At 43.4% G+C, this 114,003-nt stretch overlaps 3 protein-coding genes across 7 annotated transcripts; 2 read left to right on the top strand and 1 right to left on the bottom strand.

Annotated features, from left to right (window-relative positions):
- Window positions 1-6,702: 6,702 nt before the first annotated feature.
- Window positions 6,703-14,137, top strand: ACBD7 (acyl-CoA binding domain containing 7). Its single transcript, XM_035129575.3, has 4 exons — window positions 6,703-6,784; window positions 13,596-13,713; window positions 13,806-13,868; window positions 13,969-14,137. The coding sequence occupies exons 1-4, from the start codon at window positions 6,773-6,775 to the stop codon at window positions 14,040-14,042; spliced, it is 267 nt and encodes an 88-aa protein (XP_034985466.1). The 5' UTR covers window positions 6,703-6,772; the 3' UTR covers window positions 14,043-14,137.
- Window positions 14,138-21,608: 7,471 nt separating this feature from the next.
- On the top strand, window positions 21,609-47,711 carry CROT (carnitine O-octanoyltransferase). Of its 2 annotated transcripts, none has more exons than XM_060280784.2 (17): window positions 21,609-21,879; window positions 24,431-24,551; window positions 26,648-26,772; window positions 29,017-29,198; window positions 29,825-29,949; window positions 32,606-32,714; window positions 34,980-35,073; window positions 35,170-35,295; window positions 36,892-36,993; window positions 37,751-37,834; window positions 37,941-38,048; window positions 39,219-39,349; window positions 40,990-41,113; window positions 43,039-43,117; window positions 44,291-44,384; window positions 45,158-45,277; window positions 46,491-47,711. In XM_060280784.2, exons 2-17 carry the CDS (start codon window positions 24,437-24,439, stop codon window positions 46,609-46,611), a joined length of 1,839 nt encoding a protein of 612 aa, XP_060136767.1. In that variant the 5' UTR covers window positions 21,609-21,879; window positions 24,431-24,436; the 3' UTR covers window positions 46,612-47,711. The 2 variants fall into 2 exon arrangements, with proteins under 2 accessions (XP_060136767.1, XP_034985473.1); XM_035129582.3 differs by having other exon boundaries at window positions 21,815-22,294.
- Window positions 47,289-106,957, bottom strand: ABCB1 (ATP binding cassette subfamily B member 1). 4 transcript variants are annotated; one of them, XM_035129577.3, is made up of 28 exons: window positions 106,822-106,957; window positions 105,768-105,883; window positions 101,511-101,568; window positions 99,254-99,398; window positions 94,144-94,195; window positions 91,019-91,210; window positions 88,515-88,686; window positions 86,919-87,043; window positions 85,124-85,295; window positions 81,827-81,940; window positions 81,114-81,224; window positions 79,864-79,989; window positions 77,649-77,852; window positions 73,782-73,952; window positions 69,984-70,145; window positions 67,350-67,523; window positions 66,085-66,231; window positions 64,720-64,824; window positions 63,243-63,320; window positions 62,406-62,489; window positions 59,964-60,167; window positions 59,399-59,499; window positions 57,810-57,950; window positions 56,819-56,975; window positions 54,634-54,831; window positions 51,917-52,123; window positions 51,560-51,706; window positions 47,289-49,380 (listed from the first exon to the last, which is right to left on the bottom strand). In XM_035129577.3, the coding sequence occupies exons 2-28, from the start codon at window positions 105,857-105,859 to the stop codon at window positions 49,174-49,176; spliced, it is 3,846 nt and encodes a 1,281-aa protein (XP_034985468.3). In that variant the 5' UTR covers window positions 105,860-105,883; window positions 106,822-106,957; the 3' UTR covers window positions 47,289-49,173. The 4 variants fall into 4 exon arrangements, with proteins under 4 accessions (XP_034985468.3, XP_034985472.3, XP_034985467.3 ...); XM_035129581.3 differs by having other exon boundaries at window positions 101,511-101,565; XM_035129576.3 differs by having other exon boundaries at window positions 105,768-105,865.
- Between the last annotated feature and the right edge of the window lie 7,046 nt (window positions 106,958-114,003).

Genomic DNA, 114,003 nt, shown 5'->3' with positions numbered 1-114,003 from the left:
CAGGAACTGGTTGCGCGTGTCCGTGCAGTGTTGCTCAAGTTCAAGGAGGTGGGGTTGCAACTGAAAAAAGAAAAATGCAGTTTTGGGGTGCCAACTGTGGATTTCTTGGGGTTTAAAATTGATGCATCAGGCATCCACCCCACAGATGCTAAGATTAAGGCCATCATCGAGGCACCACGACCACAGAACAAGACGGAGTTGCAGTCATTCCTGGGACTTATTAACTTTTATCATTCATTCTTACCCCAGAAAGCTTCGGTAGCTGAACCATTACATAGACTTTTGCAGAAAAAGAATGTGTGGCAATGGGGGCGGGAGCAGCAAAAGGCTTTTGACTCCTTGCGAGAAATGCTGAGTAGCAGGAGCGTCCTTGCTCATTATGATGAGTCGAAGCCGCTGGTCCTGGCATGTGATGCCTCTCAATACGGCCTGGGGGCTGTGCTGAGTCATAGGGAACCGGATGGGTCGGAAAAGCCCATCTCTTTCTATTCCCGTACGTTGTCACCCACGGAGCGCAACTATGCTCAAATTGATAAAGAGGCACTAGCAATTGTGTCAGGAATCAAAAGGTTCTATGATTATTTGTATGGTCGCCATTTCTCCATTGAAACGGACCACAAACCACTGTTAGGGTTGTTCAACCCAAACAAACAAACGCCACAAATTCTCTCCCCCAGAATGTTGCGTTGGTCAATATTCCTGAATGGGTTCCAGTACACCTTGACCCATGTGCCGGGGAAACAGTTGTGCCATGCTGATGCGCTGAGTCGATTGCCCCTTCCTGGCGGGAGCAATGAGGATCCTGCTCCGGCGGAGCACATTATGATGCTAGAAACACTTCCGGGGGCTCCTGTAACAGCTACTGATATAGCTGAGAAAACGAGGAAAGATGCTGTTCTCTCCCGTGTGCTCACTTGGGTGGGGAGGGGGTGGCCAGGTGGTCCGCATGAAGAAAAATTCAGGCCTTATGCGACAAGGCAGCACGAATTGTCCATGCATAAGGGTTGTCTCCTATGGGGAGATAGGGTGATCATCCCAGCACCACTGAGAAACAGGGTTCTTGAGACACTTCACATGGGACACCCGGGAATGGTCAGGATGAAGTCGCTAGCCCGATGTTATGTGTGGTGGCCTGGAATGGACCAGAACATAGAACAATGGGTACGAACATGCAAGGCATGCCAAGAGGTGCGGCCAGAAGTGGCCAGAGCACCAGTCCACTGGTGGGAGCAGTCTAGGACTCCCTGGAGCCGGCTGCACATAGATTTTGCTGGGCCATTCCAAGGGAAGGTCTTTTTGGTTATCGTTGATGCATATTCCAAATGGTTAGAAGTGGCGTTGGTCCCTAGCATGGCATCAGCTGCCGTAATCAAGGTGTTGAGGCAGCTGTTTGCAACCCACGGGTTACCTGAGACCATTGTATCAGATAATGGGGCAGCTTTTGTATCCCAAGAATTCAGGGCATTCTTGGCTGATAACTTCATAAGAGGGGTCACATCCGCGCCCTTTCACCCATCCTCCAATGGGCAGGCTGAGCGCATGGTAAGAACAGCCAAAGAATCCATTGCGCGCTTAATGGAGGGTAACTGGTCAGCTCGCATTGCGCGAATGTTATTTTTGCAGCATGCGACGCCGTGTACTGCGACGGGCAAGTCGCCAGCTGAGCTGCTCTTAGGTAGAAGACTGGTAACGGTGCTGGATTATGTCCACCCAGATAAAATGCCAAACCATAATTCAAGAGCAACCCCCCAGGCTGAGACTGACACAACAAGGTATCTCGCCCCTGAAGATCTGGTCTGGGTGAGGAACTATTCACGAGGTCCGCGGTGGGTGGCCGGTGTGATCACCCGGGCTAGTGGACCTGTGTCCTATTATGTGACCTTGGAAAATGGGCAAGTTTGGAAGAGACATATAGATCAGCTGAGGCGCCGGGCGCTCAGCAGGGAGGAGCCAGATAATTCATCCCTGGCTAATGACGCACAGCTGCGAGACCAGAGTGAAGATGGCCCAGAGGTGCAGTCACCAGGGGCTTCAGCAAATGAACCAGGGTCTGCTAGTCCTCATGATGACGGGGTACAGGTAGGGGACCCTGAGATGTCTGGAACTCCATCTGTTCCTGACGAAACCCCTATAGCAGCCCCTCCACCACAGGTAACACCCAATCCAGAACCTGCAACACCTGTTGTCAGGAGATCAAGTAGAAGTTGTAGGACCCCACAGTACCTGAGGGATTACGTCTGCTGTGCTCACTAGGGGGGGAGGGGTGTTGTGTATTGAGTCAAAGGATTTTATCTCTGTATTATTGTCTGTATTTGCATTAGGATAAAGTAACTGCCTTTTGGTTCCAGAGGGTACAGCTACTATTGGTTCATTTAAGCTGCTGTATTTGGATCCTCTGTCTTATTGGTTCCCTCCAAAAGGCAGCACTGTGATTGCCTGATATTGTTCCCTCCAAAATGTATCCCCTTCTAGCTAGTTCCCTGTCCCTATAAATGTAGCCTTCCTGCCCTCACAGTCAGTCTTGTTCACTTTAATAAAGAGCTGTTACTAGAGAACTGTCTCCAGCATGTTTTGTCAAGAGAGCTGAAATCACAAACCCCACGTCACAACAGTAAGCATACTGTATTGTCAATAGTACTGTACTGAATATCCGCTTGTTATTCTGCTGTTAGAGACAAAGGACAGGAGTCCCACTAAAGTAGAGAAGTAACAGTTCTAAGATTGCTATTAAATAAAGCCCAGCAGCAAACAAACTAAGACGGCCACCACGTCCTTATTCGGGGGGGGGGGGCTGTCAACCTGGTCCCTACAGCCCACTAGTGGGCGTTTCAGGATTCTAGGTGGGCGGTAGGGGGGGTTCTACCGGCACAAGCTGAATCCTTCCATTGAGCACTGGTGGATGGTAAGGAAATTTTACCATCAAGAAAGATGCATTAGTGGGCGGTGGGTATAAAAAGGTTGACCACTCCTGCGGCTTATTCAAAAACAGGAAATGGGTCTTACAACACTTTAAAGCATGGACAGCTGCCCACCCCCCATCCAGTAAAACAATAGAAATAACTAACTGACCAATGACATTGGTTCTGCCCCCTCAAACAAAAGTCCTGCCCCCTCCCCAACAAAAATCCTGGCCACACCCATGCTTTAAAGGCTGACAGCTTTATGGTGGCAAATAAGATATAAGCCCTATTTCATCTGCTGAATGACTGAATGAATAAAGTTGAATGAACTTTATTGTTAAAGCCAATGGCATTATAAATACACCAAAAAGTCACTTTGAGATAGTCTGAACAGACACACACACACACACACCAAAAACAAAACTGCTGCTCCCCCACGTAAACCACATATTACCCCCCTACAATAAACTTTAAAATACATTTAATGGCAAGACCAAGTGGGGGGAGGCAGCTCCTCTTCAAACCTATATAATCTGTCAGCACAATGACATTTAGCAGGCATAGGCAAACTCCGCGCTCCAGATGTTTTGGAACTACAACTCCCATCATCCCTGACCGCTGGTCCTGTTAGCTAGGGATTATGGGAGTTGTAGTCCCAAAAACATCTGGCGGGCTGAGTTTGCCTATGCCTGCCCATTTAGGATCAATGATGCAATGCAAGTGCGCATAACGCATCAGCCCTAATGGGCAGGAATGAACTAGCACTGCATGAAATAAACACTAGGTGGCGCTAAATGAGCGGTGCGTACAATGGGATGCTTATTGTGACCATTCTCGCTTCAGTCCATTCCAAGGGCACGGCGGAAATTCAATGTTGTATGCGTGTACAAAACCTTTGTTGGCTGACAGACAACATAGAAAAAACTGTAACATAATATTCAGAAGGAAGCAATACATTCCAGGGACCAAAGTCTTTTCTTTCAGTTTACTTTCTTCCCATTTTAAACTGCAAATGCAAGAGGCCTGCTTTAAATTGCATTTGGGTGGGGAGGGGAGGTTGGACACAGAGAAAGGCAAGGATTAGTGTCGGACTGCTGCAACAAGTTTGGACATCCCTTGCACACTGGCGGAGGACAGCTTCCTTGGAGCTGGGAGGCCACAGGGCGCTGGGAAACAAATCAGGTAATTTGCATCAGGTGATGATGACATGCCTCTCTCCTCTCTGTACACAGCAAGGTTAAATTGCAACTTGAAATGCAGCAGGGGGGAAGCAAACTTGCTGCATTTTAAACTGCTAATATGCATATAGCCTAAATTTCCGATAAGCATTTGAACCCTTCCCTCAAAATACTGACAAGTTTCGTTGGCAGCCAATGAGTCCCTGACTAACAATTCCATTCTATTTTCTTGCCTCTCCTTGCTGTTAGATTTTGCCCACATCAACACCATATTTATTGGTTTAACAAAACAGGAAACCAAATCAAACAATATACAGTATTGTTGTTTAGTCGTTTAGTTGTGTCCGACTCTTCGTGACCCGTTGGACCATAGCACGCCAGGCACTCCTGTCTTCCACTGCCTCCCGCAGTTTGGTCAAACTCGTGTTCGTAGCTTCGAGAACACTGTCCAACCATCTCGTCCTCTGTCATCCCCTTCTCCTAGTGCCCTCAATCAGGGCTGATTTCCTTCAGAATATACAGTATAGCAATTAACAAAAAACTCCTTACATACCCAAAGAAAGACACAGAATTAATTTCATCCTTTAATAATTCTAATGTGACTTCCAGTCCCCCCCCCCACTGTGGTTCCTAAGTTCCCTTTCACTACACACTTAATTTTATCTGTCCTATATTCTCTATCATTTTTGTTTTGTAACAGTCTCCTGTTTTCAAGCAGAAACTCAATCTAAGCCTGCCAATGAATTGGTAATATTACAATGTTCTTTTAAGTATTCATCCGTGACTGGACCAAATGGTCAGGGGTACCTTTACCTTTATAAATATTCCACTCTCTGTTGAATATTTGATCTGTATGGTCTCAGAATCTTGCTAGTTCAGCATATTCTAACATTTTACTTTGGCAATCTAACTTAGTGGCCACAGAGTCCCCTTTCCATCTTTTAGCAAGAATGATCCTAGCTCCTACTACAACATTTATAAATATCTTCCTTAATCTTTTTAGGATTTCATTACGGTATTCATTATGCCTAGTAGGAAGGCTTCAGGCTTCTTTGGGAAGGTACATTTAAACATTTTTTTAAAATTTCATTGTAAATTGTTTCCCAGAAATCCTTGATTTTATTACAGTTCCACCACATGTGGATCATGGTGCCTTCCGCCTCCCCGCATCTCCAACAGATGTTTGATCTAGTTTTGTACATTTTGGTGAATTTTACAGGTGTTAAATACCATCTGTAGAGTGTCTTAATGCGGTTATCCTTCAAGCCATAGCATGCTGTGAACTTGAGGTCATCCCTCCACAGCCTCTCCCATGATTCCATCTGGATGTTGTAGCCAAAGTCTCCAGCCCACTGCACTTTATACTGCCCTTTATCCATAGAGCTCAGGACAGTTTTCCTAAAGTATCCTGGGATCTGAAAGTTTGCAAAGGGTTGCAAGAGTTGTTAGGAGACCGTTATTCCCCTCACAGTGCTAGAATACACCGAGCTGTTTAACAATCAATCCTTTTTATTACCAGGGAACTCTGGGAATTGCAGCTCTGTGAGGGAAATGCCTTGTCGTGGCGAAGGGGCTTGAATAACTCAGAGAAGCTATGAGCTATGCCATGCAGGGCCACCCAAGATGGACAGGTCATAGTGGAGAGTTTTGACTAAATGTAATCCACCTGCAGAAGGAACTGGCAAGCCACTCCAGTATCCCTGCCAAGAAAACGCCATGGACAAGGACAACAAGCTACGAACATGAGTTTGACCAATCTGCGGGAGGCAGTGGAAGACAGGAATGCCTGGCGTGCTATGGGCCATGGGGTCACGAAGAGTCGGACACGACTAAACGACTAAACAACAACAACTCTTAGCAGCCCTGATAGTGTTTTTATTTATATCCTGGTTTTTAAACCAACAGATATGCAACACAGTTTACAAGGCTTATAAACATATGCAATAAAACGAACGAAAGACTAAAACGTACAATATGGCAGATGGTGGAACAATAAATCAGCAATAAACAAAAGGCAGCTGAAAAATAAGTCCACCTAATTGGAAGACAATAACAATAATAACACGGGAAAATTAAAAAAAAAATAATCTTAAGCAACCACCTTGAGGCTATAAAAAGTGTGACCCAGTGGCTTTCTGCAGGGAGAGTATTCCGCAGGCATGCTACTGAGGAGAGCTGCAGTCCAACAACATCCGGAGGGCGAGCAGTCCTCCACCTCCCATCGTCAGAACCAGTCCTCCAATTCCCATCGTCAGAAGCAACTGTACACTGCAACATTTTGTTGCAGGTCGGACTTGAAGATCAGCCCATTGCGAGCGGGTCTGCAGCTAACAGCGTTCGGCGCTCTCTCGCGTTGCTCACCACTGCCCCCTAGCGACTCGGCGGGCTGCTGCCGCAAAGGCCAGCCGCCAATCACCAAAGCGCGCTGCCTCGCCGCAGCTGGTCTGGTTTACAATGCGGCGGCGGCGGCGGCAGCAGCAGCAGCGCATCAGCAGTAGTAGCATCACCTACTTGGCTTACTTTTCGGGAGCTCGCGCCTCTGGTGCGACGTCACAGTGCCTCCTTGTCCAATGGGGACGCTTGGGCCGGTGGCATTATAAATAAGGGCTGCGAGAGGGAGCCGCGGCTTCATTCCGGACGGGGGCGGGTCTTTGCTGAGAGCGCCGGAGCGGCTGCCGTCGCAGGCTGTGCACCATGACTCTGGAGGTAAGGGGAAGGAGCGGGGCCTGAAGCAGCGACGTTAGCGCAGCTTCTGGAGAAGGTAGGCTCGCCTGGCTCCTAGCCGAGGGACCTGGACTGAGCGGGGAGGGGGGTGGGCGCAGCTGCTTCGCGGACGGAGGCGATTTCAGGCTCCGATCTGGAAGCCCCTTTGCTCGTCGGTGCCTCCTTGCCCAGCCAGGCAATCCAGCGCACGCCTACTCCGGAGTAAGTCCCACAAAGTTTAATGGGACTTACTCCCATGTAAATCGGTGCATGACTGTCGCCTAAACGCGCAGTCCTCCTATACGTCTAACTGCATAAACAGGTCCTTGGGGAAGAATAGCGGCGGAGGGCTGCTGGTCCAGTATCCGGTGAGTCGCCTCCTGTGCTGTGCAGGATAGGCTGCTGGGTTCGGTACGGTTCGATCCAATAAAGCGAAGCTATTCTTAGGCAAATCCTATGCCTGCACCCTGCAATCCTATACCTGGAAGGATTAAGCCTCATTGAACTCAATAGAACTTATTTTTGAACAGGCATGTATAGAATTGCTGTGTAATACACTCTTTTTAAAAAAAGTTCAGAGGAGTGTGTGACTTGGGTTTCCCTGTTTGATTATTTCCTACACCTTTTGGTTGGAAGGGAATCCCTTCCCCAGCTGTTTGGCCTGTCAGGGGTCAGCCCTGCGAAGATCAACTGGACCCCCTCTCCCTCATAAGTTACCATAACATTGCACCTCATGTCGAAGTACCTGTATGTAGATGCAGAATTGAGGACTTAGAACTTTAAATCCTGGACAGTTATAGCCGTGCATTTGCATCTCATCCCTCTAGTACTGATTCATGAAGCATAATGTGATTAAACGAGTCCCTCCACCCCCACCCAACCACACAAATGTGAGTTGCAATCCATTTAGTGTTGAAACCATAAATTGGGGCAAGTTTCCGTGCACAGTCGCACAAGGTTTGTGGGATTGCTTGGGGGCAGGGCAGGGACCTACCTGCCTGATGGACTGGTTTGGGGTTTCAGCTTTAAAAAATTGTAGGGGCGCAGTGGAGAGTCTTGTCTTTCAGGACTTGGGACACTTTGAAGACAGCTTGCCTTCAGGTGCTGCGTGTTCATTTTTTGTTCATGTTGCTAGCTAGTCTCCACTCCGAGTTAAGTGTGACAGCTCAAACACTTATGGCTTCCTCCATTGGAGCATTTATGGCTGGGGACCAGCAAAGTTTGAGGACTGCAACACTCTTGGAAGCCGCAGTCTCTTCTCTTTCTGATATGCAGACCTCAGCTCTTTCCTACTTATTCTGCTGGGCCAGCATTAGCGTCATGCAGAGAAGGGCTAGGAAGAGCGAGAGTGATGCAGCTCCTGAAGGCAGAGACAGCAGCATCATAATCCCTCACCCAGAAGTACTCAAAATATCGCTACTACCGTAACTCTGCACTCAGCAGCTCTGCTTAACTGCCTGGATTTTGGCTGAATCTTTCGCAAGGGAGGATTTGAGAACTACAGATGATTGTTGTGTAACATGCAGTCTTTGTGACTCTCTGCACATATGCAAGCCACAGCCATCCGCTCCAGTTTAAATGAATGGCTGCTAGCTTGTTACTTATAATGCCATCTGGATGTAGAAATGTAATAAGGCAACGGAGCAATTTAGAATTAAAAACACAACTGTATTCAGAAGTGATTAGCATCCAGTTAGAATACAATAGCTTTTCCACATCAATTGCAATAGTAAATAGATGTTAAGATTTTGTTGTTTCTTTAATACTGGTATGCCACCTTTGTGGTTAATGGGGTTCCCCCCATAAAGGTCTTTCCATCAAAGTGCTGATGTACGTAGGTAACAGGTCCCCAGGTAGATTTAAAACCATTTTGCATTTTGTCTTACTAAAATCCTAAAAGTCTTTCTCTCCCCTCTGACCCACTAAAGAAGACGCTGAGTTCACTGCAGGATGTTTATACTTAAGGCCACCTGGCTAAAATATGCATGTTACAGAACATTTGGTCATAGGAACAAACTGACCATTACTGAGTTGGTGAAACACCTGGAAGGTTGATGTAATGTCCTTGGTTCTATAGAAAGTGGCTGTAGCTGTGTGCCAAGTCTGTAAAATGTCTTTTTAAAAGTCTTTAAATGGCTTTTGCCGTTTCAGTTTAAAGAGTCTTTCAAACTCTTTTTATTGGACATCTATTGAAACTATATTGCTGATAGAATTAGCCCAGCTGAATGCTTGAAGTCTCGGGTAAAGGTAGAAGCCCCAGGTATATAGATTTCGAGAAATGAGCATTTAGCTTTTGCTTGAAATCCTTTCTACTGAGAGCTGTAAGAATGAGCCCATTAGGATGTTTACCTTAAAGACATCTGGCGGGATTCATCAAATTTGCAAAATTTTAATAAATAACTTTTTTTACTTTCTATTCCTCTACTTCCCTGAGTCTATTTCCTTCGCAGTTGCCTGGCAGTTTGGACACAACCCGAGGTATAACAGTGCATGGCCATGTAGGGGCTTTCTTCTCAGTTTTGGCATTACAGAAAGGATGCTGCAGGATGGAGACAGTCAGTCGTGACCTATTTTATACATTTATTTAGGCAATTCTATACAGTATTGTGCAATCAAGCTATGCCTTCTGGGTTAGCTGTAATACGCTGTTTGCCAAAGAGCTCACAAGGTGATTACAGAATATTTAGTGATAACTAATGAGATTACATATTTGTGAAGTTTTTTTTATGTTTCAGTGCCCCAGTAACAATTCAGATCTTTTTTCTCCTTTTCAGAGCACGTGCATAAGTGACTTTACGCAAACAATCCTGAATACAGTATAGTTACAGTTTACCAGATAATTTCAAAGCACCCCCAACTAAGAAGTATGAGATTTTATGTTCTTAACTAGAGGGGGCATTTACTGGGATTCCTTTTTTTCTACAAAGCCATTACCACCCTGGTTGGTATCCTTTAAAAAAGCACATCAGGGTTACATTGCACACTAGCACCCCCCATGCTATGCCCCTGGCAGACCCCTTTTGAGTTGACAGTGCAGTCCTATGAATAGTGCAGTCCCAGTAATCAATGGGTCTTACTCCTAAGTATATATAGCATTGCAGCTAAAGGGTACTTTTAAAAGCATTGATTTAGGCCAGTGGTTCTAAAACTTTTTTTTCCTCTAGGCCACACTTTCAGAATAATAATTAAAAATTGAAAAGAAACTGGAAAAGAAATACATTGCAAAACAAAAAGAAACAACTCCTAGCAGTGCTTGATTTTGAAAATATACCCATATTCTGCAAATGAGAAAAAAAAACATTTTGATACTATATCGTCTTAAACTATTCTACACTGAAATTTTAAAAAGGTTCTTTGATTGTCCTTTAATCTTCCCACCACACTTGCCATCTCCTCCTGTAACACCAGTGTTACTGTTAAGGCCACTGATTTAGACTGTGTATATAAATCACTAGGTTTAAAGTGCATTCCCTGGGCCCTGGAAGAATCACTGGAACCAATTTACCCCCCACAGGCCTACAACATGAAACACTCTTTAAAAACCTACAGTTCCAAGGATTCTTTAGGGAGGGGAAATGTCTTTTAAATGTATGGTGTGCATGCTGGGGGCGGGCAGGCAATTGCTGCTCAAAGTAAAACAACAACAACTACTACTACTACTGGACCAAGTTAAGCACTTGGGTATAAGTGTGTTTCTTTGGATCCTTGCTATTGCTTGAATAACAACTCCTGGTGATCAAGTTGGTAATAATCCTATTGGCTATTCATATTCTCTGGAACTGAATAGTTTGCCATAATTTCATGGCAAGTTTTTTATGGCTAAAAGGTAAAGGACCCCTGGCAGTTAAATCCAGTTGCGAACAACTCTGGGGTTGCGGCGCTCATCTCGCTTTACTGGCCGAGGGTGCCGACGTTTGTCCACAGACAGTTTTTCCAGGTCATGAGGCCAGCATGACTAAGCCGCTTCTGGTGAAACCAGAGCAGCGCACGGAAACGTCATTTACCTTCCTACCAGAGCGGTACCTATTTATCTACTTGCACTTTGATGTGCTTTCGAACTGCTAGGTTGGCAGGAGCTGGGACCGAGCAACGGGAGCTCACCCCGTCGTGGGGATTCGAACCGCCAACCTTCTGATCGGCAAGCCCAAGGCTCAGTGGTTTACACCACAGCACCACCCGCGTTTTATGACTAGGTGTAGTTAAATCTGCTATTCTAATAGAAGCATGTGGGAAGAAAGAATAGAATCTTGGGGGGGGTGGAATAGTGAGAATTAATCAACAGAAGGGTGGGAAACCAACTCTGAATTTGTAACGGTATTTGTATCAGTGGTTCTAAAACAAGATAGCATGAATGAATGGATACCATGGTTACACATAGTGGAAACAGTAGCTAAAGAATGGGTGCCCTGTTATAATTGCTCTGTAATGGAACACAGTAGCTCATTGTTTAATTTCAGTGATGTTTATACTGTAGTTGTTTCATCTAATGAATGTTGGGGGGGGGGGAAAGAGAGGTTATGGGAATTTAAGAGCTGATCACCGCATTTTTTCTGAGCCAAGGATGAGTTGGTTAAGAGTCTGGATTTTAGTGCTGGCTGTCTGCCTATTTGGAAAGCTTCATACTGAATTATTTGTTTCTTTGCAGTATATTACTTTCTGATAGGAGAGACAGGTTCCTTATGACACCTTTGTTAAAATAGTCACGATGCTCAATCTGACCTTCATTTCTCTTAACAGACATTTGAGCATTTGCAAGGAAAGAGCCCGATTGAATTGCCAAAGGCTGGCATGCCGTTCTGGCAGGACTATTGTGTCATGAGCTTCGTGCAAAATATGCATCCTACTGCTCATGCATATAACTGCAGGTCTGCCTGGAGATATCACAGTGCTAATCAAATAAAATAACTTAGCAATGTAACCATCAGGGCATAGCTAATGCATGCATGTTGGTGAAGAAAAAAAGGGTCAATACAAGAGCTGTACTACTGTGTGTATAGAGCAGTATCTCCTTTCCTGCATCACTGTAAGGCAGGCATCGCCAAACTTCGGCCCTCCAGATGTTTTGGACTAAAATTCCCATCACCCCTGATCACTGGTCCTGTTAGCTAGGGATCATGGAAGTTGTAGGCCAAAACATCTGGAAGGCCGCAGTTTGGGAATGCCTGCTGTAAGGCATCTCTTGTGACTTAAAATTATAGCAAAGGCAGATGAGAGAATTATTGACACTGACTCAAGGTTACCCTGAAGTATCAGAATAAAAAGATGCTGGGCATGTCTTGCTTTTTGTAAAATTAGCTCTGCTCTAAAGGGGAAAGGAGATTGCTAAACCATATGGACTCTAGACTAGCATCTTTATTTTTAAGGGGGTTTTGTGTGGAAAAAGTGGCCAATGTGCTATATAAATGAATATTTAAAACTCGTCAAGTTCTTCATTTGGAATTCTTGAAACAAGAATTCTGTGATTCTTGGAGACTGACAAAAAGAACTGGAAAATAGCCTTTCCAGTCCCATACGTTTCTCTTTTAAAAAACATCGTTGTCTGTTCTAGGAGCTAATTCACAAAAAATTACACTCGCTCTATTCCTTGAGTTACTGGATTCACTTATTCAGAGCTTCCTGCTCTTGGGAGCTGTCATTAGTGCAAATATCAAAGCCCACACACTTGGTCTTGAAAGGATTAGGGTGGAAGCAGCTGTTTTCAGCCAAAAACCATTCTCTCCCCCCACCCATGGGAAGGAAACCTTTTTCAAAAATAATAATATTGAACTTGGGGTAGCTGCCTTTTTTCAGCTCAAAGACAGAAGAACTTGGATTGTTGATTGCGTGCAATATGTGGTTCCATCTCTAGTGTGGTTATATGACAATGCAGGCTAACTGAGCATGCCCATTATGGAGAAACGGGAGCAGAACTTGAATCCTTGACAACAGTATCTGCGTTTCACACATAATGTAGTTCTGACATCAGTGTACTCGAAAACCAGTGGAACTGAGAGAATATTGAACAGATGGCAGCCATGGAGCCCACAGTGAGGCCTTTTGGCAAACTGCTAGCTAGCCCGTCTGACAGAAATCTTAGGATAAAATTAGCATAAACCTGCTTTGTGGTGGAACACTGTGATACTGATATGAAAAAAAATGAAATCCCATGCTTTTTACTCGAAAATAAACTTGGGTAGGTAATTCCAGTCTATAAACACGCTTTAAAATCAATGAGCCAAATTAGCCCCTTGCTGATGATTAAAGTGTTACAGAGAAATAAAACCTGCATTAAGGCTGCCATTTTATACCTGCTTTCCTGGGAGCAGGTCCATTGGGACTTTTGAACCAACCTGCATAGGACTGAGAAAGAAGTAAGTGATCTTATATATTGGTCCTATTGCAGACGAGCATATTCTAGCCTGGAAGTATAATGTGACATTCAAATGAAACCTTATACCCAAGTATAGAAAAATACTAAGGCAAACAAAAAACAACCCAACTAGCTGAGAGAGCTGATACTGAACAGAGTTGGAAAGATGCCCAGTGTCTTCAGAATCTGCATTGCAGTTTACGCAGAGAAAGAGAGTGAGACTCAAGCGATGCTACAACTTGACTGCATGCAACTGCTGGTTGCATGGGACGCTTCTTACTATAACTCGCTGGTAGAGCATTTGTCTTGTGTTTCAAAAGGTCCCAAGTTCAATCTCTGGCATGACCAGGTGGGGTTCAGAGAGACTCCTCCCTGAAGCATCAAACTCACTGGAAGCAATAAATGGCTGTTTTAAGTGAAATTCTTATGGGTTTTTTGTTGTTGTTGTTTTTTGCCTCTCTTCAGGCCGACTTCAACACTGTGGCAGAAAAAGTAAAAAAATTAAAGGCCAAACCAACTGATGATGAACTAAAAGAACTGTATGGACTCTACAAGCAGTCAACTGTGGGAAATATTAATATTGGTAACTTTGTACATACCTACACGTTTATATATTAATTTTTAAAGATACTTTGCGTGGTTTGTATTGATACTTAGTTGTTGTCTTTTTGGCAGAGTGTCCTGGGATGTTGGATTTGAAAGGCAAAGCAAAATGGGAAGCATGGAACCTTAAGAAAGGTGAAGGATTTATTTCAGCTCTTCATTATTCTGATTCAAAATAATGTCGTGTGAAAATAACAAATAAGGCATAGTAATAAAGCTGATTTTTCCTTTACAGGTATGTCAAAAGAAGATGCCATGAAGGCTTACATTTCTAAAGCAAATGAGATGATACAGAAATATGGACTGTAGATTTTCTTTGGACAATTAGTTCAAAGGCAAGGGCACTACTCATTTTCAGACTGATGTGAACATCATTATTTGCAATAAAAACATTTTCCCCCTTAGGACATGGCTTGTTTGGATCCTCTTTAAACTGGTAATATTCATGGTTTGGGCCACTTAAATATTCACATCAATCTTCTCATTGCCCATGCCAATATAAAAGTTTGCACTCATGCGGTAGAAAAACAATAATTCAACAATGTTAGGCTATTATAATACATCTGGATAGTTTTACTTACAGGAAATACTGGTACCACTTCTGTTCCGACTAGTGACACCAGGGATTGGGAACCCGTGTCTCTCCAGATGTTGCTTAGTGCAACTCCCATCAGCCCTGCCAGTGCTGGCTGTGGTAGGAGCTGTCTTGCACTGAGGGACTGTTTCAGATAAGATTGAAACCATGCCTCTAATTTAGAAACTACGCCATTGCCACATGGCATAAGGTTTTGAAATCGTGTATTTACACCTACACACCCATTGCAAAGAAACACGAAACCACACACAAGCTTCTCAAATGTGATAACTTGCTTCTGGTTGCATGCAATTTCCTTCCCTGAAAATCAATTTACCTATTAGTTATCCGAAACTCTTCTTTAAAAGAACAAAATATTCCAATGAACAGGCAAAAATTAATTAAAAAATACTGATTGCAATCAAAACGTATTTGCAGATTATGACACAGTCCTTAAAATGTGAAGTGATCACCTCTGCTTGTGCAGATTTCATCACGTCGCCTGACCTCTGTTACATCTTGAGATTTAGGAGGATATCTTTGAGTTTTGGGGGAAGCATGTGGAGTCATACCCAGACAGGCCTCCATTGGCCTCATGTACATGACTGAACAATGTCTAATTAGAACAAGGATCAATTAAGGCCAAATGCCTTTATGCTATCTCATTTCGCTGCAGCTTTAGAATCTTAAGTTTTTGGACATACATTTATTTTGCTGAGGAGGTTGCTAACTATTGATTCTGAACAGGTAGCGGTGGGAGGGAACTGGAACACTCTTTGAGTGTTCTGGGTGGGGTAAATCATTGAAGGAGGAGGAGGAGGAGGAGGAGGAGGAGGAGGAGGAGGAGGAGGAGGAGGAGAAGAAGAAGAAGAAGAAGAAGAATTTATTATTTATATCCCGCCCATCTGGCTGGGTTACCCCAGCCACTGCCTTGGAACTTCTCGCCATGTAGGAAGTGGGACATGCTGAACTACTTCAGTGGACTAGCCAGTTCTTGAAACCTCTCTGGTTTTTTCGTGAGCTGTAACTGTTTGGGATAAAATGGAAATGGTTGCCTTGGTCCTCTGCCAGAGGAACAAACAAACAAACAAAAAACCAAAGGAACGACTGACCTAATTCCAGATAAATTGCAAGAGGTTCAAGTTTATGTAAGCCCTTCAGAAACAAAATAGCAATAAAAATATGCAACAAATTGCAGCGAGCTGTTCCCATCATTCCAACCTTGGTTCTGAACTAAACTGCTAAAACACCCTGCTTATTTCTTTGGCCACAGTGAACACTATTCTACAGTTCAGGAATCTCTTTAACTGAACGTGTTCTTACATCTACTGAACAAAGGATTCAATTGTCTCAACACACTTTCTTTCCTCTCCAAGTTTAGTTTACAAGTTTGGAAAGAAACTGGATGTGACTTGCACAACAAATTCAATAGAGCCATTCAGGGAGCTACTCTCTATTCATGATAATGAGCCCACTTGATGCCTGATTGGTCTTTTTCCTTGAAAAGGGTCTGGAAACTGCAGTTGCCAGTACAACACGATAGCCATGGGAATTGCTTTACTCAGTAATTGGATGTTGTTTCATTGTTACAAAACCATTAAACGTTTCAAAATTAATAATTTTTGCCCTCTGCACAGGACAGAAAATTGCAGTTCACTGTTTTGTAAGAAGCTGAGAATTTTCCAATGTAACAGGTCTTCAAGTGAATGGACTTGCCGTTTATGTATTGTAAAAGGGGGAAGAACCCTAAAATATATTTCTCCTTTCTAATATGTTTATTCTGGCCTACTTAATGATATCTACCTAAATTACTGCAGTGAATTGTACTTCTAATCTGAGAAACACTTACCCACCTGCTATTGAACTGTCCATTTTGTCTCGCCATGTGCAATATGAGGAGCTTCACTGCCACTTGAAAGCAGACAAATAAACCATTAAAAAATACTGGGCTTTCGAAAATAAATATGGAGAAGAGGCGGGCCACGTATGAGGAAATCTTGACGAAAACTGAAAAAGGATGGAGTTTAAAACCTTTTGAGGACATTAAAGGAGTGTTAACAGGATGGATAGAATACCATCAAATAAATGATGTGCTTAAAGAAGATAGAAAAATAGGTTTTGAGGATAAAAGATCCAAATTTCAAATAGAAGTGCTAGAAGGCAAAACAAAGCTTTTGGCAAAGATGTATGATTTGTTGTTGGAGTGGTATACAAAAGATGAGTTGACAAAAGAAGTGATGATTAAATGGGCAAAAGATTTGGGGCATAATATTGAATATGATGCGTGGTTGAAATTATGGAATCAAACTTTAAGATTTACAGCATGTACTGCCTTGAAAGAAAATGTATATAAGATGATGTACAGATGGTATTTAACTCCAGTTAAATTAGCTAAAATGTATAGAATGAGTGATAAAAGTTGCTGGAAATGTAAAGAGAAAGATGGTGAATTTTATCATATGTGGTGGACATGCGAAAAAGTTAAAAGATTTTGGGAAAGTTTATATAACGAATTGAAAAAGATGTTTAGATATACCTTTCCAAAAAAAACAGAAGCATTTTTGTTAGGAATAATAGGAGGAGAGATTAGAAAAGAAGATCAAACACTGTTTATGTATGCAACAACCGCGGCTAGGACTTTGTTAGCCCAAAAATGGAAATTACAGGAATTACCTACAATTGTGGAGTGGCAGATAAAAATGATGGACTATGCTGAACTTGCTAGATTGACATGCAAGATTCGTGACCAGGGGGAGACAAGGTTTCAAAAGGACTGGAGTAAATATGTGGACTATATGGAGAAAAACTGTAGATCATTAAAAACTCTCGCAGGATTAAAATAAACCTTACGAATTGACCAATATGTTAAAAAAGGAACTGCAAAAAAGGGAATTAACAAGAAACTCGCATGAAGGGAGGGGGGAAGTCATAGCTCGGCGGAGCAAGGTAAAAGATGTGAATATAAGATTTGGTATAAAAGATTGGTTTTGTTAATTTGTTGAATTTGGAAAATTGGAATAAAATGTATTTAAAAAAAAATACTGGGCTTTCAGGGCAGTTTAATCTTTTCCTTTCTTAAAAACAACAATTGATTCTTTCATTTAAAATAAAATTCCCTGAGTCTTTCATATGAGCCACTTCTATTTCAAATCTTTAATTTAGCTATTACCTAATGTAATAATAGCAGTATTGATAATCTGCATGAGCAGTTACATTCCCAGACTGGGCAAAAATCCTCATTGGCCCAGGGTCATGATGCCATCACCTTAAGGGCTGCAGTGAACATCAGCACCTGCAAAGAAAACTGGTAAATATACCATTGCTACTGCCTAGGAGAGCAGTTCATTAGCAGTGAGGTTGCAGCAAGGCTGTGCAACAGCAACTAGTCACACTACTAGGGTCATTTGTGACTCAAGTTTTTTCTGAATGTTTAAAGGCTCCCTTAAATATGGTTAAAGACTTGGCCCTCCCCCCAAAATGAGGCTATTGGGAGTGTGATGTCACAACAGGAGTACTGATGGCAGGAGATGGAACTCAGCAGGTAGGTGTCTCCTAGTCCATTACATCAATATTGCAACCCAGTTACAAAAGCAACATAAATCTGACTCTACACCTTGCTTTTGAATATATATATTTTCATTTCTATTTTGTTTCTCTTGTTCTCTTGAATGCTCAGAATTTAAAAGTCACCAATTTAGATTGCAAGTTCAGCATTCTACAATATCAGTTCTGCTCTTTCTGGCTATCGCAAGCAGGTATTATATTCTAATGGAGTCACAATTACTCATCCAACTCACTGGGCAAAACATCCTGATTTATTTATAGTGTGATAAATGATGTCCACTGTTGCAGCCATGACCAACAGACAGAACTTAGACATTCAGAAACTGCCAATACACACATTTTTGTTTTTGTTTTTAAGTAGGCAAAGAAGTCAAATGTAGAGGATGGTTTGAAATAAAACAACAACATCCTTTAGACTAAGTAAACATAGTATAATATTCTGCTGAAACACTGGTAAGGACAAAGGCAGGGGTAGGCAACCTAAGGCCCGTGGGCCGGATGTGGCCCAATTGCCTTCTCAATCCGACCTGCGGACGGTCCGGGAATTAGCGTGTTTTTACATGAGTAGAATGTGTCCTTTTATTTAAAATGCATCTCTGGGTTATTTGTGGGGCAGGGGAATTCTTTCATTCCCCCCCCCCCCCGCAAAAAAAAATAGTCCGGCCCACCAAATGGTCTGAGGGACAGTAGACCCACGGCTGAGAAAGGTTGCTGACCCCTGGACAAAGGATTTTGAAGTACTGTACAGTACCGTACAGTACTGTACTTGTGGCTGTTGTAGGCAACACTGCCATCTACTGGACATTCAAGCTGCAACATGCCCTACAGTCTGACTGTGAGAGGTTGCTGTTCTTGTGCGTGCTTTACTTAAACCACATATACCTTTGCTTGATATACCAGGGAGCTGGAACTAACTGAACCATCCCTGCAGTGGTTGCTGGTGCTTATTGGGGATGGTGGGGTGGAAAGCAGGGAGACCAATAGTAGGTCCAGCCACTCCCTGACTGGTTGAAAAGTTGGCTGGTAGATGGAGGCTAGTTGAGGGCTGACTGTGATGTGATATACTGAGGTTGATTCAACAACAACAACAAAAATACTGCATCAGGTCTGCTGGACCACCAGTGAACTTTAAACACCTAGGCATTTTGCTAACAGATGGATGCTGGAAATGCACACAGACCTGAAACACCCCCTGTTGAAAGCCCTCCCCCACTCCCCGTAGATCCTTTTTCAAAGGAAGTACAAACCAGAATCAATTTGGATATAGGGGGTGTCAGCGCTACAATCCTATTAAAGTCGCGTCTGTCATAAGGACAAAAAAGAGGCGAGGCAAGGCCACACCAGAAGCAAATGGAATAAACTTCCAGTACTGGAAATACAGATATTGGAGACACCTTCTGCAGTTGGAAGACCATGAGAAGATCTAGTCCAAGAAACACAAGCTTCCAGATTTGGAGTGGGGTTGCTGGAACTAATTGACAAGTCACATCTAAAATGAAGGAAGTTGGTGGGAGTGTAGAAACTGGAGATTTCCAGACTGATTTTCTGACTTGGTGTGTTTACTTTATCCCACATTTGACTAAACACTTGTTACACAGTTTGATAAATAACTGAGAAGAACCTCCACAGCTCATTTGGTAGAGCAACTATTTTACATGCAGGAGGTCTCTGGTGTCTCCAGGTAGGGCTGTTGTTCAAAATCCTGCCACACAATTCTAAACTGTGGTATCTGAAGAAGTGTGCATGCACATGAAAGCTCGTACCAATGACAAACTTAGTTGGTCTCTAAGGTGCTACTGGAAGGAATTCTTTTTTTATTTAGTGTAGTACAAGTCAGCTTCCTATGTTTTTTTGACTTACTGGCAGAAATATAACACTGTACAGCAGACCAATGGGTCCATATTGTAGAAAAAGAGAAAACAAAAAACCAGAATAAACTCAATACAGCGTATGAGAGCCAATTGTGGATCTCCTGCCACCCTGCCTAGCTACACCCTAAGTCAAGCCATGTTTGGGGGTGGCAGTGACCCAACAAACCATGAGGTTTCCACATTGACACAATGATTATATATGACAATGCCAGGTAAGCTGGGTTCCAGAACTTCACTTCCTGAACAATTCAAAACACTGCAGGCTGTACAGAAACAAAATGTTATTTAAGCAGTGGGGTCTCAGTGGAAATGAACTCATTAGAGTTTGTGTGAATCTTCCAGTGTGGCATGATGGTTAAGAGTATTGCACTATGACCTGGGTGACCACCAGAGTGCAATTCCCCACCCAGCCATGAATCTCACTGGGTGACCTTGGGCCAGTCACCATCTCTTAGCCCAGGCATCCCCAAACTGCGGCCCTCCAGATGTTTTGGCCTACAACTCCCATGATCCCTAGCTAACAGGACCAGTGGTTGGGGAAGAACAGCTGGAGGCCGAAGATTGGGGATGCCTGTCTTAGCCTAACCTACCTCACAGGGTTGTTGTGAGAATGAAATGAGGAGTAGGGTAACCTTGAGCTCCTTGGAAGATAAAGGTGGTATATAAATTAAGTAAATAATTGGTTAGGTAAATCACATAGTACAGATTATCTGTGACACTTCAAAACCGCGCCCCATGACTGGCCCCAAGGCTATTTTGCAAGTATTAAAAAATGGCTTGTGCTTTAAATACATGTTCCCTTAAGAAATATTAAATGCTATGGATTAATATGGATACTAATATGTTTAAAAGATGGCCTGGTCATCTGAAACAGGCAAGATGCAAAACTCACCAGTCGGAATTGCCACAAAGTTTGTCAACTACGCATTTGTTTGTGGCCCACACTTCCAAGAAACAGATGAGCTATCAAGACATTTTATTCACATGTGGCAAATGCCTTCTCACCGTAGTACAAAATTAAGACTGGAAATTAATTTGAATCTACCTTTCCCTGGTGTGACGATGTCACATTGTCATGCAGGCAATCAGACTTGGCTAAATGATGATGTCACAAAGACAGCTTGGAGAAAGGCCAGTGCTTCATACTTTCATTTGAATGGGTGAACATTTCCCTCATTTTGCGAGGCTCCAGAACAATAGCTAAAATTGTGCAGTCTGAGGCAGACAAGATTTCTCTCTCACACATACACATACACCACTTTCAGCTGAGGCTTAATTTTAGCTTTGGTTGTGTAACTTATATAATTGGTATTAGAAATGTTGTAGAGGGCTCTACTAATATTCTTACTAATACAACACCGGAAGTAAATTTCTGAGATGCCCCGACTAATTTCTCTGTAATTTATATACACTGTTCATGGGAATACCTCCATACCTTTTTGCAATCGGTAGTACGGGTGTGGTAATAATTATTGTTGCATTATATTGCAATCTTCTTACATTTTTGCTAATGTTTGTATTCGTCTAAATCATGTCGTTTCCAAAAGACTCTAATACCTAGAATCAGAAAATCTACATATAAGACATCTATAAGAAAAGTTCCGAAGGGAGTCACCTGGAAGGATTGTTAGGGGAAAAGAATCACATATCAGATCACACCAGTGCCTATAGACTGCACTGGGAAAACCATGCAGGGGGGGCGGGGCGGGTTGGGTTTCCATGGTGTAAAAGTTTGAATAGCATGGGTCCTCTGAGTTTCCAGAGGGGACCCTCCCCAAACCATGGTGAGTCCCATGGACTCAGATGTGATCCATAATTAGAAGTTTTGGCAGCGGTAAGAAATCCTGAAGATTCTTTGGTTTTGTGCCTGTGGACACCTGGATGCGCTCTTCTTTGAAGAGTTGCTGTGGGCGGCGGGTGTGGGAAAACCTGTTCAAAAACCCAACGAAATTCACGGGGTTCGTTGACAATATTGCGTCTGGAAGTGCTTTTCCTTTCCTTTCCGCGCACCGCTTCTTTAAAAGAAGCACGGCGTATGTATAAATAAATAAATAAGGAAGGAAGGAATGAGCAGGTGTGGCGCGCAGCAGCTCTTCAGAAATGTAGCAAGTGGGTCGGGCGACGCGGGGTTGGAAAGGTGAGCAGGTGCGAGCCGACCGACAGCGAGGGCCGCCCGGTCTGCTTCCTCCCCCCCCCCAATTAGCTTCCCGCCTCTTCCAGCTGCTCACGGCGCCCCCTGGGTCTCTCCCTCCGTGCCGGCCCTTCGCCAGCCCATGCAACCCAAGGCCGGCCTCCAACGCGCTCTGCCTTGCGCGCTCCGCCTTGCCGCTAGCACTTCCTCCTTCCCAGCAGGCCTGGATGTGGGGGAAAGGTGAGAGGAGCAGCGAGCCAAGAAGCAGAAGCCTCCGCCTCTCTCCGCTCCCGCTTCAGCCAACTCCGGCTTCACTGTTGGGGCTGGAGGCCGAGGAACGGGTGGCGGCGACTGCTACGCCGAGGCCCCTCCGAACGGGAAAGCGAGCAAGCAGCGCGGCCTGCGAGGCGCCGGGGCTCAGGTAGGGGGAGGCAGCGCAGCGCGATGGGAAGAGGAGGAGGGCGCCGGGGTGGGGTGGGAGCCCCGCAGAAAGTGGGAGGGGAGCGCCCCGCAAGTGAGTTTTTTGGGGGGCTATTACTTGCTCCCCTTTCTCCTTCTCTCACCCCACCCCATAAGTCGCCTCCTGTTGTTTCTGCAGCTCAGCAGCCAAAGCCAAACAAACTCGACACTTTGCAAAGCACAACCCGATGAATTCTGTAAAAACAAAAAAACCAAATATCAGTAACGCGAAAACGGGCAAAGTTCGCCACGGAGAGTGGCAGAGTTTAGTGTTATTGATTTGCTGTGCAATAAGCCGTCCTGGGCTAGGGCTGACGTCACTAGCAAAACTTTTTTAGCCCACTACTTACTGTACTGTCCCTGCAACTGCTTGCTGTAGAGCCCCAGCTACAACTTGAACGCAGGGCGGCCCTGTCTGCGCCTGACAGCGAAAATAGGGTTGCCTACACATTGAAAGCATACCCTTCCCCAAAATATCCTGGAAACTGTGGCTTGTTAAGGGTGCTGCAGATTGTAGGTCCGTGAATGAACGACTGTTCTTGGGGTTTGTTTTTTTGGGGGTGATGTATTTTCAACACAGTGTGTATATGCAGCCTGTTTAAGCTGTCAGCTGCCTCTGATTTTAGTTTTACTTTTTGGGAAGCACTTAGGGCGTATTAGACGGTGTATGAACAAGAAATGATAGCAACCTTATCAGGGTTCGGGAAGAAAGGGAAGTGTGTGTTTCTCAATTGCCCTGCAAAATAAATATGTTTTAGATTACCTTTTGCAAAGATGCCAGGCAGGCAGAGCACACAGTCAGGGGAGATTGTTGCCATGGGTGCCCAATATGCTTCACAAAAATCAGTAAAGACTGGCTTGTTCTGGACTTTTGACACAACAACCTACTGGTGGTAAACAAAGGGCAGTGATTGAAATAATAGAGTGTGGCGCTGTGGGTTAAACCACAGAGCCTAGGGCTTGCCGATCAGAAGGTCGGCGGTTCAAATCCCCGTGATGGGGTGAGCTCCCGTTCCTCGGTCCCAGCTCCTGCCAACCTAGCAGTTCGAAAGCACGTCAAAGTGCAAGTAGATAAATAGTTACCACCCCAAGCGGGAAGGTAAACGCCGTTTCCGTGTGCTGCTCTGGTTCTCCAGAAGCGGCTTTGTCATGCTGGCCACATGACCTGGAAGCTGTACGCCGGCTCCCTCAGCCAATAATGTGAGATGAGCGCCGCAACCCCATAGTCGGTGACGACTGGACCTAATGGACAGGGGTCCCTTTACCTTTAGGTTGTCACTAAGAGGTATCATATGTACCATGGAGGGAAAATCCATGTTGAGTAAACCCAATTGAGTATGATATTAAGATCATTATGTATTTTTACTATGCATATAATTACTATAATTCATAAGCTGCACACGGTGGTTTGGTCGTACTTAAATTTGCATATCATTATCAACTTCAGTGTCATTGAGAGCCCCTCTAGATTACGATCTTTCAGAAGGGCGGGATAAATACCTTCTTCACTAGGCACACCCAGCACTTGCAGTTCTGTTTCCCTTTCCCACAGAATAGAAGGGAATAGCTTTGAAGTTCTGACTTTAAAAACAGGTCTGTAGAAGATATGCACTCCAGCAGAAGGAGAGCGTGAAGTTTCTGGAGTAAAAGGTGTGGTTGTTTTTAAACAGGCAAGGGAATTCAAATCGACTTGAATTGTGGGAGAGGTTTACATTGTAAATGACCCAAGTAAAATGAATTAACGACAGATCAGGAATAGAAATATATATATATAATAAATAAATTTTTCCAGTAGCACCTTATACAGTGGTACCTCGGTTTAAGTACACAATTGGTTCCGGAAATCTGTACTTAACCTGAAGCGAACTTTCCAATTGAAAGTAATGGAAAGTGGATTAATCCGTTCCAGATGGGTCCGCGGAGTACTTAAACTGAAAGTACTCAAACCGAAGCGTACTTAAACCAAGCTATGACTGTACTGTATATTTCTACTGCGTCAGACCAACACGGATACCTACCTGAATCTAGATCAGGAAGATCAGTTCATAGGAGTCACAGTTTGTTTGTTTATTTTTTTTTAAAATACTGTTCTCTGCAGATCGTCATGGAAAACCAAGTGACTGATTCTTCCGAAGAGCGTACCTTTCAGTATCAGAGTTCACTCCCTTCACTGCCCGTTCCTGCTCTTGACGAATCTTTAAGGAAGTACCTCGATTCAGGTCTTAAACAAATGTTAATGTTTATTGTGGGTGAAGACTTAAGTAACATGGAAAGAATAACCTGCTTTTTGTCTGCTTAGTCAAATAACTTCATGCACGTTAGGAGTCTGAAAGTACTAAGGATTTTGAAACACAGTTACTATAATACATTACTTTATTTGCAGAGTTAGCACGAAATGTACCAGTATGCTTTCAATGTTTAAGGCACATGAAGTCACAATAAAAATGTTTGCCACTGAACTGTGCAAAGGTTGTATAGCGTTATGCAACTCTACACTTTTAAAAGTCAAATAGGAGGAGCTTGAAACCATTGATAGTGTCCTTGTTAAAATTACTTGGTTCCCACCCAAGACACACAACCTTCAAAATACAGCAGATTTCTATATACTGAAGCTTTAAGTGACACCATGCTTAGAAACAAAAATTAAGATGTTAATAAAGAACTTATTATCAGGTAAATATGTATAGGGTTGCAGCCTAAGAGAGTATTATTGAACTCAGTGGGGGTTACTTCTGAGTAGGATTGTAAATGTAAATAAATTTGTGTACTGTCTAGATTGTCTAGTATTTCAAACTATAATGCCTGCTTGAAATACCCAAGGAACTACTGTATGAGATGTTACAGTTTAAAAGCCAAAAAATAGCAGTCATTACGAGAAGGAAAAAATATTTTCTTATTTCTCTTACAAATTATGTAGCTTTTAAAAAAATGTTTCTTTTAACCTTAACTCTCATACTCACGATTTAAAATTGGATGGGTTGTATCCACTGGGGGTTGGAAAGCACTAAACCTTGGTTGGAAAGCACTAAATAAAATTAGCTCCCATTGATTGCTTGATCAACTAAAGCCGTAGTTGATTAATAATTGCAACCCTTATTGTTGTAAGTCTTCATTTTTCATGAAACATTATTAGAAAAGGATGGTTGTTACCGAAGACTTGAATACTTTTTTTTAAAGCAACATTTCTGAATCAAAGTAATTCCCAGCTATCGCTGAATATCTTCCTAAACATTGGGCATTTCTGCCAATGTATAAAGCTGCCATTGTACATTCTGTCCTTTAAGTTTAATTTGTTAAAAGTTTCATAGTCCTAAGAATCAAACAACTTCGGATTTCTCCAGCCAAGCACTATAATGACTATGTCCTTAAGAGTCAATTTACAAGCTATACCAGGCTGTTGGAATGCTCCTTAGAATTGCAGTGTAAGTCTCTGACCATATGCACACTTGAAAGAAGTTCAGTAGAAAACAAGCACACTTGGCAAATGGACATAGGATTGCCAGCACGATTTAGCAATGGTGGATCATCACTGAGTGATTATTGCTGACCAACTCTTCCATGCTCGTTTTTTCTTCAGATGTAATAATTTGAAACCAGGCCAGGAAATAGGATGTGCTTGGTACTTGGCTCTATTCTGATTTGGCAAAAGGGTAGGAGATAGTAATTTGCAGATTTTGCAATACAGAAATAGCCCTGGCTCAGTTATACTCAAAATATAGGCTTGGCAAGGTATTCAAATATTTCCAAAGGACTTGATGACCATGTCGTTTCACTCTTCATCTTCTCAGGATTTGTTGCGGTGAACTACTTCTCAAAGGAAAAAAAACCCCCAAAACTTATGCGTATCTACCATATATCTACTAACACTGATTACTGTTCAGGCTCAATGTGAGCTTTCCATTTTACTTTGCGAGTGTAGTGACTGCAGGCTAATTCACCCAGGCATCATCTTAGTCTTGTTAACTAAGCCATATGTGCAAACTCTGTCTATTCCAGCAACATTGTGTTTCAGTTGACACTGGATAGTAATGAAAGTTGTGTTTGTGGTTATTAATTTATAACGATTCTTCTGCACACGTAACCTGTCATTTAGTACTACAGAGATGGGTTTGCATGTACGGTATGAACCTGCACTGTGTTTGTCTCGTTAACATTCAGTTGTTAAGAAATAGCTCTCTACAGATACTGTTAGTCGTGGCAGTTTTTTTGTTTCCTGCACACTGATTTAGAACTTTGGAACATAAATGCAACTTGGAAGTAGAATCATAAATAGGTTCAGAACATTTTTGTTTAACTAAACGTTTGTGTTTTGCAGTGAGACCTTTCCTAAACCAAGAAGAATATCGGAGAACTTCCGACATAGTAAAAAGATTTGGAAATGGGATTGGGAAAGAGCTACATCAAAAATTACTTGAAAGAGCTAAAGTGAAGAGGAACTGGGTATGTTTTAAGAAAGCTTGCACAGTTTGCTAATTCATGCTGATAATCAGTTTTCTAATGAAAGACAAGAAAAGGGTGCAAGGATTATATCTTAGAAATATCAGTCATTGACTCAATACTTTGATCCTTAATTATACTGCTTCATCTCCTGTTGTGGGATGAACCACACATTCTAGCAGACTCTTCAGGACAAAACCCTCTTTTTACATGTGGAAAACCAGCACAAATGTATAATAACCAGATCACCAGTTCAGTTAAACAAAAATATTATAGAGTGGTACCTCAACTTATGAAGACGATCTGTTCCGCGAGGTTTTCGGATGTCAAAGTGTGCGGTCGACGCATGCGCAAAGCGCGATTTCACACTTCTGTGCATGCACAGAACTCGCACGCCGCTCTGCGCAGGTGCAGAACGCGCGCGCTGAGCACGCGTGGCAAAAAGACTTCCAGGGTTGTCGACTTCGGAAGTCGAAACCTTCGGAAGTCGGAGCGTTCGGTTGTCGAGGTATGACTGTATTCTGATTTCCATCCCACTGAAGTCAATAAGTCTTGCAGAGCAATCCAATGCATGTTTACTCTCTACAGAAGTCCCTCTGTGTTCATTGGACTTCCTTTGTGCATAGGAGTGCAGCCTAAATTAATATAAGACCAATGCTTCGCTTTAATTGTATTGTGGATCCATCTAGATGCAGGAACAAACATTTTAATGTGTTCAAGCCCAGGCTGCTTTGCTTTGGTCTTAAATTTGTTGATTGAAGAAGAGTTAAAAGAGTTAGAAAAAATATCTGTTGCATAAGAATTCTTAAATTGGATTCCTGGTTTGTGATGTTTTACCATTTCATATCTAAGAAACAGAAGGAAATCCTTTTTTCTTTCCTATTTTAATTGTGCAGAGACCCGTATCAGGGTTTAGAAAATGGAGACAGTTTCACATGAAATTTTAAATGTCATCGTCAATATCTTCCGAAAATTCAAGCATCTAATACTTAAAGACAAAGAACACTTCAGGTGTAGGATAATCCTTTGTAGAGTGCTAAATTTATAGATTCTGAACATGAGATCAATGTCCACATGTTCATTGTTGACCACAAGTAAGATTTACCTGCTAGAAATGTGAGCAAGGGGCAAAGCCCACTTGCATTTCCAGATAGTTGGACCAGGCATATGTGGTCAACACATCGCTTGGAGCATGCAAGGACTTCTGTGTAAGAGTACGAAAAGCAATTTTAACTAAAATAAATACAATAGAGCCAGTGTGGTGTAGTGGTTAAGAGCGGTAGACTCGTAATCTGTGGAACCGGGTTCGCGTCTCCGCTCCTCCACATGCAGCTGCTGGGTGACCTTAGCTCAGGGGTCCCCAGACTTACCGGCGTTTGGGCCGGTTCCCACCGCGCTGATCGCGGGCGGGCCGGAGGACGGGGGAGCGCGCGCCTGTGCGGGCTGGCGGGCGGGGGAGTGTGCGCCTGTGCGCATGCGCACGGGCGCTTACTGGCGCGGTGGCGCACTTCCAGGGTGGAAAAAGTGCCGAAAATCCGTTGTGCACATGCGTATGGGCCTCCCCCGACCCAGAAGTGCACCAGAAATGACCTCTTCCGGGTCGGGAGAGGCCCATATGCATGCGCACAAAGGATTTTCGGCACTTTTTTCTCGACCCGGAAGAGCGCTGCCGCGCTGCGCGCTGTAAGAGCGGGCGGCGTGCGGCGTCGCGGGCCGGTTTGGCAGGCCAATTGGGCCGCATCCGGCCCCCGGGCCGTAGTCTGGGGACCCCTGCCTTAGCTAGTCACACTTCTCTGAAGTCTCTCAGCCCCACTCACCTCACAGAGTGTTTGTTGTGGGGGAGGAAGGGAAAGGAGAATGCCGCTTTGAGACTCCTTCGGGTAGTGATAAAGCGGGATACCAAATCCAAACTCTTCTTCTTCTAAAATATAATAGGAGAATGTTTGATCCAAATAACTACTTTAGGCACATTTTAAAATACCCCCCTTTGCATAGGAACCGCCCATGCCAGATCAGAAATTGAGCCTCCCTTTACTTTCAAATGTTGCTTGTTGTTTGTTGTGTGGCATGGAGGGCGGCTGTTTGATCCTTATATGCCCAACCCTCTTTTGATGTGCAGAACTACTTGTGCCGATGCCAGTTATGAAGCAATGCTTGCTCTGAGGCCATTCGGCAGAAGACAAATCTAATTAAGTGTCAGAGCTGTGCTCAAGGCTCCTTATGCTCTTAATTGCTGTTTCTTTTCAGCTGGAGGAATGGTGGCTGAATGCGGCCTATCTTGATGCACGTTTACCAACACAAATCTATCATAATTTTGGAGGGCCAGGCCCTTACCTCGAACATTACTGGCCACCCAAAGAAGGGACTCAGATAGAAAGAGGAAGCATTGCTGTATGGCATACCTTGAAATTCTGGGAACTATTGAGAACGTAAGAAACTTAAAAGCACCATGTGTTAGTTCTTATATATAAGGATGATACTGGTCACATTTTGGGTGGGAGTGCAAATATCGCGAATGTTCATTGCTGAATGTAGTCCCATTTGATTGTTTGAAGAGTTCTGTACCTGCTTACTTGGGAGTAAACCTCAGTAAACTCGATGGGACTATTTTTGAGCAGACATGTATAGGACTCCACTGTCCGTGTCATAATACGGAAGGAACCCAAAGGTCTTGGAAGTCCAAACCTGTGTCCTAATGTAAGATGCTTCAAGCATATATCAGCTTCTTGTGGATTAAGGCTTGCAGGCAGGAGTAAGTCCCATTGAAATGTATGGCACTGCATCCAAGTTAGCATGCACAATATGAAGCTGTAATTGTCATAAAAGGAAGGGACATGGGACACCTCGCTAGTGCTTCCTGATGAGCAGATAGCTGACTTGGGTAAGTGATTCTTATCATGGGCTACAGAAAAATGGTTCAGAACACTAGCCTATCTAATCAGGGAAATATTCCTTCCTGGTCTCAAATCTGGTGTCATCTAGTCCCTGGGTTTGCTGCCCATTCTTTTCAACAGAATTTGAATATCTTAACAATGTATTGTTGTCTTTATTGCAGAGAAAAGTTGCCTGTACATAAAAATGGCAATATGCCTTTGGATATGAATCAGTTCCGAAAGTTGTTTAGCACCTGCAAGATTCCAGGAATTACACAAGATTCCATTGCCAGTTATTTCAGGACAGGTAAAAAAAATGATTAGAAGAAAAAATATTTTTTACAAAGCATGTTTATGTAACATCCACTGCATACAAAAGGGCTCACAAGTCCATTTATTTTGCTGCTCTGGTTTTAAGAATCAGTATTATTGTTTGGTTTCATTTTCTGGCCTCACAGTAAGGTTTAATCTGCAGTGTGGAAATCCAGAGGAAGTAGTCACTTATTTGTTAAAAGTCCCAGTGAAATCTTTGTAACCTATGTAAAAGTTACTTAAAATGACAACTTCAGTTAAGCATGGTCTTTGCAGCATCTTGGCACTAAAAAGCCACAAGATTTGACTTTTTGTGCAACTCTTCAAAGCACAATAGCACCTTCAGTAACAGGATCTTGCAGTCCTACATAAGAACAAAAAGGTTCAATCACATCTATAAATCTAATTGAAAAGGGGGTGGATTTCCTTTGGCCTGATTTGGTTGACAGTAAAAAAGCTTCTTAAATTATGTTTGTACTTTGTCACAGTGAATGTTAGCAGGTTGATTAAATTGCATTGATTGTAATGTCTATATAAATAAAACTAGTTGTAAAACTATTCATCAGTGCAAGAGGCTTCAGGGAATATGAATTGATGCCACAGTCATGCAGTGTACTGACAAAGTTACATTTACGTTGATGCTGAGTTGCCTCTGTTAATCCGCTTGAACACGTAATCACCAGGAATGTTGTTTACAGGTGTATGGAGCTCTTGGTGAGACAATAATCTTTATAGGCACACCCGGTCGCTTTGATTGCCTCTGCAAAACATGCCCTGTTGCCAGGGCCAGCTCTAGGGGTAGGCTGTGTGGCGCGGAGTGCCAGGGTGCTGGGCTGGCAGGGGGGTGCTGCGCGGCAAAGCCGTGCGGAAGCTGTGCTGCGCGCTGCGCCCGCCCACAAGGGCAGGGGCGCTGGAGCGATCTCTGCACCACGGCGCCAGGGCGCCCGACATGCTTGAGATGGCCCTGCCTGTTGCCACTGTTCTCTTCAGTTATGCCAGTATCTAGGTAGTTGCGATGTACAAAGCGAGAATGCCTTCTTCATGTAACATTTCTGAAGGTAAAATGATCTGCCTGCCTTCTTTATAAACCTGCGCCATCTACGGTAGTTAGGGAAGTATGCACTAATTGTGTACTTGAGGCCGAAGGGCAGAGACCATTAGCAGCAATAATTCACTGAGCTGTAGGAATGAAGATGTCTCAAGGCAGATCCATATTCCCATGTCCTAATAAGAACCTTTGAACTCTCCCATTCCCCCTCCTGGAAGAGGCAGTGATTAAGGAGAAAGCAAATGCTCACTCACGTTTCTTTCTTCCCTTGGTTATTGAAAGATGAGGCCATTCTTCAAAGGTGAGAAGTTCTTCTCTAGATCAACACAAGGGCTGCTTCTGTGGGCTGGCGTCTTTACTATCAACCTGTCCCCTGAGTCCATCTGCAGTTGCTTCCTCTTCCTCTCATCTCTAGGAAAGAGCCTGTAACCTGGACCGTGTCAGCAACGGCCGAGGACCTGCCAACTCTCTCACATGTTTATTTGTAATATTGCTTACCTGCCCCTTACCATAAAGTCCTGAGGCCAGTCACAATATATAGTTTTAAAAACAAGTGAAGCATTTAAAAGTGCTGCAATAATCAAAACACTAAATAGTATAGTTCAGCATTTGGTGAAAGCCATACAATGAAGATTAGCATGTCAGGGGTACTGGTTCCCTCATCCTTCCTTTATATGAACACAGGTTTGGGTCTCTGTCTGTCTGTCTGTCTGTCTGTCTGTCTGTCTGTCTGTCTCTCTCTCTCTCTCTCTCTGTTTTAAATCCACTGCTACCAATTCACTCAGAATGCCTTAGGAACATGGATAGTAGACCTAGGTGTGAGATGAACTCTGCCACTAGACAGAGCATGAATTTTAAAGTAATATTGCTGATTTTTTTAAAGGAGTGCTGTATACATCAGGGAATGCAAATAATTATTTGGGGTTCTTAAAAGTGCTTGTTGACAGTTTCTGAAGATTTGAGAGGCCCTCACACTAGCCTCTTAAGTGGCTTTTGTCTCAGGCCAAATTCCCTAACACTCCACCCCAGCCAAATACTCTCACAACCAGTCTAGCTACTGAGGTCAATTTGTGTCTCAAAGCTCATCTGGGTGTACACCTGGCTGTCTGGACCAGTTTAGCCAACTAATATCCCACTTGTGTACCCATCTCCTGATAAGAGTACACAGTATTTCAAGCTTGTTTGTGTGGATGCTAATGCTCATATCATTTAAGAATATGATATTTAAAAAAAATACTCTAGTCACCAATGTATCGTGATCAAAGTGTCCAAGCATCCACGGGAAATCGCTGCAGTTTTCATCCAGATAAAACAAAATGCACCCAACACCTGCTATGTTTCATTTCTTCCTTTCCAGAGGTAAACATTGCAGAGAATCCTAAATATTCAGCTGTGTTGTCACATCATGCTATAGAGCTTTTCTGTTTCAGTTATCTTTGCAGTGCAGACTTGTGTTGGGCTGAAAAACACATTTATCCATTGAATTGGGTAATGATTAAAAGAGGTTATTGTATCAGTTTTATTTGTTGCAGCGCCTTACCTGGCATTTTGCAGTGACTACTATCATGCTCACAGGCTTTTCTTTTTCTTTTTCATCTTTCAGACAGTGAAGGTGAATCTCCATCTCACTTGATAGTCTTGTGCCAAGGTCGAATTTTTGCATTTGATGGGGTACATGATGGTCAACTATTGAGCCCACCAGAGATTTTTAGGTACAGCATATTTACAATAAGTACAAATTAAAAATCAATGATCAAGTTTGTTTCTGTTACTTTGTTCCTATGTAGATTTAATGTGCATTACCCAACTTTGTTACTTTGTTTCTATGTAGATTTAATGTGAGTTACCCAACATGTTAACAAGTAACATTTGTATTCTAAAAATGTCTCCCTGAAATCACTGAGGGGACATTTTGCAAGGAAGATTATACATCTTTAAAGGAGTTGTGCAAGCCCCATTGAAATAAATGGCATCTGCAAGGCAGTAGCGTTTTGTGGACTGTACTCTGATATTAGAGTTCCACTTCATCATGAGCTGTACAGTTGTACCTTGAATCCGGAACGCCCTGGAACATTCTTTTGGAACCCGAATGTTCAACGGGGCTTCCGCGGCTTCTGGTTGGCTGCAGGAGCTTCCTGCAGCCAATCAGAAGCCGCAATTTGGTTTTGGAAGTCGAACGGACTTCCGGAACAGATTCTTTTCGACTTCCAAGGTACAACTGTATTATGTTTCTTTCCCATTAACGCCTTCCTCTAAAATTCCTGTCTGTTATTCACTCACTTTTTATGGAGGATCCAGATTACGTCATTACAAGATCATTGCATTCCAGTGTTTTCTGTCTTGGCTGATTTGTGACATTTTTTTCCTTTGCATTTTATTGCAAAACAACAACAACAAAACAATTGTAGCAAAGTAATACTGACACTATTAAGGGCTTGCTGTGACTTAAAAATATTCCTCCGTGAAGTTTCTGCTCCTCTTATTATTTCCTGTTCAGTATACATGGGGGACTCATGATGAATTGCCTCTTAATTAGTCGACTTCTGCTCCCCATGGGAACAGGCTTCAATTACTGATTTCAGAAAGGAAAGGAAAAGAAAAGAGGAAAAAAGAAATAAAACTAATGCTTTTCTCCAGCCTCATGAGAAACGGAAAGAAACCAATTGCATTGTGAGTCACTACTAACCTCCCAAGTGTCGTGAACAGGAACTAATAAAAGAAGTGAAAGCTGAAAAGAAGCAAACTATTGCAAGAGACCTTGGCTCAGTGGATTGCAAGAGACCATGGCTGCCATTTCCCCTCTCTCTAGAGCAGGCATCCCCAAACTGTGGCCCTCCAGATGTTTTGGCCTACAACTCCCATGATCCCTAGCTAACAGGACCAGTGGTCAGGGATGATGGGAATTGTAGTCCAAAACATCTGGAGGGCCGAAGTTTGGGGATGCCTGCTCTAGAGTGTCCTAAAAGTACAGCTAATAGGCGTTTGCTGTTGAGAAATGTGCGGCAGGACAGCCAAGAGGGGATGACAACTTCCAGACAGCAGCTGTTACAAGGGCCACTGCTGCCACAGCTATCCCTCTCCTTTCAATCTTTTGTGTTCCATCTCCAGAAAAACCACCATCTCTTCCATTCATTGTATCTGTGAATGTGGTGGTGAAAAGGAGATTTTTGACTCTGTTCTGTTTCCAACCGCGTTAAAGGGCCCTGCTGCAGAAACAACCATTGACCTCTATCTCCTTTCCTCTGAAAAGGCATCGCGACAACTTGCATGCTTCAGAGAGCAATTAAAGTATTACTTTAAAAATTAAAAAATCTCGACGTGAAAAAGAGAACGCGCTAGAAAAGAGAAACACATATGTGGTTGCGCTATGAATGTTGACCTGTAAGGACATATTTCCACAGAGAAATAGTGCAAGATCCACTGAGCATAGGTGCGCCTCCTAGAAATCGTGGGAAATGAGTAGTTCTGTGCAATTTTTGCCATGGGTATCCAGTGGTAGCTCGGGTTGCAAACACTTCGGGTTACAGACTCCGCTAATCCGGAAGTAGTACCTCAAGTTAAGAACTTTACCTAAGGATGAGAACAGAAATCGCGCCGGCGCAGTGGCAGCGGGAGGCCCCATTAGCTAAAGTGGTACCTCAGGTTAAGAACGGTTTCAGGTTAAAAACGGACCTCCAGAATGAAGTAAGTTTGTAACCAGAGGTACCACTGTAGTTGTAAAAGGCATGAGTCTGAAATGAGTTCAGAGGAGGCATGCAAACAATTAATCAGACCATCTTAGACTCCTGGTGGGGTCTGAGAGAAAGCATGTGGGCATATGAAGATAGGCAGGATGGCCTAGCTGATAGGACACTGGAACTTGAATTAGTTAGTTTCAAGTTCTGGGTACTCGGCATAAGAGAGTACCTTAACTGATATTTTGCATCTGAACTACTGACTAGCTTTAATTTCTCATTTTTTATTTTAATTCCTTCAAGGCAACTTTCCTACATCAAAAAGAGATGCCAAAATGAACCCAAAGGGCCAGGATTGGCTGCCTTAACATCTCAGGAAAGAACCCCATGGGCAAAGGTTGGTACACTTCATTTCTTTTTGTAGTGGGAGGCAGCGTTTGCTGGGATTGATGTGTTTTTTTGATGTTTAATCAAGACTACACTTGTCTCTTAGACACGCGACTATCTTATCAACTTGGATCCAAAGAACCTGTCCCTTTTGGAAAAAATACAGAGCAGTTTATTTGTAGTCTGCCTCGATGGACTGAGTCCTCAAGCTACACCTGAAAATTATACAGAGGTAATTCTGGATTACTGGATTGCTGGATTTCATATTCTGTGCAGTTCTTAATAACCTGCTTCATGTTAAATAAACATGTTGTCCTCGAAGCTGTAGGTTTCACTCCACCCATCAATTACCCTAATATAATAGTGATACTGTTTTAAGATAGGACCTATTGTGCAGTGTCAATGTCGACACGAGGCTGGCACATCTCGCCCTCTGCTAAACAATCTCTGCTACGGCGCTCACAGAACAGGCTGCAGCATGTCACAAGTAAACAGGGGAAATGAACATGATGCACAACACCAAAGTGCCGGCAGGGCAGTTATGCTCCTGAGAAAGTAGCACGTGTCATGAGAGGGAAGACGGCCGTTCGCTCAGGCCAAAGGAAATTTCCATCCCAATCAGAAGCTTGTCAAATGGGAGAGAGAACGAGACCTGTGCAGCTGGATGTTGCACAACGAAAACTCTGATAAAATACAAAACAATCCCCAACTCAACCAAAGTTGGATCACAGTAATGATTACAAAACAACCATCGGAATTAAATATCAACATTAATCTTCATGCCTTTTATATCTTGGCTTATTGCAGTGGTTATATAGCAACATGGTTTCTACAGGCAGCTCTCGAGGACAGGCAAAGAGGGAAAACACTGATTAGCAGCGAGAGGATTGTTGGACATTAACTGTAATACTGAACTGTGGGAGTGTTGTGGTCATTTCTTAGGGCTTATTTGTATTTTTTGGTGGCAAGTGCTTGTAACGTTTAATGATAAACTTTGGTCAGAAAACACATGCTTCCAAACGTGGGGGCTGAGGACCATTTGCTTGTGTTGGGAGACTGGCATCTTCGGTTCAACCGGTGCTATAAAATATCGGTTTATACAGGCAAATGCACTAGCCACATACGTGTATATCAGTACTTTAGTCTATATCGAAAAGAGCTAATGAGAAGAAGAACTGTACAGTCGTACCTTAAAAGTCAAACAGAATCCGTTCCGGAAGTCTTGTTTGACTTCCAAAATGTTCGACTGCTGAAGTGCGGCTTCTGATTGGCTGCAGGAAGCTCCTGCAGCCAATCGGAAGCCGTGGAAGCCCCGCCAGACATTTGGCTTCCAAAAGAACGTTCGAAAACTGGAACACTCAATTCCGGTTTTCAATCGTTGGGGAGCTGAAACGTTTGACTCCCAAGGCATTTGGGAGCCGAGGTACGACTGTATTTTGAGCAACTGTTAGTCTGTTCTTTCTTTGCTCCGTTAAAATGCCACCTTTCTGCTGAAGCACTTAGTTTAAACTAGTGGCCTATAGTCTAAGAGACTTGAAAGAAAACTGAAAAGGAATGAAGAGAGAGGAGGAAAATAATGCAAATTAATGTGCAAACTGTTTCATACTGTTCTATAATGAATGATCAGGTGGAATGGCCCCTGCAGAAGCCAGTTCTGGGTGGGGAGGAATCAAAGGGCAGTTCGGGAATTTGCTGTCTCATTTCACCCTTAGATGCAGCCAGCTGATATGGGAACTTTATGATTTCATTTTGATCTTCTGTTCATTTTTTGCCAAGGGTAACGCTGCAAGCTTTTCTTTTGGAACTTAAATGTTAACTTTTGACTTAGATCACCACTTTGGCTCTATCGGGAGATCCAACGCTACGCTGGGGAGACAAATCCTACAACTGCATTATATTCTCAAATGGAGTGTTGGGTTCAAACTGTGATGTAAGTAGATTTTTTTTTACCTGAGGCCCCATCAATTCTTTGTCTTCCTTAAATCCTACATTCTTTTTAAAGTTGGTGGTAAAAAAGGTGTTGTGTCTTTTTGAATAGCAGTTTCAGTTTTAGCACTCTGCTTTCACAAATACCTCAAATAAATAACAATTTATAAAGGAGTTCCTTTCATTTGATACAGAGTGCCATAGTCTGAGGGATATAGCTGGCTAGCTAATATACTGAATAAAAAAGAAGCATAACATAATGAAAGAAACTCGCAATGAATGCATTTGCACATAACCATAAACCAGTTTTCAGGCCCCGGGTGGTTTATCTAGAAAGGGCAGTATGCTGACTGAACTTAGCCTTCCCTGGTGCAAATGGAATACCCCAGGAAGCCTTGGTTTGTTGCTCCCTAGTCAGCAAAACGAACGACAAAACATGGCTTCAGGTTGGCCAAGGATCATGGCTAGTTAGGGACAACAAAACATAATTACTGTTACAGACATAAAGGAAAGCCAGGGCACTCTTGTTATGAGAGTAGCAAAGTGGGAGGAATTGCTCAGTGTTCACAAGCACGATTACTCATTTCTGATAAACCACAATAAATAGAAGGTGTGGCCTATCATTGCAATGCAAAACACCTTGAGAGTGCTACACCTTGAGAGTCTTTTTGTGGAGGAATGCCAGAGAATCAAAATCAGTAAGTTTGGGCCCAAATTTCTGGTGCACTAATACAGTCATTTCTGTTTTGCGAATGTTTCAGCATTCTCCTCTAGATGCCATGGTTTTGGTAGTCCTCTGTTCTTACATCGATGCCAAGGTTGCTGAGTCGGAGGGAAGGTGGAAGGTATGAAAGATTTACAGTTCCATCCTATGCCAGTTAATAATAAGATCCTCACGTTTATGGAAATAAATCTTGGGACTACTCTCTCATCTTTTGAAATGAAAAACAGGGACCAGACAAAGTGCGGGATATGCCCTGGCCAGAGGAACTTGTGTTCAGGTTGGATCAGAAAGTGCTAAATGACATTGCGCACTCTAAGGAACAGTATGAGAAGCAGGTATGTCCTCTCTGTGCACCTTTTTTCTGTAGACACGGGTTCCTTTATTTAGACCTGTTGTGGGTTAGCTGCCTGACTAGCTTCACTGAGTTCTCAAAGCACAATGATATCTGGGACAGGCACAGTTAATTAAACATTAGAGATTTCAGAACTGATTAGTACAAACCTCCTTCTCTCCGATAGCAATTTATTTGTGACTATAAATTATTGCAACCTGATTAAAGTAATGAGTCGGTTGTATCAAATTGGTTTTAACTGATTAGAGCTAAAATCCTGTGCACACATGCTTTGAACTTAATAGGACCTACTTTTGAGTAAACTTGCATGGGATTGAGTTCTAAAGCTACGTAAACTGGTAAATGATGAGAGCAATCTTTTTGAAAGAAATAGTATGCTTCCTTTGGTTTTAGATGGTGCCCCAGTGCTGTTTAGGGAAGCTTTTAATGTTTAATAGATTATTGCATTTTAATGTTCTGTTCTTTTGGAAGCCGCCCAGAGTGGCTGGGGAGACTCAGCCAGATGGGCAGGGTAATAATAATAATAATAATAATAATAATAATAATAATAATAATAATAATAAAATTTCTGCTTAATTCCAGGCAAGTCCAATTTAACTCAGTGAGGCTTACTTCTGAGGAGACGTGCATAGGGTTGCATAGTAAAAAGATTATATTCACTGATTAAAGGTTGTAGCCATACAGTAAATGTAGCTGGGGGAAACCAGTAGTGATTAAAAAAGACTGCTGACATGCCTAGTAGATATGTATTAGGAAAGTGCAAGAAGTCTCTGGCAACTTTTGCCTATTAGGGTTCCAGGTGCGCAATTAGACAAGCAAAAGCCGAGCAGAAACATTTTGAGGGTTGCTTAAATGTAACCAGGGACAAACCCCATCACTTCCTTTATCTAAAACCAACATGGTGCCTTCCAGATGTTTCCCATTAGCCCTTGCCAGTACACCATGGCTAGGTTGCTAAAGGCTTATCTTTAAAAAAGGGTAAGATTCGAATGCATTAGAGTTCCTGTTTTCACCTGAATCCAATAGTGCTGTGTAAGGGGTGTGGAGGGTGGAGAAGATAGAATAGTCAATAGGCGTAATTGCGTAGAAATTTTGGGTTTCGTTTGGGCTCCCGCTCCTTTATCCTGTGGTGACATTGTTTTGTTTTTCTCAGGTATCTGACATAGAGGTGGTGAATTACGCCTTTACAACCTTTGGCAAAGCACTGATCAAGAAACAGCAGTTGCATCCCGATACATTTGTCCAGCTTGCTCTCCAGCTGGCGTACTATAAACGTCACGGACAGTAAGGAAAAAAATGTTATTTAGGCAAAATCTGATCACTCAGAATCAAATAACTTTGAATATGTTGATTCCTAAATGAAGTAAGTTGTGGAGCAGATCCTTAGTAGTTCACCCAAAAATACCTATATGAGAGGATGTGCAGCCACTTGGAATGAAGCCTGAAATACAGTGGGATGTGGGATGCTTCAAAAGCATTCGGACCTCCTAATAAAAGTGGGATGTCCCTGTAGGATTTTGAGGCTCTGTGGGAGACATCAAGGCTTTGACTACTGCCTTGGTATACATGCTTTTAAAGCAGTCGTAGATATCGGGGAAAGTACATATCGGGGTAGTCATCAAAGGGTGGAAGTAAAGTAGGTGCACCCCAAAAATAGCTGCCAGTGGGGCAAGGCCCCCACACCACACCAAGGAGCCAGGGAGGATTAGGCTCCTTTGTGAGGGGTGTATTTTTATCCCCCTCCCAGCCACTTTTGACTGTGTCAGTAGGTATTCCACTATGATACCTTGCTCCCCAGTCACAGCTACATTAAAACATTGGATGCTTGAATTATTTTTTTGGTTGGGAAGCAATCACTTCACCACCAAGAAAGGCTTGCATAAAAGTGCACTCCTGACAGAGCTCCTGCACAGCGCTCTCTCTCTCTCTCTCTCTCTCTCTCTCTCTCTCTCTCTCTCTCTCTCTCTCTCTCTCTCTGACACACACACACACACACACACACACACTGTGTTGATGGCTTGAACAATCCAATTACCTTCATGTTTCTGGATCAGTTAGTCCAGGCACCCCCATACTTTGGCCCTCCAGATGTTTTGGACTACAATTCCCATCATCCCTGACCACTGGTCCTGTTAGCTAGGGATGATGGGAGTTGTAGGCCAAAACATCTGGAGGGCTGCAGTTTGGGGATGCCTGAGTTAGTCTGATTGGTTTTTTTGTATATGGGTTTCTGCTAAAACACTGAATCAGTAGGATCTTTAATATACCCACACTACACCTTCAGTAACCTCTCTTCCACCCCCACTAGTTTCACACTCCATCAACCAGTGATAAATACAGATGGTCACTCATCACTTAATCATTAGAGTGGTTTGCATGTAACCATGCTGGAAATGTTGTGCTAAGCAGCAAGGAAATTTTTTTTTGCCACTGTCTTTACCTGTGCCTGTGTGATAATCCCGATTCCCCAATAGCCGTGCTGCATATGACCAACTTTGCAGGAGTTGGTACACACCTGGGTTCAAATTCTCTGTCTTGAAGCACAGTGGGATACTCTCAGCCTATCCCACTTGAGAGTTGCTTTGAAGATCAAATAAAAGCGGTGAAACGGTGTGAGCCGCCATGAGCTGCTTAGAAAAAGGGTGAGGCAGAAATGTCATAAATAAACGAATGCACTGTGATTACGCTGCTGCTTGTAAAGGTTCACATGCATTCGCCTTCTGTTCCTGCCCTTGAAAATGAATGGGGAAAATCTTACTTTACTTACGTTAGCTAAAAAATAATGAGGAGTAAGACCTCCAATTTGCCTGCCTCCTTTTATTACCCCCTACTTCCTTAAAACACACTTGCACAATTGGATACTTTCTCATTCGAGTGGAAAAGGGAGCTTCCTTTTTTGTAATTGTCCTAACATTCTTTTCTAGCCCAGGTTGCTGCTATGAAACTGCTATGACCAGACGTTTTTACCATGGCCGGACAGAGACTATGAGACCGTGCACCATGGAAGCAGTTGATTGGTGCAAATCCATGGTAGATCCAGCCTTTACTGTAAGCATTGATAACGATAAGTACTTTAGGATTTCCAATTCTGCATGCTTTGTGTTGTCACTGTGAAAAGCAGCTGGGATGTGGCAATCAAGGCTGTCTATTCAAGCCTTTTTGTCATAAAGGTTGAAATCCAGTGGATACTTAAGCCCTTATGTTCCCTTGGTAGTTAAATTTTGGTCGCTGCCTCATACATCCCATTATTCACCAGCTTTCTTCATGGCAGAGAGTACAGATAACTAAAGCAATCATGTTACGTAACACACACAGCTCGAGACCTAAGACTAAACCCATTCACCATGGGAGATGTAGCCGTTTGTTGTTGTTTTTAAAATGCAGAACAAACTATATTGTTTCACTGGAATTTGATTTCCTTGCTTTTAAGTGGGGCAGTGATAGATCTCTCTCCTGCGATTTGCTATCAGTCTGGCAGAGAAATAAGAAGGCCATCTCACTTCTACATTTTTTTGGGGGGGGGAGGGGTGTCTTCCTTTCTTCCTCCTGCTTTTCATTCTGCTCACTGTACCGTTGTGCTTTGCTTGCATTTGAGCTCTGGATTCATCCACTATGAACTGAGCGGTTTGGGCACTTGTAAGCCAGGATATCACATAGCAGAAATCCCACAGTTCTCTGTTCAGGTTTCTCACACCACAGACTTGTTGCAAGACAAACAGCCAGAGATGGTGTAATAAAGCTTATCCCTTTACAGGGCTCATTCTGTGCCCATTTTAGTTTGGCCTCTTCGGTTTTGCTGCGGTCACTTTCCATTGCCATTTTTAAGGGTCTTTCCCCTTATTTAGTCACTTTTAAAGCAGTTTTTATTTATTACATTTATATCCCATCTTTTCTCCAAGGAGCTCAAGGTGGCACCCAGTGAATTGCAGGTGGTAAGAGTTTTGCTTCTGGGGAAATTAGGGTATGTTACCTCCATTGCTCTAGCCATGTTGGGCAAATATCACGTGTATCTATTTGATACCGTGTTTCACGAGTAAAGTATATCTCTTCCCCCATCCCTTCCAAAGACTGGGTCTTTTGGGGAAACTTAAAACAAGGTTTTGTTTATTTAGCATGTGTACTTTTGATATGTTTTATGATTCGTGATATTGTGCGTGCTGATGCTGGTCTGTGACCGTATTAATAAATTCATTCAAGCATGTATGGATATTTAAGCATTACCTGGTCCCATTGAGGAAAACAAGCAAATCAGAGATCCACTCTGATGGTTAGCTAGTTCTTCCGATGACCAGCTTGAAAGGAAACAGTTCAGGGAGAGGAGGAGGTGAGGCTGATCTCTCAGTTGAGTAAATGCGATGGACCCGCCTTCCCATCTCTCCCTCTGCTGCAGCCATAGGAAATGGCAGCTAACAGTTGAGGGGAGAGGAGGAGAGAAACACCAGCTCATCTGTCTGCTGAGCCAATGGAGCCAGTCCTGCTGTCCCGACATACTTTAAGCAATAGCAATAATGCATAGCGAGGAAGCAGGCATAAGGTATGGATTGGACGGTGTGCTGCATTTTCTTTTTGGCAGTGCTTTTTGAGCAAATTCCACCTGGATAAGACCTCCCTGACTTGACTGAGTGCACGTACTGATAATGAATAAAACAATGCATGCTCACTGTTTGTGTATGGATTCGCCTTTCATCTCTGCAGGACACGGCTATGAAAAGGTAGTGACTCCCTCCTGCAGACGGATGTATTGTTAAATAGACAAGTGCCCTAAGTTGTTGCATTAACTCTAAAAGTGTTCATTTTGCCCGGGGATTGCAGGTCATTAACGGTGACAGGGAAACATTTCAGTTGGCTTTGACGGAACAGCAGGGATGTACGCTTTTTCCTCCAGCAACTTGCTTGAGGGAGGGGTCTTCAGTTTTACGCTGTTGGGCACCACAGTCTGTTCAAATGATTTTTCTTTTCTTAACTTTCTGCAGCTCGGCCAACGAAAACAGCTTATGCTGAAGGCATTTGCAAAGCACAATAAACTGATGAAAGAATGTGAGAATGGAAGAGGTACTTTCCTTCTTTTTTTGACGCTTGCCAAGGGATGTTTCTGTTGTGATAAGTTGGCATTTGGGTTCTCTCCACCTCTTTATTGAGACACACTGCTTGATCTGAGCTGAAAATGTGGCCTATTAATTCACCCTTCCATGCACTGGAAGCTCTGCCTCCTAGGAGCATAACTGCTGTCATTGCTACCCTTTTAGCAAGTTCATGAGCATCCATAGCAGGGGGCAAGACGGGTAGTTAACCTCCCCCCTGTGCCATAATTCTCTGATGTCCAGCTTTCATTTTAAAAGGAAAGTCTCCAGGACACGGGTAGGGAACTGCTGACCTGCAGACCAATCCTGGCCTATCAGGCCTCACGATTTGGCCTGCTAGGCTGTTTTGGGGAAGCCATGCCTTCCCACCCATCATGTATGACAGGGCTTCAAAGGAACAATTGGAAACTTAAAGTGGGCTCCTGATCACTTCACTGCTGGAGCAGGATGTAGTCCCACCTGCCCGTCGGGTGATGATGGGTAGTTGGAGTGCACCTTGCTGAAGGACAGAGGAGCTGTTCGCATATAATGGAACCAGATTCTTCCTCCCAGCGCTGCTCTTTGAAGTGACCTCGGTCTGCTCCTTAAACTTCTGAAAATTCGAGATTTTTTAAAGGATCAGCTTGAGGCTGCTTGAAAAAGGCCTTCAAACATTGCTGTGCTGCACTTTGATGTCCCAACAATTGGGACTGCAAAGCACAGCATCACCTGACATCACTATGAGAGACAGCAGATTTACCCATTGGGAAACAGGAGTTGACCTGGAATGTGTGTTAATTAGAGGCCAGGCCTACTTAGGCCTTGTCACCATCCAGACCCCATATTTATCAGAAATTGTAGACCTGTTCTATGCTAATTTGCATATGTTCTTTGTGGTATTTATCACACACACACCATTGAGAAATCCCTGCAGATGGCCATGAGCACAATCCCCAATCCAATTGGCCACTGCTCTTCCTGTAATCAGGAGGCCGATAGGCTGGACCAATTAAAGATTGCCAAAGTGCTCGAACCATACTTTTCCCACCGCAGGTCTCTTGCGCAGGGAGCTATGAAAATCTGCAGCTGGCCATTGAGACAAGCAACGAGTAAGAAATCCATACAGTACATCTAAACCACATGGGATTTTAATTTCTCTTTACAGGATTTGACCGTCATCTTCTAGGTCTCCTGCTTCTGTCAAAGGAGCACAGCCTTCCCGTGCCAGAACTCTTCTTAGATCCTGCTTTCTCTAGAAGGTACCTTTTAAAATGCTATGTCTTTGTCTGACAGTGTGGGACACCTTAGCATATCCCAGAGTGGCAGATTTGTCAGGGTTGACTTTGTGAAACGGGATGAGTAACAGCCCCCTATAGCAGCTGATAATGTTGCCTTGGTGACATGGTCAACTGCTTGTAGGCTGAGCAGTCCCAGATGCTCCAGAAGAGCCTGGAGAAAGATTGCAGCACTCCCTTTAAAAATGTTCTTACCTGGTGCTTTCTTGAGTCTTTGCTGCTGGTCCAGGAAGGATGCAGATAAAGAGAGGACTTCCACCCACCTTCCAGCTAGCTCCTCCTCTTCCTTTGGCGCAGGGCCATAGTATTGCAATTCCCATTATCTCCAGGTAGGACTGGGAATGATTCCCACGAGCTGGGATAGCTCAGTTGGTGGAGCATGACGCTCTTAATCTCAGGGCCGTGGGTTTGAGCCCCACATTAGGCAGAAGATTCCTGCATTTCAGGGAGTTGGACTAGGATGACCCTCGTGGTCCCTTCCAACTCTACGATTCTATGTCTCTGTGAAACCCCTGCAGAGCTGTTGCCAGTCAGTGTAGACAACCCTGAGCTAGATGGACCCACCACCTGACCTACGGGCAACCTCTCTTAATGCTTTGATTTTGATAATGATGAGAGCGCATTCACTTCCCCCAGTGTAGCTTATTAAGGATCAAAGGGAAAGCAGCCGCGTGTGTTTGTTTGATTTCCAGATGGAAACGATTCATTCTGCAATCGTGTTTCTTTTTAATTCGCAGTGGGGGAGGTGGAAACTTTGTGCTTTCAACTAGCCTTGTCGGCTACACGAGAGTCGGGGGAGCTGTGGTTCCCATGGTGCACCAGGGCTACGGCTTTTTCTACAGAATTAGAGACGACAGGTGAGGATGCTCTTAGCCCTAACTCAACAACTTAAACCTGCTCTCTGTGTTTCTCTCTAAGTGCATCATCAGTGAAAGTATCAGCCCTGGCAGTATTTCAGTAGGCAAACCAGAAATCACAGCCTGCCCTCACCGCTAGCACTTAACCGGTTTCAGTATATATTTTTTTGCCAAATGAAAAGGAGAGTTTGAGCAAGAATTTAGGGTTGGCATATTTCAAAGAGTGAACATCCAGACACAAAAGTTGTTGAGCTTTTTTTCATTTTTGGCAAAGTTGTTGAGCTTTTCTTTCTGTATTTTTTTTTGGGGGGGGGGAGCTTTTTTATAGTTTTACCCCAAAATGACACTGCTGACATGAGTTGCCATACCACCAGATTTTTCTGGACTTTTTGCCAATTTCCACTCAGACAGTGCTTCTAAATCCAGCATTCCGTGTAATGTCCTGGAATTTCTGGACGTATGGCAACCCTAAAGAATGGGAGGAAATAATGTCCTTCAAGGGGGGGGGGAATAAGGGGGGGAAGAGAAGTACAACAAGCATCTGAAGAAGAACTCAGGATTGCTATTTCTGTTCCTGTCTTGGCAATACAGTAAAGGTTACTTTCCTTGTGAAATACTAGTATTGCCATGGTATTCAGTTTGATGCTGAATGTGCTGGTAAAGAAAGATAACAGATTCTGGATTCACAGTTGACTTCATAATATAAAAATGAGCTACTGTGATTCACTGGATAGAGCGTTTGAGCTGGCAGGGGGGGAGATACATTAAGGGGAAAGTGCTCCCCAAGATACTCTGAGACCCAATCAGAACTGGTGCTTTGAATTGGGCCTGGAAATCCGGTGCAGACATTTCAGCTTAGGGTGTAAAAGGTTCTTGGTCACTCATACCTTTTTACATCGAAGTCATTGCTCTAGTATTCGGGATTGCTGTATAGTATGTCACTTTTTCAAATCACAATGGCATCCTCTAGTTCAGGCATCCCCAAACTGCGGCCCTCCAGACGTTTTTGGCCTACAACTCCCATGATCCCTAGCTAGCAGGACCAGTGGTCAGGGATGATGGGAATTTTAGTCTCAAAACATCTGGAGGGCCGAGTTTGAGGAAGCCTGCTCTAGTTGCTCAGTAGCTTCACCCATATGCAACTGAACATCTGTGTTGATTTTTAGAATGCTATTTATCTAAACAATTTTTTTTTTAACATTTCCACTGATAGGATTGTTGTGGCCTGCACCACCTGGAAGTCATGTCCAGAGACAGATGCAGAAAATCTGTGTCAAATTCTGTTCCAGTGTTTACAGGACATGGTCAAGTTAATGAGCACAGCCCAGCTGTAGAGAAGAAGCCGACGCTATATAGTGCCTTTAAAGCTTTGTGCAATTACTATGTCTGTGTACCCTGTACACTTGAGGAAGGAAGGTTTAAGCCAAGAGGAGTGTTTACAACTAGGTAAGCTACCTTCCGGTTGAGCATAGACAGAGAGAATGCAAGACACTTCTTTTTTATAATGACCTTTACTGCAGTAACAATGCAATAGTTTTCCTTGAGTAATGTTGCAACAGCAATGCAAAATGACAGACTCTTAGTAGAAACTATGCAATATTAAACCAAGCCTCAGCAATGCAAAAACTTGAGCGAATCAGTGGTAGTTCAGAAGATAGTACACATGCTCTGTGCCTTAGAGCAGCCTTTGCAAGGATTATGAATCATGATTCCTTTCTAGACAGGATGATTATCATGGCTCTTATAATGTTTAGCTTTTAAAGCAGGGGTGGGTAAGCTTTTCTGGACCATGGGCAAAAAAAAAAATCACCTTTGGCCAGCCTTACATGAGCTGCCAGCCAGCAGTGGATACGCACACACGCACACACACGCACACAACCCTCTTGCCACACACTCAGGCAGGTAAGCACCCAGCTGCTCATCAAATTATCAGTCTAGTGATGGGGGATGATTTGGACCCCAATACTATTTCTATCTTAAAAACAAAATGGCAGAAAAACTTGATTGTGGGGCTGGGTTAGTCCCCAATGCTAGCTGTTAGTCACCCCTGGTGTAAAGTAATCACGATAGGTATTGGGATTATTGCTTTATGTAATTCTTCACTACTGTCCTGTTTTCTGTGATCTTTGCAACTCAAAAACCACCACTTTAAGAAAGGCCTTTGAATAGAATGATCATGTGCGAAACTTGTTTTAAAATTTTACTTTTATTTTCCAAACCAAGGATATAAAGTGAAACTGTACTTGAAAGCTTGCAATATATATATATATGGTGATTATTAGAAAGTATGTATACCACTGTTGCTTCACATGTATAGCTCCGCAAAATTCTCAGGACTTCCTTAGCATTTTAAAATGAAGCACCCCCTCACCATCCTCTCCTTTTTATCAATTATGTAATTTCTTCTCTTTGGAATAAAACCACATCAAAGATAGTGTTGGCTTGATTAATCTGTATGTACATATACACACTTCATTGTCAAGAAGGGTGCCAGGCTCCCCGAACCCATATGGTGCTTAAATTCTTCAAAACATCTTTAAAACATCTCTCTTTATACCCCATTCTTCCACAATAAACTACCCAATGCAGCTCTCAGTTAATGAAAAGCAATACAAAAATGTGGTAAACTATGAAATCCAGTCATTTATCCTAAAAAGAATATTGTGAACCTGGAAAAGATGCAGAGAGAAGCAACTGAAATGATCAAGGAGCTGGAGCAACTTCGATTCCGACTAAACATCAGGAAGAACTTTCTGATGGGAAGTGTTGTTCAACAGTAGAACGGTCTCCCTTTGGAGGTTTTTAAGCAGAGGTTGGATGGCTATCCATCCGTCATGGATTCTTTAGTTGCATTGCCGGGGGTAGGACTAGATGACTTTTGAGGTCCCTTCCCTGATTCTATGAAAGTTGACAATATTTGGGGGCTTTAGCTTAGAAGAAAAAGTGGGCAGGAAGGGATATATTTTGTGTATAAAAATTTGGAATATTCTGGAGAAAGTGGACAGAAAAGTTCTCCCAGTAATACTAGTAGCTGGAGTCCTCTACTCAAGAACAGAAGGGAGTTATTCATGCAGCTCTCAGTTTAACTGCAGGATTTGTTACCACAGAGAGTAGCAATGTACCAAAGCTTTAGAAGGCTCTTTCCCCATTGCTGTTGACTGGCCCATTTGTGGGGAGGCTCTATGGTCTTCTTCAGGAGTCTCGAATGAAAAGACAGCCACACAAGTAGATTTGCTTCCCAGTATGTTGTAAGGAAGCTATAAAGAAACATGCTTAATGCTGCTTCGTTTAAAAAACAACAACACACAGTTTGGGGTGAGGTTTCCACTGCAGCCATCCCAAGGTCAATCCAGGAAGTTTGACAATCACCAACTGAAACTTCATAAAAACCCTTTTCACCGAGAATCCAAAATAGTTGGCTTTGAGAGTACTCGCCAATGTTGCTCCGGCACAATTGTCCATTTTTAAATTAGTAGATAATAGGTGGTCTTATTTCAATTAGCCGTTCAGATGCCGAACTATCTTCTTGGTCTCTAGTTCTGGCTTCCAGGGTGCAAGGAAGGGGAGGGGCTTGTCTCTTGTTCTTTCACTTTCAGGTGTGTGTGTATTTTTAAGCAAATTCCTTGGAGTGATCACACAACTGCAACTTTTGAAAAAGTACAGCGTACGTGTGTCTCTAGAGTCTAGACAGCTGAGAACAAAAGGTAAGCACACTCTAGTGTAGAAAATGGATCGAGATAGGAAAAGCTTCGGTTTGAGAAGCCTTGCTGCAATTCAGCCCATTCGCCAATACTGGTTTATTTTGTTTAATACGGTGATGGTACAAGCAGTGCCTCTTGCAATCGCCGCCTCAAGAAGGGAATTCAGCTTTAGCAATATTTCGCTTTTGTTTGAATTTATGCAGGGGCTGATCCTGCCTGAACATTGACTAGAGCGTAATAGATTCCTTTTGCAGCCAGGAGCTGTTGATGTGTTCCTTGTTCTTTGACTTTACCGTTCTGGATCACTGCTATACTGTCCGCGTTCTGCACTGTTGATAAGCGGTGAGCTATTACAATGCAGGTGCGGCCTTGTCTGGCTTTATCCAGAGCCTCTTGGACAACCTGTTGGAAACAGAAATGGAAAGGGTTTACTTGAGATACAAGTGGTGAACAATATTTCACCATATAAGGGAAATTCACCACAATGAGGAAATCGTGCAAGCTTTCATAACTGGACATTTTTTATATATGCACCACCGGAAAAATAATGAGCAACCATAGTAAGAATGAAGAGCCTTCTACCACCTTAGATCATAACAAATCATGGCCAGGACTGGGAAACCAGGGGCAGGTTTGGGGATGGTGCAGAGTATTTGCAAGCAGAGTAGATGGGGGAAAGGCCTGTTGTGCAATCGGGCATTATTCCACCTGCCCTTTTGTTTTAGTTGAATGCCAGAGTGTTACAAGACATGCACGGCTCCAGCATTGCAACTCTCAACATGAATAAGGGGGACTGCAATGACTGTAACAACTACCATGGAATCTCCCTGCTGAGTACTGTTGGGAAAGCCTTTGCCTCAGATTACACTCATTCGCTGACAGGATCCATCCTGAGTCACAGTGTGGCTTTAGAGTTCACAGGTAAACTATTTCCTCACTGCACAGGCTGCAGGAGAAATGCTGAGAGCAGAGACGCCTTCATAGACCTGGCGAAGGCATTTGATCTCATCAGCTGTAAAATACTCTTCACAACTAGATCATAGAATCATAGAGTTGGAAGAGACCACAAGGGCCATCCAGTCCAACCCCCTGCCAAGCAGGAAACACCTTCAAAGCATTCTTGACATATGGCTGTCAAGCCTCTGCTTAAAGACCTCCAAAGAAGGAGACTCCACCACACTTCTTGGCAGCAAATTCCACTGTCGAACAGCTCTTACTGTCAGGAAGTTCTTCCTAATGTTTAGGTGGAATCTTCTTTCTTGTAGTTTGAATCCATTGCTCCGTGTCCGCTTCTCTGGAGCAGCAGAAAACAACCTTTCACCCTCCTCTATATGACATCCTTTTATATATTTGAACATGGCTATCATATCACCCCTTAACCTTCTCTTCTCCAGGCTAAACATACCCAGCTCCCTAAGCCGTTCCTCATAAGGCATCGTTTCCAGGCCTTTGACCATTTTGGTTGCCCTCTTCTGGACACGTTCCAGCTTGTCAGTATCCTCCTTGAACTGTGGTGCCCAGAACTGGACACAGAACTGGACACAGTATTCCAGGTGAGGTCTGACCAGAGCAGAATACAGTGGTACTATTACTTCTCTTGATCTAGACGCTATACTCCTATTGATGCAGCCCAGAATTGCATTGGCTTTTTTAGCTGCTGCATCACACTGTTGACTCATGTCAAGTCTGTGGTCTACCAGGACTCCTAGGTCCTTTTCACATGTACTGCTCTCAAGCCAGGTGTGTCCCATCCTTTATTTGTGCCTTTCATATATATTTTTTGCCCAAGTGTAGTACTTTACATTTCTCCTTGTTAAAATTCATCTTGTTTGTGCCCACCTAAGCTCAACAAGATGACAGTGCCCTTCCATGAGAACATGCAGGACACCGTCCAGTTAGACATTGGCAGATCAACTCTGTGTTACAAAGATGTTTGCAGACATGACACACAGGCTGGTAGGTCAACAGCACCCTGTGAGAAACTCTTGCAGACGACCACAGTCAAGATGTGTATTCATGGCAGGGACCAGTGGAGGAATGACTGCTGGGAGGAGCGCAGAAAGAAGAATCGCTGTGGTGCAGCTGCACAACCAGGTGCTCCAGTTGCAACAAAACATGTCTCTCCTGCATCGGTCTCTACAGCCACAACAGGTGCTGTAACCTTCCAACAGTTTGATTTCACCCCCAAAGGCACACTCCTCCATTGTCTTCCGAGAGAGACCGATACCAGCCCAAATGCCAACTGCTCAGGGTATTGGCCTGCTAGCCAATTAGGTAGCCACAGTTGAGGTGGTGTAACATACAGGTTAAGAGGCTGAGCTATAAATTTGGCCTTAAGCAAGGTGATGTCCCTCCCAATTCCCCGCCTCTGCTATGGGAGGTAATGCTAACTTAGTTTGCAGGCTTGTTGCCAGCATGGCAATATGCGAGACACTTCAAAGTGCTACTATACAAATAACTATTGTCCACCTGCCCAGTTAGGCTGGAACTTGCAGAGCAGACCTGGGTATGCTATAAAGTGAAACCATGAAGGCTAGCAGCCCATGCCTTTAATGCACCCAATATAAATGCAAACACTTACCTTTTCACTTTCAGTATCAAGTGCAGAGGTTGCTTCATCCAGTAGCAGAATTCTTGGCTGGCGGATGAGAGCACGAGCAATAGCAATGCGTTGTTTTTGACCCCCAGAGAGCTGAGTCCCTTTGTCACCTACAGGAGTGTTGTATTTCTACGGTATGTGCAAAAAATATAAATTAAGAAAGGTTTATATTAGCATTATACTTCTATCTATCTCAGTCTCATTAGATATACCAGCAACATAATAGGACTTTAGTTTTATTTTTTGTTACTGGTTCTCCAATCAACATTTCTGAAGTATGAGTGTGTATATATACATATGTATATATGTACATGCAGCAGGCTCATCTTATGAACTTACATCTGGTAAGCTATCAATGAAGGTGTGGATGTTGGCCGCTTTGGCTACTTCAACGATCTCATCAAAGGACACCTTTCTGCTGTTATCTCCATACGCAATGTTCTCTGCAATAGTGCAGTCAAAGAGGACGGGTTCTTGGGAGACAATTCCAATCTGGGATCGCAGCCACTGGACATTTAACTGTGTTGCACCGTTGCCATCCAGTAGCTGGGGAAAAAAAAGACTTGGTCCATTTTATGAAGCAGGGTACTGTTAATGAACATTTCTGTTACGCATAGTGCGCAGTTAACAAGTTGTTTAAAAGTATTGTCTGACGTTTTCAAACACTATTCCAATTCATTTTGATAACGTATGAAAACTTGAGAGTTTAGGTAAGACTTGGGCTGCAGTCCTAACCATGTCTGCTCATTCAGGTAAACAATCAATTAACCCCTGTGCTGCAAACTCCGAAACTGTAACAAAAGAGGCAACACATAGACCAATGAATAATAAAGGCATAAATACATAAATTCATAAAGCATAACAACAAAGCATGATGCAAAACCACAATGTGTTATTTAGAATAAGGTTCCTGACATCATAATCTCTATAAACAATGCATGTACTATAGTCTCTTAATAGTAACTGAAATAATGTTCATCTGGCAATGCAGTCTTTGAAATGCCTGTCGATGCACATCGATACACATGATCTGGATAATAACACTGTTTCGACTTAATCTTCCGTAGTGTTAACTACAAAAAAATAATAATGTCAGGGACGAGAACCCGCATGAACATGAGTCCTGATGACCAAAATCATTTACAAAACATACATGATAAAATTGAATAAATTCCATTAAATTAAACAACATAAATGCATACCTCAGCAATGAACAAAGTGAACTTCTAAGGTGCAGTGGTCATAAGCCTATGTAACCACTGCTACCTGTACTAGGAAACCCAAGGTGTAATTGGGTTTACAGAGATTATGATGTCGGGAACCTTATTCTAAATAATACATTGTGGTTTTGCATCATGCTTTGTTGTTATGCTTTATGAATTTATGTATTTATGCCTTTATTATTCACTGCTCATTCAGGTAAGCAGGATTATACAGCCTTTGAACCAGGAAAGCCATGGTTTAAATATCATCTCGTCTTGGAATTCACCAGGTGGTATTAGGTCATCCCTGACCATGTTGCCTGGGTCTGATGGGAGTTGTCCTTCAGGTGGGGTGGGGGCACAGGTTACAACCCCACCTAAAGCAAATAATTCTCTCTGGGTCAAACAACAAGTGGCGTGAGAGTTCCAAGCAGGGTTGAAACTGCATTTTGCAGTACCGGCTGCAGCCTGGAGGAGGAGCAGGGAGACTGAGGAGCCGTAGCAGAGCAGAGGCCGCTGCCTAACTATCAGCTCAGATCCAAAGAGAGCTGCCTGCAGGGCCTGCTTTTTGTAACAGGAAAAAAAAAGTCAATCCAAAAAAGAAAACAGGTAGGCAGAACATCTGTCTAAAAAATGCCGTCTACAGCCCATACATTTAGAGCACTTTGCGGTGTGTTAATGCATTAGAAATATTTTACAGATAGGTCACACACATGCCATAATAATAAATAATATATTATTATTATTATTATTATTATTATTATTATTATTATTATTATTATTACCCCGCCCATCTGGCTGGGTTTCCCCAGCCACTCTGGGCGGCTTCCAACCGAATATTAAAAACAGTACAGCATCAAACATTAAAAACTTCCCTAAACAGTTGTCTTCTAAAAGTAAAATAGTTGCTTATTGCCTTGACATCTGGTGGGAGGGCGTTCCACAGGGTGGGTTCCACTACCAAGAAGGCCCTCTGTCTGGTTCCCTGTAACCTCACTTCTCGCAATAAGGGAACCGCCAGAAGGCCCCCGGTGCTGGATCTCAGTGCCCGGGCTGAATGATGGGGGTGGAGACGCTCCTTCAGGTATACAGGACCGAGGCCATTTAGGGCTTTAAATGTCAGTACCAACACTTTGAATTGTGCTTGGAAACGTACTGGGAGCCAGTGTAGATCTCTCAGGACCGGTGTTATGTGGTCCCGGCGGCCACTCCCAGTCACTAGTCTAGCTGCCGCATTCTGGATTAATTGCAGTTTCCAGGTCACCTTCAAAGGTAGCTCCACGTAGAGCGCATTGCAGTAGTCCAAGCGGGAGATAACCAGAGCATGCACCACTCTGGTGAGACAGTCTGCGGGCAGGTAGGGTCTCAGCTTGCGTACCAGATGGAGCTGGTAGACAGCCGCCCTGGACACAGAATTAACCTGAGCCTCCATGGACAGCTGTGAGTCCAAAATGACTCCCAGGATGCGCACCTGGTCCTTCAGGGGCACAGTTACCCCATTCAGGACCAGGGAGTCCTCCACACCTGCCCGCCTCCTGTCCCCCACAAACAGTACTTCTGTCTTATCAGGAATCAACCTTCATACATTTTAAAACACTCTTATCACTTTAACAGTCATAGCTTCCTCAAACAATCCTGGGAACCGTAGTTTACCCCTCACCGAGTTACAATTCCCAGCACCCTTCACAAACTACAGTTCTCATGTACTTCCAATGTATGGTTTGTAAGCAGACTCAAACTTTGCCCCATTTTGCAAGTGAAAAGGTGCATCCCTGGCATGAAATGGATCAGAACGACTGTTACATAATATATTCTGCATTCATATTGTGCGGAAAACTCGGCCGAGTAATTTACCACTTCTCCACTGAGGGGGTCGTAGAATCTTTCAAGCAACTGGACCAGAGTGCTTTTTCCACAGCCGCTGCTTCCTACGAGAGCCAAGGTCTGCCCTTTCTCTACTGCCACACTCAGTCCTTGGAGTACCGAGACATCAGGCCGGGTAGGATAGTTGAAGGCTACTTGCTTAAATGCGACATTGCCGCTAAAGTCGTCCTAGAATGATAATAAACAAGACCTGCCTGTTACAGGAAAAAATGGCTGAGCAATTCCATGTTAGCACCTGGTGCCACTAGACATACCATTAATAGTTGGATGAAGGGGTGGAACTGAGGCGGACACAGAGGTATTTGCAACATCCCCTTGATGTTATGAGAAAGTTCAGCTCCATCTTTGCATCTCACACGATTTTGAAAATTGGAAATCTGAGTGTTTTATAGGAGTACAGTGGTACCTCTGGTTAAGAACTTAATTCGTTCCAGAGGTCCGTTCTTAACCTGAAACTGTTCTTAACCTGAGGTACCACTTTAGCTAATGGGGCCTCCCGCTGCTGCCGCCGCGCGATTTCTGTTCTCATCCTGAAGCAAAGTTCTTAACCTGAGGTACTATTTCTGGGTTAGCGGAGTTTGTAACCTGAAGCGTTTGTAACCCGAGGTACCACTGTAGTTGGGATTGAGAGCAGACTCCCAGCATGAAGATGGGTGGCCGTAGGACAAGTATGGTATGGGAACTGTACTTTTAAACTAAATGATATAGGTTTATTGTTCACACTAAAGGCCATGACAAACCCATAGTACCAATTAAACAATATGGCTCTTACATCTATAACATCCAAGATGTAAAAGAGAAGTTACCAGAGAACCAACTAACTCAAATCTAGCTTGATTTCAAATTATACCTCTGAATCACCACAATTTATAATGGGTTTATCTTACTCATGTTTCCTTTTTTAAAATAATAATAATAATAATAATAATAATAATAATAATTTTGCAGCCAGTGCAGAAAGGGACACTCTGTGTGTGTGTTACAAAGCTATTATTGTCACTCAAAAGAAATTGGACCATTTCTGCCTGGGTGTATTTGCTTGCTTGTGTGAACAAATGTTTCAGGGTCTCTATATAAGGGGCAGGCTAACAGATAATCAGTGATGTCTTGCCCCTGCAGTTGATCACAAATGCAAAGTGTGTATACAGCACTTTGTTGTAGCAGCCATCCAAGACTGCAGTGGGCATTGCTTGGAGTATGGTATAGATTCACAAACTTGTGGACAAGGGTAGCTTAGACACTGATGCATTGGTAACCTCATGATTAGAGTACTGTAATGTTGCGGCTTAGTTTGTTGAGCAGAGCACCTGGAGGTACATCTATTGCCCCTGTGCTGTGGGAACTACACTAGCTGTCAATCAGCTATCGGGCCATGTCCAAGGTATTGTTCTTACCATATAAAGTTCTGATCAATGTAGACCAGGCTACCTGAAAGATGACCTGTACTGGCAGAGACCAGTAAGATCACCTAGATCATCGGGGGAAATGGTACCGCAGCCTACAGAATATCATTGGGCGATGACCTGAGAACAGACATTTGTTGCTATTACCCCCGTACTGCAAAATAACCCTCCCTCTGCCATGCACGAAGCATCAACCATCAGTTGTTTCAGGCATCTTATAAAGACTTACTTTTTTGCCCAGGCTTTCCTTGATTCATAAAAATGGACCCTGGTTCATGTGAATGAATTTCCTGAATTTCTCTCATATTTACTTTTATATGGTTTTATATTGTTGTATTGGCATCAGGTTGTATTTTCATTTTAATGGATACTGTTGCTATATCATACATAGTGTACACCGCTCAGAGATTTCTGAAATGTTGTGTGGTTTAGAAGTGCTTTTAAATCAATCAATCCATAAAATACAGTAACTGACTCAGCACTGAAGGCCCGTATGTCTCCAGCATGCCCATTAAAAACTGCATCTTAGCTTGGACCATGAACAAAGCCTATATATAATTTAAACAGAGAAGGATGATGGAAATGTGTTAAGACTACATCAATAGGAAGAAAAATGGCACAAATTCAAATTCTCTGGATCCATCAATGAATCGCTCATAAGCTTCAAACCCAGAAGGCAACAAACTCAAGTGCTGAAACTTTTTCTGTGTTTTGTTGGAAGGTAATATATAAATGCACAGGGATCAACTTACAGGCTTGTGTCCTTCAACACTGTAATTGTCTATTAAGGGTACAGTCTCAAACAGCTGGAACATGTGAGCTGCAGATATCTTTGCTTTGGCATAGTCTGGTGTAAATGAAGCTGTCTGTCCTAGCGCCATGGCACCAAAGACAATGCATGAGAATACCCTAGAAGTGCAAAAATAAAATAAAATAAAATAATAATAATAATAATAGTTTAAATTTTTTACCCTGCTTCCATTCTTGTAATGCATTTATTTTGATCTCTCTGATGAAGGTTACATGCAACAAGGGGAACAAGACTTTGTCCTTTACTAATGCACTTGTCCTAGGTTCAAATATCGGCACTTCCCATTAGAAGACGTAGATAGCAGGTGATGTGAAAATCCTCTGCCTAAGACCCCAGGCTCTCTTTGCAAGTCAAAATAGACAATTTTACATTAGATTAGGTGCCTAACCTGTGACCCTCTAGATGATGTGAGACTACAAATCCCACCGTCCCAGACTGTTGGCCATGATGGCTGCGGCTGATGGGAGTTAGAGACAAACAATCTAGAGGTCTACAGATTGGCCACCCCTGGCCTAACGGGCCAATAATCTGACATACATGTGTAAAACCCAGCATGCGGACCTCCAAAGAAAACATTAATTCCCATATTGGCTTTGGGGTACAGAGTATGCATTTCAGGTCCAGGGCCATTGGATTTTAAGTGCATATAGCCCGTGCAAATGCTAGACCCCCATGCAAACACCCAACAGGCCCCAGAACAGGCCAGTTTTGTCTGGGGTCGGGGGGCAGCAGGGAGGCGCGAGTTCTCCTCCATCAATTGCACAGCTTCAATTTAGGAAATATATGGGCTGGATCAGACTGGATCTATCAACTGAGAAAGCAACCCAAGCCCTTGTAAAACACAGGAAAACCCACACCTATATTACTGCTGATTTCATAATAATTTGTTTCGTTTAAACCACAAATAAAAAGAAAAGCAACAGAGATCTTACAAGAAAACGTTCTTAAATTCCATGTATTCCCCTTCCACAAGGAAGGCACCAAATCGAAAACAAGCGGCGTAGGTGAAGTACATAATGCCTTGGGAAATGCCATAAGTTAGTCCGTGGATATGCGCTTTCTTTAAGGAATTCCTGTAACAAGAGATGAAGGGTGTTTTGCTTATTTGTGTGTTGATACACACATTACGGCCGTCTCAATATAAAGCATGGGAAGCTCTGTATGAAATGCAACAGCCCTAGAAAATGAAAGAGCCTTAAGGCCAGCTGGATGAAATCCCTGCTGCAGTGCAACTACCTACCTGCCACTCACACATTTCCCACAGATCACATCATTGGTTGCTGCTGGAAGGGGCATAGCTGCCAAATTATCCCTTTTTTTAAGGGATTTTCCCTTATGCTGAATAGGCTTCCTCGTGAGAAAAGGGAAAACTTGGCAGCTATGGGAAGGGGAGGGAGGAATATGCACAGCACTGGCATGTGAATATAGGTAAGTTGTCCTTGATACTATGGACTGAAGGGTAGCTATGAGTTCAATATAACTTGTAAATCTCTCCCAGGACTCTGAAATTTAGCTCTGGGTGTTTGCCAATCTCAGAACCAATGACACCAGTGGTGGGAAACCTTTTTCAGGTTCTGGGCAAATTTCCAGAAGCCATATGCCAGTGAAGGTAGAGCAATAAATGTAAACGTTATATTCATATATTATTATCAGATTCAAGGACACCTTGCAGCCAGGCAAGGCTGCATCAGAGGCAAAGCATGACCAGTGACGTGGCGTGGCTTGCAGAGAGAGGGTGTGGCCTCAGAGAGTTCCAAGGGCCAGGAAGAGAGGTCTGGAGGGCCACTCTTAAAAGCCATTCATCCAGAGTAGGAGAGGTTTTCTTTTTTTCGTTTGAAGCTTAAAGCTATGCAAGCAGCAGTCAAGAAGTGAATTAGTAATTCAGTATCTTATAATAAAGCAATGTTTTGAATAATATTTTAACAATATATAATTGTTTGGTCAAATGGCAGTTCAGATCCTGCGATAGTCTTATTTTTGTTTATAACAGACATCCCAAAAGTCTTTGTTCTATGGCACAACCAGAAGCTATATAAAATGCATCTGCCTTAGGAAGACCGTATCTCCAAAAGCCGTACAAGTCCTGAGTAGGTTCTATTAAATTTGACAAGAGATGGCGCATAACTCTTGGGAGCAGTTTTGACATTCCTTCCCTCCCACCAAATGGGCAGCTAGATTTCTCAAGAGTAGCACCCGAGAGGCAAAGGCAGGACTGCTTGGCCACTACTTGAACAAGCTGCAAGAAGGAACTCAAGACAGAACATTTGGGGTTGGATCTAGGCTGAGTCATACTTAAGAGTGAATGAGCTCAATGGGTCTACTCTTAGGCATGACTTGGAAGTAAACCCCACCAAATTCAACAGGACTAACTTCCAAGAAGGCATGGTTAGGGCAGCAGTATAAGTCTGGCTCAAACTTGAAAAGTAATTGTCCTGAGAATTAAAAAGCTGGATCCAGACTTAAGAGCAATATCCTAACCATGTCATTTCAAGAGGTGATCACAACGTTCACTATCTGTTACCTGTATGGTCCTTGCAGATTTTCTCCATACATTTGTTCAAATTTTATTTCCTGAGTAAGGGAAACAACTGTTCGGATATTCCCTATTGCTTCTGTTGCAATCTGTAAGAGAGATAACACACTGGCTAGTGGGAAAGCAACAAGTTTCCCCAAGTATTACTTTCTTGAGGAAAGAGCTAAAAAGAGCAAAACACCAGCACACTCTTATAGTGTGGCTCTCCACTGATTCTAAAGTGCTCCAGGCTGATCTTCACGGAGCAGTTACAGGCACCAGTGTGTAATTGTTTCCAAGAATCAGTCACAACCCAGCAAGTCTACTATAGTGGGACTTCTTCTCTTCGCTCAAAATGGCACTCTGATCCCACATTAAAGCACTTGCAGAAGGGAGGGGATATGGAAAATGCAGGATCCTCCCACTTTCTCGCTGACTCTTCTTTGGTTTTCAGCCTCATGAAGGTGAGACATCATCCTCTTGTTTCTCAGCATCCCTGTTTTGGTTCTAATTGTGGTGGCACTCAACCAGCTGTGTTTGCTGTCAGAGGGAATGGTTTATAACAGATACTTACTTTCCCTGCACCTTCAAGTTCCTTCTTATCTTTCCTGGCATGTCCAGCCAACATTCTCATTTCAATGAGTCCTCCAATGGCAACGAGTGGCACAACAGCCAAGATGACGAGGGTCAGCTGCCAGCCATACACCAATGATATAATTATGCCTGTCCCGAGGTTAGCAATGTTTTGGGCAAGCATACCTAGCCTGGCCCCTGTAGCCTGAATGAAGGAGGGGAAAACAAAATGTATTAATCAATTGTGTGGGGGCGTGCTCCTGATAGCTGAACATTTCTCTGTGGCCTTTGGAGTACAATGCCTACCAGAATTTGTGAACATGCCATTCCTCAGCTAGTAGGACAAGGCAAAACAGTACAACTGTGTGTTTTTCCCCCCATTCGTATTTGAGAAGAATGGAACAGAGGGAGAATGTAGGGCAAATTGCTGCACACTTACCGAAGATGAAATGTCTTTGAGTACAGAAAGTTGTTCTAGGAATCTGATGCAAGGTAAGCATATTTGCTGCCCACTGCAGTAGTGCTTGTTTGTCTCCAAAATGGTCTGTATATTTGTAACAAAACCTGGAGCCACACACTGTCTCTCAGACTAACCTAACTCACAGGGCTGTTGGGAGGATAAAATGGTGGGTGGGTGGTGGAAACCATGTACTGTATGCTGCCCTGAGCTTCTTGAAGAAAAGGAAGGATATAAATGGCATAAACAAGTAAGTAAATATTACAGAAACCTCATATTCTCTCTCATCCAAAGGCTTTATCATACCTTTCAGTGCTGCCTCTGAAACTATGCTAAGGAAGCATGTGGCAAAATATTTGTTTCAGAAACCTTGACCTAGAAGTAAGAGGTGAGTGGAGAAACTTGGTAGAAGCTGGTTTCTCTAAATTATCAATGGGAAACCTAGGAACATCCATGTGTTGTTAAATTACACCTCCCATCATCTTTGATCACTAGTTATGTTGGCTGGAGCCAATGGGTGTTGAAGCGAGAAGAGGAATATTCTGACAAGAGTGAGATTCAGGCTCACCAGTCAAATTGGCAAAAATTTATAGAAAGAAAAACAAATGGTGTTGGAAATGTAACCAAAAGGATGGAGAATTATATCATATGTGGTGGCTATGTGAAAAAGTAAAAACATTCTGGGAGTTAATTTATAATGAGTTTAAAAAGATGTTAAAATATACTTTCCCCAAGAAACCCGAAGCCTTTTTGTTAGGGCTAATGGGGAATGAAATTAATAAGAATGACCAAAGATTATGCATGTATGCCACCACAGCCGCCAGAATGGTATTGGCTCAAAGATGGAAAACAACAGAAATTCCAACAGTTGACGAGTGGTGGGTTAAGATGATGGAATATTTAGAGTTGGCTAGGATGACTGGAAGGATAAGGGAGCAAAAAGACCAGAAGTTCCAAAAAGAGTAGAGTAAATTTGTGGACTATTTAAAGGAGTGCTGTAAAAATGTGAAGACACTGACAGGATTAATATAAACCTACAACAGAAACAATGGATGTTTCTGTCTATAAACGAGAAAGACCTATTTAAGAGAATGACAGAGACAATATGGGAGAAGGCGCATAACATAAGAGAAAAGATCTGAAAACCAAAAGTGGAGAAGGAAGGAAGTCATGTTCGGCAGAACATTAGAACATTTCGAAGGTTAGGATTAGTAGAGTAATAGCTGTATTAAATAGTAATTGAAATGTATCAGATGAATTGTTTTATTTATGACTATTTATTTATGACTATTTTATTTATGACTATTTTCTTTCTGTGTTTGGGAAAACAATAAAAATATATATTAAATAAAAAAAGAGAGTGAGATTCAGGCTACTTCCTTGTTGGGGTTGGGGAAGAGACTGCCAGTCTCTTATTCATCACCCTTCCTTATTCGTCTGGAGGACACAGTCCTGTTATCCTTCTCTAACTCAGAGAATGTGTCCCTGCAATACTATTATATCCTCAGTCACAGAGAGTTTTCTGTAGCTGCCTTAGGAAAAGAAAGCTTCTGCCAGAAGGGCCACTTTGGAGCTGTCCAAGGTATGTTCTTGTATTGTTTCCCTGCTTCCCTCGAGAGCTTTGCTAGAACTGGACAGCTCACCCAACTCTACGTCAAGTTCAACATCTCAGAAGTGATGCCTATGTCCAGGGATTCTGCAAAACCACTTCTCAGTTTTTGATAAACTTTCCAACTGTGCAAGAACCCAACCAAGTTGCCTGTGAGTCTAGCCTATTTAAGCCTCTCGTTTTAGTCATCTCTCATTGGGAGCATCTTTGAAATGCACAACTGGAAATGACTAAATTATGGTTTAGTGCCATGTACAAACTGAGTTAGCATCAAGTGTGGAACTCAGACGTGAGAGTTGCACTGGATAGCCTACAACACAACTAGAATTATCAAGAGAATGAGAATTGGGGGGAGGGTACCGATGAGTATTACTTACACCTTTTACTTCAGAAGCATCAAGCGCAAGTCTTGTAGTCAATGCTCCAGTATTGTTTTTAGGGTCATCAAACCAAGCAATGTCCTGGAAATACACAATACATTTTAAGGTACCAACACAATCCTGGCTACAACAGCATTGCAAATCCAGTTTTTGCTGTTCAGGTTCTGGAGGGCAAGGTATTTTAAAATATATTTAATTAGGGTCATTATTCATTTGTAGAGTTGCAGTCTTGCACCTAGTAACTAATTCCTAAAATCCAGTGAAGTCAACAAATCCCAGCCCCCTCTGCATCTAAATAGACAGATTGGGTCCATCATGCTCTTGTGGTTTCTGAGCTCAGAGGTTTCCAAACGTGTTGGCTGAGAATCATACAACTAATTAAGGGTTTGTATGAGTAATTTTTTTCTTTGAACATCAGATCGCCATGTTCTTAGTTTTGACACTTTCAAATGCAATTTACCACTGAAGAAAGCTCCTGTTCAAGGAACACAACTCAACCCCCTCCCAGATGCAAGGAACTACTTGGGTGATTTTCTTGGATGTGGGCTGTAGATCAGGTGTGAGGAACCTTTGGCCCTCCGGATGTTGCTGAACTACAACTCCCATTATCCCTGGCCATATTACTAGGGCTGATGGGAATTGCAGCTCAGTGACATCCGAAGGGCTACATATTCCCCAAACTTATGTGGATGATTGCTCATTGCAATGTTGTAAGGGGTGATGGCACAGTTCAATATTGCAACCCATTTAATGGACTAGCACAGAATAAAAACTGAAATCAGTTTTTATCATGCGCTAGCTCAATAAAGCAAGCAAATCTCTCCCTTAGAATACCTGTCTAAGCATTGCTTGGAATCCCATGTAGCGAATCTTCATTGTAAGGATCTCTCCAGCTCTGCCAAAGGTGAAACCCTGAAAGAAAAGGTTTTCTGCATAATTGGATGCTGCCGGTTTTGATATTATTTTTTGTATCTTTATTTTATAAATATATAAACAACAACAACAACAACAACAACAACAACAACAACATTTGTAACCCACCCATCTGACTGCGTTGCCCCAGCCATTCTGGGTTGCTTACAGCATATATAAAAACATAGAAATTTTTAATTTGGTTGTGTCATTTTGGATGTTTTATTGTTTATGACTACTTTTGTTATGTTTGCAATTGTGTATTTTTTCATGTTGTAAGCCACCTTGAGCATGGTGTTAACTATGGAAAGGTGGCATACAAATAACATTATGTATGTATGTATGTATGTATGTATGTATGTATGTATGTATGTATGTATACCAGAGTACAAGCAACTTAATTACTTTGCATTCTGTATGAGAAAAATAAGGCATTGGGAGAAAACATTCATCCTGCCAGGCGGATCAACAGGTTTGTTGTTTAGCTCCTTCCCCGCTTCTGTCTCTTCTCCTCTGATCTTGATCTGGGTTCCTGAATTGGCTGCAATGGGGCACTAGGCTGCAAAATTCTCCGAGCATGCCATTGGCCAAAACTACTGGAACAGTATTGCTCAAGTGGATATTGTTTTCTTATAACATGAAGGAAATCACAACAATGTATAATATGGGCAGAATAATTCAAAATAAGTTGTACTGGCATGGCAGCCAAACACAATGTTTTCCAAAAGCAAAATATCTATTTTCTTTGAGCCACACAAACATTGCACCAGTCTATGATAATACTACAAGAATGTTTTTCCAGTACTGAATTTGAGATTCAAGACTCAAACTACTGGCTCTTGCTGGAAATGCTAAAAGTATCCCATGACAAGTGTATGGGCTTTAGTCTGAAGTTAGAAGAACAGTTCTGTATTCAGGGTCTAAAGAAATTTTACAGGACATATGATGAAGCTCTCAAGGCTTCTGACATCAATAACTTGTTTTGTTATCAGATATGTTTATGATGTAATCATGGATATTTTGATGGAAAGCTTATGCTAAGCACACCTAAAACATGGTTGCATTCAAATATTTTGCCTTATTTGCAGTTTTGCAATTTCAACAACAACACATCAATATTCTGCACATCTGTGAAGTCAAATTTGCTACAGTTATCCAGTGATCCTTCTGAATTTGAAAGATGTCTGATATAGTTCTGCATACAAAGGAACTATATACCGGTAATCCTCTAAAATTAAATACGTACACTATGTTGGTCCTTCTTCAAAAATTAATCTAAATTCTTTGGATGAAAAGTAATGTCACCTCTCCAAAACAAAAACAAACAATAGTTCTGTGAGTTTCTGAATACTTTCAGGATCTGGCCAGAAACAAGAAGAACAAAGCAAATGCAACTTACCTGAAGGAAAAATGTTACAAAGGATATAGCCCCAAGGCCTAAGAATAGCAGTGAATACAAATTGCTCTTTTCTCGTACTGTGTTTGGATCATCCAGTGCAAAAATCTATGGAACAGTAATCTCAATGTTAATTTTATTTCATTAACTTATCTCTAAAAACTTCACCTTGCTTACTTGTACTGAAACTCATTCTCTTAAGTATAAAATGTGCAATATAGAAAGTAAAATCATATATATATTTAAACAGATGAATTACTGCCTGTCAGTTATTAATTAGCTGGTACCTATAAATAACCCTAAAAACAATGTTCTGGGTTAGATTTTCTTTGCATTGTGCTACAATGTTTCTCCTGAGGCAATATAATATTGCAAGAGAGACATATATTGAAAAGATGTAGGTAACAAAAAAAATACATCAATTGTTGCTCCCAGAAGGAGGTTTCCTGTTATTGGCTGTAGCCCAGAGGGCCATTGGGGGAACTGTATATTTGTGGCTTCCAAGTCTGCATTTGCCATTGTTATTAGACTCTATAATAGTAGTCATGTGTAAAGACTGGCAAGCCACTTTCAAAACATGGGCAGTTAAGAGCAGGTTCCAATGACGCTCAAGAAACTGAGTTCATATTGAGTGAGAAGGCTAGTTCTGAGCTTGCCTAAATAAATGAGGAAATGTTTGGTCTGAAGACAGCTTAACATACATATTTTGGGTACCCGGACTTGTGGGGCTGGCTGTTAGGGCCAAAAGGCAGTTTGGAAATATTTTTATGAACAGGTTCAAAAAGGTAGGAGCAGTCATCTGCTCAGTTATACAGGAGTATTATGAACTTCTCCATGGGTACATTAAAGTGCTATCATATCTACTACTGTGGGCAAGAATCTCGTAGAAGAAATGGAGTGGCCCTCATAGTCAACAAAAGAGTGGCAAAAGCTGAACCGGGATGCAATCTCAAAAATGACAGAATGATCTCGATACGAATCCAAGGCAGACTTTTTAACATCACAGTAATCCAAGTTTATGCACCAACTACCGGTGCTGAAGAAATTGACATTGACCAATTCTATGAAGACTTACAACACCTTCTAGAAATGACACCAAAGAAGGATGAAGAGAGGGTTGCGAGACTCAATAGTGGACAGGACTTCTGTGCCTTTAATTGCCCTGCTCTCTTTTGAGTCTGGAAACCTTAAAGAGAAACCAGCAGACCCTTTGCTTGGAAATTAAACAAAGGGCCTGCTGGTTTCTCTTTAAGGTTTCCAACCCTATGCACAGATCCAAGCTTCTCAATGCAAATTCTCTTTTGAAGGATCAATTCTGGCCTGAATGTTTTCTACATTTAAATGTAGTTTTGGAATGGATATACTCACCCCTATGATTTCAGAGAATATGACTGAAAACGCAGGCTGTAACGCTCCATTGATGAGTGCAGAAAACGTTCCCACCAAAAAGTAAGGCCATTCGGACACATTCAACTTCATGATCTTCATAAATGAAACTGAGGGCAAATTTTCATTCTAGAACACAGGAGAATGTTTTATGCAGTGCTCTCTGCCCTTTTCTGGCTTCCATTCATAAACTCTCTATACTTGTTGCTTTTCTTTCTACAAGAAATACAGTGTTGATCCCAAGGTTCTGTTTGCTCCCTGTAGACCTTTGTTTATTGTTTAGCTCTGGACAGAGCTAATTCTTGCCACCTATTCTTAGCCTGCATATTAGACTTTCTGTACACAAAGCCTGTACCACTGGATTATGACCCTTCCCTTAAATGAAGAGAAATCAACTGGTGGGCCAAAGTGGCTCTAGAACAGGCACCAGCAACCTCTGGCCCATGGGCCGGATACGGCCCATGGAGACCGTTTATCCGGCCCACAGGCTGCCCATGAACCAAGCCACCCGCTCAGCAAGTCCCCTGCGTGCTGCGGTAAACCGGTGCAGCGTGGCGCGGGGACACATTGAGCGGCGCTAGAAATGCGCAGAAGCGATTTCTGGTTCTGCGCTGCCCATTTCCAAAATGTCCGCAGTGCCAGAAATCGCTTCTGCACAGCCATGGTGTTTGGGACATGGGCAGCGTGGCACCGGAAATCGCTTCTGCGCCTGTGCGGCCCATGTCCGGCCCACGGACAATAGTCCGTGGTAATCCTCCGGCCCACGGGCAGAAAACGTTGCCGACGCCTGGGTCTTCATTAAGGAAAGTCTCGAAAAAGGAGAGCGGAAGATTTTTTAACAGAGAGTGGTTACACATTTTACATTCTGTTTGCTGCTGCATGTGTTTCCTTCAACAAATTTGTAAAGTGTGAACCGCAGACACATATCCTTCAACATCCAGGTTCAGACCTCGGGGATTCCCCCCCCCGCATCAAATCAAGGCTGTCAGGTGTATCCACAACAAGAGCCACTCTTATGGAGAGGAGAAACTACTGGGGATGCTGTAAGGTAGGAGACGAGCCCTGAAAACCAAAGGAGTCATCAGAATAAGAGCCTGTGTAGAGGAACATAGTATAAGAAAAGCAGAAGAAAATAAGATCATCCAGGAACAGGGAGACGGAGACCTGGAAAAAAAGTCTTGGCATGTGTCTTGGTGTACAAACAAAGCACAATCAACACTGTTGCAATTTAAAGCTGAGACACTTACAGGCTGAACAGTTTGGACCTCAAGGTCTTTGTCCTGCTCTTCTGGCCTTTTCAAGCTCTTGCGGGTCGAACGCCTCCGCACTCCATTTGCCAAGAAGTCTTTTAAGGCCTCTTTTGACATGCCTTTTCCATCAATGGGCTCATTTTCATCTGAAGAAGCCTCAGTTACAATTGACTGAAATAAGAGAGCAGAAGTTTTGAAAGAGATTTGGATTTCAAGATGTTGGTGTGAAATGTTTATAGAATTATATACAGTGAACTGAAAAAAATAAAAACTGAATATATTAAACATTACTTGGGCCTGTATCAAGTCTGGTGGGCTTTGGGGTTGTTGTGGTTTTACAAAAGGCACAACTTTCAAATTTAATTAGTTAGACCTTTAACTTGCCCTTCCCTCAAAGGCTCAGCACAAGTAACAACAATGCAAACAAAATAAAAAAATTCCTTCCAGCAGCACCTTAAAGACCAACTAAGTTTATATTTTGGTATGAGCTTTCATGTGCATGCACACAGTAATACACATATGATTTTTTTAAATAAAAAAGTAAACCATTTAAATATAGACAGTCATAATATAAAGGCTTAAGAACAGGGATGGGAATTGTGTTACTTATACTATAATTCCCCTTATCCCCGATTGCCTGCCATGCCTGCTGGGCCTGAAGTGGGCTGCGAGTCCAAAAATCTCTGAAAGGCCACAGGTTCCTCAGCTCTGCCTTGTGGGGCATTTTCTGCATGACATCCTTTTCCTACATGGATTGGTGAATGACCAACTGTTTACTTCAGCATACACAACAACGCTCAACAAAATAGGGTAGAGTCAGAGGCAGAGCTGTCTTTCCTATTGGGCTTACTGGCGCATTGTGCCAGGGCGCTGGCCTCTCAGGGGCACCCCAGTGAGTGGGGGAGCTGCGCAGCTTTGCCAGTGGCCTCCCCTTTCCCTGCACACCCACCAGCTGTGCCCCGTCAACCATGGGAGGAGAGTGATCCCCGCAGAGGCTTAGGATGGAAGCTGCGCTCCGCCAACTATATGGCTGGTGGGCGTGCAGCTTCCTTCCCAAGCCTCCACAGGAGGAGAGTGATCCCCACAGAGGCTTGGGAAAAGGTCGACAACTCTGGGAAATGGGGGAGGGCACAGGCACCAGAGGGATCTTTCTACCAAGGCGCTGGCAGCCCTGGACAGAGGAGAAGAGAAGGGATGGTGGACAAACTTTGTTGGTAGGGCCCATAGCACAACAAAGCTGCAGCGAGCATATATTATCACTGGCAGATCTATTTTGCTTACCTGTACCCACCCATCAGATTTTTGTTTGAAGGACAAAAACTTACAAACACTGTGTTTCCTCCGTTCAGCTTGTATTGGAGTTTGGGGAATTAAGCTTTCTCAAGTTGTTTTATAAATGCTATCCCCCCTCCCAGTAGTTAATTTTGTACTGAGAATCCTTACCACTGAAAAGGTGGGGTGTAAATATTCACCTGTGCTGTGGTCCCTCTTACTTGCCTTTTCCCTAAACTAAAACTCAAGAATAGCAAATGTTTGATTCTGCAAATTAACCTGCCGCATTCTGTCAATAAATGGACTGTAAAGGAATGACAAAAGCATTCAAAAGCATCAATTCTTCGGCAACCATAAAGAAGGCTGATCGCCGAAGAATTGATGCTTTTGAATTATGGTGCTGGAGGAGACTCTTGAGAGTCCCATGGACTGCAAGAAGATCAAACCTATCCATTCTGAAGGAAATCAGCCCTGAGTGCTCCCTGGAAGGACAGATTGTGAAGCTGAGGCTCCAATACTTTGGCCACCTCATGAGAAGAGAAGACTCCCTGGAAAAGGCCCTGATGTTGGGAAAGATGGAGGGCACAAGGAGAAGGGGACGACAGAGGACGAGATGGTTGGACAGTGTTCTTGACGCTACGAACATGAGTTTGACCAAACTGCGGGAGGCAGTGCAAGACAGGAGTGCCTGGCGTGCTATGGTCCATGGGGTCACAAAGAGTTGGACACGACTAAACGACTAAACAACAACAAAAGGAATGAACAGGTAAGTGTAGGTGAGATAAATGTATGGCGAAATAAATGACACCACTTTATTTTGGTTTAAAGAGGATCAGAAGTCATTCCCAGACTCCCATGGCACAGAAAGAAAAATGTATTCAATTCCTTGGAGCAGCTGTTGCAGAATTAAACATTTAAAAGTTTACAAAATGGTCCAAACAGAGAGAGATGTGCATGTTGGCAGTGATGTCTGTGCACATGAGAATTGTTTGGTGGCTCCTTTTCCACCCACACAGCTACAATTCCCAGAGTGGTTTAAAGCAATCAGCCTCCCAGCAACTCTCAGGACCCTTAACAGGCTACAGCTCCCAGGGAGCTACAACTGTTCAAAGTGGTATTGCAGTGCTTTAAATATATGGTGTGAATATGGACAGAACGATGCACTTTTGCAAGGCGATTTGCAGAATCAAGCACAGTCGATAGGACTGTGCATATAGGAAAACAGGTTGCATTGCAGCATCAATTCCCAAAGGACTTCTGGAGTTGGGCCACAGGGACGAACAGGAACAGAACTCAGTTCAAGAGGACTTATATGCCAATGTGACAAAAGGGGAGAAAAGAAAAGAAATGAACCAATACCTGCATATTAACAAGTTTGAAATAAACTCCTTTCTTTGCCATGAGCTCATTATGTGTCCCTTGCTCTGTGATGGAGCCATCTTCAAAAGCAGCTATGAGGTCTGCGTTGCGGACTGTAGATAACCGATGAGCGATTACAATAGTTGTGCGACCTTCCCTTGCCTAAAGAGACGTACGGTATTCAGATTCAGTTAACATAGGCCTACGTTCACAAGTCTTTGCATCACATCTTACAGCTTTCATTAACTTGGCAAAGGAACATAATAAACTGGTTTACACAGAGACATTAACCCATCAAAAGCAGCCCAATCACTAGCTGGCAGTAGCTCTGTAAGATGCTCTGCCATTGAGCTTTAGGCCTTGCTCAAAACTGCAAAAGAAAAAAGCAGTCAGAATGCAGCAGGCACACCAACTCAACATTTGTTTGAAGGGGGTCCAGCCCCCCACCCAATACTGAGGGGGTCCGGTGCAACTGCACTGGCCTGTGCAGTGTCAGGAGATGTGTGTGATATCAAGCGATGCACACATGACAACACACGCACGCAACACGCACCAGCCCCCCCCCAAATCTTGGAGGGAACCTGGCGCCACTGGTACGTAGACAGACTAGCACCTGGAAGCTTTCTACTTCAGTACCGTCTATCCCAGGGAATGCATCCTTGAAGCCATGCAGGCATTGTCCGGATTTCATACGAGTAGCAAGTAGGACAGAAAGATACTGAGAGATGAAAGGGGAGCCTGCACCACCCACTTTTGGCTCTGATCCCATTCACCAGCAGCAGCATGCAGTCCTCAAAAGATAAACTCTGTGGGGATGAGACGCTTGACAGGAAAAAGGCTTCTGCACTGTTTGGTAGTGACTCTTAAGGGTTCCAGGCAGGAGTCATTCCCAGCCCCAGAGGACTGAAACCAACACCTTTTGTATCACTGAGCTTTGATTCTTCAGTTTCTAAGGATCTCTCACACAGTCATCATGGCTTAATTCTGCCCTGTAACCTCTTCCCGGTTTATTAGAAGAAGAAAGGTACTCTGCACATGCTCAGATGACCACCTATTGCATTTAAAACCACTTGCACCAAACTCTTCAAGTGCACAAAAATATTTTTATCTTTATTTGACCTCAACAGGAACTCAGCAAGAGAGCAACTGATCAGCCCAAGTACAGCCAGAGAGTGGCACACCCAGGAATGGAGCTGAATTTGGATCTTCCACAAGGTAATTCAGTAATTCACTGCACGACATTGAACTGATTTGACCTGAAGCCTTTTCTGGTCCTGGTCCAGGAAGAGGTGAAAGGATGGCCAGCTGTGCCTAGCCAGCTTTCAAAGTCTTTTTTTTTTTTTAAAGTGTACTATTTAGCACACATTACTTTTGTGCTAGAGGGATGCGGGTAGCGCTGTGGTCTAAACCACTGAGCCTAGCGTTTGCCGATCAGAAGGTCGGCGGTTTGAATCCCCACGACAGGGTGAGCTCCCATTGTTTGGTCCCTGCTCCTGCCCACCTAGCAGTTTGAAAGCATGTCAAAGTGCAAGTAGATAAATTCCGGTGGGAAGGTAAACAGCATTTCTGTGCACTGCTCTGGTTTCACCAGAAGCAGCTTAATCATGCTGGCCACATGACCCAGAAGCTGTATGCCGGCTCCCTCGGCCAATAAAGCGAGATGAGCACCACAAGCCCAGAGTTGTCTGCGACTGGACCTAATGGTCAGGGCCCCCTTTACCTTTACCTTACTTTTGTGCTAAAACCTTTTGGCCTCTGGTTATCCTGCGCATTAATCTTTAATTTGAGTTAACATTCCTCACAACCAGAAACAATCCATAGCAACCCCGGGAGGGTAACTAATTAACCAGATATTGCACCAGCTCTTCCCATCCCTATCTCACATGCCCACAGTCCCCCTTTCAACACCAGAAACAAAAGCAGTTATAGAGGCTTTTTGGAACCAACTCCTGGGCTTCTCTGCAATTCCCATAGGGATCTGCCAATATTGATTACAACACACCTGCTCTGTTTTGGGATGGTGAGCCTCCCATCCTTCAAAACAATCAATATTCTCGATTTCACTTTCAAGTGAGGCATGCTTTAATTGCCTCTCCTAAACTGAAATACGCATACAGAAGATGACCAGATCCTTATAAGCAGCTCCCTTTTAAAACAACACTGTATCTTCTTTTTGAAATGCATTTAAGCATATTTGCTGGCATCCAAGAGAGTGCCCTGTATAGAAAGGCATCTTCGCTGGTGAGAGGAAGACCCCTCCATTCTGTCAATTCCCTCCTCCAACTTCAGTCCCCTGCTGGCCCTTCCTGGAGGTTCCCTGACCTTCAGGCAGGGCTGGGCAAAGGCCTGGTGTGGAGCAGCAAATGCCCACCCTCCAAATCAAAGTGCATAGCATCCAAGGCTGGCACCAGCGGCAGAAAATCCCATGTCCCAAGCAGCTGGCATCTATCTATCTCAAGAGACGAGGGAGTGTGCCTCAAACCACTGGAGAATCACAGTGCCTCCTGTGGTTCAGGGACCAGTAACTTGTAACTGCTCCCAGATAGGTTTTGCTGATTAGCAGCACAGAAGTGACCTCTCTGGGGTGCAAGTCTGGGTTGGCCAAGTGACAAGACCCCCACCCACCCACCCCCGCCTCAGCCTTGCTGATGTGGTCCAAAGGAAATCAGAGCAATATGTTTGACACCAGCTTGGCTGCAGGAGTTGCCAGAAGGGACTCCACTCTGGATTTGTGCAGTGTTTACGTCTTAGCCTTTTCTTCTCCTGAATATGTCCCACAAGGCAGCAGGTATGGGTTTACTCCAAAGGCCTTTCTCAGCAATGAGTATAGCCACAAGGCAGCGGAGGATTAGGATCAGAGTTTGCCTTCTCCTAGAAGGGCTACTTTCCCAGCCCCATCTGCCCCTCACTTCCCTCTATAGCACATGAAGAAACTGCCTGATTGACTGTTGGACCCACTATTGGTCTCATCCACTCAATCCACCAGAGCCTGTCTTTGCATGCAGGGGGAGGTCCCTATCCATAGGTGCCAAGTTCCGGATTGAAAAATCTGGGATCAGCAGCGGTGCGGCACCGGAAGTCGCTTCTACGCACTTCCGGACATGCGTAGAAGCGACTTCCGGTGCAGCTCTGCCGATTTCTAAAATGTCCACAGTGCCAGAAGTTGCTTCTACGCATGTCCGGAAGTGTGTAGAAGTGACTTCCGGTGCCGGTGCAGCACCAGAAGAACATGGCCACCGGCAGGAGCTCCATAATCCGGGGGAATACGGGGTATTTTGCCATCCGGGACACCTGCGGGAAACAGTAAGAAAATACGGGGGTTTCCCGGGGAAAACGGGGTACTTGGCAGCTATGGTCCCTTTCTCACTAGGGGTTTGAGACCCATCGGCTACCCTCACCTGGTTCAGCTGGCCAATCAAAAGCCGTTTCCTGGGGTGTGGTCGCTGTGGCATGTTGACAGCTTCTGGGAGACACAGGTGAGAGCTAAGTGCTGGGTGGGGACCAAAGGTGGGCAAACTACCCCAGAAGGAGCATGACAACGTGTCCTTCACCAAAGGCACTACTGCTCACCTAACACCCTTCCCATACATATACTCCCTAACAGTATAAATGCAACAATAAGTTAAAATGACTGAAACTTTGCTTCCCTTTCATGTCGGTGGGAGAGAAAGAGGTCGGAAAGGCCCATCGTGCAAGGAGATTCCTGCTCTCGTAATGAAACCTGTTCTTCATCGTAAGTTATTTGTAAGCCATTCATTTTCTATTACCGGTATGTAAGGTTTTCACAGGAGAACAGACCTTGTCCAGTGCTGCCTGAACCACAGCTTCGCTTTCGGTATCCAAAGCTGATGTTGCCTCATCCAGCAACAGGATCTTGGGGTTCCGGACAAGAGCACGGGCAATTGCTATCCTTTGCTTCTGTCCTCCACTTAGCTGAGCTCCTCTTTCTCCAACCATAGTGTGAAACGTCTGCAAAACAGGGAAAAAACCAGCAACAGCTCAGAACCAATAAATGATGTTATGGCCTGATATATTATATCAGGGTTAGGGAGTAAATTTTGGCCCACAGATGGCATTTTCTCTTGGCCAGCTCTTGGGGATGAGGGCTGCATGTTAACAGTGGGTGGAGCCAATACAAGAGTGGGTGTGGCCAGCATGCCCACTTTAGCCACACCTACTCATGTTTTGGCTCCACCCACCACTGGCAGAGGGCTGGCTAAGAGGGGACATGTGTTTACTGACCAGGGGTTAGCAAACTTTTTCAGCAGGGGGCCAATCCCCTGTCCCTCAGACCTTGTGGGGGACCTGACTATATTTTTTGGGGGGGGAAATATGAATGAATTCCCATGCCCCACAAATAACCCAGAGATGCATTTTAAATAAAAGCACACATTCTACTCTTATAAAAACATGATTCCCAGACCGTCCACAGGCCAGATTTAGAAGGTGATTGGGCCGGATCCGGCCCCTGGGCTTTAGTTTGCCTACCCATGGTTTACTCCACGCACCCACACACATGTCCACACTGACATTGCACACTCCTCACCATGAATCTTTTCCCGCATGAAGGCCATCTATACTTAGGAATTCTGAGGCACAGACTATAAGTCATCCTGGAAAATTTAGTCTAAATAATTGAATAAATATACAAGTGTGTTATGTGTGTTTTGCTTGCTGAAAACACACCACGTGTTTAGCGGCTAGAAAAAATACTTGCATCAAGCACCAGGCATTTGGGGGTTGTTTCTTTACCTAGGAAGGTTCATCTATATTTAGAGAAAAAATAATAATGTGTGTGAAAATAGACCTCATAGCCAACATGCACAGGAAGGTGAAAATAAACTAATTCTCAGTTTACAGTACGTCCTTGAACCACTGCCCTTTCAAACAATTGAACTTAAAAAAAGAGAGATCAAAACATGAGGCCTGTATTTAAACTTCGACAACAGATTTTAATATTTTAAAAAGCCTTGTTTTAGTGAATCTCTTGCTAGCAGTAGTGGCAGCCCTAACGCACACAGGCCTCATTTGTATTAAACATTTAAATCAGTATCATATCGTTTTAAACAGTCATGGCTTCCCCCAAAGAATTCTGGGAGCCGTAGCCTGTTACAGGTGCCGAGAGCTGCTAGGAGTCCTCTATTCCCCACCCACCCACCCCCCAAACAACTATTCCCAGTGTGGTCTAACAATAAATTCCTCTTTCCGCAGAACACACACGTATTCCACTGTTACCTTCACCCTCCAAGTTTCTTCCCTGTCTTTGTCAATCCCCTTGCACTGATCTTGCATGTGTTGCTTTGTGAAGAATTGTGTGCACGGTGCCACATAAATACAGTGGTACCTCGGGGTACAAACGCTTCAGGTTACAGACTCCGCTAACCCAGAAATAGTACCTCGGGTTAAGAACTTTGCTTCAGGATGAGAACAGAAATTGGGCTCGGCGGCGCGGCGGCAGCAGGAGGCCCCATTAGCTAAAGTGGTGCTTCAGGTTAAGAACAGTTTCAGGTTAAGAACAGACCTCTGTAACGAATTAAGTTCTTATCCAGAAGTATCACTGTAATAAAGACCTTCAACCTTTAACTTTTTTAAAAAATCCCACAAGACTGTTGATTCTTCTTCCAAACTCCACATGAGACTTTTAAAAAGCTGCAGCCTTTCCTAGCCTGCTGCCCTCTAGATGTTTTGAACTACAAAGCCCATCAGCCTCAACCAGGATGGGCAATGGTCAGGGATGATGGGCACTATAGTCCAACAATATATTGAGCACACCGGGTTGGATAACAAGCCTCATATAACCCGTGCTATACCTCAAAGGAAAATCTATTAAAGATGATATATAGATTGTATTAGGGACGCGGGTGGCGCTATGGTCTAAACTACAGAGCCTAGGGCTTGCCGATCAGAAGGTCAGCGGTTCAAATCCCCACGATGGGGTGAGCTCCCGTTGTTCAGTCCTAGCTCCTGCCAACCTGGCAGTTCGAAAGCACCTCAAAGTGCAAGTAGATAAATAAGCGGGAAGGTAAACGGCGTTTCCGTGTGCTGCTCTGATTCGCCAGAAGTGGCTTAGCTTTGTCATGCTGGCCACATGACCTGGAAGCTGTACGCCGGCTCCCTCAGCCAATAAAGGGAGTGTCGCAACCCCAGAGTCGTCCACAACTGGACCTAATGGTCAGGGGTCCCTTTACCTTTACCATAGATTGTACTTGACCCCTACCAAGCTCATCAAGATGTATAAAAAGGATCTAACTTATGCTGGAAGTTCCAAGAGACCGAGGGTACCTTTTTTCACATGTGGTGATTTGATTTATGGACAATTCAAAAAGATTTTTCAGATAACAATCCCAAAAAACCCAGAAGCTTTCTTATTAGGAATAACAAATGTTGACATCCCTAAGAAGGTACTCAACCTCTTTCTCTATGCAACTACAGCTGCAAGAACAGTCTACGTGCAAAAATACAAAGAACAAGAAATTCCAACAAAAGAGAATTGGCTAAATAAATAGAATATGTAGAATTGGCCAGCATGACAACTGAAATCAGTGAGCAAGATGAGACTCGGCTGAGGGAGGAGTCAGAACCATTCACAGGCAGATTATTTAAAGTGATATACCGGTAATCGTCAGATAAATCTAAATGTGGGTTTTGGTGTGTGAGAAGTAGTAATTAACAACTGGGCTAGAGATTAGAGTGAAAATGGGTGGTTAAAAAGGAGGTGCAGCACAACAAGGAAGAAAAGGGAAGCCATGGAGGGGTGGGATGGGAAGCTTAGAAGTATTGGGTTGATAAAGGTATTCACAACTGTATATACCAGGCATCCCCAAACTGCAGCCCTCCAGATGTTTTGGCATACAACTCCCATGATCCCTAGCTAACAGGACCAGTGGTCAGGGATGATGGGAATTGTAGTCCAAAACATCTGGAGGGCCAAAGTTTGGGGGTGCCTGGTATATACTGAAATTTTGGGAAAGTTATAAATAACATTTTTTAAAAAACAAGCCTCATATAACCAACATGCTTAAATCTAATTGATGCATGAAGGGGTTAACACCATAGAGTAAGCTGTCCTCCCAGGCCTAGCCCCCTCACCTTGGGAGGAGGGTAATGAAGCCTACTGTTCCTCTTCTGTCTACTTGAGTAGCTCAGCACGATGTAGTCTAAGCTCAGACCACATGGCTTTTATAAGCCATTATTGAGTACCAACAATTCAGGAACTTCTACCACTGTAATGAAGCCAACTTTTTCTGTCTGTGTTTTCTGACTGGTGTATGGAGAACACATGAACCTGACCTTTGGAGAGTTTGTAAGTAACCCATTACTTTGGAGAGTTTGTAACTTACCAAACGTGGGGTCTTTTCTATGCTAAGGGAAGAGGGGTGTTTTGGAACTCAGAAGGGCATATTTTGAAAGTCTTACAGCATATATTTCCATGCTTTACTTTGCTATATATCTTGTGATTTTAAATTGAAGCTGGGGTTCTCTCACCAAAGAGTACTTGCCCCAAAACTTGGATCTTGACACCCAGGGAATTCTCCTTGCCACTAACACAGCTTAGGGAAGGCAACCCTCAGGCAATATTTTATTCTGCTTGGTTTATTTCAGCTTTAGAAGATCACACAAGGCATTAAAATAAGATAAGCAGAGGAGGGTATCCTAATTTCTCACATTAGGCAGTTTCATGATGAAGTCATAAGCATTGGCTTCCTTGACAGCTTTTTCAATCTCTTCCATGGTGACGTCTGCACGGCCGTATCGAATGTTTTCTGCAATCGTGGTATGAAATAACACAGGCTCCTGGTTCACCACGCCTATAATCTCCCTCAGGTACCTTAAGTTCAGGGTCTTGATATCCTGATCATCAATGGTAATCTAAAACAAAGCACACACAAATCACACAAGAGAGTTCCACACAGAACTCAGAATAAATATTGGCAAACTGTCATAAAAGGAATGTGTGAAGTAAAAGGGAAAATATTATCATGGGTATGGTACATAGTTTGAAAAGGGGAGTGGAAGAAAGGGGCATATCTAGTCAGGAAAGTAGGGGAGAGGGTGTTGGATAGGGACAGGATCAGACAACAGCCTATTACTAGTGGTAGTCAGCTGCAAGGTTTTTGTGGAAGAGGGATAGACAAATCTGAGATAAGCCTGACAAAGGAAAGAAAAAGAGGAAATAGACTGTGTCCCTAGTCAAGGAGGAGGGCACGAGCATGTAAAGCAGGGGTGGCTAAACTTCCTTATTTATTTTATTTATTTAGAGCATTTCTTTCCCACCTTTTCCTCCAAGAAGCGCAAGCTGGCACAGGGCACCCCTGTGAGCTTCATGGTTGCATGAGGATTTGAACCCTGGTCTCCCAGCTCCTAGTCTCTCGCCACTACACCACACTACTACAGTTTGAGGGCTGCATTCAGCCTTGGCAAACCCTTTGGTGGTTGTGTGCCACTGGTGGGTGCGGCCAACCCACAGTCTCAAATGCACACACAGGATACACAGCCACACACACACACACACACCCGCAGCTGATCTATGCAGATCAGCTGAGGAAGGGGAGAATTATTGCCTCCTTCCTACTCACCAAATTATCAGTCTAATGACAAGCGAAGGAGTAAACTGTCTCTTCATTAAGGCCCTGGCATATGCTCACCCCAGCACTGTATCTATTTGTTTTCCTTCTTTGTTGTCATAAAAATAAGTGAAGGGTGGGTTTTTTTTGGAGGGGGTAGATCTGCTCCTGAACTGGGAGTTAGCCACCCCTGATGTAAAGAAGCACAGTTTTGGTGAGTTTAGGCTGAATATGGGAAGATGCCAGGAAAAGTTGTAAGAGAATGGAGGAGAGGCAGGCAGAGGTCCAGGAGGAGGAAGAGCTGCTACTACTTGAGACCTGAGACTCTCTCACAGACTTGCCTTGCAACTGATTCTGAACACCAGCTTCTCTATTGCAGCACACATGCTACCCCACATTTAAAGCACATGACTCCCTCGCCAAAGAATTCAGGGAACTGCAGATTCTTTGTGGGGAGCCATGCATTTTATCCCTATAGAGTTCTGTCCTGCTCCTTCCTGTTGAACTCCCAAGACCTTGTTACCGTATATTTATTAGTTTTCATTTCATACAGATCAGAGTTCTGCCTCCCAGTTTTTATGCTGAACTGTTTTATCCTGCTCTTGGTTTAAATTGTTTGAAATAGGTTTCGGCTCCATTTCAACTGTTTTTAATGCATTTTATGTATTTTACTGTGGGTGGCGGGTGACACTGGGTAAAACCACAGAGCCTAGGGCTTGCTGATCAGAAGGTCGGCGGTTCGACTCCCCGCAACGGAGTGAGCTCCCATTGCTCGGTCCCAGCTCCTGCCAACCTAACAGTTCGAAAGCACATCAAAGTGCTTTTACCTCCGGCGGGAAGGTAAAATGGCGTTTCCGTGCACTGCTCTGGTTTTGCCAGAAGCAGCTTAGTCATGCTGGCCACATGACCCGGAAAAACTGTCTGTGGACAAACGTCGGCTCCCTCAGCCAGTAAAGCGAGATGAGTGCTGCAACCCCAGAGTCCTCTGTGACTGGACCTAATTGTCAGGGGTTCCTTTACCTTTTATTTTTTTTACTAATTCTTTCATAACTAGCTTTGAGTTTATATTATAAAGAAAAGCAAGTGTAAGGTTTTTAATAATAATAATAATAATAATCTGTGTCTTAAGAATGTCATCTGAAGAATATTAACAGCAAGACAGACACTTATTTACCCTGAATACTTCAGGGCAAATATAGGAAATCAGACTTTTACACCTGTGTCAAATAAAATATCCATAACCTGACATTTGATATTGACAGTGCTCATGGGGAAAAACAACAACATTTTATGGGCTTTTGGATCAAGTATCTTACCATGCCTTCAATAGGATCATAAAACCTCTGGATCAGCTGAACAGTCGTACTTTTCCCACAACCGCTACTGCCTACCAAGGCCACTGTCTGCCCACTGTTAACTTTCAGATTCAAGCCTTTTAACACCTGGATGAGAGGGGGGGGAAACACAACGAGAGCTGCTATAATTTTATTTTATTTTTATTCGCAAGGGTTGTGCCAGTATCCAGGTCCTTGGAATGCACAGTCATGATGCAAGCTCAGAGAAAAGTGAGCGACAGTGGAGCACATTCATAAGTACAATCAGACACAGCAAGTTTCCCTGACACAAACACCTGTAACTGGAGGCAGCAATGCTTCTGAATACCAGCTGCTAGGAGCCACAGGAGGGGAGAATGCTCTTGTGCTTGAATCCTGCTTGCTGGCTTCCCGCAGGCATCTGATTGGCCAGTGTGAGAGTAGGATGCACAGTTAGATGGGCCATTGGCCTGATCCAGCAGGCTCTTCTTATGTTAATTGCCTTGAAACAGATTTCATCACAGCAAGTCTGATTGGGCCATATATGGAGGTATGTGTGTTTTTGTCCATGTTTGTCTGGCTTTAAAGGACAAAAGCCAGGGAATGTCAAAACCAGCATTCACTACTGAGCTTCAAAAACTCAGAAAAATTAGATTACAGCTCAAAAAATTAGATAACAGTTTACAGCACAAAAGAACCCAGTGTTTATACCATTATGCCTTTATGAGTGGGGGTTGTTGGTGTTTATTGTCGTTTTAATTCTATTGTGTTTTTATATGCTGTAACTGACCCTGGAAGAATCTGGGGAAGGGCAGGTAAGAAATAATAACAAAAATGAACAGCAAATACATTTGCAAAAATACTAGTAAGAGGATGCCTCACAAACAAAAAGGATTTTCATGCAAATTGTACCCAAGACATCCAACATTTGCATTAGTGTGAATAATCTGCTTTCAGTATGGGGGTCAGCGGGACACAGTTATTGTTCAGCTCCAATAGGGTTTTGAACCCTGCTTTAGGCAAAAAGTTTCTTGCATTACAGGGGGTTGGACTAGATGACCCTCGGGTCCCTTCCAACTCTACAATTCTATGAGTCTATGTCTACAAAAGCACTTAGAACAGTTGAGCTTAATTATGCATTTCAAACACCATTCGGACTGTGTATTGATTTTTCCCTTAACACTTGCAAACATAATGTTAAATATTCAATGGAAGTAAGTGGGAATTCGTATGGATTTTAACTCATAGAGTACCTGAACATCTGGCCTTGAGGGATACTTGAAATGCACATTTTGGAAAGCCAGATTTCCTTTAATTTTGTCTGGTTTGTAGCCAGCTGGTGAATAACTGTCAATTTTAGGTTCCTGTAGAAAAGAAAAGAAGATTCTCTTGAAACTTGGAAGGAAAGTGAAATCTTGGAAAGCAAGCTAGCATGTAAAGATTCTGTTCACTTCATGCGCCCATGCAAAGCATCACCAGTGGAGACCCATCCAGACCAGATGCTACTGCCTTTAGCAAACATGTCAAGTTTTTTTTCCTTTTAAAACAAACAGTTTTAATCCATTTAATCAGGAACACAGTCATGGAAAAGAGAGGTTTCACTCTTTCCCCCCCACCACAGCCCCAACTAACACCCCACCTCATCTATGACCACCATTAGCTGGGAAGAAAAGCTTCCACTGAGAGGATTTCTTCCCAACACCAACATCAGAGGAAGGATTTTCCTTGCAACCATAGCAGGGAAGAAAAAGGGGTATGTTATTATTACAACGCATACTGCAATTATAACCCTACCTTCCCTCCAAGGGGTCCAAAGTGATGTACATGGTTCTCCCCCCCCCCACATTTTATCCTCACAACAACCCTGTGAGGTAGGTAGATCTTAGCCAGTGGTGATTACAAACTTAGATCTCAGACATTTTGTCTCTCTATCATATCAAGCTACGATTCTAAAAAGGAGGCTTACGTTGTCTATGATGTTGAATATTGCATACGCTGCTCCCCTTGCAATAGCAAACGCTTCTAGGTTTGGAGTCACCTGACCGATGCAAAAGGCGCCAATCAGAACAGCAAAGAAGACCTAAACAGGAATATTTTTCAAAAGAGAAAGAAAATATGTTTTTGAATCCTTTTTGCCAGATAGGATGCACATCCCTTAACTGCGATGTGGCTGATCTCCAACAAACAGACATGTACCTAGCAGATAACAAAGGCTGACTGGTGCTTCCAGACTGTCCTTTTGCAGATGGAATCGCATACCAGCAAACACAGGTTGCATAATTAAAGAGGATAAAAAATTCCTTCAGTAGCACCTTAAAGACCAACTAAGCTCATACCAAAATAAAAACTTAGTTGGTCTTTAAGGTGCTACTGAAGGAATTTTTTTATTTTGCTTCGACTCAGACCAACACGGCTACCTACCTGTAACTATAATTAAAGAGGATTTGACATTTTGGTCACCCCACCCACTAAAAAGATTAGAAAGTGATGGGGAAATACACTTTAAAAAGGGGGGGGGATAACAATGGCACAATCTCTCCACACAGAAATAAGGAAATCTCAATAAATAGCCAGCATTGTACACCCTCCCCACAAACTTTGTACAAATCAGGATGAAAGCTCAATAAAAAGTACTGAGGATTAAATATCTGAAAAGATCCCTGATTCTCTGCAATCCAGAGAAATTCCAAGGAACTCCTAAAAGCTCAGTTCTATGCATATTTACTGAAAAGTAAATCCCAGGTGATTACAGTCTCTAGAAAGCATGTTATACTCCCGAATAAACAACAACAACAACACAAAACATACACCAGTGGCTACTTGATTGGTTGTCCCCCTAAAAATAATGCAGTCCAGAGAATGTTATATCCAATTTTAATGAGATCAAGCAGGTATAAGCACAAGGAAAGGTTTAAGTACAAGAAAAAAGTTCCACTGTAAAATTGTGTTTTTATATTATCTCCACATAAAATGCCATGCTATACTTGGCAATAGTGGAGTATCACCAGGCAACTCTGTGTCACTTGCTTCATGAAAGCCCTAAGATCAAGGGTCAGCAACCTTTTTCAGCCGTGGGGCAGTCCACCGTCCCTCAGACCACGTGGTGGGCCGGACTATATTGGGGGGGATGAACTAATTCCTATGCCCCACAAATAACCCCGAGATGCATCTATAAAAAATGTAAACTGGACATGTGGGTGTGTTTCCACTTTTCACCAAAACCGCTTGACCGATTGAGGTCAAATTTTGACACATCACATGTGAATGTCTGAAGGCTATAAGAAAGTTTGCTAAGACAGATGTCACACCTCCGCCAGGTAAAACCCCCCAAACCCCGTGTTTCAAAACATACTACTCAGACGAAAATTCATGCTGGGAAAAGAACCAGGTTGCAAACCAGCACCTCCTAGCGGCGGCTACACTGGTATTGCACCTATAAAACCTTCCCTCTCAACAGCACCTCGGCTCCCGGTTACATACTAGGCCGAAGCCTTTACAGACTAGGCCGAATGGAGGTACTGAGTCGCCTGAGTGGGGGTTGGGGGGAGGAGGGGACGGGATAGGTCAGGACATGGTGGGACCAGTCACAGGGATGAGCTGGGGGGGGAAGGGGGTACATCATGGGTCAGGACAGGGTGGGGGGAATCACAGGGATAAGCCGGGGGTGGGGGGAGGAGGGGGCGGGATACGTCATGGATCGCCACAGGGTGGGGGGAAATCACACGGATGAGCCACAGCAATGTGTGGCAGGGCCAGCTAGTTTTAAATAAAAGCACACATTCTACTCATGTAAAAACACCAGGCAGGCCCCACAAATAACCCAGAGATGCATTTTAAATAAAAGCACACATTCTACTCATGTAAAAACACGCTGATTCCCAGACCGCCCGTGGGCCGGATTGAGAAGGTGATTGGGCCGCATCCGGCCCACAGGCCTTAAGTTGCCTACCCCTGCCTAAGATCACCCTACTCTAGAAAACCCACAGTGGAAACCTGCGCCAATGCTCAGGTGCTAAAGCCAACCTCACAGCCACCAGTCCCAGCGCCTTCACCCGATAGGCTTGTGCAGTGACTCATGAACCAATGAAAATTATCTTGAGATGATGCTTCTGGATCCCCTTAAGTTATCAAGCCACAAACCAACTAGTCTGCTAAATCAATGGAAATTCCTCCTGTGCCTAAAAGCATTATTTATGAGGCCTAGAGCAGCTCCATATGCATTAATTTTTTCCTAATGCCTGGCTCCACATTTTTGAAGGCAGAACAGGGGAGGGGATGAAAAACACTGTGTACCTCCCCCACCTGCCCCCCAAATTATGCCTTTTCATGCTGTGCCAGCAAGTGAGCAAGAGATATGCGGAGCCTCCCCAAATAATAATATACAGCCCCTTTCCTCCTCCTTGCTTAAATAGGTGGGAATTGGCAGGGGGAGCATAGCTCCACAATGCTTGGCTGCACAATGGAAGGAAGCTAGTGCATGTGTCAGGGGATAAACCAGGATGCACTTGGCGTCACTGGCCTGGGAACCTGAAGTAGAAAGTTCAGGCAAGGTCAGGGACACAGAAGAAAATTAGGCAGCGATGGAGCAAGCAGACCAACTCATCACAGACTTTGATATGGGGAAAGCAAAGCAAAGCTGTGAACCAACAGACTGGTCCAAAGCTACACTCTCAAAGTGACAGACAGGGACAGTGTTAAGGGTTGGCAAGGTTGGACATTTGCAGACAGCTCACAATCCCAGCATGGGTTCCCACTGACAAAAGCATTCTGGAACTTACTGCAGTGAGGTGGTAGACCTGCTGAATTTGGCACATGGAGGGTGTCTTGCTCAAGGACCCCCCCCCCAGAGCCTGGAGGAAAATAGGAAGCTGCCTTCTACTGAGACCATTGGTCTATCTAGCTCAGTATGGTCTAGACCAAGTGTGGGGAACCGTTGGCCCTCAAGATGCTTCTGCACTACACTTCCCATCAGCCCCAGCAAACAGGGCCAATGTTTTTCCAAAATGGCATCGTTTTGCTGTCTGGCACCCTGAGCTCTTTTGGGAGGAAGAGCAGGATAAAAAATACAGTACAGTATTTATTTTGTGGGTGTTTTTATGCGTCTACCAATATGACAATCCATAGGTAGTGAATTGTACATAGCCTCATCATTCATCACAAAGACCCACTTAGCCTCTGAGCAATCCTGAATTTCAGTGCAGAATATGTCCTTTTTTGGTGGGGGGATGGAGAGAAGACTGAACAGCTGTTCACCAACACTTACTGTCAGGACTTCCCCAATGGTGTAACCTTCATCCAGTATCAAGGTAGTTCCATACCAGAAAGCCAAGGCATATGCAGAATATATTAATAAAAAAGCAATCCCCATGGACATATTGGCAGTCACAGCCTTTTTAATTCCAAGTCTTTTAGCATCTTCTAAATTTTTGTGATATCTGAAAGAAAAACAGCAAACTGATTGAATTATATGATCTCCAATTGATAGGAAAATGCATTTTCCCTCCCATTTTTATTATTTATTTTTGCTAGAATTTCTTTGAAAATACCCAGTCCATTCAGACATAACATATTTTTTTGTGGCCAACCTATCTATATACATATATTTAAAAATCCTACACAGAAGTGATAAAAATGTATGTTTAGTGGTTCCAAAAGATCACTCCTCCTGTAGAAATTTATGTGATTTGCTAAAACAAAAAAACAACTAGCCAGTTAGGTCCTAAACAAATACCAATATAGTTGTCTGTTAACACAATCATTCCAACTTTTAAAATCTCACACACCCCTAGTTCAATAATTGCCCCTACAAAATTTTGAATGGTCAACACAATTGCCTCTGCTACCGGTATATCAGAGCTTTCCAAACTGTGTGTTGTGGCGCATGTGTCGGCTGCAGTGTGTAGGTGTGTCGTGGTTGGAAAGGGGTTAGTTTAACCTCCAGTTTGATAGTAAAACTGAATGACTGTGTCGCGAAGTGATGCATGTCTAAAAAGTGTGTCACTAAGAGTAAAAGTTTGGAAAGCTCTGTGCTATATGATGTGGCAAAGACATGACATTTTAGGAGCCAGAAACGGTGGAAGGATCGTATGGCTTCACTTCAAATTTAGTTAGCCACCTATCTCTTGTCTGCCAATTACTTGCAGGCAGAAATATAGCTACATAGGGAATGTTGAAATTAGGGATCAGCAGCCTCAAGCCCAGGGGTCAAATGCGGCTCCCTAGGAGTCTCAACTTTCCAGGCCACTTTCCAGACTACTCCCTAAGCCACACCCTTCTCCCTCCTGCTCTTCGTCCTCTTGAGTGTTTTGGCATGGCTGGAGTGTGTCCATGGGATGGATAAAGATCGAAGAAATATGCATATGTATGGGGAATGCATGTAGAAACATTTGGGTTTGTGTGGATGGATTGTATCCTATCATAAAGCGGTAAGAGTGCATCCAGGGACCCCACCCACCCTTAGCATGCATCCCACAGGAAGTTACTCATGAGGGAATGTCAGCCTTGGGCTGGAAAAGGTTCCCCCAACTAGGTTTAGGATACTGCCTCATACCATGTCAGACCATTGGTCCATCTTGCTCAGTGTTGTCTACACTGCCCAGGGTTTCAGGCAGGATTCTCTCTCCAGAGATGCTAAGGATTGAGCCTGGGGCCTCCTGCATGCAGAACAGATGTTCTACCACTGAGCTATGGCCCTTCTCATTTTAAATCATCAACCGGGGGGGGGGGGGAGAGGTACTGGCCTACTGCTCACTAACCTTTGGTGGCATTTAGCCAGGGTTCTTTTGGGGTTCTTTTGGCCAAAGTTGTTGACCCTTTTTGGCAAATTTGCAAAAAAAAAATAAGCAGCTTTTGAGCAAAATCACCAAAAATGACACTGCCGACATGGGTTGCCATATGTCTGGATTTTCTCACTTCCCCCCCCCCCAATTTCCATCCAGTCACTGCTTCTGAATGTCTGGGAAATTCCAGACGTATGGCAACCCTAGGTTTGGAAAAGGTCAAATACAGAATAATCCAGGTGTACATCTATAGCTAGTGACCACAAAACATAACCTGACCTCTCAATTTCTTTCTTCTGTCCTCCAAAAGCCATCACCGTCTTAATTGATGAGAGAACCTCCTCAGCAACAGATCCAGCTTTTGCATATGCAGCAAGCTCCTTGTTGGTGAATGCAGTAAGGACCTGTGAGATAGAGACATTACTGATTTCAATGCTATGATCCAATACAATTGTGTGTGGGGTCTGGCACGTGCTTCTTTCCCTTTCCTTATACTTCCCTATTAAATAAAACAACACTCCAAAACAATCGTGGTGTAATACAGTGGTCAAGAATCTGTGTCCCTGCATATTCTAATAAATATTCATGAAGCAGGGGCCAACAATGGAGAGAGTACAGCAGCAAGAATGCTAATAGCAGCAAAGTGGAAATCTGTTAGAATACCATCAGTGGAAGAATGGATTAATAAATTGAGAGAGTATCTTCTGATGGCAAGACTAACAGCAGCTGTAAGGAATCAGTCGAAGCAGAAATTAAGAAAAGAGTGGGAAAGTTATTATGAGTATATAAGAAAACATTGTTCGAAAGAAGGTATGTTAATATGTGTAGACTAGGGGATATGAAGGGAAATAAAAATAAAAATAATTAATTAGTAAATATAATATAAATAAATATAATAAGTAAAATTAGTATTTTTAACAGTAAAGTAGAATTGTATTGGAAATAAATGCACGAGTGATTATAATAGTGGAAAAGGAAGTCGAAAGAGTGCGGAGGGAAGTGTAGGGGGGAGGGGAGGGAAAGGGCGGCTAAAGGGGATTTTGTATTTATGTATATGATTGATTTTACCATCGTCTAAATTTGTTTCCTCTTTTGCTGTATATTTTAAAAATTTGAAATAAAGTCTTTTTTAACAAACAAACAAAAAGACCTGCTGTTCATGTGACGGTGATGTTGTAGACATGTACATATTGTGGGAAATGATCTAGGTCAGGCTTTCCAAAACTTGGGGTTTCCAACTGTTTTTTGACTACAACTCCCATCACCCCTAGCTAGCAGGACCAGTGGGTCAAGGATGATGGGAACTGTAGTCCCAAAGCAGCTGGAGAGACTCAAGTTTGGGTAACCCTGATCTAGGTCATGGGTAGAGAAACTCAGGCCTAGGGGCCAAATGTGGCCCTTCCAAGCCTCCCTATCTGGCCCTCAGAACCGTCCCCACAGTGCCCAACCTCTCTCCAGGCCACATCCCTCACTGGTCTTGCTTTGCATCCCAAATGCTTTTGCCTAGCTGAAATGTGACCTGGAACTTTGAGAACGCCTCTTGCTTGTCTGGACAAAGGATAGAGTGGTGTGTGAGCAGAAACGAAGGTCAGCATTCACATCCATTGCTCCATCCACGTTTGCCTCTGGCCTCACCTCCACTGGCATCCCTCCGAATGTTGCCCAGAAGGGAACATGGCTTCTGGGCTAACCTGATGCTACGAGGAAGCAAAGAAGCTTGCCAGAAAGATAAAAGCCCTTGCTGACCTTAGTTATCTCTGCTCAACACAAAAGCCATCGGAAGCCAAGCTTTAGAGGTAGCCAGGGTGGTGTTTTCATAACTGAACAATGCTTATTGTGCACGGTACCCTAACATTTCAGCAAAATTATACCCACCTTTGCCCAGATTGCAGCTGAGAGCCCCAGAACAGGACTGACTGCAAGTATTACAAGAGTCAATTTCCATCCTTTAGCAAATCCGACTATAAATCCTGTTAGAAACGTAGCTACTCCCTGAAAGAGCATTGCCATTTTGTCACCAATTCCTTCGTTGATCTTGGAGACATCACTAAAAACAAATCAAGGTAAACCGATTAGGGCAAAATTTAGGACAGGAAAACCAACAAGAAGCATTTCTACAAGGGATTCCTGTTATGCTGCTACTGCATAGTTTTCACAACTCAATTCACAACTCAAATGCTACAAAATATTCATTTAGCCCCAGAGATATGGATACCAATGCTACAGGTTTTCATCAAAAGCAAACAAATAATTACTTTTATTCTGATCCCCTTCCCTCACTGCAAAGCCTTTCAGATATACACAGATATTTTACAAGAGTCATGGGACACTTTAAGGGCAGGTTTATCACAGCATAATCTTCAATGAACTAACAATATACTTCCACAGTTGACAGCAATAGCATTATACAGGATACAGGATACAGGGCTGTATCGAACATTCTCTATCTGCTAGAAGGGAAGGGCCATAGCTCAGTGGTAGAATGTCTGCTTTTCATGCAGGAGGTCCCAGGTTTAATCCCTGGCTTTTAGCAGGCATGAGTACTGTGTAGATGACTTCCTGATTTCAGTAGACAGCAGCTTCCAAAGTGTAGGTTATCCAGATGCGTAATTGGTATTATGTGACACATGTTGTTGTTGTTTAGTTGTTTAGTCATGTCCGACTCTTCGTGACCCCATGGACCATAGCACGCCAGGCACTCCTGTCTTCCACTGCCTCCCACAGTTTGGTCAGACTCATGTTTGTAGCTTCAAGAACACTGTCCAGCCATCTCGTCCTCTGTCATCCCCTCCTCCTAGCGCCCTCCATCTTTCCCAACATCAGGGTCTTTTCCAGGGAGTCTTCTCTTCTCATGAGGTGGCCAAAGTATTGAAGCCTCAGCTACATGATCTGTCCTTCCAGGGAGCACTCAGGGCTGATTTCCTTAAGAATGGATAGGTTTGATCTTCTTGCAGTCCATGGGACTCTCAAGAGTCTCCTCCAGCACCAAAATTCAAAAGCATCAATTCTTCGGCGATCAGCCTTCTTTATGGTCCAGCTCTCACTTCCATACATCACTACTGGGAAAACCATAGCTTTAACTATACGGACCTTTGTTGGCAAGGTGATGTCTCTGCTTTTTAAGATGTTGTCTAGGTTTGTCATTGCTTTTCTCCCAAGAAGCAGGCGTCTTTTAATTTCATGACTGCTGTCACCATCTGCAGTGATCAAGGAGCCCAGGAAAGTAAAATCTCTCACTGCCTCCATTTCTTCCCCTTCTATTTGCCAGGAGGTGATGGGACCAGTGCCCATGATCTTAGTTTTTTTGATGTTGAGCTTCAGACCATATTTTGCGCTCTCCTCTTTCACCCTCATTAAAAGGTTGTTTAATTCCTCCTCACTTTCTGCCATCAAGGTTGCGTCATCTGCATATCTGAGGTTGTTGATATTTCTTCCGGCAATCTCAATTCTGGCTTGGGATTCATCTATTCCAGCCTTTCGCATGATGAATTCTGCATATAAGTTAAATAAGCAGGGAGACAATATACAACCTTGTCGTATTCCTTTCCCAATTTTGAACCAGTCAGTTGTTCCATATCCAGTTCTAACTGTAGCTTCTTGTCCCACATAGAGATTTCTCAGGAGACAGATGAGGTGACCAGGCACTCCCATTTCTTTAAGAACTTGCCATAGTTTGCTGTGGTTGACACAGTCAAAGGCTTTTGCATAGTCGATGAAGGAAAAGTATATGTCTTTCTGGAACTCTCTAGCTTTCTCCATAATCCAGCGCATGTTTGCTATTTGGTCTCTGGTTCCTCTGCCCCTTCGAAATCCAGTTTGCACTTCTGGGAGTTCTCAGTCCACATACTGCCTAAGCCTGCCTTGTAGAATTTTAAGCATAACCTTGCTAGCGTGTGAAATGAGGGCAATTGTGCGGTAGTTGGAGCATTCTTTGGCACTGCCCTTCTTTGGGATTGGGATGTAGACTGATCTTCTCCAATCCTCTGGCCATTGCTGAGTTTTCCAAACTTGCTGGCATACTGAGTATAGCACCTTAACAGCATCATCTTTTAAAGCAGTGCCAGTTCCGCAGATTGAGTTGGTCACAACGGCATTTATAGGGTAAGGCGATCTCACAGATAAACTGGTCCCAAAGTTGTTAAGGGCTTTATATACTTGGACTTCACCCAATAGCAGATTAGAAACCAGGTGAGCACAGGTGCTATACGCTAGCAAAGTTTCACTCTGATCAGCAATTGTGCCACAGCATTCTGCACTAACTGCAGCATCTGGAACAAGCACAATTTTTTACGCAGATTAACCAAGCCAGTAACAGAATTAAAATTTGGTTTTCCTTTTGAAGAAAATACACCAGCCAAGTATTAAACAGATATACTCACTCTATAAGACGAGTATTCACTTCCCCAACATCATTTACATCGAACCATCCAATTTCTTGCCGCATGACAGCATGGAAAAAGTGTTGCCTTATTCTCTTGACCTGGCGGCCGGCTGCCACTGTCCAGCATGCAATGTGAGCATAGGCAGCAATAAGGACAGCAGCTCCTATTCCTGAGTAATAGTATGCATGCCTGAAAGCACAATGTTGCAGAGGCAAATTCAAGAAGGGCACCCGTGCAAGTCTTTAGCATCACAAAATGGTCTTTGGGAATAATCTTTTTCATTTGCGAGTATAAAGGAGAAAATGCATTCAATATGCACAGCTAAAATGGTTGTCTCAATGCTGGAGCCTATCGCGATCTAGTCCAGCATCTCCTCCTGCCCCCTGTGGCCAACCAAAGTGCCTATGAGAATTCCACAAGCAGGACAGGGAAGTGATAGTTTTGTTTATTTATTTATTTATTATTTACATTTACTGTATATACCACTTTTTCTCCAAGGAGCTTGAGGTGGTGTACATGGTTCTCCTCCTCCCCCCCATTTCATCCCTATGAGGTAGGTTAGGCTAAGAGATGATGGCTGGCCCAAGGTCACCCAGTAAGCTTCACAGCTGAGTGGGAACAGTGGCAGAGCTTCATACTCTGGCACTGGGGGGGGGCGCCCTAGCGGGATCACGCTGCTGGGGGCGATGCGCTCCCCCCGACACCCCTCTTCCTCCGCCAGTGAGTGGGAATTTGAACCCTTGTCGCCTGCACTCTTAACCATCACACTTGTTCTAGCTGCTCTCTGAAGTTGGGCCCCACCACCTGGTATTCTGATACTGGAGATAACACAGTCATTCACTCACGACTAGAGCCATTGCTAACATGATCCGCCATGCATTTCTCCAGTTCCTTTCCATGCCATTTGATGTTGAGTTTGCCAACTATCAGTGCAACCCTAATCATGCCTACTCAGAATTAAGTCCTATTGAATTCAGCGGGGTTTACTCCCAGGTAAATAGAGTTGGGGTTGTAGTTTTGATCATGACATTTTATGGCAGCAGTTTCCATAGTTTAAATGTGTGTTAATTGAAGATGTGCTTCCAAGGGTGGCTCCAGAAGGGGGTGAAAGGGAGTAAACCCCCTCCAAGCAAGAAGCTTGCCCCCTCTCCACCCCCCATGTCATTAACTTTCCTTTCAGTGATCTTAGCTTGTTGCACTAAGAGGCAAAGGAGAAGGGTGGGGAGTTGGAGGTGTAAATGATTATGAGACTTTGAAAAGCTGGTATCACTGACTACCAGCGATACCATTGTTGTTGAATCAATTATCATCATTGTTAATTAAGCTAAATAGCTTTAATTGGATTTTGAATAAATGTACAACTAATTGCTACTGTTCCGAATTTTATTGTGCTATTTTATTGTGCTAGTGGGTCAATATATTTTGAATAATGCTTTTTTTATAGGGTAGAGTAGGGAGGCACTGGAGTTGAGTTTATGGAACCAAGTTGGGGGGGGGGGGCTTTAAAACAATACCTTTGCTGCAGTGGCATAGCATTGGTTGCCGGCTCCTGGGGCAGGCAAGAGGCACCAGCCCAGCCCTCACTGCCAACGGCAATCCCACTCCCACTGCAGCAAAACAGGGCCCCACTGACCCGCTTGCCCGCCTGCACAGGGGGAGTTCCTTGGCGGCCAGAGATGGGGTCATCGGGGGGGGGGGGTTGCCTGGTTCGCATCGCCTCAAAAACTTTGCTCCCAGGGCCATGGCACCCCTGTTTAAGCATACATAAACAACACAATATAAACACTGAAGCAACTGGGGTACAAGACAGCAAGAGTTCATTGTAATGAGATGTCCTCATTGAAAGGTGAGGTTTTGACAGAGCATGTGAAGGAAATGACACGCCTACTTAACACGTACAGTGGCAACCCTACCCAATTTTCAACTCTAGTCTTTTGTGCTTTTGTGAAATCACTTGGGCTTTTCTTTTTTCCTCCTATCAAAGGAAACATAATTTATTGTGCTTGCAATGATAGATTGATTTCAGAAGCAAACAAGTTCAGGCTTTCATTCAGGAAGCGTTCTGCCCTTTGTACATACGGGCTGGGCTTTCAAGAGGCCAAAGTTTCAACTATGAATACGAAATGAGTTATGCCACATTAGCATTAAGGCTTGTATTCACATTCATAACCGAGGTCACAAGGTAACTGGAAGGGAGAGGGCGAAAGGCAAAAAGGGAGAAGAAAAGGGAAAGGAGAGCTTAATAGGCTTTAACTCAGGCATCCCCAAACTGCGGCCCTCCAGATGTTTTGGCCTACAACTCCCATGATCCCTAGCTAAGAGGACCAGTGGTCAGGGAAGATGGGAATTGTAATCCATAACATCTGGAGGGCCGAAGTTTGGGGATGCCTGCTTTAACTCTTTTACATGTTACTCCAGCCATGTGGAAAACATCCCTGAGCCAGTGCTCAACATGGGAGTCATTATATATATATATATATATATATATATATATATATATATATAATTACCACACTATGTTCTGTGACCATGCTGGAGTTCTCCTGGCTGGTTGTGGCATTTTTCTGCACAGGAATGTCTCCCCCCCCCATTCTGGGTGACTGAACCACGCCCATGCAGGCGTGGTTCTCAAGATTGCAGTACAGTCATAAAGGTCTACCAGGGACGGCCCTACCATTAGGTAGAGTGAAGCTGTTGCCTCAAACAGCAGATGCTAGGAAGGGGAGGCAATGGCAGTGAGGTACTGAAAGGCGGCAGAGTTGTGAGTACCATCTGGCCTGCCTTATACTCCTTATGCTAGCCTGTTGTCCACAGGTGTGGTGGAAGGTGCTTTCTTGTTGCCAGTGTATCCATCTAGCCAACTTCTATTCGTGGAGAGGGGGGGGGAGGGCACTGCTGCCACAGACAGCAAAATATCTGAGGGTCAGCCCGATTCCTTCAAGCAACTGTTAAGATTTTTTTGATATCTGTTAAACAGACCACAAGCTGACTTCCAGACTACTGCTATACTCTATCCAGGCTTACACCACCTGCCTTGTTATATTAAGGGACACCTGAGATGCGGAACAAAATATACACAAAATATATGTAATGATCAAAACGACTTAAAAGTAAAAAGGTACCTTGTCATTTGCTCTTGCAGGCTTTCAGATATATTACCTAAAGATATATTACCTAAATGAGAGGAAATGGGGGGAAAGGTTAAGTGATTATTATTAAAGATAGCACTACCACATGGCCAACTCATTCTTGCTCGTTGTTTGGTGCAGCTCGGCCTATTTCCCATCCATGACAGACCACGATCAGAGCCACACTTCTCAGCCCCTTTACTTTCAGGACCTCAAAACAGTTGCAAAGCCCCACTGATGTCCTTTTGCTCATATCTGGATGAATGTCTCAGGCTGCCCTCCTTTCTGGCTGTTCCCTCTTCTCCTCCTGGAAACTGATTTGCTTTTTCTAGCTGAACGTGAATGCGAAGTCCATTTGAGAGAGAGAAGGTTGAGCTGAATTTGATATATCCACTCAGTCACCGTTATCACCTTAGCAGCTTCTTTGGTTTAATTTATCAGGAGCATTACACTGCACAAGTCCAGCTGTTTTCCAATCCCATAGTGAAGGGGCTCCTAGCCTACTTGAACACCTGGGCACATTGGGAATCCCCCCCTAGAAAAATGTTGTGCACACCACAAAACACCCAGTTCACCATAGAAAAACAGGTGGTGTTGAAAACTTTCCAAACACCCCAAAAAACACCACCAACAGGCAAAACAACTATTTGCATCCCAAAACAAATCAAACAGATAGAAAAAAGTAAACAACACCCCTCAACCAAACAACCTACCCAATTTGGAAGTGGCTGCAAACCTTAGCATTAATGGGGAGGGGCTCCTCAGACCAGCATGGTGCCCATCGTCACCACGTTAGAGACCCCAAACATAGTGAAATCCCATAGTTCCTATTCTGCAGTGCTTTTCCTTGAAACCAAGACAGCATGGTTTCAAAAGGAAGAGGTCAGTTAGGTTGAAGAACTGTAAGATAAGCTAGACAATTGATCAGCTATAAAGATAAGTGGTTTCAGGACACGGTGCAAAGGTACTCGAAGCAAACACCTTGCCGAAGCAAAACAATGCCTGGATGGGAAGCCATCTAGAAACTCTACATAAGCCACCATGAGTTCCATGATGATAGAAAGGATATATATATATAATATGTAAGAAAATAAATACATACTTCTCATTACAGGAACTGATTCATTATCAAGTAGGTACTAAATAAACAGTGGTGTGCGTAACTAAGTAATACTGTGGTTTGTTTTGTTTTTTTTTTAAAAAAAGTTGGGTTAAATGCCTCCTTTAAAAAGCCCTTTGAGCCTCAGTGTTGTTCTGCATCATTTACTTGAGTTATTATGGTCCTCTAGTTCAGTCTTTGCATTTACTGTAAATAATTGAAATAAAGTTTTAAGACGCTGTATTCAAGATTGCAAAGCAAGAACCTTGGACAGGTCATTCTTCAATGTAATTAACAGAGTTAGATCATTTTTTTAAAAAAGTTACATTTTCTAAAGGACTACAGATGAGAAAGAGAAATTAAGGTGAGTAACAAAGACCAAAATATGAGACTAAATACACCCCTAGGTGCCACTTTTTCATTAAATCAGTGCAAATGAAACTTCTTGTTTTCTTCAAGGGCTTTATTAACAGAACTAGTGGTTTTCAGCCCGTTCAATAACGGGCGCTAGAATCCTGGGGTTCGGAGAAGCGCTTGCGCAGCGCTTCTCCGAACCCTGGGACCTGTCCTTGCTGTCGGCGGCAGGGGGACAGGAACGGAGGAGGAGAAAGCGCTGCTTTTTCTTTCTCCGTTCCTCTCCCGCAGCCGCCGACAGGAAGCAGATATCCCAGGGTTCGGAGAAGCGCTTGCGCAGCGCTTCTCCGAACCCTGGGACCCGTCCTTGCTGTCGGCGGCAGGGGGACAGGAACGGAGGAGGAGAAAGCGCTGCTTTCTCCTTCTCCGTTCCTCTCCCGCAGCCGCCGACAGGAAGCAGACATCCCAGGGTTCGGAGAAGCGCTTGCGCAGCGCTTCTCCGAACCCTGGGACCCGTCCTTGCTGTCGGCGGCAGGGGGACAGGAACGGAGGAGGAGAAAGCGCTGCTTTCTCCTTCTCCGTTCCTCTCCCGCAGCCGCCGACAGGAAGCAGACATCCCAGGGTTCGGAGAAGCGCTTGCGCAGCGCTTCTCCGAACCCTGGGACCCGTCCTTGCTGTCGGCGGCAGGGGGACAGGAACGGAGGAGGAGAAAGCGCTGCTTTCTCCTTCTCCGTTCCTCTCCCGCAGCCGCCGACAGGAAGCAGACATCCCAGGGTTCGGAGAAGCGCTTGCGCAGCGCTTCTCCGAACCCTGGGACCCGTCCTTGCTGTCGGCGGCAGGGGGACAGGAACGGAGGAGGAGAAAGCGCTGCTTTCTCCTTCTCCGTTCCTCTCCCGCAGCCGCCGACAGGAAGCAGACATCCCAGGGTTCGGAGAAGCGCTTGCGCAGCGCTTCTCCGAACCCTGGGACCCGTCCTTGCTGTCGGCGGCAGGGGGACAGGAACGGAGGAGGAGAAAGCGCTGCTTTCTCCTTCTCCGTTCCTCTCCCGCAGCCGCCGACAGGAAGCAGACATCCCAGGGTTCGGAGAAGCGCTTGCGCAGCGCTTCTCCGAACCCTGGGACCCGTCCTTGCTGTCGGCGGCAGTGGGACAGGAACGGAGGAGGAGAAAGCGGCGCTTTCTCCTCCTTCCTTCCTCTCCCCCAGCCGCCGACAGGAAGGACGCGCGCACTCTCCCCCCCCCGCCTCCTCCAACCGCGGCTCCTCACGGCCAGGGAGGGTTGTGAGGAGGCCTTCGCCGGCCTCCACCCCGGCGGGAGCGGCGGTTGGAGGAGGCAGAGTGGGGGGAGAGTGCGCGCGCGCAGTCTCTGCTGTCCAATCCCTGTATCCCTGGGGCACATGCGCAGTGACCCAGGGACACACGGGACATCTGGACGCAGGGACAACATGGACATTATTATATAGGATGCACACTCTAGTTCCATCTTCTCATTAAATCAGTGCTAAAGATGCTGTTTCTTCCTTAAGAGCTTAATTAAGGGAATGACTGCTCCATCTCCCAATAAACTCTCTTACGAGTTTGATATGAATAGACTTCAATAGCAAGCTATTAGCATTTTGGCTAGATATTCTCCTTGGAGAGAGGCTTCCAGGAAAACCAATATAATTCAAAAAGACTCACTGCCCTAACAAAATAAGCAGTTAGCTATATTAAGAAACAGCTTTTCACACCCCAGTATGGTATAAAAGAGAACAGTTTGTGCACACTTTCAGACTGTAGATTGCAGGACTTTAGAACAGGGACACCTCTTTTATTTCAAGATACTGTAAGTTGATTAAATACTTATATACAACCAAATAACAGGTTTTGTTGGCTACTGCAATGAATATGAGCTTAGTTTTGGAGGTGTTGGATATGTCATTCCCATGAAATAAATGGAGCATGCAGTCCAGTCTTCCATTTTAACCAGACATTCATTTAATCAAGTTCAATTAAACTTCTAAGCAAATGTGCATCCTTAGACATGCCCCAAAAATGTACCTAATGAACTGCAGTTGTTCAGGGCAACTGATGAGCACCTGCCTTAGGTGTGGGAATGTTAGGGATGTGGATTAGGATATATTACGGTATTAGATAGATCCTATCCAAGCTTGTGTTATCAAGCTTCCAATATCAGCAGAGTGACATTCCCCTTTTGTGCGCAGCAGAACATGAGCGTTTAGGTTTGTTAAAACCTCTACAACAATATTATGTTGTTGTTGTTTAGTCGTTTAGTCAAGTCCAACTCTTCGTGACCCTATGGACCATAGCAGGCCAGGCACTCCTGTCTTCCACTGCCTCCCGCAGTCTGGTCAAACTCATGTTCGTAGCTTCGAGAGTATAACAACAATATTATACTTCCTGGCAAATCCCCTTTATCCCTCTTAAAAGAAATACACAGCACAATAGTCTTAAAATAAGATAGAATTTACTCACATGACATCCTGAGTTAACAGCATAATCTCAGAAAGGCAGGCTTGCTTAGAAAAGTTACATTTATATACATGTGGAGACTACTTAGTAAAGTAAGGCTCCGTTTGGTCTCTCTCTTGGCAGGAAGCCGAGAAAGACTCTAACGCTAAGATGTTGCTTCTCTGAAGTGTGTGGTCCAAGAGAGGGAAATGGCTACTGGCCAGTGAATTTATCTGCCACCTTTCCCATCTCATTTGCATGTGTGGAGGAACAGGAAACTGACCTGGTCAGGTGTTCCTCCACGTGGTCCTCCATGTGGACACTCTGGGAACTTTTGTGACTTGTCTGCCCCAGTATTCCATCCCACATTAGGAGCATAACTACTCTTAACTGTAAGTGTGATACTTTCTTATTTTGTAAAGTAGCCCAAAGGCCATTTGCCATTTCCCCTTTCAATATGTCAAGCCAATCTCGAAGGGAAGAAAGCAGGGCGGGGAGTTTGCCTAGTCAGCAGTAGTAGGGGGCAAGGTTAGACCTAGGCCAGCCTGTTGATACTAGCTGGGACTCATGGAAATTTCAGTACAAAAGACACAGAGCGGACAAAGTTGTCGAAGGCTGACCTAGACAGAACCAAAGAATGAGCTGAAGCAAGAATTCTCTGTTTCTTTTTCTCAGATGCAGCTGGGAAGTCAGAGCCCTGAGGAAGCTTTTCTGGCTTCTGTTCCTTAGTGAATTATTTATATTCTCCCGGTTTTATATCCAAAGTTGCCACATTAAAAAAAATTATATATAGAAAAATCAGAAACACACATTTACTATATGAAAACTTCAAAAATGATTCCTCCCTAAGACGCGGGTGGCGCTGTGGTCTAAACCACTGAGTCTAGAGCTTGCCGATCAGCAGGTCAGCGGTTCAAATCCCCGCGACGGGGTGAGCTCCCGTTGCTCGGTCCCTGCTCCTGCCAACCTAGCAGTTCGAAAGCACGTCAAAGTGCAAGTAGATAAATAGGTACTGCTACAGCGGGAAGGTAAACACCGTTTCCATGCGCTGCTCTGGTTCACCAGAAGCGGCTTAGTTATGCTGGCCACATGACCCAGAAGCTGTACTCGGCCAGTAAAGTGAGATGAGCACTGCAACCCCAGAGTCGTCCGCGACTGGACCTAATGGCCAGGGGTCCCTTTCCCTTTAAGATAGCACTTACCTATAGGGACCTTTGCTGAATTGACAAAGCTGTCTGTCATGTCTCCGAAAACAATCATCATGAGAGGAAGGGAGGCTCCATGAAGGGCTGACATGACGGTGCCTAATATCATTAGCAACTTATCCAAGCAGTCAGCGTAACGAAACTGAAAACAAACAAAAAAAAAGATCCACATGCAGTGTCTTAAGTAAAGTGCATTTAACAAAGCACATAAAACAAACATTTGCTTTTGTCAGTATTCCACAGATAAGACAAAACCTCAAGAGAAATCTACTAATTTTTTCCTTCATTCTTTCTCATTGGCATTAAATCAAGTACAGAACTGTGGCATTGTTCGACCCTGATCACTTGAGATCCTCTGATGGGGCACTCCTGGTAGTTCCCTATGCCAGTGTTTCTCAACCAGTGTGCCTCCAGATGTTTTGGGACTACAACTCCCATCATTCCTGACCACTGGTCTTGCTAGCTAGGGATGATGGGAGTTGTAGTCCCAAAACATCTGGAGGCACACTGGTTGAGAAACACTGCCCTATGCTCCTGAGGTAGCTGAAATACGAGTTTTCCTATTGGTTGTGAACAAGTACTTTGGCAAGAGGGTGAACGCAACTAAAAACGGCCCAATGTAGTATGAGAGCTTTGGTATTCTGCTTTGCGCAGAAGATGTGCTGTTAAGATGCTGGTGGGGTGTGTATGTCCACGTCAGAAAATATCTAAATTATCTATGCTTTCGACAAATAGGAGAGATGGGCTGCTTGCTAAAACAGGGCCAGCCTCAGGCATTGGGGTTCCTCTCTTCCTCTTTGCAACCATCCAACGAGCCCAATATTTTGTTGGGCAAAATGTCCCTGCATTGCAGAGGGTTGGACTAGATGATCCTCGTGGTCCTTTCCAACTCTATAATTCTGTGAGTCTAAAAGCAGGGGATTCCAATCGTCAGCAGCACCCTCTCAGCTTCCCCTTTTCTGACATTCAGTTGGCATGTATCAATCTGTATGCATAAACTAATGTGGATGCATTGCTGTTTATGAGCTAATTGTTGTTATAATTCTTGTGTTTTTATTATTAAAGAAAATAATATGACCGCTCTTCAGGTTCCCTCCTCAGTCTTCTGTTCTCCAAGCTAAATCCCCAGTTCCGAACTTCCTTCCAACTTTCTACATAGAACTAGCTTTCAGCCCCATCTTTGATGTCCTCCTCAGAACCCCTTCCAATTCATCCGCACTGATCTCAAGGTGCTGAACTGAATACAATACTCACAATATAGGTCTGGCAAATAGTTGACTCAATAGTTTGTTGGTGTTTGTGCTGCCTGATCTGACAAATGAATGTCGCATAAATTTTATAACTGCAATTGCCAAACCGCACTCTACTCGTAACATAGTTGTGGGGTGCCATTTTGGGAGGCTGCAGAATCTAGAGCTGCTGATTTGCACCAGTTTAAGAGGCTCTGGCATCAGGAAATGGGATGGGATAAAAACTAAGGCTTCCAGTACTATAGTGAGTTGAACAAATGCACATTTCTATGCAAATGAAGATGTCGTTCTTTAGGCTTGATGTTTCCTAACATAACTTAAGCACCCTATGGATGGATAGCAATCAGTCATACTTGTGTCCTTACTCACCCAAGATACATTTAATATTTGACACAATAGCCTAGTGCAAATATTATGCAGCCATTCACTACCATATCCTTGCCTTTCCATGTAAACCATTTCTTTCTTTCGATAGCGTTACATCAGCATCAAGATTAACTCTGCTGTGTACACATTCTTGTTTACTCTGCATATAGTGTGCTCCCACAGCCGCTTTCGGAAGCAGTGTGCACATAAGGTTATTCACAACTAATATCACTCCTCTTGTTTCTAATAGAAATACTGTGATTTGGTGTGTTTCCCCCCCAAATGAACTTCAATCCTAATTGAGAAAAACAACAACAACCTTGCTGTGTTTTAAGCATGCAATATGCACACAGCCTTAATTTAACCATGAAGGGTTACCCGAATTAGTGTTTAACAGACTCTGCAGATCCTGGTTAAAGCTGACCATAGTTAACACTGATGAAGATGTTACACTGCACCACATAATTAATGCTGATAAGAGAATAAGGGGTGAAATTTGCACTGAGGAAAAAAAGAGGTGAGAGTCTACAGTTGATCTCTTATCTATTAAAAGATCACCAGTGCTACATCTGCAATGGGCCTGTAGAAGTGTGCATCAATTGAAGTGCAGTACAATATACACATGGAACAGAGCTTACCATCGTAAATGGGCTGACCTGCTTAGGCTTCTCTTTGCTTGGCTTTTCTTTACTGCTGCTGAACAAATAATAAATAGCTTTGTGAGATGTTAGAGAAGAACCAAGTTTAACTGTTAGCAAAAAACAAAAACAAAAATTTCCCCTGAAGGCATAAAATAAAAGCAAATTGTTTTTGTGTGATGCATTTTGCAGCTATTTCTAAAGCCCCTTTTAAAATGTTTGTGCATGCAACATAGAATCATAGAATCGGAAGAGACCACAAGGGCCATCCAGTCCAACCCCCATGCCAAGCAGGAAACACCATCAAAGCATTCTTGACATATGCCTGTCAAGCCTCTGCTTAAAGACCTCCAAAGAAGGAGACTCCACCACACTCCTTGGTAGCAAATTCCACTGCCGAACAGCTCTTACTTTCAGGAAGTTATTCCTAATGTTTAGGTGGAATCTTCTTTCTTGTAGTTTGAATCCATTGCTCCGTGTCCGCTTCTCTGGAGCAGCAGAAAACAACCTTTCTCCCTCCTCTATATGACATCCTTTTATATATTTGAACATGGCTATCATATCACCTCTTAACCTTCTCTTCTCCAGGCTAAACATACCCAGCTCCCTAAGCCGTTCCTCATAAGGCATCGTTTCCAGGCCTTTGACCATTTTGGTTGCCCTCTTCTGGACATGTTCCAGCTTGTCAGTATCCTTCTTAAACTGTGGTGCCCAGAACTGAACATCTCTTAAGTCAGTATCATATCACCACCAAATTATGGTCAGGCAACAGTAAGAGCAGGCATTAAAATACAAAATCTAAAATCCCTTTCTGCTCCTCAGAATTGGCAGCTCTGTAATTTTGGGTTGACATAGGATTTCAAAATAGCAGAGCAGGGCCGGCAACATTATACTAGGGTTGTGTATTCTCAGAGGGATTTAATGTGTTTCCCAATTGAAACAGGCATCCATCAAAGCATCTGAACAGAATTGGGCTGCTCCTGATTCCTGGGATTGCATCAGAGCTTTTGAGATTTCAGAGGGCTCAGAGGGCCACATCATCGGTTTATTTGCATATCATTTCCACACAACATTTCCCCCCAAATTGGCACAGAACATATCAAATGAACAGCAGTGGCAAGTCAAAAATTACACATACGGTAATTACAAGCATTCAACAAGGCATTCAACAAATATTGGCCCTAGTTAGTTTATACCAGGCTTCCTCAACCTCGGCCCTCCAGATGTTTTGAGACTACAACTCCCATCATCCCTGACCACTGGTCCTGCTAGCTAGGGATCATGGGAGTTGTAAGCCAAAAACATCTGGAGGACCGAGGTTGAGGAAGCCTGGTTTATACATTTTAGATAGCAGCCATAAATCTCACTAGCACACACCCTGATAATCTCATCTCTCAGTTTAGTTCTCATCTCTCATTTTTCCTCTTCTCATCTGTCTTTTTCTTTTAGGCTGAACTTTACATACAGTATTTATATTATCGTATGTGTTTACAGCATCTGTTTTGCTATTTCAAACAAATCATGGTTTCCCATTACAGCTGTATGCAGAGGACAGTATGGTTTGTCCAAACCACAATGATTTAAACCAGGATTTGAAACCACAGTTTTGATCCTGGATTGTTACCGTATATTCTGATGTAAACTATTCAGACATAACAGGATCCCGAAATGTATTCCAAAGAGCAAAAGGAAGCTTTAAACGTCTTTTCCTCGGGCACAAAAGGGAAGGGAGAGCATGTGAGCCTCACTTGCTTGTCATAATCCTGAACCAGAGTTGTTTAGAATTATGAGCACATCCATGGCATATGCTTCAAGCAGTCTTAAAAGGTAAAGGGACCTCTGATCATTAGGTCCAGTCGTGGACAACTCTGGGATTGCGGTGCTCATCTCACATTATTGGCCGAGGGAGCCAGCATACAGCTTCCAGGTCATGTGGCCAGCATGACAAAGCCGCTTCTGGCGAACCAGAGCAGCACACGGAAATGCCGTTTACCTTCCCCGCTGTAGCGGCCCCTATTTATCTACTTGCACTTTGACGTGCTTTTGAACTGCTAGGTTGGCAGGAGCTGGGACCGAGCAACGGGAGCTCACCCTGTCGCAGGGATTCGAACCGCCAACCTTCTGATCAGCAAGCCCTAGACTCTGTGGTTTAACTCACAGCGCCACCTGCGTCCCTCAAGCAGTCTTATACCACTTTAGAAGGCATGGCTTCACCCACAGTACCCAGTGATTTGTTAAGGGTACTACTGAGAGTTGTTGAGAGACCCCTTTAAGAGCTACATCTCCCATGAGTCTTTGAGGGATGTCAAGACTGATACAGGGGTATAAAGGTAAAGGACCTCTGACAATAGGAGAACTCAAATAAATGTATGGTGTGGATATGACTATTTATGAACTGATCCAAACACATCTAATCAGCTCCCCCTCACTTGATATATGATAGATACAGAAAAGAAAATGTGTGTGAGAGGAGGGATCAGGGAGGCTTCCTTCCTAGCATACTGAGGTGTTGATGGTCAGCCTTGCAGAGGATAAGGTGGGGCTAGAGGGGCTTTGGGTTTGGATTCCAGCCATGGAGAAAGGGAAATGAAGGGGAATATGTGAGTGAGTGGAACTGAGGAGGAATAGAAGAGGCCCTGGAAGTACCGGTAAACAGGGTGGGGAGACAAGGGACAGTAACAGCAACTGAGAGCAAAATGCTGACTGTGATAGGAATAAGGGGAAACAGCATCACCTGTGGTAAATTCAGAGGTTACAGCTGAAAAAAAGGAAATGACAAATACCACCAGAGAAGGAGGAAACAGGGAAGAGAGGCCCCAAATCTGGGGCATCCTACCTCAACAATGGGCTAAGTAGCAAAAGCATAACAAAGCCACCCTAGGAGGGGGCCTGGAAATGAGAAGAGCCCTAAACATTAGAGGGCACTGGGGCTCTGAAGGCATTTGGGACCCACAAGAAAGTGAGATGGGAATCTTCACAGCACAATCCTTACTCGCCTGCAGGCTTGGCAATTTGTCATTGGTTTCACCTCCCACACAAAACTAGACATGAAGCTTCCTAAAAGTTTAATGTGACCCGCTTTGCATTGCAGCAAACACCTACTGTACATTATATTTTACTGTACTGTGAGAACACAATAGAGCAACATAATTGACGTGCAATGTCCTTGTGTTTTTAAGAGCTAGGCAGTACCACTAGACAGTAATGCAGCAGGTGAAGCTTTCTCCTAGCAGTTAGTGGCAATGGTGGGATAAGGTACAACTGCTGAACTTCTGCCTATAAGCACCAATTATGATCTGCAAGGAGGGGGGATTAGTAAAATCTGAGCAAATTCATACATGGCTGGCAAAGTGCCAAATGTGGTTTCAAGCTTTCTGAATTAATCAAGATAGTGATGCAAAGATCTAGAATCGCAAATATATTTGTAATGGCCCCAAGGCCTTGTCAAAAAGTAGTCAAAAAAGAATATACCAATGATGAAATATATAATGTCAGAACTGTTTCTAGGTGGTTGTATTTTTGAATAATGTTTATTGTGTGTGTTTTTTTATTTAAAAAATATATACTTTTTACTCGGAATGGATAAATTAGTCAGTTCTGGTTCTCTGGTTCTCATTTATCCAATCTTAAGTTCAGTTGTTCTCATTTCCATAGCAATTTATGATTTTTGCCTTTTTAAAAAATGAAAATTTGTCAGCATCTTAGCATGTATTTCTCCTAACACACACATTTTTTGTTGCGAGTTTTTCCTAATATAATACATTAGTGTATGTTATTTTCATCTATCTATCCCTTTACTCTAATAGATTCTTCTATGGATTAGAAGGATGGAGAATTAGATTGTGAAATTCAGAGAAGTGTGATTTTCAAAAGATGCTTCACATCCTGTTTTGGAAAATGCAATTTGTTAAGTTTGCCTTTAAATATGAATAGGATTTAAGTTCTACCCTATCCTTAATTTTGACAAACAAACCATGTAATAACTGACAGACAGTAAAGCTACCAAGAAGACAATATATTATTCTACCATGTCTGCATATCACAAATTAATGTAGAGATACACCAAAAGAGATACAGTATTAGATGTTGCTGACTTCCCTAAAGTACAAGAGTCAGCAGGCAAATAACTTGAACAGACTAGTTGCATTTGAAAGGCTGTGTATAACTACCGGTAAGTGATGTTTTCCCCCATTAACAGGAAGCATTATGAAGCAAGTAAGACAAACTCATGCACTGTAAATGTAGGAAAATACCCACCTTTTCCTTTCATCCTGAGAAGCATTGCTTCTTTCAGCCATCTCTTCCAGCTTTCCGTTCATGTTTGCCTTTGTTTGGCTCTCTGATGCCATTTCTGCCTGATGAGCAAATGGAATCTTTCAGGAAATTAAATAACAAACCACTTTAGGTCTTAAAGAAACATGCAGCTAATGGAACTACAACACGCACGTACGCAAATGCTGCTTTTAAAACAAATGGCCTTCTCCAAAATAGCATTCAGAACAACCGGCCAGCAATTATTTTGTATGAAATAAAATGCTACATTGGACAGCCTTCAGATGGGGTAACATGAAATTCACCAGAGTAGGTTTTAAAAAACACACACCTGTTGTGTTGTTTCATTTAAATTTGGGCATACATTAACATGGATTTTGGATCCCTGATTGAAATAGTTTTGTGGAATTAATTACAGAGTTTAAAAAAGGACCAAAGTATTCTATTTAATAGTTTGGCTCACTGGAAGGACAGATCCTGAAGCTGAGGCTCCAATACTTTGGCCACCTCATGAGAAGAGAAGACTCCCTGGAAAAGACCCTGATGTTGGGAAAGATTGAGGGCACTAGGAGAAGGGGACGACAGAGAACGAGATAGTTGGACAGTGTTCTCGAAGCTACAAACATGAGTTTGACCAAACTGTGGGAGGCAGTGGAAGACAGGAGTGCCTGGTGTGCTCTGGTCCGTGGGGTCACGAAGAGTCGGACACGACTAAACGACTAAACAACTACAACAACAACAGTTTGTCACTCTCACTTTCACACACTCAGTCTCTGCTTTTTAAAAACACAGCATTTAAGTGTACATGATACACAAAACCAGTGCTTTCCCCCCCCTAATAAAATGTTTAGGGGTACTCTAATTTTGACTCAATGAAATAACCATTTTATAGTTCAAATTGGGAAAAATAAATACAGTAAATGGACAAAAGTACTAAGATTCATAAAATGTTTAGGGGTATGTGTACCCTTGCGTCGTCGTCCCCCAAGAAAAAAGCACTGCACAAAATTCAGAAAAATGTAGAAAAATGCAGACTTACTGAAAATTGGGGTTCTTCTTTCTTGTCTATTCTTCCTGAAATGTTAAACAGCTATGAGTTGCAGTGAAACAGCCGGTGATGGGAGGTAGTTGATATGGCAAGTTGCTGTTCTGTTACATAAAGCAGTGAGTGACAAAGGCAAATGCTTGTTATAACAGATATTTGCTGGCAGTTCCTGCTCCCCTTGGACCTTGCCTACTCCCCGGGAGACTCCACCTCCTTCCAGACTTAATGTTTAACGCAGCCTGAGCTGTCACTTAGGAACCTCTCTCTCTTTCATAATTCCACATGAATAAAGAGCCCTTCCTGTTTTCATGATGCTTTATAAGGTCAGAATCTGCTTCCCAAAATATCAGTATCAACTACTATTTTCTTCTTTCTCTTTCTTGGTAGTTTAAAAGTACTCTCTTGTATTACAGAGCACAAACGGTAGAGGAATAGGTAACCTGTTGAAGATAAAAAGGCAGGAAATCTCAAAATGGGAGAGATGGAAATAATGTTTTAGGGAAGGGATTGAAGATTCCAGAAAGGGAGCAGTCAAAATATTGTGTAATAATAGTAGTAGTAGTAGTAGTAATAATAATAATAATAATATACGATATATGATATACAGTATATATATCCTATTCACTAATATAAATGACAGTCCATCCCTAAGCATGTTTAAAGGTAAAGGTAAAGGGACCCCTGACCGTTAAGTCCAGTTGCGGACGACTCTGGGATTGCGGCGCTCATCTCACTTTGCTGGCCAAGGGAGCCGGAGAACAGCTTCCGGATCATGTGGCCAGCATGACTAAGCTGCTTCTGGCGAACCAGAGCAGCGCACAGAAATGGTGTTTACCTTCCCACCAGAGTGGTACCTATTTATCTACTTACACTTTTGACGTTCTTTCAAACTGCTAGGTTGTCAGGAGCTGGGACTGAGCAACAGGAGCTCACTTCGTCGTGGGGATTCGAACTGCCGACCTTCTGATCGGCAAGCCCAAGGCTCTGTGGTTTAGACCACAGCGCCACCCGCAAACATGTTTACTTAGATTTATATCTCCTAGGACTAGCTGGACCTGAAGGGAGTTGGAATCCAAAACATCTGGAGAGCACCAGCTGGGCAAAATCTGCCACAGGAAGTTTGTTTAGCAGGGGTCAGCAAACATTTTCAGCAGGGGACCAGTCCACTGTCCCTCAGACCTTGGGGGGGGGGTCAGACCCACTCTCTAGCAGCCTCCTTTGTTACAGCCTCTTACTTTATAGATATGAAACCACAAGTCTGGAGGGGACCCCAGGATGACATTTGGACTTAGCACTACCACCCTGGCAATTCAATAGCGATACTTTTCAGAGAAACAACCCAGAAATGCCATTTCTGTATTTTAAGGGATGAATGCATTTGTTCTTCTACAGAACAAATTATATCTATTGTTATATTATTATGCTAGTCTTTATACAAAGATGACAGATCATAGGCTTAGCTGGGGGGCAGGGAGGGGCCATAGCTGCCAAGTTTTCCCTTTTCTCGCGAGGAAGCCTATTCAGCATAATGGAAAATCCCTGAAAAAAAGGGATAACTTGGCAGCTATGGGAGGGGCAGCTGCCCCCCCCATCAATAAAAATAAATAAAGGGAAGTTTTTAATGACTGATGTTTTAATCTATTTTTAATTGTTTGTTGGAAGCCACCCAGAGTGGCTGGGGAAACCCAGCCAGATGGGCAGGGTATAAAAAAAAATCCTGGCTACACCCATGTGACAGATAGTGCTATGTTGAATAGAACCCATTTTTCTTTTAACTATGTAAGTAGTTCTGTCAGTACAAGGATTTTTTCCTCCTCCTCCTGCGAACCCTCCCCCATCTGTTCTAGGGGTTCCCTTAACACTCTGGAGCATATGTTGGGAGGGTGCAGGGTGGGTGGGTATAGTGTAGGGAGGAAATCCTGTTGCACTAGTGATAATCCTTGAGTTGATGGGAGAAGATAGTAGAATAGCACCATATATTCTGGCCATACTGTCCTAAACATGTCTGCTCAGAAGCCAGACCGACTGAGTTCAATGAGTCCATTAGTCTCAGTCAAATATAAGTAAGCCTTCCTTTCTAAACCCACTTGCTAGGGAATAAGACCCATTGAAATTGGTGAGGCTTATTTCTATGTAAACATGCATAGGATTGCCTTGTTAAGTGTTCCAGAATGCATTCAAACACTTGTGAAAGTACATAACAATTATCTTGATGGATCAGACGAAAATCTATCTAGTTCAGCATACTGTCTTTAGCTGAGTCCTGGGCACCTGTAAGAAGGAAGTGCCCACGGAGGGCACATGAAGGCAATGACTGTGCCCTGTTGTTTGCACTCTGATTTGCTGAGGTATACTACCCCTGTACATGTAGGTTACATTGACCTACCATGATTGATTGATTGATTGATAGACATTAATAAATCTATCCTCCATGAATTTGCCCAACCCTTTCCAAAGCCTTATGAGGTAGCTTCATATTTGGTGGATGTGAAAAGACACCCAACATAACATCCATGTCCTCACCACTAGGTAAAAATTAACAAATATATATTATGCAACTTTTGATTACACAGAACTTTTTTATGACCCAATCTAATTTATATCCACAATTATATGAGCCATAGAAAGCATCTCAACTTGCCAGGTGTTTATGCAGCAAGATAATATTTGAACAATTAAAACACACCAAGAGAAGGATGGCAAACAACAACAAAAAAAAGAGTTAGCCTTTTCTTTGGGACTAGACAGCTCTAGTCCCTAAAATAGCTCTTTGGGTTGTGGCTTCCATGTTGCTGGAAGTCAACACGGATGCTACAATCCATAGAGCTGCTTCAGACATTCTATTTTGTTTTATTTATATGCTCCTTTAGGTGTGCTACATGCCATAGGACAAACAGCTTTGGTTATTGACGTGGTATGGAACTGTTTAAAGGAGCAGTTGACTATAAATAGATAAATATATCTATTAGCTCTATTCTTTTATATTAGGGTTCCTTTATTTTGAATTAAGGAGGACACACAAAGGAAGGGAATAGTAGGAGATATTTGCAAGAAAGACAGGGTAGGAAGGTTCTCTCACAGTGGGAGACTGAGAGAAGAGGTAGACACCCAGGTGAAACGTGGGGAGGTCTACCTTTTTATGTGTGGATAAAGGATACTATGTATATGATATAAATGTGATAAAGCGTCTTTATATTGTGGACTGAAAACACACATTTATGAGAAATATGCACATTAGAACCCTGGAAATATGAACAAGTTCAGCAACCACCACATTTTTTAATTGGCAGCACTTACTCTTTTTTTATAGGATTGTCATTCCCCAAAGTTTTCCCAGCTACTTTAATATATTTTACGTATTTGCTAGCCAAGGGGAACAGAAGCAGAAATTCATATCTACAGCTTATCACCTTACTTTGTGCAAGGGAAAAATAAAGTTTATAAAACGACGACTTCATTAGAAAGCTTTATCTGTAGGCATGGCAGAGCCTTTTTCTTTTTTTTCCTCTCGGAAGGTTAGCTTGTGGGTGCATTGCAATCTCCATCCATGCTTCTATAACATTACCAGTTTGGTGTTTGTCAAAACATATAGGTAGTGATTGGATTGAGGTTCCTCTTTCCCCACCCTCACATCAATAGCAGCAACAAAGAAAAACCTGGATGTTTATTGATGTCTCCCAAAGAAACACAGGAAGCCGATTATAATGAGTCAGACCACCATCTATCTCAGCACTGACTGCAGCAGCTCTCTGTGGTTTTAGACACAGGTCTTATGCAGTCCCGCCTGGAGATGCCTGGATCTGAACATGTGTTGTGCCATTGAGCTATCTGTTGTTGTTTAGTCATTTAGTCGTGTCCGACGCTTCGTGACCCCATGGACCAGAGCACGCCAGGCACTCCTGTCTTCCACTGCCTCCCACAGTTTGATCTGACTCATGTTCGTAGCTTCAAGAACACTGTCCAACCATCTCATCCTCTGTCATCCCCTTCTCCTTGTGCCCTCAATCTTTCCCAACATCAGGGTCTTTTCCAGGGAGTCTTCTCTTCTCATGAGGTGGCCAAAGTATTGGAGCCTCAGCTTCACAATCTGTCCTTCCAGTGAGCACTCGGGGTTGATTTCCTTCAGAATTGATAGGTTTGATCTTCTTGCAGTCCATAGGACTCTCAAGAGTCTCCTCCAGCACCATAATTCAAAAGCATCAATTCTTCGGCGATCAGCCTTCTTTATGGTCCAGCTCTCCCTTCCATACACCACTACTGGGAAAACCATAGCTTTAACTATATGGACGTTTGTTGGCAAGGAGAGGTCTCTGCTTTTTAAGATGCTGTCTAGGTTTGTCATTGCTTTTCTCCCAAGAAGCAGGGTCTTTTAATTTCGTGACTGCTGTCACCATCTGCGGTGATCATGGAACCCAAGAAAGTAAAATCTCTCACTGCCTCCATTTCTTCCCCTTCTATTTGCCAGGAGGTGATGGGACCAGTGGCCATGATCTTAGTTTTTTTTGATGTTGAGCTTCAGACCATATTTTGAGCTCTCCTCTTTCACCCTCATTAAAAGGTTGAGCTATTTTTAAAAAAACAATTAGAGTCCTTTCTGGTGGCTTTGTCTGTAAGGCAATTTTCAGATTAGAATGACAGTCAGGAACTTTGCCTTCGCGTGGGAATGTGCTTGCTACCTACAAGATGGCTGGCCATTGTTTTGAATTGCTCCCAGTGGCTGCTGCTTCAGTGCGGCAACAAGCTGCTTTTAAGCAGTGATTTGACCCAGAAATAGAGGGGTTTTCTTGTGCCAAAGCAAGCCTCCAAAACAAGAGACTTTTTTTCCAGCAGCACAGAGCAAATCCTCATACAGTATTCCTGCGGTGAACTGCTAATCCCAAGCAGGGTTCCTACATGTAGGGCAGTTCCCTTTGCCTTTTATTAGGGGCTAAGAACTTGGAGAAGGAGTAACCATGTCAGAATAAATGTTCATCAACAGGTCCCAAGTGCTTGTTGCGCAGGTTCATTTCCCTGTGCACATTCACTGGGGTTATTACTGGATGCATGGCATATTGTCATTAGATATATCACATGCTGTGACCAACAGGTGTGATGTCCTTGTATCCCTCATTTCTTGTGTTATCAAGGCTGTGGACAATTGTTAAGGAGGAAATGTGCCTGGTAGGTTTGTGTGTGTTAGGCAGGGCTTAGTTACTCTCCATACAACCAAATGCTGTTTGTTTCTTGTATTGGGAAGCCTGCTTCTGCTTATTTGTTTTGAATTGTAAGGTTAAGAAGCTCTTTGAAAACTGCATGTGGAGGACTTGCAGGTTATTTTCTAAATCATAGGTTACGTTTGTTGGTTAATGGCTCTGTCGTGGGTTGAAATCCATTGGTTATTTCTGTTGTGTTTTTAAAAATAAGTATTTCAACTTGTTAGCTACCTTGGGAGGATTTGTTTCCTGGAAGGCAGAATGATCGGTGATGATGTCATCACCAGCATCATCATCTTTGAATTTGAGGGGATACATTCGTTCATTTTAAGATTTAGACATCACTAGACTCTAGGTCTTCTTTGACATATACCTTCTTGTCAATTTCATACTAGTTCCTCAATCCACCAATCACATTCCTGACTTTTTGGACAATGTTGCATTCTCCCTATATGTAAAAATACTAGCCTAGCCTAGGACACGCCACACCCTTCTGCAATTCATCTGTAATCTAAACAGAGGAGGCAACCAGGTTTCAGTCCTAGAATTGGAATGACAAAGAATTAACTTTCTGTACGTCTCCATGAGTATAAATGTACGGGAAGGAAATAAGCAAAACTAAGGTTTTATGTTTAACAAGATTTATATACTGCTTTATCAGGAAAAAAACATCTTAAGTGGCTTACATAAAAAGTATAAAATTGACTGTTGTTGTTGTTGATGATGTTGTTGTTGTTTATTAGGGCTTCTGGTGCTCAGGGCTATTTGCCCCAATGACTCTGCTCTGCTCCCAGATATGTTGGAGTTTGTTATGGTTATGCAAAAAAAGAAAAAGAACTTGGCACATGCTCAGATGATTAAACAGCACAATCCAAGAAAAAGCCTTGAAATTTAAAACAAACAAACAAACACCAGTTTCTGTGGCTGAGTTGTGGCTCCAATTAAACTGTGCTCTAGCTATCCCTGGGAACTTGTTTATTAATGCCCAGAATGGGCATGTTATGGGAACCTTTGGGAATCAGACGAAATTGGGCTAGGATTTCACATTGTACTGTGGCAAGGAAAAAAAGCCTGTGAAAATGTTATCATGAATACCAGAGCGAGAAATTGATTTTTCTCTTTCTACGTAAAGTCTGCAAGGTAGAAACCATTACCATCAGGAGAAAGCCAAAATGACAAAAAATCTTCATGGTCCGTCCCCCCCTCCCCCCGGCTAATCAATGTATGTTTGACTACTAAGTACTTTCTTATTGCTTGGCTAGCGTCGTTTGCGTCAGGGCTATTTTGCTTAAAAATGAATGTCAGTGAACTCGATTCACCGAGAAAGAAATATGATGGCACTAAATCTATATAGTGTACAACATCAACCTTTGAACCGAGGAGGTAATAAAATACCTCATTCACTTGCTTTGTTCCCTTATATAATGTGCTCTTGTAAATGACAAATAAAACATTTATGAAACCTTGTAGCTGTAAAATATTAAACAACTTGTACATGAGTGTCATCACACTGAGATCTCTAGGAGTAAAGTAGAGATTACCATCTGCACGACATATTTGGTGAATAAGGACAAGGAGAGAGGCTTTTAAAAAATCTATTCTAAAATAGGTGGATTTAGGGCAGCACAACCAGAACCTAGGGGGCACCGCACAGCACTGCAACTATTGAGCAGAATGGCAGGAGGCAAGAGGCAGAGGATAAATTTTGGCCTCACACAGGGCACTGCTGAAATTTGAAAGACCAAAGTCCTTCCTTGCTAAAATTGTAGAATATATTTTCAAAGCAGATTTGCCAGTGGAGGCTGGTGCACAAGGGTAAATGGGGCACTGCCCCACTAACCTGAGTCCACCCTCAGCCTAGCTCTCGCCTATCTGCCCTCCAATTTACAACCAGTCCAGGAGATAGCGCTGTAACAAGGGAAATTGAGCATTTCCCCCTTTGTTATTGTTGCTGTTGCTGTTGCTGCTGCTACTGTTTTGCTAC

Source organism: Zootoca vivipara, chromosome 11 (assembly GCF_965207765.1).
Source record: "Zootoca vivipara chromosome 11, rZooViv2.hap1.1, whole genome shotgun sequence".
NCBI lineage: Eukaryota > Metazoa > Chordata > Lepidosauria > Squamata > Lacertidae > Zootoca > Zootoca vivipara.
Note: the sequence above shows the minus strand (reverse complement) of the source record. Positions and strands in the feature narration are given on the sequence as shown.

Coding starts and splice junctions, on each gene's coding strand:
- ACBD7 (XM_035129575.3), top strand. Junction 13,714..13,805: donor TGTGGGAAATATTAATATTG/GTAACTTTGTAC, acceptor TCTTTTTGGCAG/AGTGTCCTGGGATGTTGGAT. Junction 13,869..13,968: donor AGCATGGAACCTTAAGAAAG/GTGAAGGATTTA, acceptor TTTCCTTTACAG/GTATGTCAAAAGAAGATGCC.
- CROT (XM_060280784.2), top strand. CDS start 24,437: ATGGAAAACCAAGTGACTGATTCTTCCGAAGAGCGTACCTTTCAGTAT. Junction 35,074..35,169: donor AAAGAACCCCATGGGCAAAG/GTTGGTACACTT, acceptor CTTGTCTCTTAG/ACACGCGACTATCTTATCAA. Junction 39,350..40,989: donor TACTATAAACGTCACGGACA/GTAAGGAAAAAA, acceptor ATTCTTTTCTAG/CCCAGGTTGCTGCTATGAAA.
- ABCB1 (XM_035129577.3), bottom strand. CDS start 105,859: ATGGCATCAGAGAGCCAAACAAAGGCAAACATGAACGGAAAGCTGGAA. Junction 81,225..81,826: donor TATTCAACATCATAGACAAC/GTAAGCCTCCTT, acceptor TCTTTTCTACAG/GAACCTAAAATTGACAGTTA. Junction 67,524..69,983: donor TCAAACTTGTTAATATGCAG/GTATTGGTTCAT, acceptor CTCTTATTTCAG/TCAATTGTAACTGAGGCTTC.